The sequence below is a fragment of the Loxodonta africana genome, chromosome 9 (genome assembly GCF_030014295.1).
Source record: "Loxodonta africana isolate mLoxAfr1 chromosome 9, mLoxAfr1.hap2, whole genome shotgun sequence".
NCBI classification, from domain to species: domain Eukaryota; kingdom Metazoa; phylum Chordata; class Mammalia; order Proboscidea; family Elephantidae; genus Loxodonta; species Loxodonta africana.
This window is the reverse complement of record NC_087350.1, coordinates 20845239-20981505: the sequence shown is the minus strand read 5'-3', so window position 1 is coordinate 20981505 and position 136267 is coordinate 20845239. Positions and strand designations below refer to the sequence as shown.

General features: G+C 43.7%; 2 protein-coding genes across 2 annotated transcripts; both read right to left on the bottom strand.

Moving 5' to 3' along the window:
* Positions 1 to 17437: 17437 nt before the first annotated feature.
* Positions 17438 to 89754, bottom strand: FBP2 (fructose-bisphosphatase 2). Its single transcript, XM_003407366.4, has 7 exons — positions 80915 to 89754; positions 69657 to 69819; positions 67528 to 67620; positions 62284 to 62424; positions 58277 to 58414; positions 24324 to 24443; positions 17438 to 19927 (listed from the first exon to the last, which is right to left on the bottom strand). Exons 1-7 carry the CDS (start codon positions 81082 to 81084, stop codon positions 19730 to 19732), a joined length of 1023 nt encoding a protein of 340 aa, XP_003407414.1. The 5' UTR covers positions 81085 to 89754; the 3' UTR covers positions 17438 to 19729.
* Positions 89755 to 89905: 151 nt separating this feature from the next.
* Positions 89906 to 122945, bottom strand: FBP1 (fructose-bisphosphatase 1). The gene is made up of 7 exons (XM_003407708.4): positions 122726 to 122945; positions 104926 to 105088; positions 104272 to 104364; positions 97610 to 97750; positions 93743 to 93880; positions 92345 to 92464; positions 89906 to 90310 (listed from the first exon to the last, which is right to left on the bottom strand). The coding sequence occupies exons 1-7, from the start codon at positions 122893 to 122895 to the stop codon at positions 90119 to 90121; spliced, it is 1017 nt and encodes a 338-aa protein (XP_003407756.1). The 5' UTR covers positions 122896 to 122945; the 3' UTR covers positions 89906 to 90118.
* Between the last annotated feature and the right edge of the window lie 13322 nt (positions 122946 to 136267).

Genomic DNA, 136267 nt, shown 5'->3' with positions numbered 1-136267 from the left:
TTTTGGATTCGGCTAAGGCTTGCTTTATGACCTAATATGTGATCTATTCTAGAGAATGTTTCATGTGCATTGGAAAAGAAAGTATACTTGGCTGCTGTTGGGTGGTGCGTTCTGTATAAGTCTACGAGGTCAAGTTGGTTGATTGTGGCATTTAGATCTTCCGTGTCTTTATTGAGCTTCTTTCCGGATATTCTGTCCTTCACCAAAAGTGGTGTGTTGAAGTCTCCTACTATAATTGTGGAGCTGTCTATCTCATTTTTCAATGCTGTTAGAGTTTCTTTTATGTATCTTATATTTATGGGTGCATAAATATTTGACCTGGTTATATCCTCCTGGTATATTGTCCCTTTGATCATTATACCGTGTCCTTCCTTATCCTTTGTCAGAAATTAATATTGCCACTCTTGGTCTTTTTTGATTGTTGTTTGCTTGATATATTTTTTTTCCATCCTTTGAGTTTTAGTTTGCTTGTGTCTTTAAGTCTAGGATGTGTCTCTTATAGGCAGCATATAGACAGATCGTGTTTTTTAATCCATTGTCCCACTCTTTCTCTCTTTATTGGTGCATTTAGTCCATTTACATTCAGCGTAATTATGGATAGGTATGAGTTTAGTGCTGTCATTTTAATGTCTTTTTTTGTGTGTTGTTGACAGTTTCTTTTTCCCACTTAATTTTTTGTGCTGAGTAGCTTATCTTTTTCTATTGTCTTTTCCTTATATTTGTTGTATTTGATTTTGTTTCTGCTGAGTCTCTATTTTTTTCTTGTACTTTATTTTGATGAGCAGGATTGTTAGTCTCCTTTGTGGTTACCTTAGATTTACCCCATTTTTCTAGGTTTACACCTAAATTTTATCTCTTTATGTCACCTTGTCTTCCTCTCCATATGAAAGATCTATGACTACATTTCTTAGTCCCTCTTTATTGTTTTAATGTCTTCTTTTACATAATAATATCACTATTTTCCTGTTTTTAGAGGGTTTTTTTTTATCCTAATTTATTTTTGAGATTTCCCTGCCTGGGTTGACATCTGATTGCTCTGTCCAGTGTTCTAGTCTTGGGTTTATATCTGGTATTGTTGATTTTCTAACTAAAGAACTCCCTGTAATATTTCTTATAGTTTTGGTTTGGTTTTTATGAACTCCCTAAACTTCTGTTTATCTGGAAATGTCCTGATTTCACCTTCATATCTGAGAGACAGTTTTGCTGGATATAAGATTCTTGGATGGCAATTTTTATCCTTCAATGCTTTATATAAGCCATCTCACTACCTTCTTGCCTGCGTGCTTTCTGCCGAGTAGTCTGAGCTTATTCTTATTGACTCTCCTTTATAGGTGACTTTTCATTTATCCCTAGCTGCTCTTAAAATTCTCTCTTTATCTTTGGTTTTGGCAAGTTTGATTATAATATGTCTTGGTGACTTTCTTTTAACATCTACCTTATGTGGGGTTTGATGAGCATCTGGGATAGATATCTTCTCATCTTTCATGATATCAGGGAAGTTTTCTGCCAACAAATCTTCAACAATTCTCTCTGTATTTTCTGTTTTCCCTCCCTGTTCTGGTACTCCAATCACTCTAAGGTTATTTCTCTTGATAGAGGCCCACATGATTCTTAAGGTGTCTTCATTTTTTTTAATTCTTTTATCTGATTTTTCTTCAAATATATTGGTACCAAGTGCTTTATCTTAAGTCTCAACAATTCTGCCTTCCACTTGGTCCATTCTGCTCCTCTGACTTTCTATCAAGTTGTCTAATTCTGTAACTTTATTAATGCTGAGTTTGTGATTGCTGTCTCTCTATGGATTCTTATTAAATTTTTCATTATGTTCTTGAATAACCTTTTTAATTTCTTCAACTGCTTTGTCTGTGTATTCCTTGGCTTGTTCTGTGTATTGCCTGATCTCCTTCCTGATATCTTGAAGAGTTCTGTATATTAATCTTTTGTATTCTGCATCTGCTAGTTTCAGGAAGGAACCTTCATCCAGAAGATCCTTTGATTCTTTGTTTTGAGAGCTTGTTGAAGTGATCATGGTCTACTTCTTTATGTGATTTGATATTGACTGCTGTCTCTGTGCCATCTATAAGTTACTGCATTAGTTTATTTTATGTCTCCTTACTATATCCTAGCTTCTTGCTTTGTTTTGTTTTCATACATCCAAATAGATTGCTTGGGTGAGCTAGCTTGATTATTTTCACTTTTGAAGCTCTAACATCCTGTCACCAGATGGCTAGATCTGTTACCAGGTATATGAGCCTAAGAGCCCATTCATGTTTCTTATATGGATTCAGCTCAGGTGTCCAGGTAGCTGCTCATCAAGTGTGTGATACAGGCTATGTCCTACAGTCTTAGAGGGGCTGGGGGGATTGATGTAGGTACCGGTATCTGGTTGCAGCAGGGGATCATGCTCTGAATAAGGCAGGACCTGACAACCACCCGCCAAGTGTCTGTGAGGAAATTGTGCCCCTGTTCCATAAAGCGTACAGGTGAGTGGGTTCTGAAGACGGACCTTGGGCACTCAATACTTTTAGTCATAAGGACAGGGAGGTACCAGTTATCCTTGGACCCCTGTCATGGGTGGCTGGGTGACCTGAGTAGAGCCACCAGTCTTTATGCCCCTGATGTGGGTAGGTAAGGACCCTTGTAGTAGGCAAAGTGGTGTCAAACATCAAACACCCACCTCTCCACCACACAGCTGAAATGGTTGTAGTCTGCCAACAAGGGCCTATTCTCCTGCAATAGGCCCACACATGTCCACGTAGATGGGAAAGGTATTCAAAGTCCACAGACCATTTATGCCTGGACAGGAACTGCTTCTGTCCTGAGCTCCCCAGGTTAGTGGATCTGGCAGATTATCTTTTCCCCAGTTGTGAATTTATTCCTTCTCCAAGGATGGAAGAATGGCTCAGGACACGCAACAGGACCTATCTCAGGTCCAAGGAAATCTACAGTCTCTGAAGCCAGCTTTGGGGCTGGGGGCGTGGTACAATATACGCAAGTAACTTAGCTTTTGCCGAGAGCACCGCTCCTGGGAATGGTGCCTGAGGGATCCTGGTGATTCAGGTCCGGCAACTCTGCTTCTGAACTGTCTCTCCCTTCCCCTGCCACTCAGTCCATTTTCTAACTTTGCCTTTGATGTTCAGGGCTTCTAGCTTGTCATAAATGTAATTGTTTCACTTTTTGGGGGGGGTCTTTTTTGTAAAAAGTTTCACCGGAAGCATCTGACTACTCCGCCACCTTGGCCCCACCTCTATCCCAGGCATCTTCATAGTTTCTCAACCTAGTTAAATTGCAAAGGAAGCAAATGATCCAGCAAAGTATGGGAGAGGGATTTATTTCTGCGGTGTGTAGCTATGACCCTTGAGAATCTTCTTAGAGGAGGGAATCACCAGTTGCCATTGAGTTAATTCCAACTCACTGTGCTCCATAGGGTTTTCAGTGGGTGATTTTTCAGAAGTAGATCATCAAACCTTTTTCTGAGGTGCCTCTGGGTGGACTTGAACCTCCAACCTTTTGGTTAGCAGCCAAGTGTATTACCTGTTTGCTTCACCCAGGGACTCAGAAACCCCATTTATAACAGCATGTATATTTCAGTCATCATTGTTATGGATTGAATTGCATCCCCCAAAAAATGTGCATCACACTTGGCTAGTCCATGATGCCCAGTGCAACCTGACACTACAAATGCCAGTAAATTTCCATGAGCCCTTAAAATGAAAGTGATATAAACAGAGCTTATGGACAGGGGCTTTGACCTTAATAACAGAGCAGAAGACAGGTGGTTGTACAATTTCTAAGCACAGGTGTTAATGCCAGAACACCTGATGCACCCCATAATAAAGGCAGCTCATGAGAGCACACATTACGGTCAGGATGCTGTGTTTCCCTAGCTAGCCAAACTGATTAAAGGGCCTCATCTACAAAAGACTATTCAGAAAGTAGTACAACAATGTGTCACCTGTGTGAAGAACAATCCAAAAACAGGCCCACCACCTCCTATGCCAGGGGTACAAGCCCATGGGACCAGACCTGTACAGAACCGGCAAGTAGACTTCACTGTTATGCCAACAGCTACAGGAGGTTTCAAATATCTCTTAAGTGTTTGTAGACAATTTTACCGGATGGGTAGAAGGCTTCCCCTGCCAAATGGAAAAGGTATCAGAGGTAAGCAAATCTCTTCCTGATGAAATTATTCCTAGATTAGCCCTACCTTATTCAATGCAAAGTGATAATGGAGGAGCTTTTGTATCCAAGGGTACCTAAGAAGTTTCAGGGCATTTAGGAATCTGGTAGAAATTACATGCTTCCTGGAGGCCACAGTCAACTGGAAAAATAGAGAAGATGAATCACACCTTAAAGAAGACATTAGCTAAGTTCTGCCAAGAGACCAAGCTGCCCTGGATCAAACTACTACACATTGCCCTATTGAGAGTCCAGGTGGCCCCTAGAAGCAGGCTCCAACTGAGCCTCTATGAAATGCTATGTGGGAGACCTTTCCTTAAGGCAGCCTGGGGATGTAGTACTTCAGATGACCCTCAAGCAGTCCAGGAACTTAGTGTTTCCGGGTATCTGAGGACACTATAGGTGACTCTGAAAACTATTAACCATTATGCTTCCAGTCATATGTTCACTGACCCGTATCCCTTAAGATTAAGGAATTGTAACATCTCAAGGGGAAATTGTAACCTGAACCTATGAAGGCCGGTCAATTTCCATTAGTTCTTAAATTAGCCCATGGCAGATCTGGCCCACACTGTACGCGCAGAAGGGCCAGCTGTGACCATTAATTGGTGGAACGAATCAGAAGGAAAATCATCAACCAGACCCTATTCTGAAGTGAAAGGTCGGACAAGAACCACGTCACGTCCTGTTTCCTGGTTGCCATCTAGAATTTTCCCTACCCAGTTAGCTTGTGAGGCCACCACCTTGCTGCCCAAATCACATATAAGCCCTGCTTCCCCCTAGCTCGAGAAGTCAGATCTGTGGAACTTCCTCCTGGTTTCTTGCTCTGTGCCTTGCAATAAACTTACTTCCCCTTTCTCCAAGGTCGGTGTCCATGTCACCAGCAAGAAAGTAATGCCAGGAGAAGAGCGTGTCCTTTGGACGTAGGGTGCCATCCACTGGTGGTATTTCTGTTATAGCAGCATTAGATAACAAAGACAACCATCACATGTTATATTTATAAATCTTATGCATGGTACAGGATCAGACAACATTTCATTCTGTTGTATATAATAAGGTTGCCATGAGTCAGAGCCAACTTGATGGCAACTAACAACAACAATGAATGCAAGTATGGCCCTGTCTGTTTGTGCCAACATTTTATGGTTAAAGAAAGAGTTGATGTTAATAAGACACACTTGTGCATTTTGCCTATAAAATTCCAAATTGGCTGTGTTTTTTAACATTTGAAACTCATTTCTCCTTTGACTGATATACAAGTCTGAAAAAGAAAGGAAAAAAATTCTTGGATTGTAAAATGAAGAAATATTAGTAGTGTTTGAGGCTAAGCACTAAAATATATATATACATATCTGTCTTAGTTATCTAGTGCAGCTATAACAGAAATACCACAAGTGGATGGCCTCAACAAACAGAATCTTATTCTCTCACAGTCTAGTAGGCTAGAGGTCCAAATTCAGGGTGTCACCTCCAGGGGAAGGCTTTCTTTCTCTGTCAGCTCTAGAAGAAGGTTCTTAGCATCAATCTTCCACTGGTCTAGGAGATTCCTCAGCACAGGGACTCTTGGTCCACTAGACAGCTCTTCTCCTGGCACTGCCTTCCTGGTGGTATGAGGTCCCGCTGTCTCTCTTTTTTATCTCAAAAGAGATTGGCTTAAATTGTAGAGTAATCTTGTAGATTGAGTCTACATAACTGCTGTTAATCCCATCTCATTAAGATCATAGAGATAGGATTTACAACACATAGGAAAATCACATCAGATGACAAAATGGTGGACAATCACCTAATACTGGGAATCATGACCTAGCCAAGGTGACAAATATTTTTCAGGAACACAGTTCAATCCATGAAAATATCCTAAATTGCTTCACTTTAAACACTGAATTTCGTGAGTGTTCATGATCATTTCTATTTTTAAATAAGCTAAAAAAAAAAAAAAAAATTTTTTTTTTTTTTTTAATAAGTAAGACTATTACCAACTGCTGCTCCATGGTCTCTTTTCTCCAGTACTCCATTTCAAAGCTGCCATCGTTCATATATTGAAAGTTCTTATTTTTCTTTTAATATTTATTCATCCAACAAGTTATTTATTAGGCATCTTCTACATGGCAGCGCCATGCTGGGTGCTGGGGACACGAGAGTGAAACAAATAGTCGTGGTCCCTCCCTAGTGGAGCTTACATTCCCATGGGGAGACAGCAAATCAAACAATCACACAAATCTATGAGCAATCGTGACGAGGGCTTTAAAGAGGGAGCACGGGGGACAATCAGGGCAAAAATGGGGGGACTTGACCTACGCTGGGGGTCCAGAATGGCTTCCCTGAGCATGCGTCACCTCAGATGAATTTTGGGATTTCACACGTGCTAATCTGGCAGAAGAAAGAAAGCCACCTGGGCAAGGAGGTGCTTGGTCCTCTCCACTGTCCTGGGAGGTGGGCAAGTGTGGCCTCTATTCCCTAAATCAGGAAGCAGGGTCCAGAGAAGTTGAGGGCTTGCTGCCAATCAAAACTGCCTTAGTTAAGCAGCTACCTTCCCTCCAGTCCTGAGCTCTGCCCGGTGCTGTCTTTCAGCTTCAATGTCCATGCTTTGTAGCCAAAAGCTTTGGTGCACATTTCCTGATTTTTTTCTCCCTAGAAAAAAAAAAAAAAAAGTATATCAGAAGGTCGCTATGAGTCGGAATCGACTCTACGGCAGTGGGTTTGTTTTGGGTTATATCACAGGGAACCTGGGTGGCACAAGCAGTTTGCAATCGGCTGCTAACCTGAAGGTTGGCAGTTGGAACACACCCAGCATCTCTGTGGAAGAAAGGCCTAGCAACTGCTTCTGAAGATTACAACCAGGAGAACCCTGTAGAGTAGTTCTCCTCTTGAACACATGGGGTCACCATGAGTTGGAATCTACTCCATGGCAAGCGAACAGCAATGTATCAGAGAGGTCAGTAAGAAAGACAGATGAAGGCCCACCTTCCTAACCTGTTTAAAGTCTCTTTCTTCTTTAACAGCAAGACCCCAGTGATTTAGAACTTTTCTTGTTCCTTCCAGCAAGCCCTGCTTCCTAAGCAGCTGACAAGTTGGTGGACTTTCTGCTTGATGTATCTTTCCCGCTCCATTATCCCTCCCTCGCCTCCGAACCTGTCCTTCCCCCTCCCCCCATCATCCCCACCTCACCCCTTTGGACTCCTGCCACACTTAGAACACGGTCTGCTGTTTGTGTTTTTCTAACCTATCAAGATGGCCCAGCAAGCTCTTGTCTTGTCTACTCAATACATTTTGAGTGAGGGTATAAAGTACAGGATGAAGGAGATATGGTTGGATAGCATAGTGTTTGAAAATCTTGGTGTTTGGTTACAAATAATTTCAATATGAGTAAAAGCACGTTGAGAGCACTACGAAAGTTTGCAATAAAGGGCTCCACAAAGGAAGAGACAGTGAATTTAATACCTAGTTCACAGCACCATGTCTGTAATTCTGTGTTCAGGCCTAGGAGCTCCATTTTAGAAAGGGTACTTGAAGGAACCCAGACAAGAAGACTCAGTATCTAGGTGGGAATGGTTTGTCTTCTGGTGAACGGAGGTGTTTATTGCTGCAGGTCAGGGGGGGATGATCATAGGAAGTGGCTTGCATTTATCCTAATTGGCATTTGTTTCCTCCAGCTACTAAGAAGTAAGAATTTGCTTGTAGATATAATGGAGGGAACCCCTGCTTTGCACAAGAGGATAAGTAAATTGGGGGACCTCCAATTTGCCGGTAATTCTGAAATTCTTTGATCTTCAAGATACTCTAAGTCTCTCTACCCAATAAGCAACATCATGATAAACAAAGAAAGGATTGAAGTTGCCAAGGGTTTCATTTGACTTGGACCCACAATCACTATCTATGGAAGCAGCAGTTAAGAAATCAAACCACGAATTGCATTGAGCAAATCTGGTACAAAAAACCTCTTTCAAGTGTTAAAAAGCAAAGATCTCACTTTGAGGACTAAGGTGCACCTAACCCAAGACATGGTATTTTCAGTCATCTCATATACACGCAAAAGCTGAACAATGAATAAGGAAGACCGAAGAAGAATTGACGCCTTCGAATTTGGGTGTTGGTGAAGAATACCAAATATACCATGGACTGCCAGAAGAACAAACAAATCTGTCTTGGATGAAGTACAGCCAGAATGCTCCTTAGAAGTGAGGATGGCGAGACTTCATCTCACGTACTTTGGACGTGTTACCAGGACGGCTCGGTCCCTGGAGAAGGCCATCATGCTTAGGAAAGTGAAAAAGAGGAAGCCTCTCTATGAGATGGATTGACACAGTGGCTGCAACAATGGACTCAAACATAACGATTGTGAGGATGGTGCAGGATCGGGCAGTGTTTCGTTCTGTTGTATGTAGGGTCAGAACTGACTCGATGGCACCTAACAACAAGAACAAGAAGTCCTCTAAAACAAGAAGCAAAACCTGGAATATTAACAGGGCTGAGCAGAGACTGCAGCTGAACAAAGAGGAACTGGTGTACAGTGTGCAGTAAGAGGTCCTGGGGTGGTGCACACAGTGTTCTCTCAGCTACTAACCTAAAGGCTCACAGTTGGAACCCACTCAGTGGTGCTGTGGAAGAAAGGCCTGGCAATCTCCTGTAAAGACTACAGCCAAGAAAACCGTAGGGTAGTTCTACTCCATAACACATAGGGTCACCATGAGTTGGAATCGACTCAACAACACCTGGTTTGTTTTGGTTTTATAGCTGAGAGAGGACTACTAAACTATATTTGACCCCCTGCCACTTTTCCTTTGAAAGCGATAGGGCAAAGGTCAAGCTTGACTGTCAGCTGTCTATCATTGCCTTCTGTTCAGAAAATTGTTTCTCTTCCTTGTCTTTGTCATAGTTTATGTGTATATGTTTAAGAAAGCCAGTATATTAAAAGGGTTAACACAGTTGTCAAAAGTCATCAGAACAGTTGTTACGGTATTTTTTGGTGGTGCAGTAGTTAAGTGATACAGCTGCTAACCAAAATGATGGCGGTTCAAATCCACCAGTCGCTCTGTCCTATAGGGTCGCTATGAGTCTGAATCTACTTGATGATTTCACATTTATTATAATAGTAAAAAAATCTAGTAACTGTTTTTTTTTTTCTTTTCTTTTAACTGACTGTTTTGCACATTAATGGCATGTGTATGCAGTAATGAACACTGAGGTGGGAGACGAAAGGAATGCTGCCCATGATGGTTAAGGTCATGTCAACGTGGGGGGTCCATGATTGTCAGTGAAAATTTGTCTGTAATTATCTACTCTTGACATTTGGACTACAGCATTTTATCTCACCTCACAAACTATTTAAACCTCATAACACAATCGCAAAACTTTTTTGTTGTATTTTTTTACATCCAAGACCCTGGCTACCCGTTAGGATTGGATTGTGAGCATGGTTAACAGAACTGGATGGTGATTTTGGTAAATTACAAAGTCTTAACTTTTTAGAATTCCTCAGGAAAGGTTTTGAGGGCAGGGGCGGTTTAGTGATAGAATTCTTTCCTTCTATGTAGGAGATCCAGGTTCAATTCCAGGTGAATGTCCCTCATGTGCGGCCACCACTTGTCTGTCCTTGGGGGCTTATGTGTTGCTATGACGCTGAACAGGTTTCAGTGGAGCTTATGGACTAGGACGAAAGAGCTGGTGATCTACTTCCCAAAGTCAACCGATGAAAGCCTTATGGATCACAATGGCCTGATCCATAACCCGTCGCGGAGATGGTACATGACCCGGTAGTGTTTTGTTTCATCATGCATGGGGTCACCATGAGTTGGGGCTAGCTTGGCAGCAGCTAACAACAACCTGGGTTGAACCTACAGAGTGAATGAGCCAAAAAGCCAGCAATACTCTTCTTAAAATATGACATTGTAAATCTTATCATATTGTAAACAGAAATCAGCAAAACTGCTTTGAAAACTTCAGATTGGGAAAGAAGCAGAAAAAGAGGTCCTTTTATCAAAGCCTGCAGAATTCTCAAAGGAGTAGCAGAGGACAGGCTTGTGAGTGTGTCTCTCTCATCCCACGAGGGACCTAAGGGGCAGAGGAGTTAGCCACAGAACTGCCTCCAGCTGGTGCTTGGGGTCATGTGGGATACCCAGTAGGCCTGTGGTTGTGTAGGAATGCATCAATGCCCAGATTAACCAAGAAAACACTTTCCTCCCAAAGCCACTCAGAATTGAGTAGGTTACTGTTATACACTGAATTGTGTCCCCCTTCAAATATGTGTTGGAATCCTAACCCCTACACCCATGGAAGTAACCCTGTTTGGAAACAGGGTTTTCTTTGTCATGTTAATTAGGGTGGGTATTGTGGATTGAATTGTGTCCCCCAAAAATGTGTGTTAACTTGGCTAAGCCATGATTCCCAGTATTGGGTGGTTGTCCTTCATTTTGTGACCTGATGTAAAGTTCCTATGTGTTGTAAATCCTAATCTCTGCCTGTGGGTAATGAGGCAAGATTAGGTTATGTTAAAGAGGATTATGTGCGATGCAACAAGCTTACTCAGGCCATAGCCCTGATCCAAAGTAAGATGAATTTTCCTTGGGTATGATCTGTCACCTTTTATCTAACAAGAAATAAAAGGAGAGAGAAGTGAGAAGAGAAATAGGGATCTCATGCCACCAAGAAAGAAGTGGGAGTGGAGAATACCCTTTGGACATTGGGTCCCTGTGCTGAGAAGCTCCTAGACCAGGGCAAGAATGATGACAAGGACCTTCCCCAAGAACTGACAGACAGAAAACCTTCCCCTGGAGCTGGTGCCCTGAATTGGACTTCTAGCCTCCTAGACTGTGAGAGAATAAATTTCTGTTTGTCAAAGCCATCCACTTGTGGTATTTCTGTTGTAGCAGCACTAGATGACTAAGGCAGTGGACTCTAAATCTAATCACTTCTTAGTTATAAAAAAAAGCACATTAGACACAGAGACACATCACATGGAAGGAGTTAGATGTCATGTGAGGATCAGCTACAAACCAATGACCCTAGGAAAGCCAAGGCTACTGACAAGAAAGAAATAATAAGGCTGATATGCTGATTTAGACTTTGAGCCTCCAGAACTGCGAGACAATAAATTTCTGTTCTTCAAAGCCACCACCTGTAGTATTTGTGTTACAGCAGCACTTGGAAACTAAGACATCAGTATTGAGAACCACTGCACCCAGCATTTTGCATACAGGGTTGATTTAACTTCCTTCACTCCTCACAAAAACCATGCTGTTGTGTGCTATCAAATCGATTCTATTAGCAACCCTTCATAACAGAGCAGAACTGACCCATAGGTGTTTCCTAGGCTGTAATCTATACAGGAAGAAGACTGCCAGGTCTTTTCACCCTTGGAGTGACTGGTGGGCTCTAACCACTAACATTTTGATTAGCTGCCGAGCACTTAACCATTGTGCTACCAGGGCTCCTTCACAGCAATCGTATGAGGTATGAATTACTAATCCTTTATACAATGGAAGAACAAAACATGAGTTAGCTGTGTGTCCTTAGGGAAATACTGTAAGTACACTGTGCTTCAGTCCCCAAGTAGAAACAGTAATGTCTTCTTTTTGTGCTACATTGTCAAGAACTAAATCAAGCCCTTTGCCATCAAGCCAATTCTGACTCATAGTGACCGTATAAGACAGAGTAGAACTGCCCCATAAGGTTTCCAAGGAGCAGCTGGTGGATTTCAACTGCTGACCTTTTGATTCGCAGCCGAGCTCTTAATCACTGCACCACCAGGACTCCCAGAAACTATATGAAAAAAAAAAACAGTGCCGTCGAGTCGATTCCAGCTCATAGCGACCCTATAAGATAGAGTAGAACTGCCCCATAGAGTTTCCAAGGAGCACCTAGCGGATTCGAACTGTCAACCCTTTGGTTAGCAGCCGTAGCACTTAACCACTACACCTCCAGGGTTTCCCCAGAAACTATAGTACTGTGCAATTTCTGTTATAGCAGGACCAGGAAACTAAGATCGTTACCTTTCTCACCCAAAGAGTGGGTTTTATTTTCTTAGCTCTTCACAATGGTTCAGCAGGTCAAAACCTCTATCCGTGTTGCTCTAGCTTTTTCCCTCCAGGACATGATTTTTCACCAGCCTTTAAAGTTTCTGAAGCGAAGAGTCACTGGCAACCACCCGACTCTTGGCTGTAGCACAACGCTTAAACACAAAGGACAACTATTACTAAATGCTCCATTTATCCCTCAGTCAGCCTTGGGCATAGTTGAACACAGGATTCCAGGACAATGCCAAAAACAGCGGGCCATCCACTCCGGACAGATGGCCATGGGTAGCAATGCTGCTCCTGTCCTCGGGAATTAAGTTCCAAACACATGCAATGTCAAGTCACAGATAACACCTGTGGCAATGTACACCTGTATGTTTCTTTTTCATTTGTCCTAGAAACCCTGAAGTCTTTGCTTCATGCTGATGGTTTCCAATTTCACAGCGTTTCTCATTGGTCAGATGTGAAGATAACACAGGGGAATTAGAGAAGCCAGCCACAGGGCCTTCCAGCTGGCCAGGGCCTCCATTAGTGGAGAAGAGGGTGTTTATACCACGTGAGAAACATGCAGAGTCCGAAAGTTCATTTACAAGCATTTGCCCACTGGACTTGACCCGTGAACACAGCTCTGTTTTTTCCAGTAACAGGTGAACTTCCCTGGAGTCTAAATGAGCAACAGCTAGGGTTGGCAGTCCTGGAAGGTCCTTCCCTTTGTGTTCCTTGGCCATATAGTTAGTCTTGTGTAGAAGAAGAAAGGAAGCCAATTATGCAGTTTCTTGATAGAATTTAATGGTAGAAGTTCCTTCATGGAGGAGAGAGGGTGCTCGTTGATGCATTTCAATTGATCGATGCAGAGAGGAGAAGTCCTATTAGTGGATTGAATGATGGCCTCCCAAAAGATTTGTCTATGCCCTAATCCCCAGAACCTGTGAATGTGATCTCATTTGAAAAAAGTGCCTTGAGGATGTACTGCAGTTAGGGATCTCAGGATGAGATCATCTTGGATTATTCAAGTGGGCTAATTTCAATGAAAAGTGTCCTTATAAGAGATAGAAGAGGAGAAGACACAGACACAGGGGAAAGAGTTGTCCATGAGAAGATAGAAGCAGAGATTAGAGAGATGCAGCCGAAAGACAAGGAACACCTGGAGCCACCAAAGCCTGAAGAGGCAACGAAGCATCTTCCCCTAGAACCTTTGGCGAGAGCACAGCCCTCCTGACACCTTGGCTTCAGACTTCTAGCATCCAGAGCTGTGAGATGACAAATTTCTTTTGAAGCAAGCCACTAAGTTTGTGGTCATTTGTGACAGCAGCCAAAGAAACACCTGATCTACCTAGCTAGGCTTATGCTCTGTGATGGTTGAGGTTGTGTGTCAATTTGCCTGGGCAGTTATAATGTAGTTTGGTAGCTATGTGTTGATGTAATCGCCTCCATGATGGGACCTGATATAATGTAATCACCTCCATGATGAGATCTGTTATGAGCAACCAATCAGTTGGCAGGAAGTTTCTTTGGGGGTGTGGCCTGAATCCAATATAGGCGGACTTTCTGGCAAAGTTCATCAGCTTTTGCTTGCTCTGGATCCTGCAGCTGATTCCTTGTTCATCTGACCTCCCAGTCTTGGGACTTGAGCCAGTAGCTTACCTGCCCATCTTGGGATCTGTCAGCCTCCACAGTCTGTCAGTCTGTGAGACAGAGGCCTGCTGTCTTACCTGCCATTCTTGGGTTCACCAGTGCCTGTAGCTACATGAATCAGGAGAAGCCTCCATTCCGACTCATGGGCTTGGAACTTTCCAGCCTCTACAACCACGTGAGCCATTTCCCTGATACAAATCTATATATCTATATCTATATATATATGCATATCCATACACTTCACTGGGGCCCTGGTGGCACAGTGTTTAAGCATTTGGCTGTTAACCAAAACGCCAGTAGTTCAAATCCACCGGCTGTTCCTTGGAAACCCTATGGGGCAGTTCTACTCTGTCCTGTAGGGTCTCTATGAGTTGGAATCAACTTGACAGCAACGGGTTTGGTTTTGATTTTATACATTTCACTGGTTTTGCTTTTCTAGAGAACCCGGCCTAAGACATGCTGCCTTCAGCAGCATGTAGAGCACCGTGGGAATCATATGGAAGGATCAGCTGGGACAAAGTAGCTGAATGTAATAGTAAGTAATCTGTCCACTAAAAAGGATTCCCAGGCATTTGTCGTGTGCTTGAAGACCTAGTTTCATTCTGACGAGCTATTTAACCTAGTTACTTAAGACTCCAGTAAGCTCAACAGAATGCTATGGGCCACACAGGGGGAAAACACACGAAGATTGGGGAAGTTTAAAAAGCCCGACATGGTTTAACAAGGGAATCAATGGTAGCCGTGGATTTAGGGATATACCAAGCAGAATAAGGATAAGAGAAAGTTTGGATACCTTTTTCCTTCCTTGTATGAGCTCTCTCATCTAAATAAAGCCCTGGTCAGTATTCTATAGTCTGAATTCTATTCAGTATTCCATCATGAATATGGAAATAGATCATTTCCATACCTTAGAGGAAAAAGGCATTCTTAAACATTAAAATGGGCAGAGGCACCCAAAAGACACTTTGATTCTTTCCTTTCTTCTTCTTTTTTTTTTTTAACCTGGTAATAATTAGTGTGTTTTTTACTTTACTCTCTGGCTCCACTTTCATCTCATGACAGCAGATGTTCTCTCTTTTGCTCTGCAAGGGAGAAAAATGGCATGAGAAAGAAATGAAGAAAGAGCAGGAGATGATGCAAATAATACTTTAATACTATTTATATTCCTCAAACAATTGTTCAGGAAAGGGATGGCTTAACACACAATGGGAAATAATTGCTGTTTTTTTTGACACTAAAATCCTGGTCTCTGATAACGAGCTGTCCCTTCTGAGAAGGAAAGCCCCCTGACCTTTGCCGTCTGCTGCCTCCTTGGGATGGCTTCTGATTTCCTCCTGTGGCCCAGGGGCAGGAAGTTGGGTTAATCATGGTCTGCGGCCCATGAAACACGTCATCCTCGTTCCCTGTAAGACTTTGGGAACCTCTTGTCACGTGACTATATACTATCCTGGATTATCATCTAACTTCGAAGAAGAAAGCTTGAGGAAGAATGAACTGCATTTCCGAATACAAAGCCGTTTGGAGCCAAAAGAGCTCCCTCGGTAAGGAGCAGGTCCAAACATGTCGTTTCAGCTGAGGCTAACCACTCACCTGGTGAAAACTTTAACATCTGCCCACTCACCCACCCACCTATAACGTGTCCAACTGGGGCCAGTCCTGAGAGGTGGGGAAGCGTGAGAGCGTGGATGAAAAACAGTTCCGGCTCCGCTGGAAGAAGGACGCTTAAAAACTCGAATATAGTCTTGCTTATATGTTTTGGGAAACCCTGGTGGTGTAGTGGTTAAGTGCTACGGCTGCTCACCAAAGGGTCGGTAGTTCGAATCCACCAGGTGCTTCTTGGAAACTCTATGGGGCAATTCTACTCTGTCCTACAGGGTCACTATGAGTCGGAATTAACTCGACGGCACTGGGTTTGGTTTTTTGGTTTGGTTTATATGTTTTGAAATTTTTGTGTACTTGCTGTCCCCTCTGCTTGTGAGGCTTTCCTCCAGGTGTCTACGCGGCTTCCCTCTTCCCTCTGAGTTTGACTCAAATGTCATACTCTCTTCGAAGCCTGGAATCCCTGGGTATTGCAAAGGGTTAATGTGCTCAGCTACTAACCAAAAGTTTGGAGGTTCAAGTTCACCCAGAGGCACCTCGGAATAAAGGCCTGGAGATCTACTTCTAAAAAAATCAGCCATTGAAAACCCTATGAAGCACCATTCTACACTGACACAGATGGGGTTGCCATGAGTTGGAATTGACTCAACAGCAACCGGTTTTGTTTTGTGTGCGTGGGGCGGAGGGGAAGTGGTGTGTGCAAACAGTTAACATGCTCTGCTGCTAACTGAAAGCTTGGAGGTTTCAGTCCACCCAGAGACACCTTGGAAGAAAGGGCTGGCAATGTACTTCCAAAAAATCAGCCACTGAAAACACTGTGGAGCACCGTTCTACTCTTGACACACTCGGCATTACCATAAGTTGGAATCTACCCCGCGGTAAGTGGTTTATTTATTTATTTTGTGAAAGCTTCTTTGGCCACTCAATGTAAAACAAAAATAATCTCTCCTAGTACTACCTCTCCCCTCCCCAATATAGTTTTCTTCCGTAGCATTTACCATCATTTGACATACTACCAAAAGCAAGCCTGTTGCTGTCGAGTCAATTCTGACTCATAGTGACCCTACAGCACAGAGTAGAACTGCCCCATAGGATTTCCAAGGAGCGGCTGGTGGATTCAAACTGCTGACCTTTTGATTAGCAACTGAGCTCTTAACCACTGCGCCAACAGGGCTCTACTTGACATACTAGGCATTTTATTTATTTGTATTTGTTGATTGTCACCACAAATTAGCATTTAACCTCTACAGATGGCAAAGGTTTTTGTTTCGTTCACTTCTGTATCCTCAGTGTCAAGCACAGTACTTGACAAAGAGCCAAATCAAAAAACCAAACCTGTTGTCATTGAGTCAATTCTGACTCATAGTGACCCTACAGGACAGAGTAGAACTGCCCCATCGGGTTTCCAAGGTGCAGCTGATGGATTCAGACCACTGGTCTTTTGCTTAGCAGCCAAGCTCTTTAACCACAGTGCCACCAGGACTCCGACAAAGAGTAGGTACTCAATAAAGCCTGCTGAATGAATGAATAAATGACATATACAAGTTCCACATGAACACATCCTCATTGTTTTAACGGTCAAGTAATGAAGATCAAGTAAAGAACCCCTTGGTACTCCACTCCCCAATAACCATGCTGCCCCTCCTCCCAGGAAAGGAATAACCACAATTATGAATTAAGGGATATCCTTCTAGTTTTTTTTTTCTAAATCTTTATACACAAAAAATGCTGTGCTTTGTGCTGTTTTTTGTTTTCCAAAAGTTGCATCGGGTCATATCTATTTGCAATGTGCAATATTCACCTACCATTGTGGCTTGGCCATCTTTTTATGTTTGCACTTAGGGACCCAGCTGATGGACACCCCATCTCCTACTTTTCCTTCACATCTTTCTCATGGGTTTTTTTTTTTTTTCTCTCCTTCACAAAAAAAAAAAAAAAAAAAGGAGAAAACCTGATGTCCAATAAGAGAGGACCCATAAAGTACTCATTAATTATCATCAGGTTGGAAAAAAAGGAGGCAGAAGGTCTACTGGATGCTGGCTAATATCTTTATTTCTTGTTGCCTGTGTTACTCCGATGTTTGAGAATGCCTATGTCTAAACTATGGAAGGTATTTATTTCCATTTCATGGAAGACTGGAGTGGGTCTGTTAAGTTCCAGCTTATTCAACCTGTTGTATGGTTTTCCATATATCAGCTATTTCCCTACTGATGGACATTTAAACTCTCCTCAATATTTTGCTATTATAAACAGTATTAAGTGAAAATGCTACTATAAGGTTCAGAACTACTGGGCCATAGGGTCTGCACATTCAAAATGCTAAGTGTTAAAAAAACAAAAACAAACCCATTACCGTCACGTTGATTCCAATGCATAGCAGCCCTATAGGACAGAGTAGAACTGCCCCATAGGGTTTCCAAGGAGTGGCTAGTGGATTCAAACTGCTGACCTTTTGGTTAGCAGCCCTAGCTCTCAACCACCGCTCCACCAGGGCTCCACATGTTAACAGAACTGTCAAATTGCCCTCCAAAAAGGTTGCACTCATTTGCATTCTCAACAGCAGTGTACAACAGTGCCATTTCCCAGCCCCTTTGACACATTTCGCATTTTCAGTCTTTATCATTTTTCATTTTGTATTTCTCTGATCACAAGTGAGGCTAAGCATTTTTCACGTTTACCAGCCGTTTGTGTTTTATCTTCTGCAAACTGCATTTTTACATCCTCAGTATTTCTCTATGTCAAGCTTATCTTCTTGACATGACTGATCCTGGATACCCCTCCTCTGCCATCTGTGGCAAACATTTTCTCCAAAGCTGTCAATCGTCCTTTATATCTTTGTTTAGGATGTTTCTATTTTCAAGTGCTTACATCTATTCTTGCTTTTATTATTTGTTTTTGCTGTTCCTGTTTAACATCATAAATATACTGCCCTTTATCTATTTGTAATAGCTTTATGGGGTTTTTTTTATGATTTTTTTATGATTAATCCATCTGGGATTTGTCTTGGGGATCTAATTTTATTTTTTTTCCCAAATGACTAGCTAATTCTCCTAACACCAGGTCTCTTTCTCTCTGTCTTTCTGTCTCTCTCTACACACACACTCACGCACGCATGCACACATATACAGCAACTCTGGTTTAAACAAGCTGAAATGGTGCATGCACGTGTCACCCCCACCCCAGACTTGTGGTTACATCAGAGTGAAAACGCTGGTTAAGAGGACAGATTAAAACATTTCCCATAAAAGGAAAGTGCAATGTTAAAGGGTTAATAAAAGTAGGGATTAATTTTTTGAATGTTAACTCCCTTTAGCAGCTGGCTTTATGAATAGGTGACCACGTGTTTTCAAACAGTGATTGAGCATCCAAGTTATTGCCACTCCCAAAAAGCTCGGTGGAAATTTCAGCATTTAATAGCTGTGAGCTTTCTGGCTCAAAATTTATACAAAAGAAAGCACAAAACTCTTCTAAGAAATTAAGTCGGCTGTAAAAAATATACGTATAGTGAAATCTGTGAGAGCCAGAGCTCAGCGGGACCGCCTTGTCTTTCCAGGTCTCAGAAGTTCTCCGCTTCTGACAGGGCGCCGTCTTACTGCTCTTCTGCCGTTCGTTTTAGTGGGTTTAGTTTTAGAGTACTTGAGCTTTCCTTCTCTGACGGGTTTCCACCTTACACAGGTTCTGGTTTTCGGTTTTACTATTTCACAAGGAAGATTAATCACAATAGGTTAAGACTCGGGGTTCAGATCCAACCAAAATAAATTTTTAACAGGTTTATGTACTTTTTGCCCACAAGTGGATAACTGCTGATGAGGTGACTTACCACACGCCGTCATCGACTCCGACACGTGGAGACCCCACGTGTGTCAGAGTAGAACTGTGCTCCGTAGAGTTTCAATGGCTGGTTTTTCAGAAGTAGGTTGCCAAGCCTTTCTTCCAAGGCACATCTGGTTGGACTTGAATCTCCGATCTTTTGGTTAGCATACAAGCATGTTAACCTTTTGTACCACCCAGGGGCCCCTTACGTGGTTTTAACAGACTTAGAATTACAATCCTATTTGCCACCATTCATGACAGAAGACAAACCAGTTATTCTTTTCATATGTGGATCTTTAATTTTTGCCCTTGACATTGACCACAGAATTAATGGCCTCTGGCATCTGGACCTGTCACGGCAGGTTTGTGGTTGCTGGCTGTGATTAGGGGATTTACTTTTTGCCTTTTCATCACCACCATTTCTGTTTATCATTTATTTAGGGTCCTTGGTACAAGGTACAAGACCAAGAGAAAAGGGCTGCGGGTCAAGCTCACTGAGCGCCTGCCTGGTTTTTCTGCACACAGGTGAGATATTCCTGCACGTCATCTGGGGATCCCAGGATGAGGGGGACTCGCTGGTGAATGGTCTCAGGCTTCACATCCAACACTGGCTGGGTGCCTGTGGTTGCCAAGCCCCCAGCCTGCTCAATGATGTAGGCCACAGGATTGCACTCATACAGGAGCCGGAGCTGCGGAGAGAGAGACAGGGTCATGTGGTCAAGCTTTGCAAGTGGCCCTAAGTCCCGAGCCAGGCCCCTAAAGCTTGAGGAGGAATTCGGGCTACTGGCATTTGCCTCATTAGCATGACTATGACCATGTACCTCTTGGGAGTGGGCCGCCTGAGCCGAAGACTTGGATAAGGCTGGGTGATGCTCATCGCATGTGCTTTTGGGGTCACCTGTGGTCAGGTGGCTGAGACCTAGATCTACCTGTCGCGTGCCCTTTATGCTTCTGAAAGACCTGCCTCTTGACTTGGAAATAGGAGATCTGGGTAGATCTGAGTACCCACTTCTTGTTAGTTCAGCTATGAGGCAAACTGATTCAGCAGGACTAGTTAAAAACAAAAAACAGAAAACCCAGCTGCTGTCAAGCCGATTCTGACTCACGCCAGCCCCGTGAGTATCAGAGTAGAACTGTGCTCCCTAGGGTTTTCAGTGACTGGTTTTTCAGAAGTAGATCGCCACACCTTTATTTTGAGGCATTTCTGGGTTGACTCAAACCACCAAACTTTTGGTTAGCAGCTGAGCCCTTAACCATTTACAACACCCAGGGACTCTTGCAGATCTAAGGGCCTTTGGTATGTGAGGCCTTAGGGAGGAGTAAGGAATCATGCTGGGAAGGGATCACAAGGTTACCTTGAGGCAGTCTCTCTGACTAGTATCATGTAAAGGAACTCCATATATCAAGTTTCAACTTGGCTAAATAGTTTCTTGGTGTTTGAACCAAAAAAAAAAAACCATTGCCGTGAACCCTGTTCTGACTCATAGTGACCCTATAGGACAGATTCAAACTGCCCCATAGGGTTTCCAAGGCTGTAAATCTTTATGGAAGCAGACTGCTTCCCACAGAGCAGCTGAGGAGTTCAAACCGCCAAACTTTCAGTTAGCAGCCAAGCTCTTGACCACTGTGCCACCAGGGCTCCTTCCTTCGGCCTCTTAAACACCCCCCCTCAAAAAAAACCCCACTGCTGTCAAGTTGATTCCGACTCATAGCGACCCTATAGAGCAGAGTAGAACTGCCCCATAGAGTTTCCAAGGAGCACTTGGTGGATTTGAGCTGCCGACCTCTTGGTTAGCAGCCGTAGCACTTAACCACTACGCCACCACGTAGACTAAGGCAAATTCACAGCTGTCCACTCCTGTAGTGTCTTGTACTTCCCCGTTCATAGCAGTCAGCACGCAGAGGCTTGTTTAACATCTGACTTCCTCTCTAGACTATAGGCTCCTGGAGGCAGGGAGAGTGTCAGTCTTGGTTGGTCATTGCGCTATCTCCATCTCTGGTAGTGCCCGACACAAAGAAGGTGTACAACAGTGTATCTCTTGCACAAGGGCTCCCGGGTGAGGGCAGAAATAGGGGTCACAATCAGCCTGCACCTGCTTGCCAAGCTACGTACAAGCACCCAGAGGAAGGAATGCCTTTTCTAATTCATCCAAGGCACCATGAGAGCTAGCAGGAGCCCTGGATTCAAAAAGTGGATTGAATTGGAGTGAACTTAACATCCTTTCTGGATCTACTTCTGTGACTATACTGTGGTCCTCCAAGGCCCTCACCCCTTCCCAACACACACACAGCCATCACACTAGACTCAGGGCCAAGGTCTAGCTAGATACTCTGCTACTATGCCTCTGGTTGAATATCGTATCATCTTCTCCCCACTGGTACAAAATTTGAGCCGGTTCTATGAATCTTGTCCTTTCCACTCTTCAAATTTATTTTGAAGGTAATTTTTTAAAACTGCTTTGAAAAGCAGTAGTCTCTTTTGCTGATTATTATTATATCAAAGAGAGGAAAAAAATTGCTTGGGCCAGGTTGGAGAGCCAGGAATTTAGGAGAGTAAGTTAAGGCTTCATGGATATTTGGGGCTCAATTCTGCCATATTGGTAGGACATTAGAAGGTGCCTCACCCTAGACCTCCGGCTCTTAGCATAGTCGACAGCCTGGTCGAGCACAGAGAAGCCCCAGGGCATTTGGACTCCCCTGGGTTGGCTGTTTTCACCCATGATCATCTACAGGAGGGACTGGAAGCCATGTTGTCTTGGGCAGCCCAGCTGGCTGAAGAAGACCTGCCCTTGACAACTGGTAAACCAGTAAGAAAAAAAAACCCAGTTGTTGTTGACTCCAACTCATGCCCACCCCATGTGTGTCAGAGTAGAACTGTGCTCCACAGGGTTTTACATGACTGGTTGTTTGGGTAGATTGCCAGGCCTTCCTAGCAAGGTGCCTCTGGGTGGACTTGAACCTCTAACCCTTCAGTTGGCAGCCAACTGTGTTAACCACTTGCACCACACAGATATCTGTTGGCAGCTGGTAGAGCTTTTTCTTTCCTTTTTCTCCTTGCCCTAGGGACTCGAGAGGGTTAGGATTTGAGGTGTTAGACAGTAAATCTCAGATCGAAGCTGATTTGCCTTTGTTTTCACCATGTTGAATCAGGGGCTTAAAAAAAAGCTCAGCTTTCAGAGAAAGCTCATAAAGCTTCTTAGGGGCCATGTTACTTTTGGTCTGACTGTAGATACTTCTGCTGTAAACTCATCTTAAAACCAAAACACCCAGGTCTTCCTGGGGCCTTAGCCAGCAAGCCACGTGATCTTTCTGCAATAAAAATCGACACTGCTATAGAGAAACAAGCAAACACAGGAGGCCATGGGTGCACCTGTGTGTGCCTGCACGCACACACATGAACACACACCCACACATGCACACACACACATGTGTGCAAGTACACAGGCACACACAGAGGTGCAGTCACAGAAACCATGAGAGCTGAAACATGGAGATATGAAACTGATGGTACTTTCACTATGCTGGTGGTTACAGTACAATCAATATAGATTTATATATGGCAGCATACATGCCTGTAGGAAATGTTCGGAGCCCTGCTGGTTCAGTGGTTAAGAGCTCGGCTGCTAACCAAAAGGTGGGCCGTTCAAGTCTACCAGCAGCTCCTTGGAAACCCTATGAGGCAGTTCTACTTTGTCCTATAGGGTTGCTATGAGTTGGAATCGACTCGACAGGAACAGATTTTTTGGTACAGGAAGTGTTTATGCAATTATATGTGAATATTATCTGATTCATTTACAATCATTTAAATAGTTAGTCTTATTCTCCTCACTGGAACAGAGTAGGTGGCAAAAGAGAGTCTATTTAAGAATTTCTACCTCTTCGACTTAATACCCTGTAGTACTTTGCTTCCTGTCAGCACTTCTTGGGCAGACTTATTTGTGATAGTCCAACAGGTTAGTATACATGAGCTAAACACGACTCGAAAGCACACAACAACAACAAATGACACAAGACAACAACAGTCACATGAAGAGAAATGCCTGATACGTTAACCTGGGTACCAAAATCTTCTCTCTGGTCTCCTATCCATGTTAGATTTCTTATTGTGGCTTCGAATCTGACTTTCCATTAACTTAAATAGCCATGGCCACACTGAGAGACACATTCACACGTGGCAGAGATTTAGCTACTTGCTTATAATTCCTGCAATTGGCTAAAAATTAGACACATTTCCATGGGAAGTTCTATTCAAGATAGATGGATTTGGATCATAAGCTTCCCACTGATAACACCAGCTGCTCTTTAGTTGATCCCAAATCATGGTGACCCTATAGTGTATAACAGTAGACCTGTGATCCATAGGGTTTTCAATGGCTGATTTTTCTGAAAGTAGATTGCCAGGCCTTTCTCCCAAGACACCTCTGGGTGAACTTGAACTTCCAACTTTTCAGTTAGCAGCTGAGCATGTTAACTATTTGCCCGACCTAGAGACTTCTCCCATTTGACAATACAAGTATTTTCGGTTTGGTGTCAGAAAGTTGCAGTAAGATCTTCCAGGAGTTACCTTTCCAGAAACAGTGAATGAGTTCAGAGCAGGTGTCCTTATTCTGGAGTTTATGGACTCTTTAGGGGATCCTTGGGTGGACTTCAGGGTATCTACGAGCCCCTGAAAATGTATGTAATGTGTGTATGTTTACCTGAATTTTTTCAGGGAAGTAGATCTGTGAGTTTCATTAGATTCTCAAAACGATCCAAGAGCAGTTGGTGCTAAAGCTAAAAATCAGACCCAGCATGTGGCAAGTGGGAGATAACTCAGCTGGCTCATGCTGATTCATGGGAGTGAGGACGGAGGAGGTGAAGTCAAGTGAAAATCAGCAATAAAAATGTCAGCCTTGCCCTTCTCCAAACCTTCTACCCCAGTCTCACAATTCACAAATGGAAAATACATCTAGTTTCTCTTCTCCTGTCTACTCACAGGCAGACATATCAGGGAGTGGGGCAGTGACCAAAGGCAGGTGTGAGGAGAAAGGGAACTCCAGCTGGCTCACTGGCCAGATACTCCACCCATGGATAATGGAAAATTACCTTTCCCTTAGGACTCTTCTTGTTGGCTGGGTACATGAAGATCCCTCCATAGACCAGGGTACGGTGTACATCAGCCACCATGGAACCCACGTATCTGGCCCCATAGGGAGCACTGCCATCCTAGAACACAGAGAAGGAAGAGACAAAGTCCAGTGAGCTTGGCAATCAGCTTCAGGCTGCAAGTCCAGTTGATGTGGCCTCTGCCTTCCTGGCCCTCTAAAACATTATATAATTGAGCATTTCATTCATTAAAACCCCCAGACACAACCGGTGATTAAATGAATTAAATATAGAATGACTTAAAGTAAGAGAGCAGTTGATCAAAAAAATAATAATAATATATATATATATACATATATATATACATATATACAAACAGCAATTGTTTGGTATCCCTTGTAGCTCCTTCTTGGATTTATATTACCTTTTAGCTTTCTGAGAACCAGACCTCCCTGAATGATGAAAACTTTTGCACTTTCTGCAAGCAGTGTTTACCCACCAGCAAAAAAATTAGATGGCTTTAGAAATCATTCCAAGAAACAGGATGATTTATTTGACAACCTCAATTCCATTAATCATGTGATGAAAATATTTGTTCAGAAAGAAATCAGTCAAAGCTCATGATTTTCCTCAGAGTATATCATAGCAGGTAAGACCCAGTGACATGTGAAATTGTTCCTTTAGGCAGTGTCATGGATTGAATTCTGCCCCCTCAAAATGTGTGTATCAATTTGGGTAGGCCATGATTCTCAGTATTGTGTGATTGTCCACCATTTTGTCACTTGGTATGATTTTCCTGTGTTGTAAATCCTATAACTATGATGTTAATGAGATGGATTAGTGGCAGTTATATTGACGAGATCTACAAGATTACATTGTGTCTTAAGCCAATCTCTTTTGAGATGTAAAAGAGATAAGCCAGCAGAGACATATGGGGACCTCATACCACCAAGAAAGAAGGGCAGGAGCATGTGTCCTTTGGATCTGGGATCCCTGTGCTGAGAAGTTCCTTGACCAGGGGAAAATTGATGACAAGGACCTTCCTCCAGAGCCAATACAGAGAGAAAGCCTCCCCTGGAACTGATACCCTGAATTTGGACTTGTAGCCCACTAGACTATGGGAGAATAAATTTATCTTTGTTAAAGCCATCCACTTCTGGTATTTCTGTTGCAGCAGCACTAGATAGCCAAGACAGAATCTGGTACCAGGAGTGGGGCGTTGCTCTAATAGATACCTAAAACGTAGAAGTGGTTTAGAAACTGAATGGACAGAAGCTAGAAGAGTTTTAAGATTGCCTTGAATTGACTCTTGATGGAGCTACAGATGTCAAATACAACTCTGGTGAGTGCTCAGAAGGAAGTGTGGAAAACTGTTACACCAGAGATGGCACAGACAGCAAGAAGCAGAGAACTGGCAGCAGCAGAACCAGGAGACCAGCACAAGACAGTGCTGGAGCCGACCCACAAAGTGGAAGAGCTGAGTGCCTATGCGCAGAAGGCTTCCTGGTAGAGTGGGGTGCCTCCAGGCACTTATCGGTGGAGCTGAAGAGCTTTGGAACACTTGCCCCAGAAGGGCAGACATGGGCCGTGAGGCCCAAGGGGCTAAGAGGCCAAGGAACCAAGAAACAGAAGCTGAAGAGACAAGAAACACAGGAAGCAGAGCTGCCTCAGTCTCAAAGGGTATGACCACAATCTCTGGGGTCCCAAAGGGTGATTCAGATAGACTAAGAGAATGGGCCCTCCCAAAGCCGAAGGAGCAGAGTTGCAGTTCCAGTGGGCCTGGAAAGCAGAGCTGAAGCCCAGGGCCGAGGGGCCTCCACTCGGAATCTGGGGAATATGACCAATACCTCTGAGTCTGGAGGGCAGGGCCATCATGTAAATGGTCTCAGAAAACAAAGGATCACTTTCAAGACTTGAGAGCTAATGTAATGTGTTTTGCTAATTTGTTTGGTGCCTGTTATGCCTTCATTTCCTTCAATTTCTCTCATCTATAACAGAAATGTCTAGCTTGTGCTTGTTCTGCCATTGTACTTTGAAAGCAAATAAGGTATTTTCGATTTCACGGATGAAGAGGAATTTTTGGATTTTGGATTTGGAGTTGATTTAAGACTTTTGCTATGATATGATGGGGTGAATGTGTTTTCCATGTGGCAAGGGCATTAATTTTGGGGGGCCAAAGGGTGGAATGTCATGAATTGAACTGTGTTCCCCAAAAACATGTATATCAATTTGGCTAGGCCATCATTCCCAGTATTGTGTGACTCTCCACCATTTTGTGAGCTGATGTGATTTTCCTGTGTTGTAAATCCTATCACTATGATGTTAATGAGATGAATTAGTGGCAGTTATGTTGATGAGATCTATAAGATTAGATTGTGTCTTAAGACAATCTCTTTGGGATATGAAAGAGGGAAGACAGCAGAGAAGTATGGGGACCTCATACCACCAAGAAAGAAAGGCAAGAGCACACATCCTTTGAACCTGGGGTCCCTGTGCTGAGAAGCTCCTTGACCAGGGGAAGGTTGATGACAAGGACCTTCCTCCAGAGCTGACAGAGACAGAACTGACACCCTGAATTTGGACTTGTGGCCTACTAGACTGTGAGAGCATAAATTTATCTTTGTTAAAGCCACCCACTTGTGATATTTCTGTTATAGCAGCACTAGATAACTAAGACAGGCAGGTTTGTTTTTCCCCTATTCAGTGACCCATTTGTGATTTCTTCTCCTAATAATTCTCTGGCAGTACAAGTGGAGACAGGAAATTCCTCAGTGCAGTCATCCAATGTTTTGTCTCCAGTGAAGTTTGGAATTAACTCAGCATGATATAAATGATGAGTAATGACCAGCTTAGACAAGCTTAAGAATAAGTATTTTGTTTGGCAAGAGAACTTTAGAGACTAAAGACTCATGAGTTGATACCAGTAAGTTCAAAGCTTATAAACTGGTAGCCTGTGGAGGTGTTTTGTTTAGAAGTTACGTGCTGTTTTCTCTTTTACTTAGTTATTAACATTTAAAAGTTGGGCAATTTCTCATAAACTCGGTCAAATTTCATAGACTAGGCATTGCTGGGTCTGTGCGTGCACAGGAAGGGCTCTCTGTTAGAATGTTTTCAAATTCTCCAGGCCACCATGGGGCCCGTCCATCCCTGTAGGCATGGGATTGGCCACACCTGAATTGGGTACTCCATTACTCACATATCCTATTGTAGGAAGGACTGAAAAGGAAAGGGTGTTGACTACTAAAGGCTTCCAAGGAAAGAAAGAGGACAGGCAAGAGGAACTCACCCAGCAAGAGAATGAGGAACATCAAGGAAGGGCAATCAAAGCAGACACTGTAGGCAGTTTCAAACCCTGAATATGATTATATAAACAAAATCAATGGAATGCAAAATCTGCCTGCTATGGGTTGAATTATGCTGTCTCCAAAATGTGTTGAATTCCTGACTCTTGTACCTATAGATGTAACTCTATTTGGAAATTGAGTTTTCTTTTGCTGTGTTAATGAAGTCATACCAGTACAGAGTGGATCCTATACTTAATCACTTCTGACTTATAAAAAGATCATATTAGACAAAGAGACACACACATGGGGGAAAACAGAAGCCATGTGAGGACCATCAACAAGCCAAGAAACTCCAAGGAACGAAGGAATACCCAGGGTTACTGACGAGAAAGAAATCAACTTCACCAAAAACTTGATTTGAACTTTTAGCCTCCAGAACTGAGACAATACATCTCTGTTCTTTAAAGCCATCCGCTTGTGGTACTTGTGTTACAGCAGCACTAGGCAACTGAGACACACATGAATAGACAGATTAATGGATCAGAACAGAAACTCTAGAACCAAAAGCAAATACACATAGGAATTTTGTTTATTATAAAGATGTCAGACCAATGGGGTAAGAATAAACAACTCTCGATTTTAACATCCCTGAATTACTCTCCTGAGTTTTCTATCTCATCTTTCTTTGCCTTCTTCCTTTGGCCTACAAAGGCCCTTAAGTATCTCTCATGAAAAACAAACAACCCTCCCTTTCTTTCTGTATCACCTCTAGTTAACCACTCTCTCTTTCTTCTACTTTGCAGCAAATTTCTCTTGAAAGAATAGTTTTTACATAGTCTCCACTTCTTCGTTTTTTTTTTTTTAAGATAACTTTTTAAAAAAAACTTGTATTGGTTAATTTTTAATCATGATATAAGACAATATAGAAGACTATGCATTTTAATATCTTTTTGGAATCTAAGAAGAAACAGATTATTATTAATAATGATTGTCTCCAGGATGGAATTGCAGGCATCTTTTATATTCTAACTCTGCTCTGTTCAGTATGGTAGCCACCAGCCACAGGTGACTGCTAAGCACTTGAAATGTGGCTAGCTCAAATTGAAATGTGTTGCAAATGTAAAATACACACCAAATTTCAAAGACTTAGTAGAAAGAGAAATGAAGTTCTGATACATGCTACAACATGGGTGAACCTGAAAAACATTATGCTGAATGAACCGTGTGAGTCACAAAAGGCCAAATATTGTATGATCCTGCTTATACGAAACAGGCAAATGTATAGAGACAAAGTTTATTAATGGTTGTTAGGGATTGAATTGTGCCCCCCCAAAACACATGTTGTAAATCCTAACCTGTAGTTACAATCCCATTTGGGAATGGGTTGTCTTTGTTATGTTAATGAGACAGGATTAGGGCAACCCCACGGTGCGTCTTAAATCAATCTCTTTTGAGATACAAAAGAAATTAAATGAGCATGTGAAAGAAAGTAGAGGTGGGGGAAGAGAGATGCCAAGCCACATGATGATTGAACACGCAGGAGCAGAAGCTCAAAAAGAGAGGACCTTCCTCCAGAGCCTACCCAGAGAGAAAGCCTTCCCCTAGAGCTGGCGGCCTGAATGCAGACTTATAGCTTCTAAAGTATGAAAAAATAAATTTCTGTTTCCTAAAGCCACCCACTTGTGGTATTTCTGTTATAGCACCACTAGGTAAGTAAGACAGTGGTTTCCAGAGGAAAAGGGAAGTCTCAGCTTAGGAGGCACTGAGTTTCTGTTAATGGTGCTAAAAGGATCTGGAAAAGAATGGCGGTGATGGTTGCACATGCGATAATTGTTGAACTGGCAAAAGTTTTGTTACATATATGTTTTTACCACAATAAAACACATTTTCAAAAAGACACAAAAAGAGAATATAAAATAACTCTAATATTTTTTCTATTGATTACATGTTGAAATGATAATATTTTGATACGTTATTTTAAATAAAATATATTATTAAAATCAATCTCACCTGTTTATTTTGACTTTTTAAAAATGTGGCTGCTGGGAAATTTTAGAAATTATAGCTATGGCTTGCGTTAAACTTCTATTGGACAACACTGGTCTAAACAGTTAGTAGATGGTTTGAGTTTTTGTTAACAGTGAGCCTGTGTTGTTTTCACAGTCAGAAACCAAAGATGGGTCCATTTTTTAACAGTGTCTAAGCTGCTCTTTTTATAACCCAGGAGTGATTAGATTTAGAACCCACCTTACTAGGGTATGATCCAATTAACATAACAAAGAAAACTTATTTTCAAATACACAATTGATCCACAATTATAAGGGTTAGGATTCCAACACATATTTGGAGGGAACACAATTTAATGCATATTAATGTGCTAATATCATGCTTTTTAAATTATTGCGGCCAATGATGTGTTTTAACATCTGGTTAAAAAAAAAAAGAAAACCAAACCCATTGCCACTGAGTCAATTCTGACTCATAACTGCTGTATAGGACAGAGCAGAGCTGCTCCACAGAGTTTCTAAGGGGCACCTAGTGGATTCGAACTGCTGACCTTTTGGTTAGCAGCCATAGCACTTAACCACACCACCAGTTTCCTTAATATCTGGTAGACCTCAATTTTTACCTCATTATCTTCCCCTTTTTTAAAGTCCACCCCCTCCCCCGACTGGCTATTCTTGTTTATTTTTTCATACGAACTTTGGAATCAGCCTGTCTAGTCCAAAAAAGGAATAAAAAATAAAAACCTTGGTGACATTTTTTATTAAGAAGAATGAACTTTCAATTGGTTAATTCAAGTCTCACGGACCCTTCCCTTCCGTTCTAAAAAAAAAAGCTAAGCCATATTTCCAACTTTGTTTTAGAAGTACTCTCAACAGCAGGAAGCTGATGAAGAAAAAATCAGCAAGGTAAGACGGAGGAAACCAGGAAGCACAGAGTCACGGAAGCCAGGCAATATAAAAGATTTCAAAACGACAGCTGTGATCAACAATTTCAAACCCTCAGAGAGGACAAATGACAGAAAACTTCCAACAGGTTCGACCACATGGCTGTCATTGATAACTTTGACAAGAACCGTTTCAGTGGAGTTCAAGGGCAAAAGCCCAATTTCAGAGGTCTGAGGAATGAATGGAGAAGAGAAATTGGAGAGGAAATGAACGATTTGTGTGTGTGTGAGTCTTCATTGCCATGTGGTAGTGGTGGGAAGGTGCAAGTTAGGTGATGGGCGTGTTTTAAGATGAAAAAGATGTATGTTCATAGGCTGAAAGGGAATAATCAGTCGTTGCTAGGTGTTGTCGAGTTGATTTTGGTTCATAGTGATCCCAAGTGACAGAGTAAAACTGCCCCATAAGGTTTTCTAAGCTGTAATCTTTATGAGAACAGATTGCCGGGTCTTTCTCCCTAAGAGAGGCTAGGTGGATTCAAACCACCAACCTTTTGGATAGCAGTCTAGTGCTTTACCACTGTGTACCAGGGCTCCTTGGAATAACCAGTAGAGAGCGTGAAAATAAAGGAGAAGAAAGATGCACAAGGATAAAGAGGTGAGCTGGTCAATAAAGAGGTAAGTAGGATGATCCTTGGACTTGAGAAGGTCATTTTAAAAAGGAAAGGAATGTCAGTATGTTTGCAGGTGTGGGATGGTCAGTTAATGAAATCTATTTTCTCTCTTGGAAACCTTGGTGGAGTAGTGGTTAAGAGCTACAGCTGCTAACCCAAAGGTTGGTAGTTCGAATCCACCAGGTGCTCCTTGGAAATGCTATGGGGCAGTTGTACTCTGTCCTATAGTTCTACCCTGTCTCTCTCAGGTAGGACCAAGGTGAAATATAGGATGGCTGAAAGACACTGAGAAACCAGTAAAAATGGTGATCCACATTTATAGGGCCACCATTTTGCCTGGTTATACTCCACTGTCCATGTATTGAAGTAGAGGGTCAACTGAAGACTGACCCAGGGTTGGTAGAATGTATAAGGATAAGGAGATGAGGATATATCAGATATACGTGAAAGAAAAGTTGATGTCACCAATCAGAGGATCTGGGGTGTTCAAGAAGTCAATGAGATCAAGAGAGGAACAAAAGACAAGGACAAAAGGACATAGACAATACCCAGGGACAAAGTAGAAGAAGGAATATGATAAGTTCCATATCAGGATTAGAGGACATGGAGGTATAAGAAATATGAAAGGCGAGAAAGCTGTGTTTGGAGAATGAACTAGGAGAGTTTATAACTTCATAAATCCAGCAACTTTAAGAGTTGATAATACCTAGGGTTTAGCTAAGGAACCAGGTAGATGAATTGAAATGGAGATGAATACACCTGGAGTTAAGGAGCTGTAAAGAACTAAATACTGGAGGGGATTCCCCATGGGTCCTGACATCAACTCATATGTTGGTAGAAGTCAGAGTAGAGAGAGATACTGAGAGTCACACACCATTTTGCATCAAAGTACAGTGTGCATGTACACACACATACATGGCTTAAACAAGACTTTTACAAAAATAGTTCTTATACTTATTCATTTCTATTCTATCCATCCCATTCTACTCTATTTTATTCTGTTCTATTTCATGCCGGTCACAACACCACTAACAGGTTGCCAAGCACCCATGGGCTCTGCATCCAGATGGTCTGAATTTGAATCTTGGCTCTGTTATCAATGAGGTCACCTTGGGCAAGTTACTTTATTGTTTTTGGCCTCAGTTTCCTCATCTGTAAAATGGATATTACAGTATTAATACTTAACCTTGTATCTCTGCTGGAGCATTAAACAAGCCATTATGAGAAAAAGGAGCCCTGGTGGTACAGTGGTTAGGTGCTCAGCTGCTAACTGAAAGGTCAGCAGTTCAAACCCACCAGCTGCTCCACGAAAGAAAGATGTGGCAATCTGCTTCTGTGTAGATTACTGCCTTGGAAACCCTGTGGGGCAGTTCTACTCTGTCCTACAGGGCCACTAAGAGTTGGGTTTGATTTTCTGGTATTATGAGAAAAGTACTTGGAACAGTGCCTGACAAAATATATACTGGCTGCTATTATCAGGAAACCCTGGTGGCACAGTGGTTAAGAGTTATGGCTGCTAACCACAAGGTCAGCAAATTGAATCCAGCAGGCACTCTCTGGAAACTCTATGGGGCAGTTCTACCCTATAGAGTTGCTATGAGTCGGAATCAGCTCGATGGTAAAGGGTTTCGTTTTTTATTTTATTATCATGATGAGTGCAAGGCAAGATGGCAAAGAAGGACTGCCTTTTCCACAATGATAAAAGAAGAGATACCTGCACCACTTTCTGTTTCCTAGGGGTGTGAGTATGGGAGAAGGGCAGTCAGGACTCAAAGATCTTGTAGGGAAGCAATGGCCTCAAGGGAGAACCAGCTTACAATGAAGTGGTGTTTCCAGAAGTCAAAGCTTTGGGTGAAATGTTAGCAGTGGGAAGATAAACCGGGAGGTGAAAGGAGACTAGATCAGGGAGGGATCAGCATTGCTTCAAGTCTCAACACATGGTCCAAAGGCAAGTAAGACAGGCTTAGGGGAGTTGCCATCCCTTCATTTTAATAAACACGTGCAAGACATAAGTTGGTCATCAATAGTGATCAGCAGATGTTGGCGCTGGAAAGGCTGAGACATCTAGGCTACCCCTAGGCTTAAAGTCCCAGGAGTTTAAGGGGCATGCTGAAGTCCCCCAGGCATTTCATGGAGGAGCTGGGACAGGACCCCAGCCTCCTAAACCAAGTCATTTGCCTTTGTACCATGACTTGCTCCCTCCCCTCCAGCAACCCACATGGCTCCACTCTAGAAATGAATGATTCTTCTCCTTTCTCTGGAAGTAAAATGATTTGGTCACAGAGTTTATATTTTGAAGGTAGACACCCTTCTAAACTACCCAAGCCTATAGTGATACCTCCCCCTTATAAGTCCTAACAGCCCTCAATCTTCTCTCATTTGGCCTGTTCTCATACTGGGTGTTCGGGTATATGTTTGTGGCTATGGATTTCATCTCCTCGGGTCCTGTAAGAACAGGGGCATTGTCAGAGTGTGCCTCATTCATTCATTCAGTAGTAACTGGGCTCCCACACTGTGCCAGGTACTGTTTCAGATGCTGAAGGAAAAACTACCTGCACTCATGGAGCTTATATACAAGAGGAGAAAATAATTTACCCATAAACTAATAATAAACAAAGTAACAAATAGCATCATAGGTGCAGCAAAGGAGACTACCAAAAGCAAAACAACCAAATCTATTCCGTTGAATCAATTCCAACTCATAGTGACCCTATAGGACAGAGTAGAATTACCCCATAGGGTTTCCAAGGCTATAAATCTTTATGGATCATAGCAGACCCAGTACACGGACCAAGAAGCAGTTCAAACAGAACAAGGGGATACTACATGGTTTAAAATCAGGAAAGGTGTGCATCAGGGTTGTATCCTTTTACAGTACTTATTCAATCTGTATGTTGAGCTAATAATTCGAGAAGTTGGACTACATGAAGAAGAACGGGGCATCAGGATTGGAGGAAGACTCATTAACAACCTGTGTTATGCAGTTGACTTATTCTTGCTTGCTCAAAGTAAAAAGGACTTAAAGCACTTACTGAAGATCAAAGACGACAGCCTTCAGTATGGATTACACCTCAACATAGAGAAGGCAAAAATGCTCACAACTGGACCAATAAGCAACATCATGACAAATAGAGAAAAGATTGAAATTGTCAAGTATTTCATTGTACTTAGATCTACGATTGATGTCCATGGAAGCAGCAGTTAAGAAATCAAAAGACACATTGCATTGGGCAAATCTGCTGCAAAAGACCTCTTTAAAGTATTGAAAAGCACTTTGAAGACTAAGGTGTGCCTGACCCAATCCATGGTATTCTCAATCGCCTCATATGCATGCGAAAGCTGAACATTGAATATGGAAGGCCAAAGAAAAATTGATGCCTTTGAATTATGGTGTTGATGAAGAATATTGAATATACCATGGACTGCCAGAAGAATGAACGAATCTGTCTTGGAATAAGTACAGCCAGAGCGTTTCTTAAAAGCAAGGATAGCTAGACTTCATCTTAAGTTCTTTGGACATGTAATCAGGAGGGACCGGTTCCCGGAGAACGACATTATGCTTAGTAAAGTAGAGGATCAGGTAAAGAGAGGAAGATCCTCAATAAGATGGATTGACACAGTGGCTACAACAATGGGCTCAAACATAGCAATGGTTGTGAGGATGGTGCAGGACTGGGTACTGCTCTATTCTGTTGTACACAGTGTTGCTATGAGTTAGAACCAACTCGATGGCACCTAACAACAACAATCGTTTTCCCGAAGGGTACCTGGTGGGTTCGAACCACCAATCTTTCAGTTAGCAGCCAAACTCTTTAACCACTGAGCCACCAGGGCTCCTTTTGGAGAAGACTAAAGCAGGGTAAACACTGAACTAATACTCAATTGACATTCAATACTCAATCAATTTTGTTGCTGTTATTGTTAGTTGCCATTTAGCCAGCTCTTACCCATGGCCATCTCATGTACAACAGAAAGAAACGTTGCCCAGTTCCGAGTCATCTTCATGATCGTAGGTATCTTTGGATCCATTTTTCTGGTGGTTCTAGTGTCTTTCAACCAAGGGAGCTCATCTTTCACCACTATCTCTGATAATATTCTGTTGTAATCTATATAGGTTTTCATTGGCTGTTTTTCAGAAAGAGATTGCCAGGTCTTTCTTTTTAGCATATCTTAGTCTAGAAGCTCTGCTGAAACCTGTTCACCATGAGTGGCTCTGCTAGTATGTGAAAAACTGGTGGCATTGCCTCCAGCATGATAGCAGCACGCAAGCCACCACAGGACAACAAACTGACAGACAGGTGGTGGATTCAACCAATACTCAACTGATAATCAACTCCTTGGTGGATTTGATATGAGGGTCAAACCCTAAAGGCCATGCAGAACATCACCATTTTGGAATCTGGTATCAGCACCAAAATATGCATGACGACCTTGCCACATGATAAGTTGGTAGGATACCTGTCCCTTTTGCCTGAGGTTGAGCTTTGCACTATTGCTGGTTCACTCACATACCAGCCCCCAGCCTTGCTCTGGAGCAGTTCTTGGAAGCACAAGTTTCGTCACCATTTATCAATGTTGGACATTAAGGGGTCAATGGGTCAAGGTTCTGGCTCCATTTCTCTGTGATTGCCAGGCTAGGAGGGAGCCAAGCCGACAAAAGGGAGGCAGGTCCCACTCAACACATCTTAGGCAGCCCCCAAGTGTTGTAGGCACAGCTTTCTAGAGTTCCTACCCCTCAACACAGTGTGGATAAATTGTATCAGGCAACAGGAAACCCTCCAGGGAAAGTGTGAAAACCACACCAAAAACCACACTTTCAAGAGTGTTTCCTCATATATAGAAAATAGAAAGATACCCCAAATTCTTGAATGACACATCCCCTTGTTCATATTTCTCCTTCAATCAACCCTTTACAACATGAACTAAAGTAAGAAATTTTCATTTAATTTACATCCTAATAAAATGTCTGTGGCTGTCTTAAACAGCACTGTTATAACAGAAATATCACAACTGGATGGTTTTGACAAACAGAAATTTATTCTCTCACAGTCTAGAAGGCTAGAAGTCTGAATTCAGGGTACCAGCTCCAGGGGAAAGCTTTCTGTCTCTGTCAGAAGGTCCTTGTCATCAATCTTCCCTGGTCTAGGAGCTTCTCAGCACAAGGACCCTGGGTCCATAAGGACATGCTCTACTTCTGGCTCTTCTTGCTTATTGGTAATGAGGTCCCCCTATCTCTCTGCTTGTTTCTCTCTTTTATATCTCAAAAGAGGTTGACTTAAGACACAACCTAATCTTGTAGATTGAGTCCTGCCTCAATAACATAACTGCATCTAATCCTGCCTCATTAGCATCATAGAGGTAGGATTTACAACACATAGCAAAATCACATCAGATGATAAAATGCTGGACAATCACACAATACTGAGAATCATGGCCTAGCCAAGTTGACTGATATTTTGGGGGGATACTATTCAATCCATGACAGTGGCCAACCACAAACCGGGCACAGGGAGATGTGCTCCTCACATAGACTAGAAGGTGGGTACAGGCAGAAGCCCTTGCACTCAGGAGGTTAAATCCCAGGGAGCCTTTCTCAGAGCTGACAGCCTCTCCTGCTTATGGAGCCACTGTGAGCCGTTCTGACAGTGACTAGGGACCTAGCCGAGTAAACAGAGAACTGGTCAGTTTCGTTTGTTTTCTTTCTTTTGTCTGTTCGTTTGTTTTGAGTGTACTATGAAACAGCAGACTTATGACATTACCCTGCAAAATACATACAACGAAATGAACAAATTAAATAATGCCGTGTCATACTACAATGACTTATAACCCCACTTTTTAATCGAAATAGGGTATTGAAGGCCAGGAAGCGTGAAATTCATGGCAAGAAGGGAAAACTAACAGCAGTGGTTAAGAGCTCAGCTGCTAACCAAAAGTTCGGCTGTTCAAATCCACCAGCCACTTCTTGGAAACCCTACACGGTAGTTCTACTCTGTCCTACAAGGTTGCCAAGACTCAGCATTGACTCCACAGCAATGGGTGGAGCCCTGGAGGCTTAGTAGTTAGGAGCTTGGCTGCTAGCCAAAAGGTCAGCAGTTTAAACCTACCAGTTGCTCCTTGGAAACCCTATGGGGCAGTTCTATTCTGTCCTATAGGGTTGCTAGGAGTCACCGTCTACTCAACAGCAATGGATTTTTTTGGTTACTTCAGAAATGATTCCAAAAAATTTTTTTAAAAAATAACACGTAGCGCTCTAGAACAGCGGTCTCAACTGTAACAATTTTTGAGCACACAAATACCCATAAACTAAACTTAGATTTATTTTATGTGCCTTATAAAATTTAAAAGGATGAGACAAGAAACAAGTACAAATACCAAAAAACCAAAAACCCATTGTCGTCGAGTTGATTCCAACTCATAGGGACCCTAAAGTACAAATAGAAGTTTTAATATTTTCTTCTGCCACCCCTCTGTCAGTTTGTCATACTCTGCTGACTTGCATGTTGCTATGATACTGGGTGCCATGCCACCAGTATTTCAAATACCATCAGGGTCACCCATGGTGGACAGGTTTCAGTGGAGCTTCCAGACTCAGCCAGACTAGGAAGAAAGGCCTCATGATCTACTGCCAAAAATCAGCCAACGAAAACCTTATGGATGACAACAGTTTGCCTGCTTTCATCAGAGGGATCAATTGCTAGAGGAGGGCATCGTGTTTGGTGAAGTAGAGGGACAGTGAGGGCATAGGAGACTCTTGGTGAGATGGAGGGGCATAACAGCTGAAATAATGGACTCAAACATGCCAGCAATATAAAGACAGTGCAGGACTTGGCAACGTTTTGCCCTGTTATACATGGAGTTGATTGAGTCAAAGTTGACTCAATGACAGCTATTCATGATGGCTATCTATCTATATATCTACCTACCTATCTATTTTTCTAATATTTTCTGTCCTAGAGGATGATGTTGTGCACTTTCTGGTTTGTGTTTTTCCTACTTGAAAGAGAAGTCACTACTTAAAGGGAGAAGAGAAGGAAGACACTCATGTCTCTCCAAAGGTTCTGCCATTTTATTTGGTTCCTGGAAACAAGAATAGTTCCAAGCATCACTAAAAGCAGAGGAACAAAGGCTGTCTTCTGGCCTCAGGCAACTAAATCCAAAAGCTCAGCCACATTTACTAATATTGGCTAACATTGCTTTTCACCACAGTGATTACCATCACCAGTTTTCTACAGGTATAGGAACATCTACTAAGTGGCAGCCGAAGGCTGTCTGTCCTTTGTTCTACAAAGATAACACTAGTGACCCAGTTAAGCTGCAGTAAACAGTCTGCGTAAGTCTACGTGGCATGTTTGGTTATGTGAAGGGAACAGCCAGTCTGTACCTGCCAAGCTGGACTCGTCCCATTATACTCCGGCCTCATTAGCAGAGAGAGCAGAGGAGTTAAAAAAGATTTCTTTGGGTTTTTTAATTTTTTTTTTTTTTTAAGTGGGAAACGAGAAGAAAGTTGGCCAGCTTACATTTCTAGATCTTCTGGTATTAGAAATTTAAGTGAAGAAAGGACCAAGGAGATAAAAGATGCTCAGAATCTTTTCATTGACATTGTCTTCACCTTGCCAAGTTTTTTGTTTAGAGCAGAATTAATTTGGGGAGCCTTTATGAGAGACAAATTTATGTTTCCAGTTGTCTTTGGGCAGGGATGGGGGCCTCTGTAGTCTGTAGTCAGGTATGGGTTGAGAGGGGAAATGGCACCCTGAGTGTCATAGGACTCTTTCCCTGGGCCCCCCAGTCCTTAGCCATCACGCCCCTGACTGCCTTCAACCAGAATGAGCCAGGCTTTCTGTTGGTGTGATGGTTAATGCTATGTGTCAACTTATGATTCTCAGTATTATGCAATTACCTTCCACTTTGTGATCTAAGGGAAGTTGCCTTGGGGTGTGGCCTTCATTAAATACATGTGGACGTTCTGCATCTGACTTGTCATCCTCTGACCTCCGGTTCTTGGAACGTGAGCCTGACTTGCTGATTTGGGTTTCATCAGCCCCTGCAATCACACGACTCAGGAAAAGCCTCCAGCTTTGGGACCCACGGATTTGGGACTTGCTACCTTCCACAACTGCATGAGCCATTTCGCTGAACTCAATCGCTCTCTCTGTGTTTATACACATACACGCTTCGCTGGCTCTGCTCCTCTGTAGAACCCAGACTAAGACATACGTGTTGTAAATACATTTTCTCGCTGGCATTTTGTCTTCAGCTTTGCAGAGGATTTTAATTTTCACTGATGTCAAACATGAGTCATTTCCTTTCTGGCTTTTTCTCCTACCTCCGGCTTAAAAAGGTCTTTCTCACCAAGATTATAAATATATTCTTCTATGTTTTATTTTAGTCATTTTAGGGTTTTACTTTTTCACATTTGAATCATTGACATATCATATGTGTGTATGTGTGTATTTGTTATTGTTGTTAGGTGCTGTAGAGCTGGTTCCGTGAATAGAACAGCCCCATAGGGTTTCCAAGGAGCGACTGGTGGATTCAAACTGCCAACCTTTTCGGTTAGCAGCCGTAGCTTGCCATAGCTCTTAACCACTGTGCCACCAGGGCACCATTATATATATTATACAGAGAAACCAGCCTAAGACAGTCGTTCATGTTAATAATGGCCAGAACAGCCAATGTCTGACTCGCCCACGGGCCCCGACAATGGCAGCCATGTTGCTAGGACCTACAGGGCTCTCTAAGGCACAGAGAATCTTGAGGTAAATCCCCACTATGAACTTAGCTCAAGTTGTCCAATCCCTCTTTGATCTGCCCTTGTGGTTTAGGCTGGGCTACACCTGACACTTCAGGTGCTCTGCTCTTAAGCTTAGGTCATGAATTAACAGAGGCCGAGTCATCCCTGAATAGTCACAATGATCCTGAAAGAGAAGAACGAAGTAGGAAGACTCATACTTTCTCATTTCAAAACATACTACAAAACTACAGAAATCAAAACATTGTGGTACTGGTAAAAGATAGACACATGTTATTGCTGTCAGTTGCCATTGAGTTGATCCTGACTGATGGTGACCCAATGTGTTACAGAGTAGAACTGTTCCATAGAATTTTCTTGGCTATAATCTTTTTTTTTAATGATTTTTAAAAAATAATTTTTATTGTGCTTTAAGTGAAAGTTTACAAATCAAGTCAGCCTCTCACACAAAAATGCATATACGCCTTGCTACACACTCCCAATTACTCTCCCCCTAGTGAAACAGCTCACTCTCTCCCTCCACTTTCTTTTTTCACTTCCATTTTGCCAGCGTCTAACCCCCTCCACCGTCTCATCTAATAATAATACACCACGAACATCTGCAATTCATACCAGTTATACAAGGTTGGGAAACCCTGGTGGCATAGTGGTTAAAAGCTACAGCTGCTAACCAAAAGGCTGGCAGTTTGAATTCACCAGGCATTCCTCGGAAACTCTATGGGGCAGTTCCACTCTGTCCTATAGGGTTGCTATGAGTTGGAATTGACTCGATGGCAACAGATTTGTTTTTTGTTTTTTTTTTATGTCCGTGGTTATGGTCCCATTTGGAAGTGAGTTGTCCATTACGTTAGTGAGGCAGAAATAGGGTGAGATGTATCTTGAGTCACCGGCTTACTAGAGGATGTGACTCAAGTCACTACCCTTATCCCAGTCACCACCCTTACCACCTGTCCTAGTCATCTAAAAAAAAAAAAAAAAAAAGAGCTGCTATAATAGAAATGTCACAAGTGGATGCCTTTAACAAATAGAAATTTATTCTCTCACAGTCTAGGAGGCCAGAAGTCCAAATTCAAGGTGCCAGCTCTAGGGGAAGGCTTTTTCCTTCTGTTGGTTCTGGGGGAAGGTCCTTGTTATCAATCTTCCCCTAGTCTAGGATCTTCTCAGTGCAAGGGCCCCAGGTCCAAAGGACACACTTGCTCCTAATGCTTCTTTCTAGGTGGTAGGATAGTCCCATCTCACTGCTCCTCCCTTCTTTCTCCTTTTATCTCTTGTAAGACAAAAGGTGATGCAGGCCACACCTCAGGGAAACTCTCCTTACATCAATTAGGGCTGTGACCTGAGTAAGGGTGTTACAGCTTACCCTAATCTTCTTTAACATAACCTAATCTTGCCTTATTAACCACAGGCAGAGATTAGGATTTATAACACACAGGAAAATTACATCAGATGACAAAATGGAGGACAACCACACAATACTGGGAATCATGGCCTATTCAAGTTGACACATATTTTGGGGGACACAGTTCAGTCCACGATACCACCCTTATTCAAGTCATGCTTTTACTTGAGTTACACATTTTATCTTACAAGAGATGAAAAGAGAGAGAAGCCAGCAGAGATAGTGACCGCAATACCACCAAGAAGAAGAGATGGGAGTGGAGCATGTCCTTTAGACCCAAGTCCGTGGGCTGAAAACCTCCTAGAACCAGGAGATGCAGAGAGAGAGTTGTAGCAGCAGAGATGGCACAAGATGGTGAGCCACAGCAGCAGAGAAATGGTGGCAGCAGAACCAGTATACCAGCGTGAGACGGCGTGGGAGCCGACCCACAGAGTGAGATAGAGATGAGCTCCTTTGAGCGGGGAGTTTCCTGGTGGAATGGGGTGCCTCTGGGGACTTATTGGCTGAGATAAAGATCTCTGTAACACTTGCCAGAGCAAGGAAGAGGCTGGGCTAGGGGCTGACAGACCAGGGGTCAGAGAGAGGCCAGCCTGTGGACATGGCTGAGGAGAGGCTGTCCTGATCGACACAGACCTTCCTCCAGAGACAACAGAGGAAGAAATGCTTCCCCATGAGCCGATGCCCTGAATTTGGACTTCTGGCCTCCTCAACTGTGAGAAAATAACCTTTTGTTTGTTAAAGTCACCCACTTGTGGTGTTTTTGTTATGGCAACACTAGATAACAACAACGGGAACTAAATTAAAAGCTCTCCAGAGAAGGCATACAAATGACCAATAAGCACATGAAAAGATGTTCAATGTCATCAGCCACTAGGAAAATGAAAATCAAAACCACAAGGAGATACCACCAGGCACCCACTGGTTATTACGAGAAAAATGAAAAATAACAAGTGTTGGTAAGAATATGGAGAAGTTGAAAACCTTATTCACTGCTGGTAGGAATGTAAAACAGTGCAATCACTGTGGAAAACAGTTTGGCAAGTCCTCAGAAAGTTAACACAGAATTACCATATTACCCAGCAATTCTACTCTGAGGCGTACACCCAAGAAACTTACAAGCCGGGACACAAACAGATACTTGTACACAAATGTTCATTCCAGCATTCTTCAAGATAGCCAAAAGGTGAAAACAGCCCAGGTGTCTATCAACAGATGAATGGATAAACAAAATGTGGTCTATAAACATAATGGAATATTACTTAGCCATAAAGAGAAATGAAATTCTGATACATGCTAGCACATGGACGAACCTTGAAAACATTATGCAGACTGAAATAAGTCAGACACAAAAGACAAATATTGTTATGACCTCACTTATATGAAATATCTAGGTTAGGTAAATGCATAGAGACAAGAATTTATTAGTGGTTACCAGGGCTGCAAACATCCAGTAATAATCAGAACATGGACTGCCGAAAGAATGAACAAATTTGTCTTGGAAGAAGTGCAGTTAGAATGCTCCTTAGAAGCAAGGATGGAGAGACTTCATTGCACATACTTTGGACTTGCAATCAGGAGGGACCGGTCCCTGGAGAAAGCCATCAAGCTTGGTAAAGTAGAGGGTCAGTAAAAAAGAGGAAGACCCTCAACGAGATGAATTGACACGGTGGTTGCAACAATAGGCTCAAGAATAGCAATGATTGTGAGCATGGCGCAGGACCAGGCAGTATTTCATTCTGTTGTACCTGGGGTCGCTTTGAGTCAGAACCAACTCAACGGCCCATAACAACAACAGGGAAATGGGGGATTAGGGAGTTATTGCTTGAGGGGTACTGAGTTTCCGTTTAAAAACAAAGAAAAAACCAGTTGGCAAGCGGCCATCTAAGATGCATCAGTTGGTCTCAACCCATCTGGAGCAAAGGAGATTGAAGAACACCAAGGTCACACGACAACTAAGAGCCCAAGAGACAGAAAGGGCCACATGAACCAGAGACCTACATCATCCTGAGACCAGAAGAACTAGATGGTGCCCGGCCACAACCGATGACTGCCCTGACAGGGAGCACAACAGAGAACCCCTGAGGGAGCAGGAGATCAGTGGGATGCAGACCCCAAATTCTCACAAAAAGACCATACTTAATGGTCTGACTGAGACTAGAGGAATCCCTGCAGTCATGGTCCCCAAACCTTCTGTTGGCCCAGGACAGGAACCATTCCCGAAGACAACTCATCAGACACGAAAGGGGCTGGACAGTGGGTAGGAAAGAGATGCTGATGAAGAGTGAGCTAATTATATCAGGTGGACACTTGAGACTGTGTTGGCATCTCCTGTCCGGAGGGGGGATGGGAGGATAGAGAGAGTTGGAAGCTGGCAAAATTGTCACGAAAGGAGAGACTGGAAGGGCTGACCAATTAGGGGGAGAGCAAGTGAGAGTATGGAGTAAGGTGTATATAAACTTATATGTGACAGTCTGACTTGATTTGTAAACGTTCACTTGAAGCTCAATAAAAGTTAATTAAAAAAAAAAATTAAAAAAAAAAAAAAACCAGTTGGCGTGAATTTCAACTCATGCCAACCCCCGTGTAGGTCAGAGTAGAATTGTGCTCCATAGGATTTTCGATGACTGATTTTTTTGGAAGAAGATTGCCAGGCCTTTTTTCCGAGGCATCTCGAATCTCCAACCTTTCAGCTAGCAGCCAAACATATTAACCACTTGCACCACCTAGGGACTCGGGTTTCTGTTTAGGGTGATGAAGAACATTTGGGAATGGATAGTGGTGATTGCTGCACAGCATGGCGAATGTAACTAACGTCACTGAGTTGTACACTTAAAAATGGTTAAAATGGCAAGTTTTTTGTTATATATGTCTTGCCACAATAAAATTTTAAAATACATATATGTAAGAGGCCTCAGTGGCTTTCCACTGGGGCGTTCCCAGCGTGGGGGAGGAATCACCAAAGCAGGAGGGACACGCAGGTCCCATCGTACCACGAGGACTGTGTGAGGTGGAAGAAGGAGAGTAACACAGAGAAAGCACACCTGAGCAAGTGGCTGCATATCTTCACCTCTAGAACAGGAAGCAGTCCCTGAGTGTTGCAAACAGTTAATATGCTTGGCTGTTAACTGAAATGTTGGAGGCTTAAGTCCACCCAGAGACACCTTGGAAGAAAGGCCTGGCAATCTACTTCCAAAAAATCAGCCATCGAAAACCCTGAGGTGCACAGTTCTACTCTGACACTCATGGGGTCACCATGAGTTGGGCTTGACTCCATGGTAACTAGTTTTTCTAGAAAAGGAAACCTCAGCCTAAGGAGACCTAGAGGCCAGGGATGAGAAATCAGATGAGGATGCCAGTGCCCCTGATTTAGTAGTTGCATGTGGAGAGACGAGACAGGAGAAAGGCAGCATGTAGACTCCTAGCTGCAGAAATCACAGGAGTGTTTGAGCTGAGGAGAAGAGGGCTGAAGAGCAGAATCAGCAGCTGACAGGAAATGTCACATGACTGACACGGTAAAAAAGTTGAAACATACCCTTGTCTGTGGTTTTGAATAAGCTTTCTTGTTCACAAGTTTCCCTTTCATGAAGCCATTTGGTACTATTTCTACATTCAGATAAGTTATCTTAAGACAATAATTAGGTTTAGGAAAAAAACACAGCCAGAAGAATCCCTACAGACTGGGTCTTCAGGAGCAAAACAATTGAAGTGAGATGGGAAGAAAGTAGAAATCTTGGTTTTCTCAAAAGCTTTGAAGAAAAACTCAATTTTTCCCAATTGGACAAACGTTCATGAAGGAAGAACACTTGTCTTCATTAAGAAAATGTTCAGTCACTCTATTAGGTTGGAAGTTTGTGTTCTGTTGCTCTCAACTAGTCTATTTCCTTGGAAAATAAACTTGTAACCAATTCTACATGTATTCTCTTGGCTCCCAAATACACTTAATCTAATACACTCCCAGTCTATCCCATTATCCCCAGAATGGCAGGGTACAGTCATTCGGACATGCTGAATGAATTGAGTTTGTGTGATCGTCCACAGTTTTGTCATCTGATGTGATTATCCTATGTGTTGTAAATCCTACCTCTATGATGTTAAAGAGACAGGATTAGAGGCAGTTATATTAATGAGGCAGGACTCAATCTACAAGAGCAGATTGTGTCTTAAGTCAATCTCCTTTGAGATATAAAAGAGAGAAGCTAGCAGAGAGACATGGGGACCTCATAGCACCAAGAAACAAGAGCCAGGATAACAGCTAGCCTCCTAAACTGTGAAAGAATAAACTTCTCTTTGTTAAAGTCAGCCACTTGCGGTATTTTTGTTATAGCAGCACTACATAACTAAGACACCCACAAAATGTTTATCCATTCAGCAGCGGGTGAGCATTTGTGTTATTTCAGCAATAAACAGTGATCTACTACTAATTTTAATTTACTCCCTGTTGCTCACTATAAACTCTCCAGAGTGACTTTTCCTCTCGATTTCAACGTGCTATGTGTACTTTTGTATTATTTTTCTGTAAATAGGAGTGAAAGGGCTGTTTTTGTTTTCTTCTGTGTTAGGTCTAATACCCAAAGGTTGAAACCTTTCTGATTTGATAACTTGCCATTACTGTCTTGCACCCCTCCGATTGTCTTGAGACCCCAGCAGTGTAGACAGCTATGGTGTTTCGGTTTATGTTTATTTGACCTACTTGGCACAGGCAGCAGGTATTTCCAAACAAGCTTTTCCCCCATACCTGTGGTTAGCAGCCTGAACTCAAGCTGAAACTTCTTATCTTTCATAAGAACAGTGATAAAGATAGACTACCTGTGTATAAACAGAGCAAGAAATGGGTGGAGGCTACATAAGGGGGAAAAAAATCTCTGCCAAGGGACATAAAAAGAAAATTAAAGCAAATAGAAAGATACTGTATGCACATGGATAGGAAGAATTGTTATCTTAAAGATACTACTTCTTCCTAAATTAATTCATGAATCAGCGTAGTAAAAATATCAGCAGGCTTTTTGGGGAAGAAACTTGAAAAAATGATTGTCTTAGTCATCTAGTGCTGCCGTAACACACAAATACCACAAGTGGATGGCTTTAACAAAGAGAAATTTATTTCCTCACAGTAAAGTAGGCTAAAAGTCCAAATTCAAGGTGTCAGCTCCAGGGGAAGGTTTTCTCTCTCTGTCAGCTCTGGAGGAAGGTCTTTGTCCTCACACTTTCCCTGGTTGAGGAGCTTCTCAGGTGCAGGGATCCCAGGTCCAAAGGATGTGCTCTGCTCCTGGTGCTGCTTTCTTGGTGGAATGAGGTGCCCAACTCTCTGCTTGCTTCTCTGTCCTTTTATCTCTTAAGAGATAAAAGGTGGTGTAGGCCATACCCCAGGGAAACTCCCTTTACATTGGGTCAGGGAGGTGACCTGAGTAAGGGTGGTGTTACAATCCCGCCCTAATCCTTTTAACACAAAATTACAATCACAAAATGGAGGACAACCACACAATACTGGGAATCAAGACCTAGCCAAATTGACACATATTTTGGGGGGGAAAAGATTCAATCCATGACAATGATATTCAAGTTTATCTGGCAAGGCAAGCTTGAGAATGTGACCAGAACATTTGTGAAAATAAAGAGTAATAATGGAGAGTAACTCTACAAACTCTAAGAACATACTGTGAACTAACGATATTTACAACTTTTTCATACTGGAGAAGACATGAAAAGACTGAACAGTAGGACAGAATAGAGTCCAGACACAGAACTACAGACATGGGAGAATTTAGTGTAGGATAAAGTTGACCTTAATCAGCATAGGAGCTGGGTTATTGAGTAAACCAGTAAGCCAGGGTGACTGCTGAACATTTAGAAAAGAGTTAAGTAGGATCCAACCTCATTCTGCCCATCAAAATTACTTCAAAGATGGATCAAAGATTTAAAAGTAGAAAAGTCATAAATATTTTAGAATAGAGGTGCCCATTAAAACTCTCTGTGATGAAGGAAATTCTTTTTATCAGTGCGGTCCAATATGGTAGCCATTAGCCACACATGACTACTGAGCTTTTGAAATGTGACTACACAGATGAGAAGTTGAATTTTAATGTTATTTAGTTTTAATTAATTTCAATTTAAATAGCCACCTGTGGATACCAAAACCAAACCCGCTGTCACTGAGCTGATTCTGACTTATAGGGACACTATAGGACACAGTAGAACTGCCCCACATGGTTTCCAAGGAGTGCCTGGTGGACTCAAACTGCCGACCTTTTGGTTAGCACCTACAGCTCTTAACCACTATGCTACCAGGGTTTCCACATGTGGATAGTGGCTATCATATTGGACAGCACAGTAGAAGAAAACATGGGTAAATTAATTTATAATTTGGTAGACAAAACTCATCAAATATAAATAAAAATAAACCCGATAACGTTACATTTTAAACATATGCATGGCAAAAAGAAGTTGAAAGTCTACACATATTTCTAACATGAATAACAGACTAAAGGCTAACTTCCTTCATTTACTAAGAGTTTATACAAAGCAACAATAAAAAAGACAACACTACCATAAATATTGGCAAGGGATAAAAACAGGCAATTTACAGAAAAAAAAAAATACAGATGCCCAATAAATAGAAGAGAAGCTGAAAATAATTACACGTATGCAAATCAAGCCACGAGGTACACCCATTTACCTACCAGATCCACAAAAACGAAAAAGATCAACCACATCTAGCACTGGTGCAGGGAAATGGAAGCTCCCATGTTGTGCCAACGAGTGGTGAGAATTTTCTGGCAGAATATTTGGTAGTATCAAAATTTTAACCACTCATACCCTTTGATCCAGCACTAAGACATTTACTCTACAGATATGTTTACGAAAGTTCATCAATGCAGTACTGTTTTTAATGGTGGAAAACTGGAAACAGCCCAAGCATCTCTTCATAAGGAATTAGATTATTAGTGGTATAAATGGTTAAAACACTCAGCTACTAACCAAAAGGTTGGAATTTTGACACTAAATACACAATAGGTAAGTGGTAACTTTGGTAAAGGGTAAGACAGTACAAAATACTGGGGAAGCGAGCACAACTTGTCCAAAGCAAGGTCATGGAAGCTCCACAGACACATCCAAACTCCCTGAGGGACCAAATTGCTGGGCTGAGGGCCGTGGAGACCATGGTCTTGGGAACATCTAGCTCAATTGGCATAACACTGTTTATAAAGAAAATGTTCTACATTCTACTTTGGTGAGTACCATTTGTGGTCTGAAAAACCTGGGAGCAGCCATCTAAGATACTCTACTGGTCTCACCCCTTTGGGAGCAAGGGAGAATGAAGAAAACTAAAGATACAAGGGAAAGATTAGTCCAAAGGATGAATGGACCACAACTTCCATGGCCTCCACCAGACTGAGTCCAGTACAACTAGATGGTGCCCGGCTACCACCACTGATTGCTCTGACAGGGATCAGAATAGAGGGTCCTAGACAGAACTGGAGAAAAATGTAGAGTAAAACTCTAACTGACAAGAAAAGACCAGACTTGCTGGCCTGACAGAGACTGGAGAAACCCTGAGAGTATGGCCCCCAGACACCCTTTTAGCTCAGTAATGAAGTCATTCCCGAGGGTCACCCGTCAGCCAAAGATTAGACGGGCACATAAAACAAAACAAGACTAAAGGGGCACACCAGCCCAGGGGCAAGAACTACAAGGCAGGAGGGGACAGGAAAGCTGGTAAAAGGGAACCCAAGGTCAAGAAGGGAGAGTGTTGACGTGTCGTGGGATTGTTAACCAATGTCATAAAATGATATGTGTACTAACCATTTAACGAGAAACTAGTTTGTCCTGTAAATCTTCACCTAAAGTACAACTAAAAAAAAAAAAGTTGGAGGTCTGAGTCTGCCCAGAGGTACCTCAGAAGAAAGGCCTGGTGCTCTATTTTTGAAAAATTAGTCATTGAAAGCCCTGTGGAGCAGACTTCCACCCTGTCACACATGCACTGGGTTGCCATGAGTCAGAGTGACTCAACACCAGCTGGGTTTTTTGTTGTTGTTTTTCGAGGTGAGTTTATCCAGTCAATAAAAGGCTACATAGCCCTTTCGAATAATGCAGTAAATCTGTACGGGTTTATTGCACAGCAATGTCTAAAATCAGGGACAAAAAATCAGGATGAGACCTTGTGTTTTAAAAAAGGTGGACAGATATGGAGGCGAATGTGCATGTGCCTGCACGCTCATCCTGGATCAAGGAAGAAAAGGAGCCCCTAACAGTGGTTATCCCTGGAAAGAGCAACTTGGCTGGGAGTCAGGTGGGAGGGGAAAGAAAAGCTTTCACTTTTAATCTGGTATATTTCTGTGCCAAAAAAAACAGTACCATACTCAATGTTTTTACCTAACGTGATGACGTACTTGGGAAAAAAATAGGAGCGAAGGCGTTTAGTGTGTTGAATGGCTTCTCCTTGAGTAGGTATGAGCACTGAACAGAACCTGAGGTCCAACAGTTCACTGAGCTTACCTCGATGGGTCAGGATTAAGCACTTTGCTAGGTGCTGTTTGGTCGTGGTTGGAGCAAGAGACACAAAGGTGGAGAACACACATGGTTTCTCTTTAGGGTCTTAGTCAAATTTTTTTGATTGCACACGGAAAAGCTTTTAACAATGCAACTCCTTCTCCATTTTTGCTGATGCACCAAACAATATAATAGATGCCTTTTGAAAAAGACCCACCCCAAAGGGCTTCTGGACAAGAGAATCGGGACACCAAGATGCTGGAGGTGTACCATCTGATGTGGAAGTGTGTGTGTGTGTGTGTGTGTGTGTTGGGGGGGCCGGGGTGATGGTCTAGCAGAGAAAGAGGCACTGTTGCCCATGTCGAGGCATCTGCGGTTAGATGTTCCCAGCCAGGGAACCTTCCAGGAACACATGAGGCCCTCAGCTTTGGGAATGTGTCATAGCCAGGGCACCAAGCAGGATGACATCAGTGCCAGTCACAAAGATCTTTTTTGTCTCTCCCTCTCTTCCCAGCTCCAACCAGGAGGGCTCTGTGGCTGCCTCCAAGGAGAGGGACAAAGAGGATGATTACTAGCTGAGAAGTAGGGAAGTCCATCTTTGTAACCAAACCCATTGCTGTTGAGCCGACCTCAACTCATGGCAACCCTACGTGTGGCAGAGTAGAACTTTGCTCCATAGGCTTTTCAATGGCTGATTTTTTGGAAGTAGATCACCAGGTCTTTCTTACAAGGCACATCTGGGTAGACTCCAACCTCTAACCTTTTCAATTAATTTGTTAACCGTTTACCCACATAGGGTCTCCCTGCCTTTGTAGTCTGAAGCAATTCTGAACTATGAGAGGCGAGAAGCTTTAACTGTAAATAAACTTTGGAGATTTGATGATTAAACTGAACTAGAAACTTTGGTTTTCTAAAATAGAGTTTTATTGTGAGTTAAGTTTAGATTTACAGGAAAGTTGCAAAGCTAGGACAGAGAGTTCCCGTATACCCTTTATCCAATTCCCCCATTAGTGGCATCTTATATTACATTTGGCACAACTAAGGCACTGATATTGGTTCATTACGATGAACTAGACTCAAGACTTTATTTGGTTTTTACCGATTTTTCCATTAATGTATCCTTTTTCAGTGCCAGGATCCAATCCAAGCTACCATATTGTTTTTAGTTGTCATGTCTCCCCAGTACCCTTTGATCTGTGACAGTTTTTCAGACTGCCCTTGTTTGTCATGACCCCAGCAGTCTTGAGGAGTACTGGTTTCCTGCAGAACGTCCCTCAGTCTCAGTTCATCTGATGTTTTTCTCATGATTAGACTGGAGTTATAGGGGCATTTTAATTTTTAACTCAGACTGTCTGCGGGTCTAATAGAGGCTGGAGGCACTTTTTTTTTTTCCTTTTACTCAGATCCAGGGGGGCCTGTTTGAGGTTGGAACCAAGGATCAAGAGAAAAGGATTCTGCTGACTGGGGGCAGAGGGAGGAGCAAAGAATGTTTTCTGCTTGACTTTCTGGAATCTTATTCTATGATACTAGTAAATAAGCCAGTTCAAACTAGCTCAAACAAAAAGGAAATTTATTGGAAAGACATTGGGGTATCTCATGAACCCAAGGGCAAGAGTCCAAGAATCCAAGAATCTCTTTGTTGCTTCATCACCACAATCCCCGCCCCCCCCCCCCCCATTTTTTTCTCCATCTGTCTGCTTCCTTCTGCCCTCCCTTCCCTGCTGGCGCCTTCACTAGCTCAGTGGGCACAGAGCCAGATGTGACTAGCCCAGGGCTTCTCAAATTACATCTCCTGAGTTCGAGGAACCAGCAGAGATTGACTACCAAACTGAATATTCCCAGAACAGAGAATCAATCCACTGGACTCATATTGGGGCAGGAGATCACCCTTAGTCCAATCAAGCTATAGCCATGAGTTAGAGTCCCACAGCACAAAGGTGGCTTCCAAAGACTTCCCTTGGGAAAGGAGCAGAAGTTCTCATAAAAGAGGGATATGGACTGGATGACAACCCCTTAAAGATATATATATATATGGTACAAATAATTAATAAGCTTGGCTGCTAAGCTAAAGGTTGGAGATTCTAGTTCACCCAGAGGTGCCTCGAAAGAAAGGTCTGGTGATCTGCTTCTGAAAAATCAGCCCTGTAAACCCCACGGAGTGCAGGTCTATTCTGACACACAGGGGTCACCATGAGTAGGAGTCGACTCCACTGGTTTATATACACATATATGTGGGTGTGTGTATGTATTACATATTATACATAAAAGTTGACATAATAAAAATATCCACAATTAATTGAGCCCTGTCCTTATTTTGTATCAGGTCCTATGCTAAGTGGCTTAAACACATTAGCTCATTTAATCCTCACAAAAATCCTATGAGACATTATTAGCCTCATTTTAATAATGATGAAACCAAGTCACAAAGAAGTTAAGCAATTCGTTCAAGGCCCCAGCACTACTGGATCAATATCCAGGTCTGCCTGGCTATAGAATCTTTGCTTTTAACTATTACTAACAACTTGATATGTGAAAAAGCTAGAGAACATGATAAAAATAGTTGGAATTCAGAGATTAGAAAGATCTGTGTGAGTAGGAGGAAGGAGAGAACTGTTCCAGAAAAGACTGGACCAGAGAAATTCCTTGAAGGGTCAGTTGGATTCAGAGGCACAGAGGGAAGGATGGGGGAAGTGACCAGTATTGGCTTAACACTTGGGCCAGTCTTCAGCATTGGAGGTGATCCCAAAACGCTAAAATCCTAACACCAGTTTGAAAGGCTTTCAAGGGAGATCATGCGTGTCCCCCACCTTTATGCTTCTTACTCCGACCAAGACCAAACAGCACCGAGCAAAATGTTTAACCCCGGACAGTTAGCCCCGATCTGTTGACGTAAATTCAGTGAACTGGCTGCTAAACCCTGGATTGTATTCAGTGCTCATACCTGCTTGAGGAGAACCCAGTCAATACAGTAAATGACTTCACTCCTATTGTTGCCCCTAATACTTCATCGTCTTTCTGTACAGTCATGATGTTAGATAAAAAATATTGAGCATTGTGCTAATCATTTTTCATGGATTTTTTTGTTTTTCATTTAACCCTTACAAGAACCCTTTGAGTTAGAAGCTATAATTATCCCCACCTTCTAGCTTTTTTTCTAGCTAAGGAAATGCAAGTGTAAAGAATGAAGAAATTTGCCCAGGTTCACAGAGCTATCAGTCAGGGTTTGAACAGAGGTGGTGACCTCCGAGTGACCTCTTGGCCTCTGCACTCTCATTTTGCTTTTCCAAAGTTATTTCCATAGTTCCTTGTTCTGCAAACAGTTAACTTCCACTCTGGCGATGAAAATGGCCACTGACAAGGGAATGCATCTCTCTCCTGTCAAGCATCTCCTAGGCTGTCAGTTTGAGATCTTCAGTGCCTTTTTCTAGCCTTAGCCAAAATATCTAGGCTGGGCTGTGAGGAACGGCATAAAAGGGAAGTTTAAAAAAAGCACAGAGTCTTATTTGGGAGGAGACAAAGTTAAGATGGGATTGGAAAGGATCTGAAACACAGAGAAGTTGAGGGACTTGTCCACTGGCATGCAACAAGCTTTGTAGTAAAGACTAGAACCCAAACCTCCCGTTACTCTTTCTGCTGGGAGATGGGTTGTGTGCGGCTTAAAAATCTCTCTGGGTACAACTGAACCAGGAGGACCTGCCCCTGTTCCCAGCCTCACAGAGAATCAGCACTGTAGGGAAAGTGAAGAGGACAAGATAAAGGGAAAAACAGGACTTCTTTTTCAAAATGGAATGATCTATTTGTTTTTTAATAACACACGGTCATTGCACACATTTACACAATACAGAGAAAGTGAAGAATCCTATAATCTTAACTTCCAGAAACCATTAACCACTATAAACAGGATGCCATATATCCCTGAAGACTATATGTATTTATACCTTAAAAAAAAAAAAAAAAAGTTGCTGTCGAGTTAATTCTGACTCATAGCAACCCTACAGAACAGAGAAGAACTGCCCCATATGGTTTCCAAGGAGCGCCTGGTGGATTCGAACTGCTGACTTCTTGGTTAGCAGCCATAGCTCTTAACTACTATATCACGAGGGTTTCCATTTATACATAACCCAAAAACCCAGTGCCGTCGAGTCGAATATATATATAATATATAATGTAATATCTATTTTTCTGTGTGTGTGTGAGATTATATTTGGTTCTGTAACCTACCGCTTTCCCTTAATATTTGGGGACAGGTAACCTTTTCAATGGCTCCATAGCACAACATTTCACTGTGTGGATGTCTTGTAATTTATTAACCAGTTCCTCACGGATGAAAGCTTTAATAGTTTCTTTTGATTGTAGTGTTATAAACAATGTGGCAGCGACATACCCTTGCACATTTATCTTTTTTGTTTGACTTATTAGTTCCTTAGAATAAATTCCTGGAGGAGAGTAGGATAAACTGCTGAAGCAAAAGGTACAGATATTTAACGTTTGAAATCATATCATATTGCTGAATTGCCCTCCAGGAAGGATGTAACACGTATGTTTTCTCTAACGGTACATGAGAGTGCTTACTTCCTTATTGCACCAAGCACTGTTCAGCTCGCCAATCTTTGCCAGTCTCCTAGGTGGAAATGATATTGCAATGCTGTTTTAATTTGCATTTCCTTCTTTATTAGCACCTTTTCCTTTTCTCACTGGACATTTACATTTCTTCCATGACTTGCAGGATCAGATCCTTTGCCTGGCTTCCCACCTGGATATTCGGCCTTTGCTTACTAATGTATAAAGAGTTCTCATTCACCCTTTCCTTATTGCTTCTCTTGTTGTTGTTAGTTGGCATTGAGTCGATTCCAATTCACAGCGACCCCATGTGTGCAGGGTAGAATGGCTCCACAGGGTTTTTAAGGCTGTGACCTTTCAAAAGCAGATTGCCAGGCCTGTCTTCTGAGGCACCTTTGGGTAGATTCAAGCCACTAACCTTTCAGCTAGTAGTCAAGCACTTCATCATCTGCACCACCCAGGGAATCCTGCTAATTGATTTATAGGGATATTAACCTGTTGTCTGTCATATTAATGGTAAGTATTTTTTCTCAGTTTGCAATTTGTGCATCAAAATTATTTGTGGTACTTTTTTTTGCACAACGATTCTATTTTTTAGTGTTAAAATAAATATACCCCTTTATATACCTGTTGTTCGGTGGTAGAATTCTCGCCTTCCACACGGGAGACCTGGGCTTTATTTCTGGCCACCACTCATCTGTCAAAGGAGGCTTGTGTGTTGCTATGATGCTGAACAGATTTCAGAGGACCTTCCAGACTAAGACAGAGTAGGAAGAAAGGCCTAGCGATCTCCTTCTGAAAATCAGCCAATGAAAACCCTGTGGATCACAACACTCTGGTCGACAAACAATCACAGGAATGGCGAAAGATCAGCAGCATTTTGTTCCATTGCGGACGAGGTCACCATGAGTCTGGGGCTGACTAGGCAGCCAGCAGGTAACAGTAACAACATGGTTCTTAGAGGGGCATATCTTAGCCTAGAATTGGAACTGCTATGAAACCATCTACAATTCTGCGAACTGGTGTGCAATTTTTACTTTATCAACCTCACAAATCATATCTTGTTACTTTTGCCCTTTAGACTTCTGGTAAGTTTAAATGTCATTGGCAAAATCATGCTCTACAAAGGAGAGGTACAGGAAACTACACTTCTGATGATTTAGCTTAAAAACACGCAAATGAAAGAAAGAACTCTCCCTAAAGCTTCAGGCGGAGGCCGCAAAGGCAGGTCCCGGTATCCTGTTGACTAAGCGTGCTACCCGATCCCACAAAACACTGAGGTCTTTTCCTCTAGAGTGAATGAGGAACATGCTTTCCTTTCATTTACAATTTAGGCCAAACTTGACATAGTGACCTTTTGGAAAGAGATCGCCAGGACCTTCTTCCAAGGCATCACTGGGTGGGTTCCAACTGCCAACCTTTCAGTTAGTAGTCAAGGTTTAACTGTTTATGTCACCCAGAGACTCCTTCTAATTTCATGCCTGTTTTAAAACACTCTTTTTTTACTGGGATAAGGGCCGGGAACCCTGGTCTTGGGGACATCTAGTTCAATTGGCATAACAGCATCTGGGGTTTTAAAAGTTTCTAACTGGCCATCTAAGATACATCTACTGGTCCCACCCCGTCTGGAGCAAGGGTGAATGAAGAAAACCAAAGACACAAGGGAAAGATTAGTCCAGAGGACTAATGGAACACAACTACCACAGCCTCCATCAGACTGAGTCCAGCACAACTAGATGGTGCCCAGCGACCACCACTGACTGCTCTGACAGGGATCACAATAGAGGGTCCTGGACAGAGCTGGAGAAAAATGTAGAACAAAATTCAAACCTACAAAAAAAAAAAAAACCAGACTTACTGGTCTGACAGAGACTGGAGAAATGCCAAGAGTATGGCCCCCAGATGCCCTTTTAACTCAATACTGAAGTCACTCCTGAGGTTCACCCTTCAACCAAACATTAGACAGGCCCATAAAACAAACAATAACACACGTACCCAAAATGTATATGACACTAAATGAGCACACCATCCCACGGGCCAGGATAAGAAGGCAGGAGGGGACAGGAAAGCTGGATGAATGGAAATGGGGAACCCAAGGTCGAGAAGAGGAGAGTGTTGACACTTCATGGAGTTGACAACCAATGTCACAAAACAATACGTATATTGTTTAATGAGAAACTAATTTGCTCTGTAACCTAAAGCACATTTTAAAAAATAAAATTAAAAAAACCCTCTTTGTACAGACTGTTTGGGCTGAATTAATAGCCACATGAAGTCCGGAATTCAAAGATCACATTGAGAGCCAGAGAGCTTCCCAAGACTTGGCTTAAACCCAAGGTCCTGGTATTACAGCATGTGAATGAGACTTTCAAATACAAATATTCCCTTTAAAAGCAAACATAACTGAGTGACCAGAAGCTGCAAGAAGAAGTTTATCCAACAAATGCTTTCATGAAGTTCTGGTCTAAACGACTTTTAAAAACGTGGTTCCTTGGGGGTCTGGAACCATGGTTTCAGGGGACACCTAGGTCAATTGGCATAACAAAATGTATGAAGAAAACGTTCTGCATCCCACTTTGGTGAGAGGCATCTGGGGTCTTAAACACTAGCAAGCAGCCATCTAAGATGCATCAATTGGTCTCAGCCCACCTGAAGCAAAGGAGAATGACGAACACCAAAGACACAAGGAAAATATGAACCCAAAAAACAGAAAGGGGCACATAAACCACAGGCTCCATCAGCCTGAGATGGGAAGAACTAGATGGTGCCCAGCTACCACTGATGACTGCCCTGATAGGGAACACAACGGAGAATCCCTGATGGAGCAGGAGAACAGGGGGATGCAGATCTCAAATTCTTGTAAAAAGACCAGGCTTAACGGTCTCACTGAGACTAGAGGGATAGATAATGATACTGGCGAGGAGTAAGCTTCTTGTCTCAAGTGGACACGAGTCTATGTGGGCAACTCCTGTCTGGAGGTGAGATGAGGAGGAAGAGGGGTACAGGAACTGGTTGAATGGACATGGGGAATACAGGGTGGAGAGGAGGAATGTGCTGACTCATTAGGGGGAGAGCATCTAGGAGTACATAGCAAGGTGTGTATGACTTTTTGTATGAGGGGCGACTTGATTTGTAAATGTTCACTTAAAGCACAATGAGTAAATAAATAAATTTTAAAAAAGAATGTGGTCCCTGCCTTCTTTTTTTTTTATTGTGGTAAATATATACATAACAAAACATTTGCCATTTCAACAATCTTCATATGTACAATTTATGGACATTAATTATGTTCATTGTGTTGTTCAACCATCACCATTCCCCAATTTTTCCATCACCCTTAACAGAAGCTCAATGCCCCCAAGCCCTCCTGCCGGCCCCTGGTAACCACTCATAAACTTTGTCTCTATACACTGCCTTGTTCTATGTATTTCACGTAAGTGGATCATACAAGGAAGCCCTGGTGGTGCAGAGGTTAAGAGCTATGGCTGCTAACCAAGAGGTCAGCGGTTCGAATCCATCAGGCACTCCTTGGAAACTCTATGGGGCAGTTCTACTTTGTCCTACAGGGTCCCTATGAGTTGAAATCAGTTTGACGGCAATGAATTTTTTTTACGGGATCATACTGTATGTGCCCTTTTGTGACTGACTTATTCACTCAGCATGGTCCTTGCCTTCTTCATAAACAATTTTTCCTAGAACAACTTAATTGGGGAATATTACCTTTAGTAGGTAAATTTTAGCTACAAAAGATATTATTTCCTTATGAAGAAAGGCAGAGTCCACCACGCTCGTACTAACCAGAGCCATAAGCAGTGACATCATCTCTTTCCAGCCACGTCCCCAGAGCCACTTCCCAAACAGTCCCACAGAGGCAGCATTTTCTCTGCTACTGCCAAAGGCTTTCTTCACTCACCTCAGGAAATTTCTTTTTCTGCACATATTCAGTGGTTGCAGAGTCAAAATATTTGGCATATCCCTCATTGAGGCTGTAAATCTTTCCTTTCTTCTTTATCTTGACATCTTTTTCCACCAGGATAAATTCACCAAGAGCCTAGAAAGATGAAGAGAGACGCCAGGAAACAAGTCAACAGCACACCCCGCTGTAGTCAGAAAATGTCAGAAGATGTGGGTCTGCTGGAAGAACCTAAGGGTTTGCCACTGTCATTCTGGAACCTTCCTAATGATAGTTTTATGGGTTGTGTAAAGAATGGTGATACTATTGAGCCTACAGGGGAATCTCAAGCAGAGGTAAAATAATTAAAAGGAAAGAGGCCCAAGGCTTTCTTACTCTTCCTTTCTAACTTCCACTGGTGATTCACACTTTGTTGCTCTGCCAGCTAGGTTACTCGTGTATAAGGAATCTAGTTGAATTTATCCCCCAAGTTCTCGTTCCCATTTAATTCCTGGTGTTTCTAGGAAGATTTAGGCCATTAACAATGAGAAGGAGAAGGATGCTCTTGGCCATTAATTTGTGGTCCATTTATTTTGTTTATCTTAATGATTTGATCCTAGAAACCATTAAACATCCCTGGTATTTCAGCAACTCTTCTCTGAGGAAAAGAGAAAATCCCTTTAATCAGCAACTGTGTTTACTTGGCACAAAGAAATAGCAAAATTTGAAGGAATCCTAAGTTATTAATAAAACCATGCCCAGCCCCCCTGCAGATAGGTTCATAGCCACCACAGTCAATACACAGAACACCCCTCAGGGACTGCTGTATCTGAGAGTTGTGATATCAGTCCCTAAGGATGCGACAGGCTACTTTCAGATATCACCTTGATGATGTTAGTTGCTGTTGAGTAAGCTCCTACTCATGGTGACCTTATTTACAACAGAACAAAACTTTGCCTGGTCCTGTGCCATCCTCACAATTGTTGAATGCTTGAACCCATTGTTGTAGTCACCGTGTATTTTGAGTGCCTTCCTACCTAGGGTGCTCATCTGCCAGAACTATATTACACAATATTCTATTGTGATCCATGGGGTTTTCATTAGCTAATTTTTGGAAGTAGATCACCAGACCTTTCTTCCTAGTCTGTCTTAGTCTAGAAGCTCCACTGAAACCTGTCTACCATGGATGACCTTACTGTATTTGAAACACCAGTGGCATAGCTTCCAGCATTGTAGCAACACATGAGTCACCACAGTATGACAAGCTGACAGATGGGTAGTGGAGATCTCCCTTTAAAATGCTGAATGTCTCTCTAAGTCACTAGGAGGAAAATCAGAGCCTGGAAATCTAATCTGTTTTGATAAATGTCAAAGCTTTTGAGAAAGTGAAAATCTCCCCAGAAAGTAGTTCACAGTTGGCAGCTAGATGAGGAGGTTCCCAAATGAACATAAATGACACTCCCAGAATATAAACAGAGACAAGGCCAACAGATCATGTCTGAAACAAGATGATGACAAGGACACTCAACAACCACAAAAATACCCAAACACTCCTCTCTTCCACCTAAGATGAGTGACATCTTCTTTACTAATGAATTTCTACCTGCATTTTAATCTTCTAGATAAAAATTACTAAGGTACCTCATCATTAATTGCACCCACTTCTAGAAAACATTCAACCCAGAACTGACCCTCTCTTCCTTAAGTCCTTCTACAAATCACCAAGCAAAAGCCCATATGTGATAATAAGCCCATCTCAACTCCTTCTTACCGAGACACCCTACAGTTCCTCTAAAGTGTATTTTCACTTGCTCAGTAAACCCAACTTTTTTGTTTTATTATTATAAGCATGTTGATGGTCTTTGGTTGGTGGCCTTTAATTATTGCCACAGGCATTTGTGGCTTTGGAGCAGTCCAGCATTGCTTTCTACTTCCTAAAAACATATTAACTTCTTTTGAAGAATTCACTCTTCCCATTGGATGAGAGTCTAACCAAATCAAAACCAAACCCACTGTCCTCAAGTCAATTCCAACTCATAGTGACCCCGTAGGTCACAGTAAAACTGCCCCAAAGGTTTCCAAGGAGCAGCTGATAGATTTGAACTGCCGACCTTTTATTTAGCAGCCAAGCTCTTCACCATTGCACCACCAGGGCTCCAGATCTGGACTGCCTTTTACCAAAGGTCAGGCACTTAGCTTGGCAAATTAGATGCTCCTCCCTAGCATTTGAAACCTGAGTGAGAGACCCAGGAACCAGTGCTGGTGTCCAGAATAGACTGAGCCTGCTGTGATGCCATTCTTGTGATTCATGCCTCTGTCCTATAGACTTTTCCATGTCTAGCCTGGATCCTCAGCTTTCCCATCACTGCAGGTTAATAACACACTTTACTTAACTGAGCCAGGGTTGTTTTCTCCCTTGCTTACCAGGGAAGAGTAATGACAGACATACAACTGTCATCTAACCAATGGTATTCACTTGCCCAGCTGAATGGAGGAGGCTGTTCTGTGTGAATGTGGAGATGGAAAGGCTGAAGTGGGGCCACTCAGGGCCTTGGAGAGTTGCTCCCTGTTGTTGGGGAGGGCTGGTTGTGGAGCCTTAGCACAACCTGGTTGTACTAAGTTCGCCAACGACCTCCTATCCTCCTATTCCCTAGTTCGCCAACAACCTCCAATCATCAATATGGCCTTCCACATGCCTGGAGAAGAAGGTACCTGATTACCAGGCACCAGATCCTTGCCACTCAGAAACAGAATCTCCCATTTGTAAATGAATGCCCTAACACCGTGCTTTATACCATAACTGAGAGTTTGTTAACATGACATGGTCCCTGTGTGCCTGAACAAAATTTGGGCTCAACCCTTATTTTTTTTAACTCTTGTGTCTTTGTTCAATTATTTCTTCCTTCAATCAGGCTGTGTTCTCTCTCTCTCTTTTTTTTTTTTTTCACTTTTACAGTTATCATTTCCTTGTTGTAGAAAGTGTACAGAGTGACACAGAACCCAACGGACACAGAACGCAGTTTTCTACCAGTTGCTCTTCCCTGTGAGAAGAACACGTCTATTAAGGGAAATTCTCCAAACCTGAGCTGTCCAACAGGGCAGCCACTGGTCATGTGGGTTATTTAAACTAATTAAAATGAAATAAAATTATAAATTCAGTTCCTCAGTCACGCTAGCCACATTTCAAGTGTTCAATAGCTGTATGAGGCTAGTGGCTTCTGTATTGGACAATGCAGATGACAGAACATACCCATTGTGATAGTTAACTTTATGTGTCAACTTGTCTAGGCTATGGTTCCTAGATGTCTGGCCAAACACTAGTCTAGTTGTTGTTCCATAATGTAATCCAATATAAATTATAATGTAACTACTTTCCATAAAGTAACCTAATGTAATGCAATCAATCAGTCAATTGAAAATGGAGTTTCTCTAGGGTGTGTTCTGCCTCCACAATGTAAGTAAACACTTTGACAGAACTTCACTCTGCATTCTTCCCCTCGCCTGACCTATGGATCTTGGGATGCAAGCCTGTAGGAGTCTCCACCCTGTCACCTGTCCTACAGATTTTGGATCTTCCGGCCTTCCACAATTGTGTGGGCCAATTCCTTGAAATATATACATTATATATCACTGGTTCTGTTTCTCTAGAGAACTCTAAGACATCCATCATCGCAGAAAGTTCTGTCAGATGACTCTGCTCTAAACAAACTATTTTTCTGTCTGAAAATAGGTGACATTGGGATTCTTAAACCGTGGCATTCCCATAAGCCCAAAATGTTGAATGCAGGTTTGGCTTATAAACACTTTAGAGGCAGGGTCTGGGTTGCTACAGCTGACTCTGTAGAACCGCCCTAACACCCTCACTTGGACAGAGGTCCTTATGTTTTTTGATGATGGTACTGGTTCCTCAAACAAGTCTCTCTGGCTCTCTGACCCCAAAAGCAAGGAAATTACCCCCAGGGGATTGGAATTACAACCCAGCAGCCCATGGAGGCCCAAGTCCTGATGCCACCACATTCTGTACCTACTGGGTCAAGCATGAAGAGGTCCACTCCTTGCCCAGTGGAAAGAGCCACCAGCGTCGCGCTCCCATAGAGTGCGTAGCCAGCAGCCACGATGTTTCGGCCGGGCTGCAAGGCGTCCTTCTCTGAAGGCTCACCCTCCGTGGTCTGGGGAGAGAGCAGATAATCGTGTGTGTGACTGTTGTCTCTGGTGAGAACCCTTTGCCAGAGGCCTGGGTTTCTGATCTCCTTGAACCATTGGAGGAAGCCTCGTTCTCAGAATTCCCAGATGCAGCAACCGCTTCCAGAGGAAACTAGTTGCCATGTTAACGAACGGTTGTAGCTGAGCCATGGCAAAGGCCATTCCTGGATGTCTTCCTTATTTTCTGAACACATCTGTCTACATCCTACCAAGAAGAGCACTCCAAGATGATAAAACCACAGCCCCTTCTAATAATGGTAAGTCGTGCTCCTTAATCATTATAAAAATAACTAAGATTATTGAGCCACGACTTTGTGCAGTAGCTTATTGTATGTCCTTAACAGCTCTCTGAGGCTGATATCTGCTGTGGGTTGAATTATGTCCTCCAGAAAGATATGTTGAAGTCCTAACCCTTATACTTGTGAACCTTATTTGAAAATAGGGTCTTTGACAATGTTATCAGTTGGCATGAGGTCATTTTTTTTTTCTTATTGTGCTTTAAATGAAGGTTTACAAAGCAAGTTAGTTTCTCATTAAACAATTAATACACATATTGTTTTGTGACATTGGTTGCCAACCCCACGACTTGTTAATACTCTCACCTTCTCCACCTTGGGTTCCCCATTACCAGCTTTCCTGTCCCCTCCTGCTTTCTAGTCCTTGCCCCGGGGCCGCTGTGCCCATTTAGTCTTGTTTTGTTTTATGGGCCTGTCTAATCTTTGGCTGAAGGGTGAACCTCAGGAGTGGCCTCAGTACCAAGTTAAAAAGGTGTCCGGGGGCCATACTCTCAAGGTTTCTCTAGTCTCTGTCAGGCCAGTAAGTCTGGTCTTTTTTTTCTGTGAGTTAGAATTTTGTCCTACGTTTTTCTCCAGCTCTGTCCAGGACCCTCTATTGTGATCCCTGTCAGAGCAGTTGGTGGTGGTAGCCAGGCACCATCTAGTTGTGCTGGACTCAGTCTGGTGGAGGCTGTAGTATTTGTGTTCCATTTTTCCCTTGTGTCTTTGGTTTTCTTCATTCTCTCTTGCTTCAGATGGGGTGAGACCAGTGGAGTATCATAGATGGACATTTACAAGCTTTTAAGACCCAGATGCTATTCACCAAAGTGGGATATAGAACAGTTTCTTAATAAACTATGTTATGCCAATTGAGCTAGATGTTCCCCAGACCATGGTCACCAGCCCCAAGCCCAGTAATTAGGTCCCTCAGGGAGTTTGGTTGTGTCTATGATGCTTCCATGACCTTGCCTTGGTCAAGTTGTGCTGACTTTCCCAGTATTGTGTACTATCTTACCCTTCACTGTAGTTACCACTTACCTATTGTCTAATTAGTGTTTTTCCCTTCCCACCCCTCCTCTCCCTAGTAACCATCAAATTTCTTTCTGTGTATAAACCTTTTCATAAGTTTTTATAATAGTGGTCTCATACAGTATTTGCCCTTTTGTGATTGGCTTATTTCACTCAGCATAATACCCTCCAGAATCATCCATGTTGTGAGACATTTCACAGATTAGCTTGAGGTCGTATTGAAGTAGGGTGGGCCCTAATCCAATCTGAATAGTGTTCTTATAAAAAAGAAGAGACACAGAGAGACAGACAGAGGAAGGACAGCTGTGTGAAGATGCAGCTATAAGCCAAGGAAAGCCTGGGACAACTAGAAGCTGGGAGAGACAAGAGGCAATCTTTCCCTAGAGATTTCAGAGGGAGCAGCGCCAGGTTGACCGTTTGCTCTCCTAGCCTCCAGAACTGTGAGACAATAAATTTCTGTCCTTACAAGACACCTAGTTTGTGGTATTTTATTACAGAAGCCCTAGTAAACTAATATGGTATCATTAAGGTCTCCACTGTACAGATGAAGAAATCAGAACCTGAGTGATTGACTAACTCACTCAACATCACAAAGTGTCAGAGCTGGGGTCCAGCCCAGGCAGGCTGGCCCAGAACTCGTAAGCATTCCACATGCTGCCTTCGAAAGCCCTTCCCTGCCTGGCCTTTCTGAGGGCCCCTGTCTATAACCCTGAACATTCCCTTAAAGAAGCATTTCACTTTGACATACAGCACTAACAGCATCTTGGGATGTGTGCCCAGGAATGCGATTGTTGGGTTACATGGTAGGGGTATGTTTAGGTTTTTTTTTCCCCTAGAGTGGCTGTGCTATTTTACATTTCCACCAACAATATAGGAAAGATCTAGTTTCTCCATATCCTTGCCAACATTTCTATTGTCACTACTGTTTTATGAGTCATATCTGACTCCATGGTACATAGCAACAACAATAGGTGTATGGAGTCCCTGGGTGGTTCAATGGCTACTAACTGAAAGGTTGATGGCTTGAGTCCATCCAGAGTTGGCTTAGAAAAAAGGCCCAGCTATCTGTTGTTGTTGTTGTTAGGTGTCATCCAGTTGGTTTAAACTTATAGCAATGCTATGTGTAACAGAACGAAACGTTGCTGGGTACTGTTTCACCCTCACAATGGTAGGTATGTTTGAACCCACTGTTGCAGCCACTGTGTCAATCCATCTAGTTGAGGGTCTTCCTCTTTTTCACTGAGCCGTGGTGGCATAGTGATTAAGAGCTCGGCTGCAAACCAAAACGTTGGTAGTTTGAATCCATCAGCCCCTCCTTGGAAACCCTATGGGGCAGTTCTACTTATAGGGTCTTATAGGGTCACTATGAATCAGAATCAACTCGATGGCAATGGGTTTTTTTTTCTACTTTACCAAGCATTATGTCTTCTCCAGAGATTGTTCCCTCCTGGTAACATGTCTAAAGTAAGTGATATGAAGTCTTGACATCCTCACTTGTAAGGAGCATTCTGGGTGTACTTCTTCCAAGACAGATTTGGTCATTTGTGCCAACACCGTAATTCAAAGCAACAATTAAATTCAGTCTTTCTTTTTCACTGTCCAGCTTTCATATGCGTATGAGGCAATTGAAAAGACCCTGGCTTGAGTCAGACGTACCTCAGTCCTTAAAGCGACATATTCACATATTCGCTTTTTCAGACTTTGAAGAGGTCTTTTGCAGCAAAATTTCCCAATGCAATATATATCATTTGGTTTTTTGACTGCTGCTTCCATGGGCGTTGATTGTGGATCCAAGTAAAATGAAATCCTTGAGACTTCAATAGTTTCTCTGTTTACCATGATGTTGGTCATTGGTCCAGTTGTGAGGATTTTTGTTTTCTTTATGCTGAGGTGTAATCCATATTGAAGGCTGTGGTCTTTGATCTTCATCAGTAGTGCTTCGAGTCCTCTTCATTTTCAACAAGCAAGGTTGTGTCATCTGCATATTGCAGATCCTAGCAATCTACTTCCAAAATATCAGCCGTTGAAAACCCTATTGAACACAACTCTACTTTGCCACACATGGGGTCGTCAGGAGTCAACTCAATGGCAACTGTTTTTGTTTTGTTTTGTTTTTTAAATCAATTAGTCTTAAAAAAGATAGTAAGAGTCATGATGGTGGAGTTAGACCACTCATTTGTGAATCTCTCTTCTGATATTTACTGAGTGGCTGATATTAAGCAAGTGCTTGCCCTCTTGGCTCTTCTATTTGTTCATCAGAAAAAAAAAAAAAAAGGAGTGATCCTAGCATCTGTACCTCCCTTGTGGGGCTGCGGCAAGGACGTACCTGGGAATACAGTCCATGCAGGACTGACTCCTGCTCAGTGGTCAGGAACGTTAGCCATGGTGGTAAAACCAATGTTTAAATTCATCTTGAAGGCACAGCTGGGTGTCTTTTTTCAGACTCTCATAAACACTACACTGACCATTTCTTTCTTTTTATGCCTAAGCTGTACCTCAAAGAAAGAAAGAAACTCCTACTCGCCTATCTGATGTTTAACATTTGTTTAAAAAAAAATCATATTAAACCAATAATATAAATTGATTTGAAGTTTATTTAATACACGATTTGCAAATTGGGCAACAATCCTGACTAGACAGTCAAAGTGTTCCAAAGATGAAAGAACTTCTGAAGAATCTTCCACCCCTGCTACCGACACTGCCATGCAAACAGGCCAGAATGGTGTATCCGTAACAACTTACCCTAAAACACAGCTTGAACTTTCTCAGATGCCAAACAGTGTCCTTGCGCCATTCTCTCCTGCTCACTCAGCAAGTCTCTTTTTCTCTCTTCACAAGGAAAAAAAAAAAAGGGAGAAACAACCTAGGAGAGCAAAGTCCCCTCTGTTCATGGTGACCCCACGTGTGTCAGAGTAGAACTGTGCTCTGTAGGGTTTCCAACGGCTGATTTTTTGGAAGTAGATCACCAGGCCTTTCTTCTGAGGCACGTCTGAGTGAACTCGAACTTCCCACCTTTCGGTTAGTAGCTGAGCACATTAACCATGTGCACCATCCAAGGACTCCTAGTTTTTCATAGGTTGCCCTTAAAAATGACGTTTATGCCTGACACTTGTGTAGCCATCCAGATTTCCAAAACCCGGTCCTGTCTGTTATCTCACTTCACCGCGTGTCTTAGCTAGTGCCGCTGTAACATAAACACCACTTCAAAGTACAGGAATTTATTTTCTCACAGTTCTGAAGGCTAAAAGTCCAAATCAGGGCGTTGGCCATGCCAATTCCTTTCTTGTAGGTAGTCCTGGGAGTTCCCTGGAGACCCTTACAGGGCACCGGTCTTCCCTATACGTGTGTGTCTCTCTGTATCTAATGTACTCTTCTTATAATTCAGAGGTGATTAGATCTAGAATCCACTGTACTCAGGTATAATCTAATTAACATAGCAAGGAAACCCTATTTCAAACAGGATCACACCCACAGGTATAGGGGTTAGAATTCCAACATATATTTTGGGGCACACAATTTAATTCATAGAATTAAATTAACCCATAACCTCACAAGAATTCTGTGGGGAAGGCAGAAGGAGAGCTGCCAGTTCAGTTCTTCCAATGAGGAACCCGAGGCAGAGACGGGTTTACAATTTGCCTACAGAGGCATGTCTAGTTATTGGGAGGACAGAGGCTAGAACTCCAGACTTGTGGCTCTCAGCCCAGGAACCTTCCAGGAAACCACCCCTGGAAGGAGGCTCTGCCTACCAGACCACCTACCCACCTTTCTGTAGATAGCAAATATGGTTCCGATGGAGGCCAGGCAGTCAATGTTGGAAGATCCATCCAGTGGGTCAAAGCAGACCACATATTTGCCCTAAATGAACAGAGGGAGGAAACACTCCATCAGGTTATCTTCCCATCATCACCATTTCTCTCTGTAAGTGGCTACTTGTGGCAGATAACTCTACATCAAAAAGAGATTTAGATCAACGGGACATCCTTATCAAAACACTCAATGATGAGGGGAGCAGAGTGTAGCAGCATACTTGAATTCTGCAGCTCAGGGCCAGCCCTGCCCACAACAAATTCACTGACACCCAGGCAGGGTGTCCCACCCACCACCAAGTAGCTCTCTTCTCCTTTCATGCTTAGAGCCCTGGTGGCACAGTGGTTAAGAGCTACTACTGCTAATCAAAAGGTCAGCAGTTCGAATCCACCAGCCACTCCCTGAAAACCCTATGGGACAGTTCTAGTCTGTCCTGTAGGGTCGCTATGAGTCGGATTATGAGTCGCTATGAGTTGGATTCAAGGGCAATGAGTTTCCCTTCCTACTCTGGCCCCGCCCTCCCCCCCTCCTTTGGTCTACTGGGGACACAGACTGGCTGAGTGTGTTGTAGGAGCCAGTTCTGACCCGGATCACAGGGAAGAGGTGGCAGATAAACTTAGGCGACTGCCCAAAGCTGTTCCCAGCCAGCTCTGCTGGTGTCCCCATTAAAGTCGGTGATTAATTTATTGATCATTCTTGCTGGGCCTCTCCCCAGAGGGATTTTTTTTTTCAATTTTTGGAGCATTTTTGCCAAAACACTTCAGGAAATTCCGGAACAACATGTCAGGGCTTCTGGGCTATCCTATTAATACAAAAAAACAAAAACAAAAACCAAACCCTTTGCTGTTGAGTTGATTCTGACTCATAGTGACCCTACAGGACAGAGCAGAACTGCTCCACAGAGTTATTATTAAAACAGCGGGTAGCATTAATATGTCAGGAGAATACAGACACTGTTCTGGGTTTGCTGCGTTCAGCCAACCTGCCTGATGTGGAGACCAGAAGACAGAGCAAGTGGGGTCATAAGTGTCCCATTTAACATGACGTTGTATTAACCAGTTGCCATTGGTTGGCTCTGACTCATGGCAATCCCACGTGTGTCAGAGTAGAACTGTGCTCCATAGGATTTTCAGTGGCTGACTTTTTGGAAGTAAATCACTAGGCCTTTCTTCTGAGGTGTCTCTGGGTTTTAGTTAGGCCCTGAGCATGTAAACAGTTTGCATTGCCCAAGGACTCCCAATGTTTTATTACCAGTGTGTAATTAACCAGGAGACTCTGGTCCCCATCTCAGAGGGTTCTCACTCTCTGGCATATAATAGGTCTGTAAAAAGTCTCTGGTGATTTCTTTCTAGAGCCCTGGTGGCACAGTGGTTAAGAGCTCAGCTGTTAACCAAAAAGTTGGCAGTTCTAATCCACCAGTTGCTCCTTGGAAACCCTATGGGGCAGTTCTGCTCTGCCCTACAGGGTGGCTGTGAGTCTCTTTAATAAACTCTGAACCTGTAGGGAATGTAGACCCTCCCCAGCCATGCCCTGCAGTAGCCAACGCTACCATTGAATTTAGGCAAGAGCACACGGTCTGTATGATTCCTTTTCTAGATTAGACTAATGGTTTGTTAAGGCAAGAAGAAATCTCTGCTGAACTGTAACCCCTTTGGGGAAGAGTTTGGTGGGGAGATGAGAAGTGGTGGAAGGGGAAGAGGCTGTATGGCACAGCTCTTTCCAGCAGCAATGCTTCTTACTGACCTCTGCAATTCTCAGGCCCCCAACGAGGCAGCACTTGATGGGGTATACTCAACGAAAACCCACCTACGGAGGCGTTTCGGTAAATCACCCTGCTTTGTTTCCCGAATGAATCACTGCTCTGCCATGGAGTCTTTTTTTCGTTAGACAGCATAAGATTACCAACTAAAGAAGTATGCAATCCTTTGCTTCCAGAAAATCAGCGTTAAGAAATAGAGGGAAAGCCCAGAAACTAAAAAAAAAAAAAAAAATTAAAGAAAAGCAAGACAACCAGACTCTTCCCAACTCAGTCGCACCATCTACTGGTAAGGAGCGGAACAGCAGCCCTCGTGGGCCGCACCCACCCTCTTGTCCTTGGCTGTGATAATGGCCTCTTTATTCTCTTCCGAGACCAGGACACAGGTGCTGTAGGAAGACTGGAGCATATTGATCACCAGAGAGTTGGATAACACGTCCAGTTTCTTCACCTCATCTCCCGTCACGTTCACGCTCCCCGCAATCCCATACCTGAGAAGACAAGAGGCTGAATGAAATCGCATAGGGAGACCTAACTCCCACAAAGAACCCCGGACACGGACTGTGTCCAGGATCTAAGACAAGGGTTTGGAAGACGATGAGTGTTTTCTATGCATCCGGCCTCTCCTTTCATGTCTTCGGGTCTCCAAATATAAATATAAAGAACTATATATGCCTCTCAGTGGTGATTCTCCACCTTGCTACTTTCACACCTTAGGGATATTGTCATATTTTCTCATTCTTCCGGTAAGATTTACCGGCACCGGATGCTTTCCAGTCGATTCGAACTCATGGCAACATCATGTGTGTCAGAGTAGAACTGTGCTCCACAGGGTTTTGTAAGGACACAGACAAACTGCAAGAAGAGGTTTTAATTGTCCCTGCTGAAAATAAGGAAAGCGGCACCCCTCCTCCCCTGTTCCTTCAGGATTCACTTCAGGGAACTTGTAATTTTACATTCTTTCTCTGCCTCTTTGAAAAGTAAATCTAAGGTGTTAGCTAGGACCTGGCAGCCATCTCTTTAAGGCTCACTTCAGGTAATCCCCCCTTCCCTCTGGTTTCCTAGAAGGAGATTAGCATAACCTCAGGCGGCCCTAAAACCAAATTACAAATTTACCTCTGGCCATAAAGATACTAGAAAATTAGCAATTTTATCTTCAAACGTTACTGTAATATGCACTCAGCCATTAAAAAAAAAAAAGTTGCCATCGATTTGATTCTGACTCATGGCAACCCTGTGTGTGCTGAGGAGAACTGTGCTCCCTAGGGTTCTCAAGCCTGCGACATTTCGGAAGCAAATTGCCAGGCTTCTGGGTGGTTCCAACCATCAAGCTTTCAGTTGGTAGTTGAGCACTTAACTATTTGCACCACCCAGGAACTGCCCTCAGCTGTGTAATGGGTCACATTTCTTCCTGCTTTTGCAATCTCTTCAGCAGATTGCCTTTGATGCATCACATTCTTGTTTAGTGCTTATTCCATAATAAAACGTTTCTTTGTCTTAAATCTTGGTGGAGAGATTTTTCTGAGTTGGGAATAGATTTTGTTTTTAATTTTATTTCCCCCACAGTTTTCTTTTGATAATATTTTGTTGTGTTTTTGATGAAAGTTTACACAGCAAATTAGGTCCCCATGTGACAATTTCTGCAGGAGTTGTTCAGTGGCAATAGTTACATTTTTCCCTATGTGTCAACATTTGCACTAATCGCCTTCTGAAATCCCAACAGTTTTCGATGGGTAATTTTTCAGAATTAGATTTCCAGACGTTTCTTCTGAGGTGACTCTGGGTGGGCTCTAACCTCCAACTTCTCAGTTAGCAGCCAGGTCTGTTAGCCACTTGCCAGTGGCATCACTAGGGGGGTGCAGGGTGTACAGACCACACCAGCTGACACTGTCAGAGGGGATAACACCAAATGACTATCTATAAAATTTTTATGGAGTGGTTCAGCAGAAATTAATCTTTTTTTATAAAAACATCCCTGTAGGTAGTTATAACAACAAAATTTTTTTTCATAAGCGCAGTTTATATATATTAATATACCTACAAGGCTAACATTCTATGGTAATTTCGTCTTTGAACTTTCTGTGTGCTCTAGTCAAAGCTATTTACCCAATTACAACATTATTGTTACCCAACATTATTACCCAATTACAACGAGGCTTCTAGTCACATGATTTCACCTGTATGCTCTACAAATGCATGGTGTTGCCAGTATTTTTACAGTCAATGATTTTGTCAGATTTTCTGGTTTTTAGAGAAGAAAACATCCTTTGATGGTTACAAGGGTGGCGGGGGAAGGGAGAGGGATATTCACTAACTAGACAGTAGACAAGAATTATTTTAGGTAAACAGAGGTCAGTACACAATACAGGGGAAGTCAGCACAACTGGACTAAACCAAAAGCTAGGAAGTTTCCTGAATACAACCAAACACTTCAAGGAACAGAGAAGCAGGGGCTGTGGCCTGGGGACCATGGTTTCAGGGGGCATCTAGGTCAATTGGCATAACAAAGTTTATTAAGAAAATGTTCAGCATCCCACTTTAGTAAGTGACATCTGGGCTCTTAAAAGCTAGCAGGCAGCCATTTAAGATGCATCAATTGGTCTCAACCCACCTGGCGCAAAGGAGAATCAAGAACACCAAAGACATGAGGAAAATAAGAGCCCTAGAGACAGAAAGAGCCACATAAACCAGAGACTCCATCAGCCTGAGACCGGAAGAACTAGATGGTGCCCAGCTACCACCAATGACGGCCCTGACAGGGAACACAACAGACAGTCCCTGATGGAGCAGGAGAAAAGTGGGGTGCAGAACTCAAATTCTAGGGAAAAGACTAGACTTAATGGTCTGGCTGAGACTGGAGGGACCCCAAAAGACATGGCCCCCAGACTCTCTGTTAGCCCAAAACTAAACCCATTCCTTAAGGCAGCTCTTCAGACAAGGATTAGACAGGACTGTAAGGCATAAAATGATCCTGGTGAGGAGTGTGCTTCTTAGCTCAAGTAGACACACAAGACTATGTGAGTGGCTCCTGTCCGGAGGCGAGATGAGAAGGCAGAGGGGGACAGGAGCTGGTTGAATGGACGTGGTAAGTATAGGATGGAGGGGAGGAGCGTGCTGTCACATTATAGGGAGAGCAACTAGGGTCACGTAACAATGTGTGTATAAATTTTTATATGAGAAACGGACTTGAATTGTAAACTTTCACTTAAAGCACAATTAAAAAAACAGAGAAAAAATTTCTGGTGTTTTAGCTACAATATTGTGGTAATTCGCATGCAGGGTGACACCATGAGTTATCGCACTGGGTGACACCAACCCTAGTGACACCACTGCCATTTGCCCCACCCAGGGTCTCCCCACTAAGATTAGCCATTATTCAATCTAACTAAAATACAAACCTACGCTCAGCACTGGTAGATAAAGAAGATGGGAAAGGTTCTAAATTCAGACACACCACCATCACTGTTGTCTTCAAAAAGTAAAGAATCATGGCTTCCCTGCCCTAGTATCACAAGTATTTGTTAAAAAAAAAAAAAAAATTTTTTTTTTTTGTTAATTAGCCTCAAATTGTGTCCTGTTGGACTAAATTAAAAATTGCCTTGCAGTACTTGGTGTTATTGAACTTAGAAAGAAATCTATGGAGAGAGCTTACCTAATTTGATTAGGTTCCTCACTGCTGCCCAAGCAACATAAGGACCAGCACCACTATAAAAATTGTGTCTGGAACATTTGTATTTTAGAAGGTTAATAATATGCAGAGGTCTCCCTGCTTCCACCGTCGCCCCCTTCAGGATGTTCTCAACCCAACAGTAGAAAGATGCTAAAGAGAGAGTCAGGTCACATCACCCTGTCTTGCCCCAGGTCAAAGCCCGAGTTCTATGGATACATCCATGGAACCCGTTTCCATGCTGACCTTGGCTCCTGCCCCTTTTGCCCTCATTCTGCCAGTCTCGGCCTCCTTATTGTTTCTGGAACAAACCGAGCCCCCCTTCCTCAGACTTTCTCCCCTCCAAAGCCATGGGGCCATCCCCTGACTCAAGCCTGACCCAAAGATCATGTTGCCAAAATTAATGTCACTGAACTGTACATGTGAAGATTGCTGAAATGGGCAAATGGTTTGTTACATATATATTCACCACAAAAAAAAAAAAAAAAAAATGTTCTCAGTAAGGACTTCCCTGGCCATGTACCTAAAATAACAGTCCTGTCCCCCCAACATCTTTCCTAGTTTATTTTTTCTCCTTAACCCTTATAATCATCACCATCTAGTTTTTTTTGTTGTTGTTAATTTTATTGTGCTTTGTGACAGTTTACAGCTTGTACCCATCGGGCGGTCCTTGGAAACTCGATGGGGCAGTTCTACTCTGTCCTATAGGGTCGCTATGAGTCGGAATCGACTCGACCACAGTGGGTTTTAGTGGTTTAGGATAGTGCTATTCAGCTACATGCATCCCCTCCCTAATGGAGTCAGCTTTGCTCTTTCCCGAAGCATGCGTGGGGTGAATTCGGGATGGACTCAGGCTAAGGTACAAGGCTGGGAGTGGCATGACCGGGCCAGCGGCCAAGCTGAGGAATGCCTCAGCAACAAGAAGGAAAACATCTGGGCCTGGACGTGAAGTCCCTGGGAACACTGGCTGCCCAAGGACATGGGAGAAAACTATGAGCCTTGGTCCCAGCTGGAATGATATATAAGCTTGTGTCCCTTGCTAGGCAGTTGCAGGGTGCTAAACTGGTCCAGCTGCCACCCTGGGCCATAGTCCCGGATGTAGGCTTCCCAATAAACCATATGTCATGATCGCTGGTTCCGGAGTCTTTCTTCCATCTCTTAAAGATGCAACCAACCTTCGGTTCAGGCGCCACTGGGTTGTTACACGACACAGCTCAAGTTAGTGTCTCATTCAAAAATTTATACACATATGGTTTTGTGATATTGGTTTTGTGATTTCTGTCCCACAATGTGACAGCACGCTCTCCCTTTCCACCCCAGTTTCCCTGTGTCCATTCATCCACTTCCTGTCCCTCCCCATCTTCTTATCTTGCTTTTGGGCAGGAGTTGACTATTTGGTCTTGTGTATTTGATTGAGGCAGTTCTACTCTGTCCTATAGGGTCGCTATGAGTCGGAATCGACTCGAAGGCACTGGGTATATAAGAAGCACGTTCCTCTCGTCCGTTGTTTGTTTTATAGGCCTGTCTAATCTTTGTCTGAAAAGTGGGCTTCAGGAGTGGCTTCGGTTCTGAGTAACATTTTTTATTGTCTATAAGCTCCGCAAAGACAGGGTTTGCTTTCGCCCGTTTTGTTCACTTCTATATTCTTTAGTATCTACAGAGTGAGGTTAATTCTTTTGCTGTTAGTCATCGGAGTGTTCCCTCTATTGTAATTTTAAAGGTAGTTTGCATCCATATAAACACTTAAGATAAATGGTTGCCTCCAGCACCAACTTCAAGATACTTACTTTTGCAAACAAGGCTCTCTACCTTCTTCTCCACCCTCTCCCCCTTGCTGCGTGTCTCAGGCACTCCCTGCCTCACCATTCTGCAATCCAGCAGGTGCAAATGTCCTGTGGTTCCCTGCACCCCACAAGCTACTGATGTTAGCTGCCGTGGAGGCAACCCTGACTCACAGTAACCCCAGGCACAAAGGAATGAAACGCGACCTGGTCCTGCTCCACCCTCATGATGGGTTGCAGATCTGACCGTCTCATTGCGTGGTTTTCGGAAGTAGGTTGCTAGGCCTTTCCTCCTAGCCCACCCTAGTCTGGAAGCGCCATTGAAACCTGCTCAGCATGATAGCAACACACAAGCCTCTGATGACAGATGGTGGCTGCGCAGGTGAATTGGCTGGGCATCAAACCCAGGTGTCCTGCACAAAAGGCGAGAATTCTACCACAGAACCACCAATGACCACAAGCAGGTCCTCTCCTTTTCGCCTTCTCTGATGAATTTTTTTTTTTCATGAATGCTCTCTGCCCACCGTTAGCTCCTTCCTCCTCACTCTCCTCACCCTCTCCAGGGCTTCCCTAATCCTGGCATTGCCCCCCCACACACACACACTGGGCACACCCTCATCTTTCCTCCACAGTAGCTTATGCTCCGTCTATGGGAGTGTCCCTCCTGCTGGATTGTCTGCTTGCTTCAGGTGACAACTGTGGCTTATTTGTCTTTGTTTCCACAGCGTGGGGGGCACAGATGTTCAATATATGTTTACTGAATTACACAGAAAGGAAAGCTGGAAAGTCATTTCCCTTCCCCTCCTGTTCTTTTCTTTCTTTTTTTTATGCCATTTGTTTGTTGAAAGAATCTTCAGGGGATTTTAATAAGCATCCAGGGTTGAGAACCACTGATTCACCCATCAAGTGAAATAAAAATGGAGTTGTGTGGTTGACAACGCCCCTAAGACTTGTCTTTACCAAAACTTAAGCCTAGCAGTCCTGTAAATCAGGCCACACTCACTGACCAATGAAATCCTGACTGTGTTTCAACAGTAAATTGTATAAGCCAATCAGAAAAAAGCTTCTTTTGCTTCCAAGTTTTGCCAATATTAGCTAATTACTGCGGGTACTTGGTAGAGTACCTTTCCACATGTGGTTTGGTGCTACCCAATTCGAGAATCTTCTTCCTGAATAAACCTCATCTAATTGGAGCACTCGATGGCATGGTTTTTGTCCCCCTGCCTCCCAGTTAATTGCAGCCCTCGTGGCCCAGTGATTAAGAGCTCAGCTGCTAACCAAAAGGTCGGCAGTTCAAATCCACTAGCCAATTCTTGGAAACCCCAGGGGCAGTTCTACTCTGTCCTATAGAGTCACTATGAGTCAGAATCAACTCAACAGCAAAGGGTTTGGTTTGTTTGGTTTAATAGACTACTTAAGGAGCCCTGATGGCACAGCAGTTAAGTGCTTGGCTGCAGAACCCAGACATCAGCAGGAGAAAAATGTGGCAGTTGGCTTCCATAAAGATTACAGCCTTGGAAATCCTATGGGACAGTTCTACTCTGTCCTATAAGGTCTTTGTGAGTCGGAATTGACTTGATGAAACAGGTTTGGTTTTGGTTTAATAGATTAAGATTATTATTGACTCCATTTCTTTTGACATACCGTAAGCTGGGTACCATCTACCGTAAGCTGGGTACCATCTACCGTAAACTGGGTACTTAATTGTAAGCTAATTTCCCAGCCTCTTCCCTGATGGACAGCACCTTCCCAGGCCCATGCCCTGCCCTGTCCTGCACTCATTTGATGTTGGATGTTGGATGTGATGTGATGAGCCAGCTGCCTTGAAAAATGATACTGGTAGCTTGGCCTTGGATTCCCTGAATGGGGCAAACAGTTGGTCAGTTGATGCATTCAGTTGCTAACCAAGAGGCTGAAGGTTTGAGACTGCCCAGAGATACCTCAGAAGAAAGGTCTGGCAATGTATTTCTGAAAAATCAGCCATTGAAAACCCTAAGGGGCACAGTTCTACTCTGACACACATGAGAATGTGTCACTGGCCCATTGGTAAGTGGTAAACCTGGCCTTAGCCTGGCTGAGTAGTTCTTTCTACCTTTCAGTTTAAAATAGTAAACAACACTGGATCATTTTGCACAGAGTTTAAAGGGACCACAAGCCCAATTTTCCTTTTAAAAATAGTATCTTAAAGCAGTTGCTGTTGGAGAATGAAGAGCTGAAGCGTGGAAGGCCACTCCAGGGCTGAGTGGAGAAACAGGCTCTCCTTCCTGCGTTGTGCCAACTTCACCTCCCCCCACCCTCCGCCTCCATCCCACCTCTCCTCAGCCCGCCGGGCTCTCTCCTCCCTTCAGGTGCTGTGCATCCTGCTGTGTCTGCCCTCCCCACACACTTCCCCCCAGACAGAAGGAAACTCCACAATAAGGCGCAGCTGCCGGACCACTGCTTCAAGTTAGGTCATGGGCAAAAAAGGGCCTTATAATCTGTAGGACAGTATCTTTTAGCATTTTAACCATGGTATTTACTGAAAATTTCAAAATGGAATGCTCAAACACTGGGCATTAGAAAGCCATGGAGAGGCTTCCAGGAGCAAGAACTCACAGTAAAGAGGGGAAAACAAGAAGCAGAGGAGAATTTCTGATAACTTTAAAACTGTGTTTATAAAGGCTGTGCCTAAAAATGCCTTCCAAAAAGAGTAAGGAAAGAATGAGGGGCTTGTGGTACCCTAAACAGGGAAAGTGACAGAAATATGCGGAAATCCCATCCTTACAAGCGTAAGTATGTCTGACCCAGGACAGGGGGCAAACTTTTAGCTCTCTGAGAAGCAATTTCAGGGGCCTTTTAAAATAATTTGAGTATCTTGTTAGTAAGAAGGACTTTCCAGACAACAGGGCATTTCCTTTTGCCACCATGGGTGTCTGTTACAGAGGGAACTGGGAAAGGATGCCATCTGAATTGGCAGAATATGGGTTCCCTGCCTCAGATGCCCAGAAAATGTGTTATCCTGACATTTTGTTCCCACAGGCCGAACCTGCCACCTAGTGGTCAATCTGAGGCACTGGCCAGCCAGCTGGCAAATTTCCCCAGGTCTGGGCTTGGTTGGAATCATGGTACAAAAAAACTAAGAAACAGTAGCCGTGGAGTTGACTCCAACTCATGGCATTGACTCAGTAGAAGTGTGCTGCATAGGGTTGTCAATGGCTGATTTTTCGGAAATAGACTGCCAGACCTTTCTTCCGAGGTGCCTCTGTGTGGACTCCAACCTTCAACCTTTCTACTGTTTTTCCACCACTCAAGGTCTCCTGGAATCACGGTAATAACTAGCATTTGCTGAGCATTTATTATGGGGATGGCATGGTTGAAATTATCACCACACAGACTTGCTAATTCTTACAACAACCCCATGAGTTGTTATTGTTAGGGTTTAATAATATCTTTCCCATTTTACAAATGGGGAAACTCAGGTCCTAGTGAGAGTAATAGGAAACCCTGGTGGCACAGTGATTAAGAACTCAGCTGCTAACCAAAAGGTCAGCACTCAAATCCACCAGCCACTCCTTGGAAACCCTATGGGGCATTTCTACTCTGTCCTATAGGGTTGCTATGTGTAGGAATCGACTCAACGGCAATGGGTATTTTCAGTGAGAGTAATTCATTGCCCTTGATCACAGGGTAGTAAAAGAGAAGTTAGATAAGCACCTTAATTATTTAATTCCCCAAGTCCACGTCAGAATTAACTGCCACAAAATGAGATTTTTCAGCAGGTCAGTAACAACCCCACCACAGCACCACTGCCCGGCCGAGTGTCCCACACGGAGCAGAAGGTAGATGAGCCATGCTGTGGGATGTTGGCTACAGCAGGCCACGCAAGAGACAGCTTGGAGCATAGCGGGCCGTATACCGGGAGGGCAAATTCACTCATTAGTGTCATATCCCAGCAGGCCTGGTAGGAGCAGCGAAGGACAAGTGGCTGAACCTGACATTCTCAAATGTGCAGTTTGGACATTACTGTCCAGGAAGGCAGTACACACAGCTGTAGCGATACACTGAGGGGGAAAAGCCAGCCATCCACATTTTTACCTTGGGATCCGTTACTGGGCCACAGAACCTAGATGGATAAATTCTATAATTATCTTGTGATAATTATATCTTGAGGCCCTGGTGGCATAACGCTTAAGAGCTTGGCTTTTAAACTCACCAGCTGCTCCTTGGAAACCCATAGGGTTCTACTCTGTTTTATAGGGTCGCTATGAGGAGACTCAATGGCACTGGGTTCTGGGTATGAGGAAGAATCAACTCGATGACGATGGTTTTTTAGCTTTTTTTTAATTATATAATGGACTTTGTTATTTCTTCTTTTTGGGGTTAAAAAAAAAATTGATCTTTTCAACTTCTGAGAGAACCTCTGCTGGGTTAATACAAAGAACAGGAAAAGTTGAGTACAGACTCTTGTCCTACCTTCCTTTGAGTAATTTCTTAAAAATAGACTTTATTTTTTAGAGCAGTTGTAGGTTTACAGAAAAACTGTGTAGGAAGTACAGGGTCATCATATACCTTGCCCCACACTCAGTGACCCCTGTTATTAGCTTCTTGGTGTAGTATATTTGTGACAGCTAATAAACCAGTATTAATACGTTACGATTAACTTCAGTCCACAGTTTACATTAGGGTTCATTCTCTGTGTTGTACAGCAAACCAATCAAACCAAACCTGTCGGTGTCGAGCTGATTCCGACTCATAGCGACCCCACAGGACAGAGTAGAACTGCCCCACAGAGTTTCCAAGGAGCAGCTGGTGGATTCAAACTGCTGATGTTTTGGTTAGCAGCCAAGCTCTTAACCAGCTTGCCACCAGGCCTCCATGTGCATCTATTGACAAACGCATAATGCCATGTGTCTTCCTTGATAGAGTCACACGGAACAGTTTCGCTGCCCTAAAAATGCCCTGTGCTCCACCTGTTCATGCTTCCTCCTCCCTGAATCCCTAGCAACCGCTGATCTTTTTATGAAGACCGTTTCTTTTTGTCACAGACTTCAAGTGACATTCTGTAGCAGTAGCACACGCTCTGCCTCGTTCTGTGCGTGGGCAAAGTGAAAAAGAGAACAAAGTGGAAGAAGGTTCTGCTGTAAACTCTCTCTTCCTCCTCCTAGGTACCTCCCAGCTTCCTGGACGCCAAGCGGAGAAGCTAAAGAAAGACTCACAGAGAAGAAATGAAAAATGTAGCCAGCAAAAGACTCCTTTCAAGAGTGAAAAAGGAGATTCAGGGCTTCGCTCTGCCAAGTTATCTATTTGACAAATGATTTCTAGTCCCTAACGTATTGGCAGAGTTCCTGGGTGGTGCGAATGGTTAAGGTGCTCTGCTGCTAACCCAGAGGATGGAGGTTCGAGTCCACCCAGAGGCCCTTGGGATGAAAGACCCGGAGATCTACTTCCAAAAAATCAGCCACTGAAAACTCTATGGAACAAAATTCCACTCTGACATATCTGGGGTTGCCAGGAGTAGAAATCAACTCAACGGCAGCGGGTGGTTAACCTATTGGCGAAGGCTTCACTAATAAAATGCTCATGTCTGCAAAGAACATAAGGAGAAATCTCAACTCCCCTGGCTGTTTCTTTGTACAAAATCTCCCTGTGCAAATTACAGGTCATGACAATTCCATATACTATTTCATGTAGCAAGTCACTGAGCTCTTAATCACGATGATCAATGATACCTGGAAAAATTATGTAGCTTTTGTCTCTATAGCGTGTCTTGAAGCAGTTTGTTCCTTCCTTGAAACAAGTTAGAGGCACCTTCATCAAAGTTGACATGACAGAAATTTCCAATGCAAATTCCCTCAGAGGCACAATTTTACCTATTGGGCAAATATCTTTCTCCCCTCAACTTTTTATTAAGAAAAATTTTAAACCTACAGAACATTTGACAGATTAGTACATTGATTGTCTGCCTGTTCACCAACTAGATTTGTGTGTGTGTGGGTGGGTGGGTGGGTAGGTGTGTGGTAACTCCATATATGCAACAAAACACTTTAGGCAAATACACTTTTGCTCTATTTCTTGCCCAAGCACCTGGAGCATGTACCACACCCCACTGCAGGGCCAGATCCCAACATTGCCACCTCCCCTCCCACCCCCAGGACTCACAGGTTGGCCAGGCCCGCCTTCCGCACCGCCGAGGAGATGGCCTTGATGGCCGTCAGCATGGAGTTGAGCAGCTGCGTGAGCTCCCCCGTACCTTTGGCCTGACGCCCCTTTTCCATCACATAGCGGGTTAGGGTGAGCATATCCGTCTCAAAAGGGCTTCTGTCTGCCATTGTGGGGGGTAATTTCCCAAATCCGTGATCCCTGCAGGAAGCCCTGTTTACCTCTATGGGTTGCGGCTTCTCAGTATTAAAGCTGAGGAGAAGCCTGTGCTAGCCACGCAAGGACCTTTAAGAAAGAGTGCCCCGACCCACATGGCTGAAATAACTGGACAAGCCCTCAAAGAAATCTTTGGCGTCTCTGACTGTGGAGGCTGCCAAGACTCCCCGAGCAGGCTGTAAATAGAACTGTTCTGCCCAGAGACAGGAACTACTTTCTCTCGAAAGATCCTGAGGAGCAACCGTAATTTTTGAGTCTTCAAGGACTCAAAAGGCTTATTCACAGGGCCCCACTGCAGAGCCGAGCTCCCCTTGGTTATAGGCGGCAGAATCAGCAGGTATCTTATCTAGGGCATAGGTCACGTAGTAAAATAATGGCCATCCTGGAATTTCTTGGCCAGGGTTCTTTTGAACAAGTTTAAAAGGATGCTTTATTGTTTTTGCAGGCAGTGTGTACCACCTTCATAATAGATATGCAAATCTGGAGGGAAAAAAAAACGCTCCTCAACCAAGAAGCTCAGTGGGAGGTGGCACTCATTCAACTATCTGAAGGCTCCATTTGGGACCACTCTGCAATCCTCAGTCTGCTGGATTTTGCCTTCATGTCTATCCTCTCGTGAGCACGAAATGACCACCATACCTCCAAACATCTAGTCCACATTGAAACCCCAAAGAGGGGAGAAAGGGCAGCTCCATTCGCATAAAAAAATGAAATCAGTTGCCATCAAGTCAGTACTGACTCACGGCAACCCCACGTGCAGAGTTAGAACTTGTGCTCCGTAGGATTTTCTAGGTCGTGACCTTTCAGAAGCAGATTGCCAGGCCTTTCTTCTGTGGTGCCTTTTGATTGGTTTGAACCACCAACCTTTTGGTTAGCAGCTGGGTGCTTAACCTCATGTGCCACCCAGGGACTCCTCCATCCATATTTAAAAAAAAACCATTACCATTGAGTTTGAATCCAGCAGCTCTTGGAAACCCTGAGGGACAGCTCTACTCTGCTGGATTCAAACTGCGGACCTTTTGGTTAGCAGGCATAGCTGGTGACCCCTTACTGTAAGAGTTGGGCTCTGGCATAGAGTCAACCAGTTCAAAGTGTTTGCCATAGCAATATATCTTGGAAATAAGCTCATGTCAGCACATACGGACTTACTGCTTTTTTTTTTTTTACTATATTCCAGTATGTGGACATTTAAATTATTTTGGAAAATCTTTCTCTTCAAACAATGCTGCAGCAAGCATGCCTTAGTATCTAGTGCTGCTATAACGGAAATACCACAAGTGGATGATTTTCGCAAACAAATTTATGCTCACACAGTCTAGGAGACTAGAAGTCCGAATTCAGGGTGCCAACTCCAGGAGAAGGCTTTCTCTCTCTGTTGGCTCTCGGGAAAAGTCCTTGTCATCAATCTTCCCTAGCCAAGGAGTTTCTCAGCACAGGGACCTGGGTCCAGGGGATGCGTTATTCTCCTGGCTCTTGTTTCTTGGTGTTATGAAGTCCCCCCATCTCTCTGCTCGCTTCTCTCTTTTACATCTCAAAAGGGATTGGCTTGAAACACAACCTAATCTTGTAGACTGAGTCCTGCCTCATTAACGTAACTGCCATTAATCCCACCTCATTAACATCATAGAGGTCGGATTTACAACACATAGGAAAATCACATCAGATGACAAAATGGTGGACGGTCACACAATACTGGGCCAAGTTGACACACATTCTGGGGAGACACAATTCAACCCATAACAAAGCATCCTTATGTTGTGTGTGCCTCTGTGAATCTCTAGAAGAGGAACCACTGTGCCGGAAGGTATCTGCCTTTTAAATTTTGGACCTAAACAGGAAAACTTTGTCTTTCCAGAGAGCTTCTGGGAAGTTTGAGAATGATAGAATGGAGCTTTCTTTGACCATGACTTGTCATTTGGTCATCAACAAATAACTAAGTTTTGTTTTTGACATGGAGAGGCCAACAATGATTTTTCTGACATAACTGTGGAAAGAGCCGTAGCTGGATACTAGGAGCTTTGAGCTAGTAAGTGACTGCAAGATGCGAAGAGGGGACTGGCTGATTGGTAGCTAGGTTTCCTTTTCCGTTGAAAGTTGTCATCTGATTGAGAGGGTTTCTTGTATGAGGGTGTAAAGCAACCCCACTCAAGGTGGACTGTCGCTTCTACTCTAAAGAAATGAAAATTTGTATTCCAACCAAAACCCATACACGAATATTTATGGCAGTTCTATTTATAATTATCAGAAACAGGAAACAACCCAAATGCCCGCCAGCTGGTGGATGGATAAATAAGCTGTGGTACACCCATACAACGGAATACTACTCAGCGGTAAAAGGGAATGAACTACTGTTACATATAGCAACTCAGATGAATCTCAAAGCATTGAGCTGAAAGGAGTCAGGCTCAAAAGACTAAACACCGCATGATTTAATTTATAGAATATTCTCAAAAAGACAAAACTGTAGCGATGGAGAACAGCTCAGTGCTTGCCAGGGGTTGGAGGTGGGGAAGTTTCCTACATGACAGAATTATTCTGTATCCTGATTGTGGTTCTGGTTACTCAAAAATATTCATGTGTTAATATTAATAGAACTGTGCATTAAAAGAAAAAAAATTTTTTTACCTGTAAAAAGCATTCAAAGTGGATCATGGACAAGCATCAAACTGTTATTGGTCCGTGACGAGGTTAGTACAAAAGTAAAGGGTATTTAAAAAAAGAAAGAAAGAAATTAAGGGTATGTAGAAATTTCTATACCAGTTATCTTAGGTGGCACAAATGGCTTGTGCTTGCTGCTCGCTTAAAGGTTGGCAGTTTGAACCCACCCCGTAGTGCCACAGAAGAAAGGCCTGGTGATCTGCTTTCATAAAAATTATAACCAAGAAAACCCTATGGGGTGGTTCTACTCTCACACATGGGGTTGCCAGGAGTCAGAACTGACCTGACAGCAATAGGTTTATTTATTTATTTTTATTTGTTATATGTGTTTTGATTATTTTTTACTGAAATTTAAGAATAACGTAATTTTAATGGAAACAAAATTACCATCTAACACTAAACAATTGGGCCTTGTATTTTGTATGTAATTTGTGTGTGTGCGTGTGTATTTTATTATTTCATTTTTCCAGTAATTCTTCTTATTCTGTTCACAGAAGAATATGTTCACAACAGATGGAAATGAGAACCAAAACAAAAACCAGTGCTTTCACTCAGGCAGAGAGACACTCTGAGGATGTTAAGAATGAGCGAAAGACTGGATAATTTGGGGAACAGAAGGAGGACATGTCGGCTGGTGTCATTTATAAGCACTCAAATTCCCTTAAAGGGGCCGGAGGGAGGGTTTGCTATTCCTGCCACCACTGAGCACAGGCTTTCAGCAAGTACAGCCACTGTAGCCCATTTACAGCTACATTTAGATGCTGGGCGTTCAAGTTACCCACATGGTCTGAAATTGTAGCTGGTGACCTTTCGGCAAATGCCAGAGTTTTCGTAAGGCACACAACAGAGTGGACGCTGACAGAGCAGGGGTGGCTAAAGCCCAGAGAGGGGGAGGACAGCATCCCTGTCTATTTCAGTGCCACTGAAACACGGGCGACTACAGAGCTGTGGATGGCCTTGCTCTTCTTAGTGCGAATGCTCACAGACCCCAGTCTAAGTAGATAGGGACAAACTCATGGGTCAGGGCCCTTCACCTAAGACTACGCTCTAGAATGTGATTCTAGAATATGAACTGAGGGACCATTCTTTGTTAGCAAAACTCTGCTCAGATGCTTACATAATCCTCTTATGTGATCCTGACTTGTTTTTTCATGTAACTCAGCATCTCTGTGTGCGGGAAGGCAGACATTTCCGGGGTAGCGGCTCAGCCCATGATCCCCAACTTGAACAAGAGTTCTGCCTGCCCATAGAAGGAAGATCCAAGGCTACCTTTGTCTCCTGTAAGCCTGGTTCCTGGCTGCAGCTGATTGGACCAGGGGCAGACACTTGACACAAGATGAACCAATCAGATATTCCCTCCGGGGAACTTGGTTTGAGACACAGAGACACTAGCAAATTGGATAATAGTGCTGAAATGAATACAGATGTACCCTCAGGGCTAGGTAAACTGTCTTCTCCCATAGGTGCTGGGTTTCAAGAGATTCTCCTGAATCTTTCCAGCAAAATTCCCTTTCTGACTTAGCCAGAATGAGCCAATTTCTGTTCTGGCCTTGGCTACCACACGTACGTATTACAATGAACATTTTGCAAATAAAAAAACTGAGGCCCATTGAGGTGAAATAACTTCTCCAAGCTCAGCCTTAGTCAGGACAGCCTAGGTTTATGTTGTAGTAATGGAAAGCAAAAAACAACAACAAACCCATGGCCATCGACTCGATTCCAACTCATAGCGACCCCATAGGACACGGTAGAACTGCCCTGCAGGGTTTCCAAGGCTGCAGTCTTTACAGAAGCAGCCTGCCACATCTTTCTCTCCTGGAACAGCTAGTGGGCTCGAACCATCAACCTTTCAGTAGCCGAGTGCTTACCCACTGCACCACCAGGGCTCCTTTTGTACTGATGAGTAAGCCTTCAAAACTCCTGGGATTTGGGGCTTACTGATTACCACAAATCCCAGTAGAAATAAAGCTTTGTTGTACAAAGCTACTGGGATTTGTAGCAATGAGTGAGCCCCAAATCCCAGTAGCTTTGTATGACAAAGGTTTATTTCTCCATATCACAGTCTGATGCAGATAGGACAGGGACCAGGGCATGCAGGCTCCTACCATTAAAAGCACGAGGCTTCGGGGCCTCTCTGGATGGTGACAGACATGGAAGCATGTGAAAGGGTAGCATTCCTTTCTGAAACATGGAAGCCCTGTATTGGGAACCCTCCCAGTCCACACCCCATATACTCTGCATTTGTGTCCTTCTTGATTTAATAAAACTGTAATCATACACCCCTTCAGAATCATAAACTTTTAATTTTGGATGAGATATTTGAGCTCATGAAGTTCTGCCACTACCTTTTACAGATGAGTAAATATGATAGGTAGACCCAATGGGCTGTAGTTAGCATTATTTCCTCTGGAACCATCTTGTTAAGGTGATTAAAAAAAAAAAAAAACCAAACCCATTGCTGTCCAGTCAATTCCGATTCATAGCGACCCTATAGGACAGAGTAGAACTGCCCCAGAGGGTTTCCAAGGAGCAGCTTATGGATTTGAGCTGCCAACCTTTTGGTTAGCAGCTGAGCTCTTAACCACTGCGCCACCAGGGCTTCATATCTGATTAAAACCCAAACCGAACCCACTGCTGTCAAGTTGATTCCAACTCATAGCAACACCACAGGGTTTCTAAGGCTGTCAGTCTCTATGGAATAAGACTGCCATATCTTTCTCCCACGGGGCTGCTGGTGGTTTTGAACCACCGACCTTTCGTTCAGCAGTCAATCAGTTTAACCACTGCACTACCAGGGCTCTGTCTGATTAATAGCAGTGGAAATTTACTTTCTCTTGGAATCTTATCTGGTCTCTCTCTCACACATATCCTGCAAATTTAGATACAGAATTTAAAAGTGGTTAATATTTTATCTTTGAACTGTCTGCTTTAAAAGGTGATTAAAACACCACCGATATTTTTTTTTAATACCAAACAAAGACACACACAGAGCTTCAGAGGTTGACAAGGCAGAGAAGAAAGAGGATGGTGGATTGTGCAGTGGGTGATCTATCCTCATTCCATTGGCCAAAACCCAGTCACATGGACCTCACCTCAATGCAAGGGGTGCTGGGAAATGTAGTCTTCCCATGAGTCCAGCAAGAGAGCAGTTTGGTGAGCATTTAGCTGGACTCCACTAAGCTCACATAGCTGGTGAGTGGCAGAGGTCGTAGGACTCAACCTGCCCCCACTAGAAGGCGTTGCAAAGTCAGCTGGTGTTGCCCCAATGCAACTGGTCAAACTGGAAAAATGATTTCTTAGCCTTGGCAAAGGACACCAAACGGTCAAGTATGTCATTGTGGAGAAACTCCTCTACTGGTTTGTTTTACGGCATTTGAAATTTAGGCTTAAGGCCAAGTTTGTTTATTTTTTAATTGTGGTAAATACACATGTAGCAAAACATTTGCCATTTAGACATTTTTACATGTACAATTCAGTGACATTAATTGCGTTCGTTATGTTGTTTAACCATCACATCATCCATTTCCAATTTTTTCCATCACCCTCCCTCACCTCAGTCCCTGATAAACTAATAAACTTTGGTCTCTATACATCTGTCTATTCTAGACATTTCACATAAGTAGGAACATAACAATATCTGTCCTCTTGTGGCTGACATTTCACTTAACGAGAAATTTTAAAGATTTATCCACATCGTAACATATATCAGAGCTTCGTTTCTCTTTGTTGTTGAGTAGTATTCCATTGTATGTACGTACCATGTTTTGGTTACCCAGTCATCTGTTGATGGACATTTAGGCTGTTGTCCAGCTATGGTTTTAATTGGAGGGTGAGGGGTATGGCTCTGGAAACTCTAGGAGCAAAAATCAGACCCGAGTGTGAAAACAAGAGGCGCTGGGGACTCTTTCCATGTCCTGCTAAGGCTGTTACTGAGGAACTCAATAGAAAATCCCTAGCAGCCAAATAAGTCCCTAGGTGCGCTCAGCTACTAACCAATAAAAGGAGCCCTGGTGACACAGTGGTTAAAGTGCTCCATTGCTAATTGAAAGATCAATGTCAGAACCCAACAATTGCTCTCAGGAGAAAGATGTGGCAGTCTGTTTCTGTAAAGATTACAACCTTGGAAACCCTACGGGGCAGTTCCACTCTGTCCTGTAAGATAACTATGAGTCGGAACTGACTCTACAAGAGGTACTAACCAATAGGTACCACGGAAGAAAGGCCTGGTGATCTGCTTCCATGGAGGCTGCAGCCAAGAAAACCCTATGGAGCTCAGTTCTACTCTGTAACACACAGGGTTGCCATGAATCGGAATCAACTGATGGCGAGACATTTGTTTTTTTAAGAAGTTGAATATTTGAGTGGTTAGGGGGGTATTTTTCTTTGCAAAGGAAACATTACGTGTTTTGATCAAAAGAAAGAAGAATCTTCCATTTTAGAGAAAGTATGACATTGTGGAGCCTGAGAACCAGTAGACTCAAGCTCCAGCCATGTGACTATACAATGCTTCGGCCTCATCTGTCAAGTGGTAGCATCCAAGGAGCTGCAAGGTCAAATCCAATTTTGAGATTCTAAGAATCATCAGTTTGTGCTGCTCTTTCTCTAGGCCTGTTTGTCTGCGTCTGACTCTTGGAGAATGATTGGGTACTTCGGCAGTAGATTGCAAACAAATATCACTGGAAAACTCTCAGTTAAAACTGATAGTTCGATGAACCACTTGGAACATAGAAAAGCAGAGAAAGGGGACCTTTTGTTACTTTGCTTGGTTCTGTCATGGCGCTCAGGGGGAGAGGGAAGGGGAAGTGTATCCTTTCCCATACATACAGCTTTCTTAATAATAGAAAATGGCTCCTAGACCCCATATCTCCCTCACTGCTTTGAGAGCCAAAGGCCAATAGAGTCACAAGAAGGTAAAAAATCAAAAGGTGCTTGGTGAGTTGGCTTTGGGTCCAGTCAGAAAACATAAGCAAATCCAGTGCTTAAGCACAAACTAAGATTCCTGTGAGAAAAATGTGGAATTAACGGGGAATGTTCAGAGTGAGGAGTCCCTGGGTAATGCAAAGGATTAATGCACTGGGCTACTAACTGAAAGGTTGGAGGTTCAAGTCCACCCAGAGGCTCCTCAGTAGAAAAGCCTGGTGATCTCCTTCCAAAAGGTCACAGCCATCGTAAACCCTGTTCTACTCTGAAACCACATGGGGTTGCCATGAGTCAGACTCATCTCAACGGTAACTGGTTTGGTTTACTTTTTTATGATTTGGAAAGAATCAAGACTTAAACAGACATCTGAAGTTCACAAGTAAACAAATATATCTTTTTTTAAAATCTGGAGCTCAAGAAAGACCACAGGTATTTCTTAACACCTGATGTGACTTGCCACAATCTTGGACTCCTACACCAGAAAGAACCATGGTTAGTTAAGGAGAAACCATTTATAGAGAGAGCTCAGCGAGAACCGGACTTGCAACAAATTGTCTCTCAAGTCCTGTTCTTACGATGAATCCTTTCCTTTATAATAATACGGACCCGAGGAATTATTAGGCTTTGTTAGTTCAGTGACGTCTTACGTGTTCATAGATAAGTCACCGTTGAGTAAGAAGGTAAACTTTTTTGTGTGACTCAGGTAGTTCCATGCATGTAGGAGAAGCCAGGTGGGGACGCTGAGTCGGAACCGACTCGACAGCACCCTACAACAACATGAGAGGCCAAGGGCTCAGGCCCAGGTATACCCCGGATTCATACCCGTTCACCTACCAACTCTACCCTTTCTAAGAGGGCACCTGCTCAGGTTAGTTCTGCAGACCCAGACCTGCAACGGGTCAGCACATAGGAAGAGGGATGTAACTAGAGTTTAGTGGCCAGGCGGCCTCAGTTCATATCCCAGCTTCACCGCTTATTGGGCGGATTACTTACTGGGCAGAATACTTCATCTCTCTGTCCTCAATTTTCTCATTTATAAAATAGGTTGATAATAGCACCTAATTCATAAGGTTGTTGTGAAGATGACATGAGTTATATAATGTTATATGCATTAGCTATTATTATCACTTGAAACAAAGCAATGAAAACTTTTTTAAAAAGGAAGAATATGTTTATTTCTCCCCCACCCCCTCAAAATGTACCATGACTATTCAGTGGAATTATCGTGATAGCGTTTTGATTAGGCAGCACCAGGCATTACGTAGCATTTTGCCATCGTGGGAAAAAATACCCGTGCTTTTCATTTCTGCTGTCTGGGAATGTATGATGCCCAGTCAGGACAGGGTAGCGCAGCGTGAGCTGTGGTCCAGATAAAAGGCAATTCTTTTGGGTGCAGGCAAAGCCAGCGCTTCATTTGGCAGCGTGTTTCCTGTGTATCTCTAGGAACTCCGTCACGTCGTCAGGGGAACCCAAGATGACTGGCGCCCTCTGGTGGATTTCGGTGGGAACGATGTCCAATACAGCTTCCTCCCCGGTGGTGGCCAACCCTCCCGCCTTCTCCATGATGTAGGCCATTGGGTTACACTCGTATAGCAGTCTCAGCTGGAAAACAAGGCCAGAGAACCGCGTCCACACCCCACCAGGTATTACACAGAGAGGGGACTTGTTCGTAGCAAAATAATGCACAGACTCGCGGGAGTTATATTCTCCTTTTCCTTCTATGAGGTCACAAAAGTGCCCCTTAGGATTGCATCGGAGACCAAAGGGTTAATCAAATACTCATCCAGCCAGAGCCAACAGATTACCTGATGTAAATATGAGACCCACCACCTGGACTAGGGACCAAAAGACATTTTGGCAGAACCCTTGGTTCCCTTCTCTTTATAGCCCAGAAAGTGGACTTAATGAGTGATTCTGGGTGTTTTGGATGGAGCGTTGCCTATTCTAAAAGCAACAAGAAATCCATCTGGAAAGCAGACCAGCTCCTCCAAACAGTATAATACTGTTTGCAACTCTGTATGCATTCCTTTTACAAATTTCCTAAGGCTTGAGGGTTGGGATTTAGCATACTATACATCTTGGCATTTACTTTTAAATAACTTCTTGATCGTAAGCATTTCCATGCAGTCTGCCTCCGGAGTGGAGGGTTTTCTGCAGGTGTTTCCTGGCTCTGGTTCCACACAGGTGTGATAGCCAGATTTGCAAAATCGAAAAAGAAGGTGCTTTGATATTGGTATCAAGGAACAATTTTTTGAGGCCTTAGAGAAAAGTGCTGTGAAGCAGATAATCACATAGGTTGGGACGCCTGAGGTGGCTACAGGAAGAATGATACTTCTAACTAAAGGAGATTTTGAGTGGCATAGTGGTGAAGTGCTATGGCTGCTAACTAAGTGGTCGGCAGTTCAAATCTACCAGGCGCTCCTTGGAAACTCTATCAGGCAGTTCTACTTTGTCCTATAGGGTCACTATGAGTCAGAATCGACTCGACAGCAGGGTTTGGTTTGGTTTTTTTGGTTAATTAGAAATATCAATGGTGGTGTCAATGTGGAGCCCTGGTGGCACAGCAGTTAAAGTACTCAGCTGCTAACTGGAAGGTCATCGGTTCAAACCCACCAGCTGCTCCAAAGGAGACAGACATGGCAGTCTGCTTCCATAAAGATTTACAGCCTTGGAAACCCTATGGGGCATTTCTACTCTGTCTTATATGGTTGCTATGAGTCAGAATCAACTTGATGGCAGTGGGTTTTAGTGGGTGGGCGGCACCAAAGGTTAACATGCTCAGCTGCTAACCAAAAGATTGGAGGTCTGAGTCCACCCAGAGACGCCGCAGAAGAAAAGCCTGGAGATCTACTTCCGAAAAAATCAGCCACTGAAAACCCTATGGAGCAGTTCTACTCTGGCACACGTGGGGTTGCCATGAGTCAGACTCGACTCAAGAGCAACTGGGGCTGGGAAGGGGATTTCCTGTTCTTATTCCGTCTCTTGCATTTTAAAAAGAAGACAATCTCTCCATTGGGAAAAATGAAGAGGGCCATACTTTGGAAGCAAGCACTCTGCCACTGTGCAGAAGAGAGGTAGGATATCTCTTAGCCATGATAGGAAAGCACAGCCCATCTTACAGCTGGCTGGGAGCGCCATGGGCATTAGGCCAGCACAGTCAGAGATGACAGCTTACCTAAAAGCTCACAGATTCTTTCCAAACAGCAAATGTCAGCTCATTAGTTATTTCTATTTTACACCTTTTGAAAGCAATCAAAAGAAACCTCTATTTGGAATACACGTTTGATTTGCTGTCTTGGTAATAAGACTGGACTGTCTCATTTCATTTTATGAGTGGAATTTATTTTACCCAAACCAAACCATGTAACCACGGGAAGCACTGAGTCCCCTTCCTGGCATCATTAACTATCTTTTGCCATAACAATGGAAATGCTCTCGAGAGGCGGTTTTTAGTTGACATCTCCTGCCTTTAGCAAGGTAAGCCTTTATCTAGAAAAGAACACGCCACGGGCATCCTTAGCAACCTACTGTGGAGCTCAACAGCTACCACAACCTTCCTTTTCTCCTAAATCAAATTCCCCAGGCTGAAAATTAAATCCACTGCTTTTCAACCAGTTTCCAAGGGAACATGGTTACCTTTCCTTTGGGGCTCTTCTTGTTGGCAGGGTACAGAAAGATTCCTCCATAGACGAGCGTACGGTGAATATCAGCCACCATGGAGCCCACGTACCGGGCTCCATAGGGGGATGAGTTGTCCTATAAGGTTAAGACCAACAACAATTAGCATTGCAGAAAAGAAAGAAAAGGAGTTCTGTTTGAGTCCTCTATGCTTATTTGATTCAATAATCATTGGCTGAGCACCTACAGGGTGCATAATTGGGACTGTGCTAAGAAACGTGATGAAAATTTTGTCCCAAAGAAGCAGAAGATGGACTATTGGAGATAACCCCCTACATGTCTGACAGTAATATCAATTTACCCCCAGAAGTCCCAAGGAGGGTGTGGTTGATATTGTCTTTGGGGATGGTGGAGACACCACACAAACTGCCATTTAGCAGAAGCTCGAGGATTTTGCCGTGGTAAGGAGCTGTGTAGGGATTGTTGTTGTTGTTGTTAGCTGCTGCTGAGTCAGCGTCGACTCATCGGACTCCATGCACAACATGATCCAACCACTGTGATCCTTAGAGTTTTCATGGGCTGGTTTTTTGGAAGTAGACTGCCAGGTTTTTCTCCCTAGCCTTCATTTCTACTGAAACCTATTCAGCATCATAGCAACATGCAAGCATCCACTGACAGGTGGCTGGAAGCTGTGCATGAGATGCACTGGCCAGGATTCAAACCCAGGTCTTCTGCATGGAAAGCAAGAGTTCTACCACTGAGCCACCACTGTCCCTTTCTGGGTGGTATAAACAGTTAACATGCTCAACTGCTAGCCCAAGACTTGGAGGTTTGCATCCACCCAGCCGTGCCTCAGAAGAAAGGCCTGGTGATCTACTTCTGAAAAGTCAGCTATTGAAAACCCTGTGGAACACAGTTGTACTCTGACACACATGGGGGTGCCATGAGTCAATGGCACCTGGTTTAGAGACACCAGGATGGACACGCTTAGCCTTGAGATGATGGCAGGATTTCCAACCCGTCATAGGACGATCACCCAAAGGGACAGGCACCACGTGACAGGTACTTACTGCCCTGGGCACAAGAACCACATTTTGGTTTTTTGCCACTAACTCATCTGTCTGGTTGAGTTTATCATCCTGATTTTCTTCTGCTGAGAGAAAGTGGCAATCCCCCCAAAAACAGACATTCCTATTTTGACCTCTGCATGTAGGGATGCCAGTTCCCAGTTCCTAACAATCATGGGGTCAGTACAAATGGGAGATCCAGTCCGCTTCCATTCCGTGGCACTCTTCTACCAGGCAGATCATGAATCATGTACCAACAGATGTCTACATAACTGATCCCAAATGTGGTCTAGGGGCTCCTTGGCACAGGACCAGCCTCCCGCCCCCTACCCCCACCCCCCACACTTACTGGGGGGAACTTCTTCCTTTGGACATACTCCGTGACGGCAGGATCAAAGTCCTTGGCGTAGCCTTCATTGAGACTGTAGATGTTCCCTTTCTTCTTGATCTTCACATCCCTGTCCACCAAGATGAACTCCCCGATGGCCTTGAAGACAAGGAAGGAAAGGCGGATGAGGAGCCTTCTCATCAGGGAGGTGTACGGGGGTCTGTCTGAGGTGTGTGGGGGTGGGTGGGAAGGTGGACATGGCCTGGGACTCCTGCCAACCTATCCCAGGATCGTGACGGGGCGAGCGAAGGAGAAGAAAGGCAACAGGGCAGGGAAGAAGAGGGGTGGGGCAAGATGGTGCTGCAGATGGTGTCAGAAAAAGAGACTTCTGACCTTGCTCTCAAATGATTTCAGTAAAACAAGGAAGAAACCACACAAAGCTAGAGCAGAAATACGTAAAAACAAACAAGCAAGCGCAAAGCCTGAGGGAGAATGAGAATGGTAAGCAAGACCCACATGCATTTACAAGACAAGATGCTGGCACAGAGGGGAGGCAGGTATGGAGAGATGGTGCCTGCAGGGTGGCAGACATCAGGTACTCAGGGCTTTTCCTGGCTTTACACTCACTTCTATCTGGATGCAAATTTGCTGTTTGTATGTTGCCGAGAAAAGCAGAACACTGAGGTTTGTTTCTTGGCACTCACACCTTCAGGTGCCTTCTCTCAGTGATGTACCATTTTCCTCTAAAAACGCTGGGGTTCTGCACCCCCACCCCATATGCCACCTGGGCTAAGCCTTTGGGGTTTGGGTACTTTAGAGGAAATTTGAATGGGGGGGGGGTAAATGTCACCTAATTCCTATTGCTCTGGCCCCAGGGCTGTTAGGGGCTCCAGGTACTGCCGATAAGAGGGTGATTGACGCTCTGCCTATTTGGGGAGGGGTGGTGCCCCACTGAGGGGAGAGTGAAGGAGAAGGGGGGTTCCAGCAACACATCTCATCCTGCCCTCTAGTCCCATAGCAAAGATGGATTCCTGGTGACATGGGGTGCTGGGGTGTGCTGAAACTAGGAAGGAAATAAGAGAAAGGGAGGGAGGGAGGCAGAAGGGAAGAAAGGAGGGAAAGAGGGATGGAGGGAAACAAGGAGGAAGGGAAGGAGAAGAGGAGGGAAGAGGGCAAGCCACAGGAAGGAGCGGGGAGGGGCGGCAGGAAGGGAGGGAAACAACACTAAAATGAACAGAGGTTAGTGAAAGGTATCATTGTGAGTGATTCTTTGCTTTCTTTAACGGTTTTTGTAATTTCCAAAAATTTGGCTGCAAATATGTAGAAATATTCTTTGGTAATCAGTAAAATGAAACAAATAACTAAATGTCTTTACAAAAGGTTTAGGAAGCGGAGCTGTCTCACGTGCATCTCACATGCATGTTATTGTAAACACGGAGACCCAGAAGCTATACCCCATGGACACCTGCCCCCAAATACAGCCACTGCGGTGGTTTTAGCAGAAACCCTCGGCCTGTCCTTGCAGCAAGACACAACAAAGAGAAAGAACATAGCATCTCCCTAGTATGTGGCCACGGGGCTATGGCATCAGCCAGAAGGACCGTTTGAACCAAACAGAGTGAGGGCAGCCAGCAGGGGACCGTCACAGCAGGCATCCTTTATCTGCAGAACACTTAGAGGCCCAGAGGTCTGGGGAAGACAAAAGACTATCAAACACGCAGACACTTACTCCTGGACACACACATCTGCAATCTGGAAACAAGAAAAGGCTGTTTTTTTTCTGCACATCCATCAACTCAATGGCAAGAGAGAAGTCACCAGAAGCATGTTTGGTGCTGTGGTCAACGTGTGACGAGTCTGTAAATCTGCCAACATCAGTGGTTTGGAAACGGCACCCTGGGCTCAGACTCAACTTTGCCCTCCATCTGCCACTATTTTTTATGTGTGTGAGGTCACCTCACTCGGGGGCTTGATGGTGGTATTCTCTACCCTTGTTTATTTATTAAGCACCCATACTTCCAAGGAGGTGAAGGTCCAATTAGGTCAGCGTTCATGGGACAAAGGTAGCCTGTGCTCTGATTTATGCCACCTGCCACTCACAGACCCGAGGGCCTCATCATGGGCAACCTGTCGCTTACAGGGGATTCAAGTTCACTGTCTGTACCTTGTGTTCAGTTTGTCCGCAAGAAGCGCTGTATAAATAAAGGGTTTCATTGACGTCATCCGAGGACATTTTAAAAACTAAAAGGAGTGTATGCACCCAAATCTTTCCCCTTGGGTTACTGGACCAAACACATCAACAACAGGCTGATGAGTTGAAGGTTATTCCTTTGGGGGTCTAGGTTTCAGTGGTGGGTTTTAGAAGCCACAAAGTTCCACCAAATATTTAAACAGATTTTTACCCCCACATTCTCTGCTCCATGGAAGCTGTTGTTTCTCTGAATAAAGAAACAACTTGCATTAATACACACATGGAAGGGATTATTCACAAGTTAAAACTGCTAAGGAATCTTCTCCATGGCACCTGGGGGTCCTCTCTGCAGTGAGGTGACTTTTCTCTGTAATGGGAAAGTCTCCATTTCGTTTCCTTGAGTCCATGGCACCTGGGGGTCCTCTCTGCAGTAAGGTGACTTTTCTCTGTAATGGGAAGTGGGGAGTCTCCATTTCGTTTCCTTGAGTTCGATGTTAGCAAGGCTATAATGGTTGACTGAAGGTTTGTGTGTACGTATGTGGTACCTAATGATTTTGGTAGCCCTTTTTGGAAGAAGCAGTGCAGTTGGGATACTTGTTCACCTCAGGAAAACGACTTCTTGAATAAGGTAGAGTCTAGTAATGGGTGTCATCTAAGGCCAGGGCAGCAAATGGACAACCACAGGCCCCATCTGGTCCTCAAATATTGTCTAGTTAGCTAGCACAGTGTTGGTCTATTTTGTTTTTTAATTTTTATTATGGTGAAATATTTATGACAAAACATTTTCCATTTCAACCATTCTTACATGTAAAATTCTGGGATGTTAATTACATTCACCATGTTGCACAACCTTCGCAACTATCTGTTTCCAAATTTGCTCATTGCCCTTAATAGAAATCCACAGCCCCTTAAATAGTAACTCCCTCTTCCCCTCCCACCTACTATTAATCTACTTCCTGTCTCTCTGCACTTGCCTATTTTAGATGTTCCACATAAGTGGGATCACACAATGGTTGCTCTCTTGGGTCTAACTGATGTCACTCAGCATAATGTTCTTTTTGTTTGTTATGTTTTCAAGGTTCACTCACGACATAGTATATACCAGGAGCTCATCTCTCTTTATGGCTGAGTAATACTCCATTGTATGAATATACCACATTTTGTTTATCCATTCATCTGTTGATGGACACTTGGATTGTTTCCACCCTTTGGCTACTGTGAATAGTGCTGCAGTGAACATTGGCATACAAGTACCTGTTTCAGGCTAGTAAAGTGTTTTATAAATCTAGAAATACTATATTTTTTACTGGGCCCCTGTTTCTGAATAGTAACAATTGCTGACCCTCTCCAGTCCCCTACAGTTCCCACCATGGCCCCTGGCCTTCCCAGCACACGCCACTCATTTGTATGACCTGTCTTCCTCTGTGGGCATTTGAGTCACTGGATGAATGTCCATTCTAAAGAATCTGTCTTGGAACAAAGACTTTGTCTTGTGCTCTGGACAGATAGTCTTTCTCACCTTGAAGATCTTTTCATGAAGGATATATTGTCTCTCCATTTCCCCATGCCAGCCCACCCTGTCAACTCTGTCCCTCCATGGGCCTCATTGCCCACCTCTCACCCTACCCCAAACACACACACACACGCTTACTCACAGACCCCAGCCAAGGAACCTGGCCTCCCCCAAGATCTCTCACCGGATCCAACATGAAACAGTTCACACCACACTCCATGGCAAGTACCAACATGGTGGCACTTCCGTAGAGGGCGTAGCCGGCTGCCACGAGGTTCCGGCCTGGCTGCAGAGCGTCTTTCTCAGACGGCTCACCCGCTGAAGTCTAGAGTAAGAAAAAAAATGTTTTGGTTGTTGTGTTTCATGGACCTCTTTTCCAGTCAAACCATTCACAGTATCCATTAGTGGGGTACTCTTCTAATGAAGTAGTCCTTGAGTATCACAAACAGTTAAGCACTTGACTACTAATTGAAAGGCTGGCAGTTCGAACCCACCCAGAGGTGCCTTGGAAGAAAGGCCTGGTGCTCCACTTCCAGAAGGTCACAGCTTTGAAAACCCTATGGAGCACAGCTCTATTCTACAACACATGGGGTCGCCATGAGTCAGAATTGACTCAAAGACAGCTGGGTCTGGGCTTCTAATGAAATAAGGCATCTTCCCAGAGGGGCCTCACTCTACACATCAGTAACATCCTGATTGTATTACCCGAGCAGCCTTCCCACCAGACCCTGAATTTCCTGCATCTGGATCTTTCTTTCCAATCAGAGGCCTCCTCCAATTTTACTAATTTGATATTCCCTTATTTCTCCATTATCACTTCCAAAAAGGAACAGGCCCTCTTGCCGGCTCCCACTAGTTTTATCTTATTACCAGCATCAGTGTCTTCCACCTGCCTACTCCATCCTTCGTTAAACAAATTAACACAGGGCTGGAGGGCAGTCAGTCTGGGGAGGAAATGGCTCTCATGAGCTCTTGCCAACTGCAGCGCATACTCCACTGAGAAGCGCGGTCCACTTCACTCACACATCAAAGAAATGCTCGGAAATTCAGGAACTTAGACCATCCCCCCAGAGTCCTTACAAGCTAGGTCAGTTGCTTTCAAATTTTTCATCGTGACTCACAGTAAGAAATAGATTTTACGTTGCAGACCAGTACCAATACACACACATATACGCACACACAAAATGACAAAAAATTTAACGGGACAGTATTTACACATAGAATCTGAGATGCATTCTAATCTTTTCTTTTCATTAAAGAAAGAAAGCTGGTTTCAACCTACTAAATTAATTTTACAGCCTATGGGATCAAGTGACCCAAAGCTTGCCTGATACGAGAGCAGGGAACATCTGACGGAGATGCCTCCTACTCAGTATTGCTTACTGATAACTGTCTTCTCTGTAATATATAACTGGCTTTGCTAGTCTTCAAAACAGCCCCCAAACAACTCTTTCAGCTTGATTACTCTCTGCTTGAAACAAAGCATAAAGGAGGATAGGTAATTTCCCTACATTTCATTCGTTCCTTTTCTAATCAGAAATCCCAGCAGCTAAGAGTAAGTTCTTGTTAGTTGCCATGGATTTGGCTCCAAGTCGTGGTGACCTTATGTACAACTAAACAAAATGTTGCCCGGTCCTGCACCATCTTCAAGACCCTTGGTATGTTTGAGTTCCATTGTTGCAGCTAGTGTATAGTGCCTTCCAAGCTAGGGGGCTCATCTTCCAGCACTGTATCGGACTGTATTCTGTTGTAATCCATGCAGTTTTCATTGGCTAATTTTCAGAACTAGATCACCAGGCCTTTCTTCCTAGTCTGTCTTTGTCTGGAAGCTCTGCTGAAACCTGGCCACAATGGATGACCCTGCTGGTATTTGAAATACCAATGGCATAGCTTCCAGCATTACAACAACACAGAAGCCACCACACTATGACAGACAGGTGGGTGGTGGCACAGTAAGCAAGCACATCTATATGATAAAACTGGAGATGGAGGTCCTCCCAGCAGAAACATCCAGCTAACTGCTTCCTATAATTCTGGAAAGTATAGCCTATAGACCACCTGCATTAGCATCACCTGGGTTATTTATTAAAAATGCAGATTATGGGGCCACACCCCAGATGCATTAAGGCAGAATCTGCATTTTACCACACACCGCAGGTGAGTCTCACATTGACCTTTGAGAACGCCTCACCTGAAAGGAAGAATGACAAAAACCATCTCTCTCCTTTTGTGCCATGACCCCTGCACTTCCTGTTTAGTAAATGATTTTCATCTGGTTGGTTGGTTGGCTGGTTAGCTGGTTAGGTTGAGTTGTTTTGGTTTGTTTGTGTTCACAGGTTAGCACAGTGCAGCTAAACACAAACTAAACATAGGGTCACATTTTCCAAATTCCAAATTTGTCAACGCACAAAAAAAAAAAAAAAAAAAAACACCAAACCCGTTGCTGTCAAGTCGATTCTGACTCATAGCGACCCTATAGGACAGAGTAGAACTGCCCCACAGAGTTTCCAAGGAGCACCTGGTGGATTCGAACTGCTGACCTCTTGGTTAGCAGCTGTAGCACTTAATCACTACACCACCGCACAAGCTTTGTCAAGTGAACACCTGTTAGAGGGTCATGTTAACCATCACCAGCTTCCTTAAAGCCAGTGACTTGGCTTTGAAGGAAGGCCTCTCCTCCCACTAGGGACTTCAAGTAACCAGTTCTCCACCCAGAAAAGTCCCAGACACGGACATGGCCCAGAACCATCCACACTGCCTGTGGCAATGTTCTGAGAATGAACTACCTTTCCCTGAAATCTTGTCACCAATCTTACATTTCAATTTCCTTCATGAAATAATAGCAACACTTGTCTATGACCCAAGTACTCAGAAAATAATTTCATTGAATCACAGGTTTGGTTTTCTAGCCTGATATCCTTTCTAAAGCATGAATTCCCTCCTCCAAACCCCCACAATGCCCTTCCTCCAAGGAAACCCATTCCATTCTCATTCAGACACCTAGGGATATATCAATGGACATAAAGCACTTGGCAAAAATAGAAACCGCCTGGATGCTCCCTTTCTCTACCTATCTAAGGCCATCCATTAAAAAAAAAAAAAAAAAATTGCTGTCAAGTCGGTTCCGACTCATAGCAACTCTATAGGACAGAGTAGAACTGCCCCATTGGGTTTCCAAGGAGCAGCTGGTGGATTCAAACTGCTGACTTTTTAGTTAACAGCCGAGCTCTTAGCCACTGTGCCACCCAGGCTCCACTACCTGCTATAGGAATTGGATTTTCTTTTTATTCCACGACATCCCATGAGAAGTATAGGGAAGGCCCCATGGATTCTGGAGACTTGAAATGGTGGAGAAGGTGAAGCAGAAGCAGGGTGAGGCTGTCACGTCACCAGACAACCTTCTCTCAGACGGGCGGCAAACTCTCCTCAGAGGGCCAGGCAGTGCCTTACACATGGTAGTTGCCACTGAGGGCTCTCTCTATAAGACCAAATGAGCCTTTAAATAGAGAGGTAGATTTTAATTCAATATTTAGACAAACTTTCTAACCATAATGGTTGTCCAAATATTGAATCAAATATTGTCCTCAGGAGAATCTATCCTTCTGGATCTCTCCAACCCTTGGGAGAGGCTGTGGAAGGGACTTGATGGAATATTGAGCCCTGTCAAGTCTGTTTCAGGCATCACTCTGGCAAGGCCTGACCTGTGCCCACGTCCCAGTGACTGATGCGTTCCCATGAGCAGGTCAACCAAGGAGATGTATTTGAGCTAAGACCAATCTCTGCAGAAAGCGGGAAACATCGATGTGTATGCCCTATAGGCCCTGGAACGGCTTCAAGGCTTGTGAAAACTGAAATGACTTCAGACATGTCACACTCATCACCTCTTTAGTCTTTGAAGAGCATCACATCAGGCTTATTGCAAAGAGTGTGGAGACCAACTGTTGAGTTGTGCTAGCAATTATAATTCTAGCGGCTGTTGCAAGTTGTTTTTTTTTTTTTTTTTTTAAGTTGATAGCCAGTATCTTTTAGTTTTCTATGGTTGTTTTTCCTTAAGAGAGAGTTTTTATTTCAGGGAGTGAGGTGAAGAATGGGGTTTCCAAACATTGTTGTTGTTCGGTGCCATCGAGTCGATCCCGACTCACAGCAACCCCATGTGACAGAGTAGAACTAGCTTGTAGGGTTTTCTAGGCTGTAATCTTCACAAGAGCAGATCGCCAGGCCTTTCTCCCACAGAGCCACTGGGTAGCTTCACACTTGCAACCTTTAGGTTAGCAGCTGAGTGCTTAAGCGTTTGTGTACCAGGGCTTTGTTGGCAAATGTTAGCTCTGCTTTATTTTTGTTTCAGTTCACGAACCAAAGGTCTTCCTCTGCTACAAACCTCTCTTGCTGTACTATAGATTTGATGCTTTGTGGGTAAAATGACATCCTTCCATGTCTACAATAGGAATGGTATGTTTCATGGTAGGACTTGGAAAATACATGAATTGTTGCCCTTGATTTTCTGGCATGAGAATTAGAACTTCCTGGTGGCCCAGTGGTTACGTACTTGGCTGCTAATTGAAGATCAGTGTTCAAGTCCACTGGCCTCACTGTGAGAGAAAGACGTGGCAGTCTGCTTCCATAAAGATTTACGGTCTTGGAAACCCTACGTGGCGGTTCTACTCTGTCCTATAGGATCACTATGAGTAGGTGGCAATAGGTTCGATTTGGCTTTTTTAGGTAGGGGACGCAAACGGTTTGTGCTCAGCTGCTAACCTAAAGGGTGTCATTTTGAACCTACCCAGCAGTACTACAGAAGAAAAGGCCTGGCATTCTGCTTCTGTAAAGATAACAGCCAAGAAAACCCCATGGATCAGTTCTACTCTGCACACGTGGGGTCGCCATGAGTCAGAATTGACTGGACAGCAGCTGATAACAACAACAATACTCCAGTCCCCGGGTGATGCAAATGGTTAGGCACTTGGCTACTAATCAAAAGGCTAGAGGTTTGAGTCCACCCAGAGGCACTTCAGAAGAAAAGCCTGGTATGTGCTTTCGAAAGAGCACAGCCATTGAAAACCCTGTGGTGTGTATGTAGCTCCACTCAGACACACACGAGATCTCCATGAGCGTGAATCAACCTGACACCAACTGTTTTTCTTAGTACTCAGATTGGTTTTGGTGTGCTACGCCTCTCATCCAAGACAAAAGCAAAACACATTCCAATGACCCACGGTGTCCCATTTTTCATCTGTTTGAAAGGGGCTTATGTACAATACTAAACAATAAGTCACTTTTAAAAATAAAGTACAAATTTGGATCTCACCCCATAAGCCTCTGAATCACAGAATAGTGGAGCTGGGAAAGACCCCTGAGTTCAACTCAACTAACTGCTTCATCCATCAAGAGGCTCAGCATGAGGCAACCTAGCAAAGTGAATCTTACCCACTCACCCCCTCAAAAAAACAAAACCAAACCCATTGCCATCGAGTTGATTCTGACTCATATTGATGCTATAAGACAGAGTAGAACTGTTCCACAGAGTTTCCAAGGAGCAGCTGCTGGATTTGAATTGCCAACCTTTTGGTTAGCAGCTGAGCTCTCAACCACTATGCCACCAACTGTATCTGGGAGGTTTTATTTCTAAAACAAACAAGAGCTGAAGCCACGATGACGTGTTTTAGGTCATATGAAGTTGTATGATGGGTCCATGGGTGTTCGTTCTATTTTTCACTTGTCTATTTTGGTTTTTGGTTATTTTAGGTTATATACTTGAGCATGCACTTACACGCTCATTTGCTTTTCTCTCTCCCTCTTAGACACACATGCTCACACACACACAAACACACATATGCACACACACATATATATCTATATACACACATACATACATATAGACACATGTACATGCAAACATGCACACACATATACATCTATATAAACACATACAGACAGACAGACACATGCACACACATACACACACACACATTTAAAGAAAAAGAAGGAATGAGAGGTTCTGGAGATAGAGGGGCTTGCAGAGATCGCACAGGTGGAAGACCCGGGACAGGGGTCTGGGTGCCCATCCTGCGTCACTGTGCTTTCCATGACTTAGAGCAGGGGTTGGCAAACTTTTTCCATAAACAGAAAGATAATAAGTATTTCAGGCTTTATAGGTTATACAGTCTGTATGACAACTACTCAATCCTGCCATTGTAGCCTGAAATTAGCCAAAGGCAATACATAACAAATGAGCATGACCGTATGCCAATAAAATTTTATTTATGAGCCCTGGAAATTAAATTTCATGGGTCATGAAATACTACTTTCCTTTATATTTTTTCCAACCGTTTAAAAATGCAGACTGATTACTCTTTGCCTGCAGGTCCAGCAAAATCAGGCAGCAGACTAGATTTGGCCTATAGGCCATAGTTCGCCCACCCCTGATTTAGAGGATTTAAAGGACAATTTTGATATGAGCAATATTAACTGTTTTGATACTTTCATAAATTTCAGTTCACATAGTATCATCGCTATAATTACCTTATTCTGTCTCTTTAAAAATATATATATATGTACATATGTATAAAATTTCCATCATAAGAGAAAGCAAAATTTAGTCAAACCTATGAAATACCATTCTCCTCCCACCCACATTTTACTATTGCATTTTCTTTTAAAAACTTAATGGGTCTTCATTGTACAATTAATGCTGGAAACGTCAGAACTTGAGATCTTAATCTATTTCAAGCCTTACAGCACGTTGTGATTATATATTCTGGCTGCTCCACAATACTGAAATGGGACTGCATGCTCAAGCTTAACTTTCCTTTAGATCCCAAACCAGAGGCTTGATACATCACATTTTACCTTTCTGTAGATGCCAAAAATGGTTCCAATGGACACAAGACAATCAATGTTGGAAGAACCATCAAGAGGATCAAAACAGACTACGTATTTACCCTGGAGTAAAGAAAAAAGAAATGCAACTTTACTGTAAAAATAAACAGACTGTAACCAGATAGAGGGTATATATCAAGGATTAACAGCGAGAATCTAGGGGAAAGTTCAAGAAATGTGGTCCTTATTTACTTATACTCTGTCATGAAAGATACGAGGTAGCATGCAGGAAAAAAAAAAATAATATATATATATATATATATATATATATATATATATATATATGTAGTCCCTGGGTAGATAGAGATGAAGCAGAAGAGGAAGTCAGCAGAAGCCGGGCTTTGAAGAGCCTTGAACATGGCAATAAAGTGTTAGGACTAGACATGAGCCCATGGGAGAGCTAGCAATGCATGACCCACAGTGCTGGTGTGGACAGTGGAGGAGACAGGGCAGACCTGAGATTTGACAGTGAAATAGAAGGTGTGAAACGATCATCGATGTGGTTCAGGAGAGATCTAGGGTGATTCCTAGTAATCCAGGCTGGATGAACAAGTGGGGTCATTTATGAAGACCGGAAGAAAGACGGTAACGTTAAAACCATTGACAGTAGAAGCGCAGACCCACCCTTTTCTCAGGTTCTATTATGATGGCTTTTTCATCTTCTTCCGACACAAGAACACACGTGGAAAAGGAGGACTTTAACATGTTGATAACTAGGTCATTGGAAAGGACATCCAGTTTCTTAACTTGATCACCAGTCACATTTGTGGAGCCAGCGATTCCATAGCTAGAGGGAAGGAAGCCACAAAAATATCAGCCACGACCACCAGGGTATGTAGGGGAATCCATAAACCCAATGAAAGTTCGTGTTCAGTAGGAGTTAGAAGAAAGTAAAGACGACACATAGTTTGGAAGATGCAAAACCAAGGCTGGTTGTCTTTCTGATTAGGGGCTCCTGGAGAGAAGGAACGCTGTCACTCATCTTTTGGCTAGTACCCAGCATGCCTTTGTGGTTAAATCTGTGTAGCTCAAACGTTGGGTTTTTGTTTGTTTTCATTATAGCTCCCCCTAAGGCACCTTTTTTGGAACTCTGGTGTGCAGTGGTTAAGATCTTGACTGCTTACCAAAAGGTTGGCAGGTTGAATCCACCAGCCCCTCCTTAGAAACCCTATGGGGCAGTTCTACTCTGTCCTATAGGGTCGCCATGAGTCAGAGCCCATGGCAACGGGTCTGGTTTTGGTTTTTAAGGAGACTTTTTTAGGAGTCCCTGGGCGGTACAAATGGTTAAGCACTTGGCTACTAACTGAAAAGTTGGCAGTTCAAACCCACCCAGAGATGTCTTGGAAGACCTGGCACTCTACTCCTGAAAGATCACAGCTATCCAACCACTGTGGAGCACAGTTCTCCTCTGCAACATATGGGGTTGCCATGAGTCAGAATCAACTCTATGGCAACTGGTTTGTTTTTTGTTTTTATTTCCTTTAAGCAGTGTTTTTAGACCTTTTTTTCCTAATTCACCCCCACGAAAATTTAATCCCACAGGCATGCTGCATATCTGTTTATATACTGTATGTGTATATTTGTGCTTTATACATAAAAGATTAAGATTTTTTCATCCCCTCCAAGAACCAATTTTTGCCCCTGAACGCATGAGTTAAATGAATCAGTTAAGAGACACAGCAAACGAGGAAATCTTCCAGGTTGAAGTGAGCAGTGGTGTGAGCTAACCCAAGGGGGCCTATGGTTTCATGGCTGAGAAGATCACAGCTTTTGACTGGTCCCACCTCCTCATTTTATAGAGGAGAAACTCAGATACAGAAGCACCAATGGAATTGTCCAAGCTCAACTGACTTCCAGGCCAGGGATCTCTTTGTAACATCCCACCGCCCCTGGGAGGAGTCCTTGGGATGGAGGGGCTGGGTCACTGGAGTTTTTACCAATTTTTAAGGTACCTGTAAGTCACTAATTGTAGAATTCCCAGAATCCAAGTGGCTTGGCCAAAAAGCAGACTGGTTTGCTGGAATGAGGGAAAGGATAGGTTGTCATAGTCTGGGATCGAATATGCAAACAGAAAAAAAGGGGAAATGGTTTACAGGAAGGATGCACAGGACAAGATGAAAGACCAGATGTGGGAAGTGAGAGAGAAGGAGGGTTGAAGATCCCTCCAAGCAGCTGAGAGAGGGTGATAAGGGCACAGTGGTGCCTTGGCCGAGATTGCTGGGAGGGTTCGCCTGGAAATGTATTGCCATGGTGTCCACTGCCCAGTCTCCTGAAAATGCATTTTCTCTAAACATAAAATGCCTGTCTCTGGCTGGGCAAAACTGAGCCAACACCAGAAATCATCCAAACCCAAATGCCTCATCTAGCCCGGTACTCTCCATGAATTAGCTGCAGCTGTCTCAGCTCATTTTTTCAGTGTAGGTCGATGTTATGGACTGAATTGTGGCCCCCAAAATGAGTATCAACTTGGCTAGGCCATGATTCCCAGTATCGTGTGGTTGTCCACCATTTTGTGATCCGATGTGATTATCCTACGTGTTGTAAATCCTAACTTCCGTGATGTTCATGAGGCAGGATTAGGAACAGTTCTGTTAATGAGTCAGCAGTCAACCATTTCAGGAACTGGTAGTACTGAAGGAAGAAATCCAAGTTGCTCTGAAGGCATTGGCAAAAACGAGGTTCCTGGAATTGACACAATACCAAATGAGATGTTTCAACAAACAGATGCAGCACTGGCAGTGCTCACTTGTCTGTGCCAAGAAATATGGAAGACAGCTACCTGGCCAATCAGCTGGAAGAGATCCATATTTACACTTATTCCAAAGAAAGGGGATCCAACAGAATGTGGAAATTATCAAACAATATCATTAATATCACACACAAGTAAAACTTTGTTGAAGATCATTCAAAAGCGGTTGCAACAGTATATCAACAGGGAACTGCCAGAAATTCAAGCTGAATTCAGAAGAGGACATGGAACCAGGGATATCTGATGGATCCTGGCTGAAAGCAGAGAATGCCAGAACGATGTTTACTGGAAAGATGTTGCAAAGAACTGGAATTCCAGGACACTTAATTGTGCCTACGAGGGACCTGTACATAGACGAAGAGGCAGTCGTTTGAACAGAACAAGGGGATACTAAGTGGTTTAAAGTCAGGAATGGTGTGCGGCAGGATTGTATCCTTTTTCCTTACTTATTCACTCTTTTTTTTTTTTTTATTCATTCTGTATGCTGAGGAAATAATCCCAGAAGCTGGGCTTTAGGAAGAAAGGCATCAGAATTGGAGGAAGACTCATTAACAACCATTGATATGCAGATGACACAACCTTGCATTCCCTCACTGTCACTACCACACCCACTTTCTCTCTGTCCTAGCCTGAGATTTCCACTATTAAAGTCATTATTGATGTAGGAGCTACAGTTGGCTTTCAAAAAGTTGGCAATTCTAGGACATGCTTTTAAATCATACTCTTCCAGAAAGCCCAGGGTATTTGGTTGCCATATATGCAAGTCAAAGGTAAGACTTTCTTGAGACTGGAAAGGAGAAAAATAATGGTGGAACACTAATGATATAGTAATTTATTTCTAAAATCTCATTCTAGGTTCTATCTTACTTTACGTTTGTAAAAGAAATATAATTAGGTCTTTTTTTTTTTTAAACAGAACAGGCCTTCTTTCTGGCTCCTGGTGTATGTGTCATCATTTAATAGGCCCTACTCTATCACTGTGAGTTGGAATCGACTCGACAGCAATGGGTTGGTTTTTTACTCTGTCCTATAGGGTCGCTATGAGTCAGAATCGACTCGACGGCACTGGGTTGGTTTTGGGTAGGTGGTGCAAGGAAACCCCGGCAGTGTAGTGGTTACGAGCTATGGTTGCTAACCAAAAAGTCAGCAGTTGGAATCCCCCACGCACTCTTTGGAAACCCTGTGGGGCAGTTCTACTCTGTCCTATAGGGTTGCTATAAGTCGGAATCGACTCGACAGCAGTGGGTTTGGTTTTGGTTTCTTTTTTGGTGGGTGGTGTAAACAATTAATGTGCTTATCTGCTCACCAAAAGGTTGGAGGTTTGAGTCCACCCAGAGAAGCCTCAGAATAAAAGCCCAATGATCTATGTCTGAAAGTAATCAGCCATTTAAAACCCTATGGAGCACAGTTCTACTCTGGCACACATGGAGTCACCATGAGTTGGGGCTGACTTGACAGCAACTGGTGGTTATGGTTGATCTAGGGCAGCTTCTGGAAATAAAACCACAGCATCTAGAAGGAACTAACCCTGCTCTCAAGTCTCGGCTGGCCTAGGAAATGCAAACATGTTAACTGACTCAGGTGGTTATAGAGGAATGAGACTGGGTAGTGGCTCTGGGATCAGAACGTGCAGCTGCAGACACCCGGGCTCCAGGAAAGCCTCTGAGATGCCAGGGACCTGGACAAAGTTTTCAGGAACCAGCACCAGCATGGGTGGCGTCATGTGGCACCCTAGGGTCTGTGCTCTACCTCCCAGCCAGAGAGGACCAGGAGCACCCATAGCAAGGAGGTGTGACCTCCATTGTGACAATGACCCCATGGCCTAGGGAGGACCCTCTCTTTTCTGGGAGCCCCTGGGAGGCAAGGAGCAGACTTGGCTGCCACCCCTGGAAATACTATCTAAAACCCTGATAGCAGAGGACTTCGCCCAACCTGCTTTGCACAAGATGCTAAGAGTGGAAGTCTCTGGTCTGGCAGCTCACTCACTGGGCCAGCCTGAGGACAATAAACAGCTCCCACACAGCCCTCGATTAGATTCTTATAAGCAGACGGGTTGTTTGTGGTGCTGCTTGAAGCTAAAGCCCAGGGCACGCAGGGAATGCTGCGTGTATTCTTGTTGTTGTTGTTGTTGTGTGCCATGGAGTTGATTTTGACTCATAGCGACTGTACAGGACAGAGTAGAACTGCCCTAAGGAGGGCTAAAACTATTATGCATAGTTGTCACAGAGGGGACATCTGAACGTGTCTCTGAAGGAACAAAGACCTACCAGTTCTTGAGCCTGAAAAAGAGGATGACATTTTTTTCATCACATATCCTTAGCACCTGGAACCATGCCAACACAAAGTAAGTGTTCAATCAACTTTGAATGAATTTAGAGAGTCATAAAGGAATCCAAAGATTCCTAAGATCAGAAACTCCAACAGACCCAGCGGTATTGGTAATGTCCCCCTTCATATTCTCTACCAGCCAAAACCCTCCCTAAAAAAGCCCACCCCAGATTAACACACCCTCTTGATAACCGAGCATTAAGATAAGTGCAATAGTCCCTCCCTCCAGCCAGATCCTCAGGAAACTGCAAGGCCCCAGGCTAGGACTCTAGACCACCAGGGTTCAAATCCCAGCTCTACCGCTAATGCTGGACAAGTCACTTAGCGTCTCTGACCCTTGTTTCTGCATCTTTAAAATGGGACTATAATATATCTTATAGCTCATAGCAACCCCACAGGACAGAGTAGAACTGCCCCATAGAGTTTCCAAGTAGCGCCTGGCGGATTTGAACTGCCGACCCTTTGGTTAGCAGCTGTAGCACTTAACCACTACGCCACCATAGGGTCACTATGATTGGGAATCGACTCGATGGCACTGGGTTTGCTCTTTTTTGGTTTATATCTACGTCCAAGTCTGTAGAAGAGAAGGAAATGAGTTGCTATGGGTAAAGGGCTTAGAATATACATAGGCCAGTGCCCAACAAATGTTAAGTATTGTTCTGTTCCCATCCCTGACTCCCCTCAACATAAACACAACCAGGCTAAGAAGCAAGGTGACGTCCTGGTAAGAGCAAGTACCAGAAAGCCCTGGGTTCGAATTTTGCCTTTCCCTCTTACCAACTATGTGACATGCATTAAGCAGTCTGACCCCCTGATGGTTTAATGAACGTGATGTACCTGGTGCATAGTAGGCCCCTCCCACCCCCAAATGGCAGCATCCTTGTTCTCAATAGAGCCTCATGAGCATCTACTAAATAAGTGTTGGCTGATGCGGTGGGGAGGAACCTCTAAACCAGTTTTGCAGGCAACTTCTGGGCACACAGCCAAGGCAGTTTTGTGGTCATAGGAACTGGCAAAAAAAAAAAAAAAAGTGATCAAAGTTTACAGTTGACTAAAATCTTACTAGTGGTATGATTTCCTTTTAGATACGACATTTCACTTCAATTTTATTAAAATTAGTTGGCCCCGTAGCCCAAGTAGTTAAAGTGGGGAAAGCACCCCATTGGGGTTTAAGTCACCGTGACCATTCCTTTTTAAACCTCAGAGTCACAAAGGATCTCCTTCTGGGGTTGGGGAGCAAAAGTACATTTGAGAAGCTGCCTACAGTATTTCTTCTTTTACTTTTACTATCAACTCCCTCCCCCTCCCCCGAAAACTGGAAAAAGCTGTAACTCATTTAACTCATACGCTGAGGAGTGCAGCAAAAGGGCAGGTTAACTTGGCTGGTATTTTAAAATCCTTAAAGATTAGAATTGCTTTTCAAATTTGCATGTGGTTTCTAAAACCTAAAACGGGATGAGCCATAAAACCAGCCGTCGTCAAGTCAATTCCGACCCATGGCGACCCCATGTGCATCAGAGCAGAACTGTGCTCAGTAGGGTTTTCAAATGGCTGGTTTTTTGGAAGTAGATCACCAGGCCCTTCTCCCAAGGCGCCACTGGGTGGACTTGACTCTCCAACCTGTCAGTCAGCAGCTGAGCTTGTTACCGTTTACACCACCCAGGGGACTCCTTCACAGCCATAAAGTCTGTGATACTTGACATGCCGAGCTGTAAGGATCAGAGGAAAGCCGCTTTTAATGACATCTCTAAAGGCGCAAGTAATAGGCGCAAGGATAGGAGCCAGGGTAGGCCACACTTAGGGAAGGACTCTCGAGGGCCCTCCTTGGTTTGCCAATTGACTTAGGAGTCCATTTCTTCCTGATGTCAACATGGCAGAGCTTAAGCAGGGCAGTGCTTTAGACAGCATGCAAAAGAACAAGCTGGAAAACTTGTTTTGATAGCACCCGACTAAAGAAAGAGGGCGGCAGGTTATTGTTTAATCCTCAGGGCTAAAGTAGAAGGTATCTCTGAAAAGTGGCCTCTTGCTTGTTATTGACTGATAATTCCATGGTGAATGACCCACTGTTCGCCCAGCCCAGAACGTCCAAGGGTCAGTTTAGAAACACACTGAAGAAGAGGTGACAGCTTTCAAAGGTCACAAACCCCAATCTTTGCTTGCATTCGGATGGGCAGAAAACGGGCAACTAGAATGGTGTGTTGCTGGCTGTGAGTCTTTTACAATTCATTCTCTAGTGATATGGAGAAGATAATGCAAGAAATATAAAATGAGTACAGTCAAGTTTCTGAAAGCCTAATGGTTGTCACGAACCCTGCAAATTTGAAAACAAGCCTAAATATGTATTAAAAAACAAAACACACACACACGGAGTTGCCGTGGAGCTGACTGCACTGTGTCTCGGAACCCAGCTCCATGCGGTTTTCGGTGGCTGACTTTTCTTGAGTAGATCGTCAAGCGTTTCTGCCAGGGTGCCTCTGGGTAGACTCACACTGTCGACCTTTCAGTTAGCCACTGAGTGCGTTCACCATTTGCACCACCCAAGTGCTCCTAAGCATGTTTTACTCATTGCTGTCAAGTTGATTCCCACTCGTGGTGACCCTCTAGGACACAGCAGAACCGCCCAGTGGGGTTTCCAAGGCTGTGACTTTACTGAAGCAGACTGCCGCTCTTTCTTCTGCGGGGCAGCTGGTGGGTTCGAACAGCTGACCTTTCAGTTAGCAGCTAAGCGCTTAACCACTGCACCATCAGGACTCCTAAACATGTGTTAGCTGACGCATAATTCCAAAATAAAATAACCGAAGTTATTTCTTATTTTCTTCCTTCACACAACTGAGAGGACCTCATCTTTTCAGACCATCACACATGGTGGAGGGGAGGTTTCCCGTAATCAATCTGTTGGTGCACCATCATTTTAGTATATAATATTCCAGCCTGGAATATATCTTTATTGATGTGCACGTGGGCTCCTATTAAGCAATGACAAGGAAAAGGAGATAACAGGTTACCAAGAACAAGAAGTCTTCAGCCTAGGAAACCAATGACGATAATGATGTCATCTGTTCAATGAACTCAGTTTATCCTCACACAACTCCAAGCTTGAAAAAACAGTTATCTCCATTTTACAAACGGGGAAACTGAGGCTCAGAGAGGTTATGTCAACTGGCCAAATCCTCACAGAGATTAAAGAGCAGAACCGGGAATGCGACCCCAACTCCATTTCTCTCTGAAATTTGAGCTCTGAAGCCGTGCATGTTCCATTCCTCTAAATCTAGTCCTGAATTTCTTCTCCCCTTCCTCTCTGCCTAGGTCCCTGGGTGGTATAAGTGGTCTGCAGTTGACTGACTACTAGCCTAAAGGCTGGCGGGGCAAGCCCACCCAGCAGGTCCGTGGAAGAAAAGCCTGGTGAACTGCTTCTGTAAGGTTACAGCCAAGAAAACCCTATGAAGAAGCTCTGCTCTGTACTACACGGGGACGTCGTAAGTCGAAACTGACTCCACCACAGCAGGTTTGGTATGGTTTCGGTTTTCCCTCTCTGCCTCCAGCCAAATCTTCAGTCAGTTCTTTGTGCCCGAATTCCAGACTGGCCTGTCCCACTGCATGCTGGACATCTCCAACTGGATAGCCTTCTAACACCTCAAGTTCAACATTTCCAAAAGGTTGGAAACATCTTCTTACCCTTTCCGAGCCCCCCAACCAGCTCCTCCTTCTGATTTCTGTTTTTGCTTTGATTCTTCTTTAATGGCACAACCCTGCTCTCTGTTGTTAGGACCAGTTCTCTGAGAACCTCCCTCGCTAACTCTCTCATCCAATCCACACTCAGACTTCTCTCCCCACACCCCTCTTTCTATGCTCTGGTAGCGCTTACGTCATCTCTCCTCTTTTCTAGTGGTGTTCCCATGACTTATCTTCATACTTCCAGGCATATCTTCCCAAGATTAATACACCGTCCTACTCAAAAAACTTCCTTCTCTTCCCTTTGCATACCCCCAGAGGTATAAATCATTCACTTTTGCTATTAGATGCTCCCCAGTGTGCACACAATTTGATGTCCCCAGTCCCCCACCACACATATGCCATGCTTCAGTCAAATTGGATGAGCACCTTTTCCAGACACGCTTTCCCAACTCAGCGCTCTAACTCACACCACCCCCCAGCCTGAAATGACCACCTTCTACTGCCCATTTCAAAAGCCCATCGTGATGCTCCACAGTCCCTTAAACGTGCTCAGTATTTTTGCCATCTCTGTGAGAGAGAATTTTTGGCACCTCTGATGAGAGATTCTCTAGCAGAATCTCTACTATATTTTATAACCAATTCTGCACTTGTCTTATTCTTCGTACAGCGTAAGCCCTGTGTCATTCTCATCCTCAGTCTCTTCTAGAACATTGTACGTGGCAGGTGTTCAGTAACATTTTGCTCAGTGTAACGGAACCAGTGAATTCTTCAGGCAGCAATTTGGAAACATGTAAAACACGACATCCCTAAAGCAAACACTTGAGCCACTGAAGGACACTTTCTCCCAAAAGCAATGAAAACAAAGGAGCAGGGGACACCCCGGAATCTGACATATGCATCATGAATTCACTAGCTGACTTATGGGCTGCTAACTGTTCTCACAAAAGAAGCAGAAGTCTGTCTGCCCCTTGCCCTGGTTCAGCATACTTTGTCTCCTGGGAGTGGGCGGAGTGGGGCTCAGGAGCACATGCAGATAAAGCTGCAAGAACTTGTTTACCAGAAGGCAAGGACTCCTTGGAATGGCTTTTTTTTTTTTTTTTTTTTTTTTTGTGCTTTAAGTGAAAGTTTACACATCAAGTCAGTCTCTCAAACAAAACCTTATGTACACCTTGCTATATACTCCTAGTTGCTCTCCCCCTAATGAGATTGCACGTTCCTTCTCTCCACCCTGTGTTTCCATGTCCATTCAGCCTGCTCCTGTCCCCGTTGGCCTTCACATCTCCCCTCCAGACAGGAGCTGCCCAAATAGTCTCAGGTGTCTACTTGATCCAAAAAGCCCACTCCTCGCCTGTATCATTTTCTGTCTTGTAGTCCAGTCCAATCCCTCTATGAACAGTTGGCTTCGAGAATGGTTCCTGTCTTGGGCCAACAGAAGGTCTGGGGACCATGGCCTCTGGGATCCCTCTGGTTTCAGTCAGACCATTAAGTCTGGTCTTTTTACCAGAATTTGGGGTCTGCATCCCACTGCTCTCCCGCTCCTTCAGGGATTCTATGTTGTGCTCCCTGTCATGGCAGTCATCGTTGTAGCTGGGCACCATCTAGTTCTTCTGGTCTCAGGCTGATGTAGTCTTTGATTTACGCGGCCCATTCTGACTCTTGGGCTCATACTTGTGTCTTTGGTGTTCTTCATTCTCCTTTGCTGCGGGTGGGTTGAGACCAATTGTTGCATCTTAGATGGCCACTTGCTAGCATTTAAGAGCCCAGGCTCCACTCTCCAAAATGGGATGCAGAATGTTTTCTTAGTAGTTTTTATTATGCCAGTTGACCTAGATGTCCCCTGAAACCATGGTCCCCAAACCCCCACCCCTGCGACTCTGGCCTTCAAAGTGTTCAGTTTATTCAGGAAACTTCTTTGCTTTTGGTATAGTCCAGTTGTGCTGACCTCCCCTTCACCTGAATTATTTCTTGTCTACTATCTAATTAGTGATTCCCCCTCTCCCTCTCTCCCTGCCCCTTCTCATAACCATCAAAGAATATTTTCTTCTCTGTTTAGACTATTTCTTGAGCTCTTATGATAGTGGTCTCATACGATATTTGTCCTTTTGCATCTAATTTCACTCAGCGTGTTATGGTTCCTCCATGTTATGAAATGTTTCACAGATTCATTGTTGTTCTTTATCGATGCATAGTATTCCATTGTGTGAATATACCAGAATTTATTTATCCATTCATCCATTGATGGGCACCTTGGTTGCTTCCATCTTTTTGCTGTTGTAAACAGTGCTGCAATGAACATGGGTGTGCACGTATCTGTTCGTGTGACGGCTGTTACTTCTCTAGGATATATTCCAAGGAGTGGGATTGCTGGAACATATGGTAGTTCTATTTCTAGCTTTTTGAGGAAGTGCCAAATCAATTTCCGAAGTGGTTGTACCATTTTATATTCCCACCAGCGCTGTATACGTGTTCGAGGCTCTTGGAAGGGAATTCTTAATTCTCGTGAAAGATGTAACTAACGGATGAGAGTTACAGTTTGGTGAGCTTTCACTGATGTCTCAAAAATAAAGGAAGAGATGTGTGGTGTGGCAAAAAGAGCCCTGAACTGGGGTTATGGAGATCAAGGTCACAGGCCAACTCCCCTCATCCTCCCTGGCCTTCAACTGTGAAAGGACGAGATTGGATGAGGTGACGTCTAAGTCTCTTTCAGTTTAAAACTCTATAATTCTCTGAATATCTTATCAGGAGCAATGAAAGCGGCTAAAATAGCGATGTAGGTCAAATAGAGAGAGACAGAAGGAGAGAAACTCAGGCTCTGTGCTCAAACTCCTGGTGTTTCCTTGATGAGAAGTCACTGTGGAGCTTGTAAGGACAAATGCAAATTGAAAACAAGAGACTTTAATTCTGTCTGGTAGAAATAAGGGAAGGGGATCTCCTCCTTCCCAATTCTTTCAGAATTCACTTTAGATAACTTGTAATCATAAATTCTTTCTTTGAAAAGCATGTCAAGCAAGGATGTTTCCTTAAGGACCTGGGAGCCATCTCTTTCCAAAAGTGATCATCAAGGAAGATCGAATTCCTACCTCCCAGTTTCCTGGAAGGGGATTAGCGTAACTTCAGGTATCCTGCCATAAAGATTTTAGAAAACTAGTAAGTTTACCTTGAACACATGAATGTAATGGGTTGTGTCCACTTAGCTATGTGGAGGTTCAGGTTTCTTTCTGTCTCTGCTGTCTCTTTGGACGATTGCCAGCGATGCATCACATTCTGGTTGAATGCTTATTCAGTAATAAAACTCCTTTCTCTTTATTTTTGTGGAGAGGCTTTCTGGGTTCGGAGCAGACAGGTTTTTAGAAACTTTTCCCCAACAAGCTCCACAAAGTTTTTCCTGTGAGGTTCCTGCATATTACAACCATCTCGTCCCTCAGGGAACAGGCCATTCTAGAGAAAGTCTTCCACGCTAACATGCTATTTGCTGGCCCACTGGGCTTTTCATCCAGGACTTCAAAGTCTGTAATGAAGGTAATTTGGAGCCCTGACTCAAGATCTTATCTTATTGCTGCCTGCAAGGCTACCTGTCATACTGAGAAAAGCCAAATTCTTATTTTCCCACAAGAGTACTTAAGTGTCCAGGTTCTGGTCCTCTCCCATCAGCCACCTACATAACCAGGTACCAACATCTGTTTCAAGGCTACAACTCCAGTGACAACCTAAATGCTCAAAGACTGGGGGAGGGTTAAATAAGGTATAAAACACTCAAGCAATGGAATACTACACACCAGTTAAAAAGAAGGAAGTGGAACACATAAAAAGATGCTCAACGTCATTAGCCATCAGAGAAATGTGAATCAAAACCAGAAAACAACAAGCGCTGAAGGGGATGTAGAGAAGTTGGAACTCTCATCAATTGCTGGTGGGAATGCAAAATGGTATCACCCTTGTGGAAAACAGTCTGATGAGTCCTCCAAAAACTAGAGGTAGAGCTGCCATATGACCCAGTAATTCAACTCCTAGCTGTATACCATAGGGATCTAATAGAAGTGACATGAATAGACATGTGCACACCTATGTTCATGGCTGCATTATACACAATAGCAAAAAGATGGAAACAGCCTAAGTGCCCATCAACAGATGAATGGATAAATAAAATGTGGTATGTACGCACCATGGAATACTACTCAGTGATAAAGAAAAACGAGTTCCCAAAATATCTTACAACGTCATGAACCTGGAGGGCATTATGTTGAGCAAAACAAGTCAATCACAAAAATACAAATATTGTATGTTCTCACTTTTATGAAATGACATGAACAGGTAAACATACAGAAACTAATGTTCATTAGTGGTCGCTAGGAATGGGGCAGGGGAGAGGGGGATTCACTTTCTAGGTAATAGGCCCTTGTTATTTTTAGTGATAGGAAAGGTAACACTGAATGAGGGTGAAGTGTACACAGCTTGACAAAGGTAAATGATGTCACTAAAAAGTACAGAAGAATAAAGGACCTGTTGGTAATTGCTATTAAAAAAAAAAAAACCCAGTGCCATGGCATATATAATTTTAAAATAACAGCAAAAACAACCAAAAATATATGTGCAGGTATATATACATATATATGTATGTATGTACGCATATGTGTGCATAGTTACGTATATGTGAGTATATAGTGTAGGCATATGTATATGTAAATGTATCTATGTGACTGTATGCACATATATTCATATATATAATAAAGTACATAGGAGGCACAGTTACAGAGACTTCTTAGACCATAACCAAACACCTCATGAGATTGGTTTTCTAGGTTTGAAAGATTAGGACCACTGTCTCTTGGAACATCTCCATCAATTGGCATAATATAGTTCATAAAGTCTACATCCTAGCTTGGTGAGTAGTGTCTAGGGTCTTAAAAGTTCACGAATATCCATCTAAGATACAACTATTGGTCTCTATTCATCCAGAGAAAAAGAGGAAGAAGGAAACCAAAGACTCAAAGAAGAAACTAGTCTTCAGGACAAACAATCTATATGAACTACAGCCTCATCTACCCTGAGACCAAAAGAACCAGATGGTGCCCAACTACCATTGCTGACAGTTCTAATCAGGGCCACAAGAGATGGACCCTAATAGAATGGAATAAAATATGGAACACACCTCAAATTCCTATTAAAAACAAAACAGACTTACTGGACTGGTTGAGAATAGAGGACTCCCCAAGACTACTGTCCTGAGATGCTCTTCAACCCCTGAACTGAAACTAACCCTTGAGGTCACCTGGTAGCTTAACAACAGATTGGCTCACAGAATAATGAATATCACCTGTAAGTACTATGCTCCTTTAAAAAGTCACCTATATGAGACCAGACGGTCAACAAACACTTTAAAACAAAGATGAGAATGTAAAGGGGCAGGGAAACTAGATTAATGGAAACAGGACAACTGGAACAAAATAATGTGAATGTTCACGCATTGTGAAGGATGTAACCAATGTCACTGAACAATTTGTATACAAATTGCCAAATGGGAACCTAAACTGCTGTATAAAGCTTCACTGAAATCACAATAGAATATTGTAAAAAAAAGAATGAGGTAGATTATATGTCCTTGACATTGAAAAATGTTCATTATATATTGTCAAATGATAAAAGTATACAACAAAAAAGTATATTGTATGATCCCATTTTGTTACTAACCTAAAGGTTGGTGGCTCAAACGCTCTCGGTGGTGCTGCAGAGGAAAGGCCTGGCAATCTGCTTCCACAAAGATTATTGTTGCTGTTAGGTGCCATCGAGAACTGCTCCATAGGGCGTTAAAGGCTGTGATCTTTCCGAAGCAGATCACCAGGCCTGTCTTCTGCAGTGCCCCTCGGCGTGTTTGAACTGCCAACCTTTTGTCTAGTAGTCAAGTACTTAACCGTTGTGTCACCCAGGTATCCTTCCATAAAGATAACAGCCAAGAAAACCAAACCCTATGGAGCACTTCTACTCCACAATGCATGGGGTCACCATGAGTCAGAATTGACTTGATGGCAATGGGTTTGGTTTTGGTTTTTGGTTGTTGTTAGCTGCCATCCTGTCAGCTCCCCCCACCCCGACTCAAGGTGACCCTATGCACAGTGAAATAAAAAGCTGACGGGTCCTGCACCCTCCCCATGATCAGCTGTGGATCGGATGGTTGTTGTCAAGGATTGAATCATGTCCCCCCAAAAATATGTGTATCAATTTGGCTGGGCCATGATTCCTGGTATTGTGTGATTTTCCTAAATGTTGTAAATCCTGCCTCTATGATGTTAATGAGGGAGGATGGGCGGCAGTTGTGCTAGTGAGCCAGGACTCAGTCTACAAGATTGGACTGTGTTTTGAGGCAATCTCTTGAGAAATAAAAGAAGTGAGCAGAAAGACAGGTGTACCTTATGCCACCAAGAAAGCAGTGCCAGGAGCAGAGTGCGTTCTTTGGACCCAGGGTTCCTACGCAAAGAAACTCCTACTCCAGGGGAAGAGTGATGAGAAGGCTGACAGAGGGAGAAAGACTTCCCCTGGAGCTGAAACCCTGAATTTGGACTTTTTTAGCCTCCTTTACTGTGAATAAATAAATTTCTCTTTGTTAAAGCCATCCACTTGTGGTATTACTGTTACAGCAGCACCAGATGACTCAGACAGTTGTGATCCATAGGGTTTTCAATGGCTGATTTTCAACAATAGATCATCAGGTCTTTCTCCCTCTTCTGCCTCAGTCTAGAAGCTCCGCTGAAACCTGCGCAGCATCATAAACCAAAACAAACCCACTGCTGGGGAGTTGATTCCAGCTCACAGTGACCCTGCAGGACAGAGCAGAACTGCCCCACAGAGTTTCCAAGGCTGTAAATCCTTATGGAAGCAGCCTGCCACTTCTTTCTCCCGCAGAGCGGCTGGTGGGCTTGAACCCTGACTTTTACATTAGCAGCCGAGTGCTTAACTACTGCTCCACCAGGGTTTCCCTTTTCATCATAGCCACACGCAAACCTCCACTGACAGATGGTGGTGGCTGCGCGGAAGGTGCACTGGCTGGGAATGAAAGGCCCTGGCGTGGAAGGAGAGAATTCTGCCGCTGCACTATCACTGCCCTCACTATCTACGTATAAAAAAAACCCACTGTCGTCGAGTCAATTCCGACTCATAGCGACCCTATAGGACAGAGTAGAGCTGCCCGATAGAGTTTCCAAGGAGCACCTGGCGGATCCGAACTGCTACGTATAGGAATATATAAATACACGTTCATGTACTTTATACAGTAAATTGTTAACTGTGGATACCCCAGGGAATGGACATGGAGCAGTTTTCACTTTTCCTTTTATGCGCTTTTGAATTTTTGTCAATGAGTGCAACTTCTTTAGTAATTTATAATGATAACAACAGTCATTAAAAAAAAAAAAAAAACTGGTTATCTAGTCTAAAATGCCCATATTTCATGCAGCCACAATGAGCACCCTTTGTCCAGGACCCACTATAAAGTCATACACAGAATGCGGGCCTTATCAGCTCAGGGAAAACACACCTCTCCAGGTGTTCACAAAAGCTTTAAAACAATCTGGAAAACCCTGAGGTTAGTTAAAAGATGGGAAAGATACACCCACCTTCAAAACCGATTTTGTGTTTCTGAGTCTCTTTGGGACTGTGAGAGGTCCTGCCACATTTTTAAAATAACATAAGAAATCAAAAGTGCTCTTTTTTTAAGGCAGTTAAAACCATCAGGCCATCTGTACTTGTTGTAAATTAAATCTGAAGTGAGATTTTAACTGTGCATTTCCTAAAACAAAAAACCCTTAGAAATGTGTTCTGAAGAAAGGCCAAAGATGAAGTAGTAATGGAACCACCGCATTCCTGACATACCAGTCCCAATCTCTCTCCAATTAAGCCCATCTCTGACTGACATCTGAAAATAATGGTGATCACAAGCTCTTTTCTGACTCATGAGCTCCGCCAGCCCATACTCTGGGACCGGAAGTCACTCAGCATGCCAGAAAAGAAATCCAGGTTGCAGGAGGGGATGGCGGGGGAAGAACGTAGCGAGGTTACACTTTTTCAGATCCACTTGGAGCCTCATACTTCATTTGTTTATAAGGATGGAGAAAGTTAGGAAGGAGTGTGGGCACCTGGGAACCCAGGTACACTTCAGTTAAAGTATGGCCCACCTGTGCACACACCAGAAAACACTTGTGAACACACCAGAATAACCTAAAAGGTGTTTCTGTAACTTACAACCAGCTTCCCAGAAGGTGCCCTTTGAATCACCTTGTCCGCTAATTCCTGAAAGGCAGTTAAAACCATGAGGCCACCTATAACCAAAACCAAACCCACTGCCATGGAGTCGATTCCAACTCATAGTGACCCTATACGACAGAGAAGACTTGCCCCATAGGGTTTCCAAGGAGCGGCTGGTGGATTCGAACTGCCAACCTTTTGCTTAGCAGCCAAGTTCTTAACTACTACGTCACCAGGGCTCCCACCTATACTTGTAAATTAAATATGAAGTGAGATTTTTAACTGTGTGCATTTCCTAAAACAAAAAATCCTTAAAAATATATTATTAAGAGGCCTGCAGTATTAGCACCACAGGAAAGCATGTTAGAAATGCAGAATCTCAGGCCTCACCCAAACCTACTGGAGGGGGATCCTCGTTTTCACAAGAACCCCAAGTGCACAGTGAAGTTTGAGATGCACTGCTCAGCTTGTTGAAAGCCATTCCACTTAGACACAGCTTTTCAGCTTCTCACTATTGGGCACGAGCCGCACACACCATGACTGCCTTGGGGTAGGGGTTTTGAACCTCTTGGGGTGAGATTTCTCTGTTTGTGGGAAGGCACAGAAATTGCCCCCAGAAAGAGCCAGTCCGCTGGGGCATTATGCAAACAAGCATTGCTGCCCCTAAGAGCTCTGGGCATACGAGATCCCTCCCAATCCCCTCAGGGGTTTGCTCACTCCTAGCACAACTTGCTCAGGGTCAAAGTAATGGATTGGAAACCCGCTCAGGACTTGAATTCCAAATGGAATGACAGAAGACAAAAAACGAAAGGGAGAGGAAAGCACATTTTCCAGCACTATCCTGTATGATGTGACCCCACGGTAAAAAAAAAGAAAAAAAGAAGAAAAACCCGCTGCCCAATCAATTGGACTCATAGTGACCCATAGGGTTTCCAAGGCTGTATATCTCCATGGAAGCAGACTGTCACATCTTTCTTCTGAGGAGCCCCTGGTGGTTTTGAACCCTGACCTTTGAGCTACACTTAATCACTGGATCACTTTAATCACTGTGCCATCAGGGCTCCTTGACCCCAGGCTAGTGTGGGTATAACGAGCAGGTCAGGCGCCCCCCTGGCCAGCCAGCCTCACCAGGAGGAGGCTGAATGGGAACCAATGCAGGCTGCTCAGACACGGTGAGGTGGACGCAGAATGGGGGCAGGTATGGACCTGGGAGCCAGGCCCCGCAGCTGGACACCTCCAAAGAGAGACAAGGGGTGTGGGGTGAGGGACAGCGGTTTGGGTGAGGCTAGGCAAACTTCTGGAGAAAGGGGCTACCACAGAGACTCCCAGATGTCAGTCAGACGGACAGACAGACAGATAGAAAGCAGGGTGACCAGAGGGCCAGAGGTCGGACCGTCAGGCAGATCCCCAGCCGGCCAGACAGGGGGCCTGACTCACAGGTGCGCGATGCCCGCCTTGCGCACTGCGGTGGAGATGGCCTTTACCGCGGTGCAGAGCGAGTTGAGCAGCTGGGTCAGCTCGCCCGTGCCGCGGGCCTTCCTGCCCTCCTCCATGACGAAGCGGGTCAGGGTGCTGACATTGGTGTCGAAGGGCGCCTGGTCCGTCATGCTGGGGCCGGGCTGCTGCGCGCTGGGCGGCAGGTGCGGGCGGCAGGTGCGGGCGGCGGGGACGCGAGCAGCGGAACGTGGCAGGAGGACGGACCCACAGGCGCCGAGTGTCCTCAAGCTCCGAGCGGAACTGGCCCCGGCCTGGCCTCCGGGGTGTGTCCTGAAGTAGCCGATTGTCGCTGGTCCCCGCCCCCCACCCCGGGCACACCTCCGCGCTCCGGCCCTTGCCACTCCCACGCCGCCACCCCGCCCACGCGGATCTCCCGGTAACCTCGGGGATCCTTGCTGCAGACGCGCCCGCCTCAACTCCCCTGCGCGCCCTGCCCCACCCCGCCGTAACTCGACTTCCTCCGCTGTCGCCGGCCACTGCCCCGTCAGGCTGAGCCCGGCCACTTGCGTTTGTGGAGGGTTCCTCTGGGCATGATTTCCTTCGGTCTCCACAACGACCCTGCCAGGGTGGTACAGTTGTGATTTATTTTTTTCCAAAATATGAAACGGAAGTTCAGAAAGGCCAAGTAATTTGCTCAGTGAGACACCGCTAGTACGTGCAGAAGCCAGCACCCCAGCCTCGGGGGCCTGGTTTCAGCTTCTAACCGCTGCGGCTCCCAGCCCGGCCCTCCTCCCCCGTGCTCACTGGCCTCCCTTCCCCCCTTGCCCTCTGCCCAGCCCAGCTTGACCTGTCACCGGGCTCTCAGACCAACCTCAGCAGAAGTGGACTCTGGGGTCTCTCGCCTCTCTGCGGGCCAGTGACTAGATCCTTAATTCAGGCCTCTTCCTCTGAGATTCCAGTCACTCAGGAGTAATTGGGGACCTTATTTTCCAACATCGGCGTTTTGCAGAAGAGAAAACAGTTGGAGACCCAGAGGAACGTCTCCTGAGTACCACTCTGGAGCCAGAAGGCTCCATATGTAGCCCACCCCCGACCACTCTGTGCCACAAAGCTGTCCTCCTAAGGGAGGTCATGCACTGATTCATGTGAGAACATTTATTGAGCACTTACTATGTGTCAGGAAACACTGGTCGCATAGTAGTTAAGTGCTAGGGCTGCTAACCAAAAGGTCGGCAGTTCGAGTCAACCAGGTGCTCCTTGGAAACTCTATGGGGCAGTTCTACTCTGTCCTATAGGGTCCCTACGAGTTGGAATCCACTCAACGGCAATGAGTTTGGTTGGTTTTGGTTCACTATGTGTCAGGCACTGTCTTAAGCACTAGGGATAGAGTCTGAACATAACAGATGAAACTGTTGACCTCCTTGAGCTGATGTATTAACAGAAACAATAAGAAGGTAAATAAGAGATCTAGTATATTCGATGAGTGATAAGTGCTATAGAGAAAAATGAAATAGGGACATGAGGGGCTTTAAATAGAAGAGTCAGGGAAGACTTCACTGAGAAGGTGACATCTGAGCAAAGGGCAGGAGGATGTGGGGATGAACCCGCTGAGATTTGGGGGGAAGAGTGTTTTCTTTGGAGAGAAGCCAGTGCAAAGGCCCTTTAGAAGGAGTGCGCATTTATTCACCTGTAAAACAGAGTGGTTGTTCTGTCTGGCTGCGTTGTCACAAAGATTAGATGAGGTGACGTTGGCAGAGGGCTTAGCTCAGAGCCCAACACAGGGGACACAACAAATAAACAGAAGAGACCTCTGTCTGGCCCGGTTTTCATCACTGCAACCCACCATGATGGGAAGCCCATCACCTGCAAGGCGACCATCCACATTTGGAATGAGGCCACTTAGCATGATGGTCATGTGCACAGACTCTGCAGCTAGATTTCCTGGGGCCAAATCCTGGCCTTGCCACTTCCTGGCTGTGTAAGCCTGTGCAAGTTACTTAACCTCTCTGAGCAACAGCGTTCACATCTGTCAGGTGGGCTAATGATTGTAGCCCCCTCCCAGAGTCGATGGGGGATTATGTAAGCAATGCAGTTAGAATATTTAAGAACAGCACCTGGCATTCAGTAAGTACAAGCTATCTAAGTGCTGGCTTCATTATATGGATATCTGAACAGAAGGAAGAAAGTTCTCTTGCCTTCAGGAGAGGGCTGAAGAGACATGGGAGCCAGCAGCCTCGGCCCGCGTTTGCTAGGTGTGCAATTACCACGTGGGCTGACTGCAATTAGAGCCCAGCTGCATCACACCAGGTCAAGGTGCATAAAACCCATTACCTGCTGTTAGCCAGAGACAGAGAAAGCTGCAGGGCTCGAGCGAGGCAGGCACCTCGGGCGTGGTTGGCAGGTGTGGAACTTTCTCCCTCCCCTCCTCCAGCCACCCTACTGGCAATGATTCCTCCTCTTCGCCCATCAAAAAATCCTCTCCGATTTCTAACAATATTGCAGACTCGAGTGGTGTGTGTGATATCACCAATTGTGAACCAGCTTTAAAATCTATAATGAAACAGCAATCACCAGTTTTGTCGCTGGCTCCAACCCAAGGTCAGCTCTGGTTCGTGTCAGAAGTAGGAAGTTGACAAGCAACAGTCTGGGCCGTCACTTACCACCCCCGTCAACCCACCCATCCCCTGAACTGTGGGCACTTCTGCTTTCGTCTTCTCCTCCCGGGAGGGTGGTGAGTGCGACAGGGAAAGACATAGCAAGTAGTTGCTTCTGCCGGAGTCATTGCAGCAGTGTGGCCTTCTTTAAGGGAGTTCCCCCAGCTCCTCCAGCCTCGCTGACCTCATGCAGATAATGGAGAGTGTGGTTGTGGTGGTTGTTAGCTGCTGTCAAGTTGGCTCTCAATTCAGCTCCATGCACACCAGGTGCTGTGCAATCGCTGTGAGCAGTTGCAGGTCAGGCCGTTGTGATCCACAGGGTGTTCGTTGACTGGTTTTTTGGAAGTAGATCACCAGGCCTTTCTTCCTCATCTGTCTTAGCCTGGAAACTCTGCTAAAACTTGTTCAGCATTGCAGCAACACACAAGCTTCCACTGTCAGATGGGTGGTGGCCATGTATGAGTTGCACTGGTCAGGTACTGAACCTGAGTCTCCCACACGGATGTGAGAATTCTACCGCGGATCCACCAGTGCCCTCAGATGCCAGAGAGAGGACCTGTAATCTCTGGAAAATCTGAAACTGGGAAACGGAAACAGCCAACACTTTCCTGCTAACACTGAACACTTGCTGAGTGCCCAGCACTTGCCAAGGGCTTCAAAGGCAACCCGTAATCAACCCAGCGCCCCTACGAGATGGCTTCTACTCCTACCCCTACTTCTACGGATGAGGAAACTGAGGCTTTTCAAGGTCAAATAGCATGACCAAGGACTGCAGCCAGCAGGAGGTGGCAGAGCCAAGACTCAAACTGTGGTGTGGCTGATTCCAGAACCCACATTCCCACTGATCCGCTGGCCCCCTGCTAAGTGACCGTCGTGGCTCTGTCGCGCGCCTCCACAGACAGATAAGGCTCTGAGGTTGCCTACTGCTGCTTCAAAAATCTGCTCTCTGATTTATCCAACCACTGGTTCTAGGACTTTTTTTTTTTTTCTTTTTTTGCTTAAAACAACACAAATTTATTATCTCACAGTTTTAGTGGGTCAGGAGTCTAGGTACGGGTTAGCAGGGTTCTAGGGCTACTTTGAAGTCTATGTACATTCATTCTTTCATTCAACAAATAGTTATTGAGTACTCAAAACCAAAAAACCAAACCCACTGCCGTCACGTTGATTCCGACTCATAGCGATCCTATAGAACAGTAGAACTGCCTCATAGGGTTTCCAAGGCTGTAAATCTTTATGGGAGCAGTCTGCCACATCTTTCTCCCAAAGAACAGCTGGTCAGTTCAAACAGCCAACCTTTCAGTTAGCGGCCAAGAGCTTAACCACCTCACCACCAGGGCTCCAGAGATTGAACACCCACTGGGCACCAGACACTGAGCCATATGCTGGTTACAGTGGTAAACAGGACACCCACATCCCTGCCCACATGAGACTTACTTTTTTAGTGGGTGAGATAGTCAGGAAACAAAAACAGATGATAAGCAAACGTTCAAAATCATTTCAGGTAGCAAAGAGTGCTATGAAGAACATAAAACAGGGCAATGAGATAGAGAGTAATTGCTGGGAAAGGGGCTGGTCAAAAGAACAGTCTATAGAACATGCCAAGCAACAGGTGCAGCAAGTGCAAAGGCCCTGAGGCAGAAATGGGCTGCTGTATTCAGAACAGCAAGAAGGCCAGTGTATGCAGAAAAGTGGGTAAGGGGAAGAACAGTAGAAGATAAGGTTGAACAGGGAAGCCAGAGCCAGATTATGCAAGACTGCAGGTCTTAGCAAGACACTTGGTTCTAGACATACTGCAGTGAAAAGCCGTTGAAGGGGTTTAAGCTGGAGATTGACATGACCAATTTAAGCCCTGTGAAAATGAAGTGTAGGTAGTCAAAAGAGGAAGTCCAGAGATCCAACAGAAAGAGTTGGATCAGCCTTTACCTGATTGCCTGTCAAATATTTGAAAATGGCTATCACATTCCTCGGAGCCCTGGAGGCACAGTGGTTAAGCGTTCAGCTGCTAACCAAAAGGTCGGCAGTTTGAATCCACCAGCTGCTCCTTGGAAACCTCATGGGGAGGTTCTACTCCGTCCTATAGGGTCGCTATGAGTTGGAATCAACTCGACGGCAACCGATTTGGTTTGTTTTGATCACATTCCTTAAAAGGAGTGCTTTTGGCACTGTGGTTAAGTGCTCTGCTGCTAACCAAAAGATCGGTGGTTCGAACCCACCAGCTATGCCTCAGGTGAAAAATGTGGCAGTCAACTTCTGTAAAGATTACAACCTTGGAAACCCTATGGGGCAGTCCTACAAGATTACTATGAGTCGAAGTCAACTTGACAGCAACTTTTTTTTTTTTTTTTTGGTTTAATGTGCTCCGGTCAGAGCTGTCATTATTACCCAATTAAAAGGATGCTTCGAATCACCTGGTTTTGTCTGGACACATTACAAACACATGCTGTTTTATTCGTTGTTGCTGGTGCTTTTATAGTTGCTAACTTTGTCAAATTTTCCAGTGTTTTAGCTACAATACCGTGGCAATTAGCATGGTTAGAAAAAAAAGAGCATTATGATGTTACCAAATGCTGGGATTCTTGCATGTGCGCATCTCCTCTGGTTTAATCCCTATGACAACGTACAGAGGAAGGTTTCAGCCCCATGTTACAGCAGGAAATAAAAGCTTAGACAGGCTTACCTAGGGCCTGATGTTCTATACTAGTAAGGGGCAGAGTCAGGATTTGAACCCAGGAATCTCTCACACCAAAGCCTGCTTTTAGGCGCTAAACATATTGCCTCTTTATGATCAGAACAAGCCTGAGAACGAGAACATCCAGATCCCAGGGCCAGCTCTGTGAGAAACCAGCTCACTTTGGGAATATCACTGACTCTCTTGGGGCAGAGCTTCATTATCTGTAAAATAAGGAGGGGAGATGAAACGTTTTCGTAATATTTCTTCCTTCCCTTGCTTTCTGTGATTCTGAGTAATGATAACAATAGCTCGTATTTGTTAAGTGCTTATTACACACCTAGCATCCTGCTAAATACTTTGAAACGAATTATCTTATTTAAATCACACCACACCCCTGTGAATAAGCAGTTATGATTCCCCTTTGACAAATGAGGAAACCGTGGTTTGGAGAAGTAGCTTCCTAAGGTCATGTAGCTCAGAAGCAGGGGAGCAGGAGTCTCCCTCCAACCCTTGGACTCCAGAGCTCACGTGCATAGCCTGCCTGGCTTCCAGCATCTCAGAGGCTAAGTCTTGCAAGAGGCAAGCTCTCTGTTGCCTCAAACCTGGGCCACCTTCCTCCTGAAACAGTCCGCCCCTCTACTAGCCCACTTGTCCTGCATAATTCCTTCTACCATGCAGGTCTCTGAGGTCTGGCTCCACCTGGGTCAGAGGCCCTTCCTGTAGGCATTGCACCCTGGGCTTCCCACCCTCTGACCATTACACTGCTCTGTAATCGCCCAATTACTTTTCTGCCCTCTGTGCCGGCGTCTGCTCTGGGGGGTGGTCAGGAAAACCCCTCACTTCTCCAGGGCATAGAACATGCAATGTATTATAAAAGAAGTTTCTTTCACATAGAGCAGTACTTGCAGAGGGGTTTTCAAGACTGAATGTTGCATTGCACCTCAAGTGGTCCTAACCGGCTGAAGTGACCTGGGATGCTAGACCAGTACTGGATCTCACAGAAGATTCTTTTGAGGCTGGTGAACAAGGGGATGTTTTTATTTATTTGCTTTATTATAGATGAAGATGAAGATTTACAGAATAAACTAGCTTTTCATTAAACAGTTAGTACACATGTGGTTCTATGACGTTGGCTAACAACCCCACAGCATGTCAGCACTCTCCCTTTCTCAACCTTGGGTTCTCCATTACCAGCTTTCCTGTCCCCTCCCATCTTCAAGTACTTGCCCTGGCCCGGTGTGCCCCTTTAGTCTCGTTTTGTTTTATGGACCTGTCGAATCTTTGGCTGAAGGGTGAACCTCAGGAGTGACTTTAATTACTGAGCTAAAAGGGTTTCCAGGGGCCACACTTTCAGGGTTTCCCCAGTCTCTGTCAGGCCAGTAAGTCTGGTCTTTTTTTGTAAGTAAGAATTTTGTTCTACATTTTTCTTGGGCTCTGTCCAGGACCCTCTATGATGATCCCTGTCAGAGCAGTCAGTGGTGGTAGCTGGGCACCATCGAGTTGTACTGGACTCAGTCTGGTACAGGCCGTGGTAGTTGAGGTCCATTAGTCCTTTGGACTAATCTTTCCCTTATATCTTTAGTTTTCTTCATTCTCCCTTTCTCCCTAAGGGGTGAGACCAGTGGGGTATCTTAGATGGTCACTTACAGGCTTTTAAGACTCCAGACACTACTCACCAAAGTAGAATGTAGAACGTTTCCTTCATGAACTATGTTATGCCAGTTGAGCTAGATGTTCCCCAAGACCATGGTCCCCACAGCCCTCAGCCCAGCAATTTGGTCCCTCAGGTAGTTTGGATGTGTCTATGGAACTTCCATGACCTTGACAAGGGGATGTTTTTTAACCAGCTTGTATGCAGACTTAAGGACCTGCCCCATCCTATCCAGAGTGCACAGTGTTAATCCTTAATTAGCATAATTACCATGAAACCTCTTTTCCTAATTCTTTAAAAAAAAAAAAAAAAAACCTTGACTTTTCTCCTCCCAGCAGATGTCTCAACAAATTTCTTCACTGGTGGGTTCCCTTGCCTGGCAAATAAATAAACTCAGCATTTATTAGTAACCGTATTGTTGTTGTTAGCTGCCATTGAGTTAGTATCCGGCTTATGACTACCCCATTCACAACAGAACAATACACTGCCATGTCCTGTGCCATCACCATGATCAGTTGTGGATTGGACCACTGTGAGCCATAGGGTTTTCACTGGCTGATTTTCATAAGTCAGTCACCATGCCTCTCTTCCTAGTCCATCTTAGCCTGGAGGCTCCACTGAAACCTGTTCAGCATCATAGCAACATGTAAGCCTTCATTGACAGAGGGGTGGTGGCTGTACATGAGGTCCATTGGCTGGGAATGGAACCTAGGTCTCCTGCATGGAAGGTGAGAATTCTACCACTGAACCACAAATGCCTCGCAGTATTAGTATATTTGTTTGTATATTTATGGATCTGGTGGTCTTGGTTTTATTCTTTGACAATAAATACTTATTGAGTGGCATGAATACAAAGCACTGTCATATCAGGTAAGACACATACATGGATGCCTTAGGGTCAGGAAGAAGGCATAATCATTTCTTCCCAAAACAACCACGGAAGCTTTGACAGAGGAAGTGAGAAGATGAACTCAGCATTGCTAGTCTTTCGATTGGCTGCCAACCAAAAAGTCAGCATTTGGAATCTACCAGCTGCTCCTTGGAAATCCTATGGGGCAGTTTTACTCTGTCCTACAGGGTTGCTATGAGTCAGAATCTACTCGACGGCAATGAGTTTTTTATTTTTTGGTCAGTGATTCTTTACTTTCCCCTGATCCATCAACCTTCTTTGTCCCAGCCTTCCCAATCCAGCTTGGATTCCATGCAGCATCATTTCAATGATATTCTTGCCCGTACCCTCAACTCCTTGCCCCTCTGTCTCTTCATCACCCCCACCTGCATTAACCCACTACCTGCTCTCTCCCAGAGACACAAAGCATTTCTGGAGAAAGCCACACCAACTGGAGACATGGGATCATCATAAATTCATGAAACCACACTGGCCCACAACACAGCTGGACATTTCTCCAATCAACTCACTCTCCCACTCTTCTCAAACCTCAAACCCATGCCTCCTACTTCACTGATGACACAAAAGTGCCCCAGAGGAGCTCTTCAATTTCCCCTCCTTATCTGGAAATCTAACCACATCCACACCCACCTGATCTTCCTTCCTTCCTCCTAAAGCCAGTCCCTACCTCCGAGCTTTGGAGCCCATCCACTTGCCTTCTCAACAAACCTCACCCCACAGTTTACTGCCTCCTTCTTGCATATGTAACCATCTCTCTTCACTGTCTCTGTCTCATAGACAGTTAAATATGTTCCAATCCCTCAGATCTTAAAAGAAAAATGAACAAAACCCTTCCCTTGATTCCCTTGTCCTCTCTACCTACCACTTCACAGTCCAATCTCTTAAGAAAAGGGAAAAATAGGTTAATGAGTATAAAAACTCCCTTGATTTCCTTACACTACCTGAGGTTAGCTTTGACCCCCTTTGCCCATTGAAAGAACTCTTGCCAGGGTCACTGATGACTTCCAAGTTGCTAAATCCAACAGATATCTTTTTCAGTTCTTCTCTTGACTTCTCAGGAACATTAGACATTGGTGACTACTCCCTTTTCTTGCAACAATTTCTTGGGTTCTTTGTCACACATCTTCCTGCTTTACCTTTTACTCTCTGGAGTTGTTCTGTGCAGCTCTAGAACCTCTCCTCTTTTCACTCTGTACTCTCTCAGTGGGCAGTCTCCCAGGGCCAACCTGTGGCTTTCATCACTACCTGCTTCTAATGGCTGCTAAACTCCAATCTCCAGAGCAGATCTCCCCTAGGAGCTCCAGACTCCTAAATCCTCCCCTCTTCATTTTTATTTTATTGTGGTAAAATACATATAACAAAAAATTTGCACCCTAAGAGCCCTAATATATGGCATAAATAGTATACAAACTATAACTAACAATTTACAAACACCAGAAGAGAAACTAGATAACTGGGAGCGCCTAAAAAATCAAACACTTATGTTCATCAAAAGACTTCACCAAAAGAGTAAATAGACAACCTAAAGACTGGGAAAAAAATTTTGGCTACGATATATCCAGTCAGGGTCTAATCTCTCAAATCTACAAGATACCACAAAACCTCAACGACAAAAAGACAAATAACTCAATTAAAAAATGGGCAAAGGATATGAACAGACACTTCACCGAAGAAGACATTCAGGCAGCTAACAGATACATGAGGAAATGCTCATGATCATTAGCCTTTAGAAAAATGGAAATCAAAAGATACTATCTCACCCCAACAAGGTTGGCACTAATCCAAAAACCACAAAATAATAAATGTTGGAGAGGTCATGAAGAGACTGAAATACTTATGCACTGCTGGTGGGAATGTAAAATGATACAACCACTTTGGGAAACGATTTGGTGCTTCCTTAAAAGGCTAGAGATAGAAGTATCATACGATTCAACAATCCCACTTCTTGGAATATATTCTACAGAAATAAGAGCCGTCACATGAATAGATATATGCAGACCCATGTTCATTCCAGCACTGTACACAATAGCAAAAAGATGGAAACAACCTAGATGCCCATCAACAGACCATGGATAAACAAATTATGGTACATACACACAATGGAATACTGTGCAGGAATAAAGAACAATGCTGAATCCACAAAACATCTCACAACATGGATGAATCTGGAAGGCATTAAGCTGAGTGAAATAAGTCACTCACAAAAAGACAAATATTGTATGAGACCACTATTATAAGAACTCAGGAAAAGCTTTAAACACAGAAAAAAGCATCTTTGATGGTTATGAAGGTGGTTAAGGAGAGGGAGAGGAATTCACTAACTAGATAGTAGAGACAATCATCTAGGTGAAGGGAAGGACCACACACAACACGGGGAAGTTAGCACAAGTGGACCAAAAGCAAAAGTTAAGAATCTTCATGAACACAACCAAACACTTGGAGGGACAGGGTCACTGGGGCTGGGGTCTGAGGACCATAGTTTCAGGGGACATCTAGGTCAATTGGCATAACAAAGATTACTAAGAAAATGTTCTGCATCTCACTTTGGTGAGTGGCATCTGGGGGCCTTAAAGGTTTGCGAGTGGCCATCAAAGATGCATCAATTGGCCCCAACCAACTTGGAGCAAAGGAAAATGAAGAACACTAAAGACGCAAGGAAAATATTAGCCCAAGAGGCAGAAGGTCCACATAAACCAGAGACTCCATCAGCCTGAGGCCAGAAGAATTAGATGGTGCCCCGCTACCACCAATAACCACCCTGACAGGGAACACAACAAAGAGTCCTGGATGGAGCAGGAGGGAAAAGTGTGGAGCAGAATTCAAATTCACGTAAAAAGACCAGACTTAATGGTCTGACAGAGACTGGAGGAACCCCTGAAACTATGGCCCCCAGATGCTCTGTTAATCTGGAACTGAAGCCATTCCCAAAGCCTACTCTTCAGGTAAAGATTAGACTGTCTATAAAACACAAAATAATACTCGTGAGGAGTATACATCTTAGTTCAGTCAGATACACGAGACCAAGTGGGCATCTCCTGTTTGGAGACAGGATGAGAAGGCAGGAAGGGACAGGAACTGGTTAAACGGACATGAGAAACCCAGGTGGAAAGGAGGAGTATGCTGTCACATTGTAGGGATTGCAACTAATGTCATATAACAATATGTGTATAAATTTTTATATGAGAAATTAACTTGAGCCGTAAACTTTTACCTAAAGCACAATTTTTTAAAAATTGCCATTTTAACTATTTCTAAGTGTCCAAATCTGTAATATTAATTATGTTCACAGCGTTGTGCAACCAGCACGACTACCTATTTCCAAACGTTTTTCATTCCCCTAAACAGAAGCTCAGTGCCCCTTCACCAATAACTCCCCATTTCCTCTGCTTCTCCCCCTGCCCCAGCCCCTGATAACCGCCAATGTGTATCTTCTAGATATTTCATAGAAGTGGAATAATTCAGTACTGGTCCTTTTATTACTGATTTATTTTACTTAGCATAATGCTTTCAAGGTCATCGGAACTTCACGTCTGTTTATGGGCTGAATAATACTCCATTGTATGGATATATCACACTTTGTTTATCCAGTCATCTGTTGATGGGCACTTCAGTTGTTTCCACTTTTTGACTATTGTGAATAATCCTGGCTTTTTATTTATTTATTTTGTTCTTTAGATGAAGTTTTGCAGAACAAACTAGCACATATATTGTTTTATGACATTGGTTAAAAACCCCACGACATGTCAACATCCTTCCTTCTCAACGTTGGGTTTCCTATTACCAGCTTTCCTGTCCTCTCCTGCCTTTGAGTCTTTGCCCCTGGGCTGGTATAGCCCCCTTTAGTCTCGTTTTGTTTTATGGGCCTGTCTAATCTTTGGCTGAAAGGGTGAACCTCAGAGTGACTTTCTTACTGGGCTAAAAGGGTTTCTAGGGGCCATACTCTCAGCATTTCTCCAGTCTCTGTCAGGCCAGTAAGTCTGGTCTTTTTTTGTGAGTTAGAATTTCATTCTTGGGCTCTCTTAGGGACCCCGTATTCTGATCCCTGTCAGAGCAGTCAGTGGTGGTAGCTGGGCACCATCGAGTTGTACTGGACTCAGTCTGGTGGAGGCCGTGGTAGTTGTGTTCTATTAGTCCTTGGGACTAATCTTTGCCTTATATCTTTAGCTTTCTTCATTCTCCCATGTTCCCAAAGGGGTGAAACCAGTGGAGTATCTTAGATGGCTGCTTACAGCCTTTTAAGGCCCCAGACGCTACTCACCCTTAGCCAAGTAATTCAGTCCCTCAGAAAGTTTGGATGTGTCTATGGAGCTTCCATGAACTTGCCTTGTACAAGTTGTGCTGGCTTTCCCAATCTTGTGCACTGTCTTACCCTTCACCAAAGCTATCACTTAACTATTATCTATTAAGTGTTTTTCCATCCCCACCCCACCCTCCCTCATAACCATCAAAGACTGTTTCCTTTTGTGTGTAAACCGCTTCAGGAGTTTTTGTAGTAGTGGTCTCATAATATTTGTACTTCTGTGATTGACTTATTTCACTCAGCATAATGTCCTCCAGATAAATCCATGTTATGAGATGCTTCACAGATTCAACATTGTTCTTTATCATTGCATAGTACTCCATTGTGTATATGTACCATAGTTTGTTTATCCTTTCACCTGTTGATGGGCATCTAGGTTGTTTCTACCTTTTTGCTATTGTGAACAATGCTGCAACGAACATGGGTGTGCATATGCCTATTCACGTGACACCTCTTATTTCTTTAGGATATATTCCTAGGAGAGGGATTGCTGGATCATATGGTATATCTATTTCTAGCTTTCTAAGGAAGTACCATATCATTTTCCAAAATGGTTGTACCATTTTGCATCCTTACCAGCAGTGCGTGAATCCTACATGGTTGTGGTGTATTTTTTTTTTATATGATGCCAAATTCTATTTATTGGTTAGAATTTTGTTGAAAATTTTTGCATCTATATTCATGAGAGATATTGGTCTGTAATTTTATTTATTTGTGGCATCTTTGCCTGGTTTTGGTGTCAGGATTATGCTGGCTTCATAGAATGAATTCAGAAGTATCCCTTCCTTTTCTATGCTCTGAAATAATTTGACTAGTATTCTTCTCTGAAAGTTTGGTAGAATTCCCCAGTGAAGCCCTTGGGCCAGGGCTTTTTTTATTGTGAGTTTTTTAACTACCTTTTTAATCTCTTCTTGTATTATGGGTCTGTTCAGATTTTCAGCATCATTTTGTGTTAGCTTGGGTAGGTAGTGTGTGTCTAGAAATTTGTCCATTTCTTCTAGGTTTTCAAATTTGTTGGAGTATAGTTTTTCATAATACTCTGTTATGATCCTTTTTATTTTGGTTGGGTCTGTTGCAATGTCCCCCATTTCATTTCATATTTGGGTTATTTGCATCCTCTCCTGTTTTTCTTTTGTCAATTTGGCCGGTAGTTTGTTGATCCTTTCAAAGAACCAACTCTTGGTTTTGTTGATTCTTTCTATCGTTTTTCTATTCTCTATTTCATTTATTTCTGCTCTGATCTTTATTTCCTGTCTTTTGGTGGCTGTGGGATTTTTCTTTTTCTGTGCTGTTCTCTTTCTATTTGTTCAAGTTGTGTAGCTAATGCTTTGATCTTGTCCCTTCCTTTTTTTT

Excerpts from the sequence above, each read along its gene's own strand:
- FBP2 (XM_003407366.4), bottom strand. The coding sequence starts at position 81,084 with ATGGCAGACAGAAGCCCTTTTGAGACGGATATGCTCACCCTAACCCGC. Across the intron at positions 58,415-62,283 it reads ACCTCTTCATGCTTGACCCA|GCTCTTGGTGAATTTATCCT; the intron begins GTAGGTACAGAA and ends TCATCTTTCTAG. Across the intron at positions 24,444-58,276 it reads AGAAAAAGAAATTTCCTGAG|GATGGCAGTGCTCCCTATGG; the intron begins GTGAGTGAAGAA and ends TCTGTGTTCTAG.
- FBP1 (XM_003407708.4), bottom strand. The coding sequence starts at position 122,895 with ATGACGGACCAGGCGCCCTTCGACACCAATGTCAGCACCCTGACCCGC. Across the intron at positions 104,365-104,925 it reads TAATAGAACCTGAGAAAAGG|GGTAAATACGTAGTCTGTTT; the intron begins GTGGGTCTGCGC and ends TCTTTACTCCAG. Across the intron at positions 93,881-97,609 it reads ACTGTTTCATGTTGGATCCG|GCCATCGGGGAGTTCATCTT; the intron begins GTGAGAGATCTT and ends CTTGTCTTCAAG.